Source organism: Platalea leucorodia (genome assembly GCF_965183815.1).
Source record: "Platalea leucorodia genome assembly, chromosome: 2".
NCBI lineage: Eukaryota > Metazoa > Chordata > Aves > Pelecaniformes > Threskiornithidae > Platalea > Platalea leucorodia.
This window is the reverse complement of record NC_138824.1, coordinates 70,351,964-70,495,831: the sequence shown is the minus strand read 5'-3', so window position 1 is coordinate 70,495,831 and position 143,868 is coordinate 70,351,964. Positions and strand designations below refer to the sequence as shown.

General features: G+C 43.1%; 4 protein-coding genes across 6 annotated transcripts; 1 reads left to right on the top strand and 3 right to left on the bottom strand.

Annotated features, from left to right (window-relative positions):
* Positions 1 to 23,958: 23,958 nt before the first annotated feature.
* CNOT11 (CCR4-NOT transcription complex subunit 11) lies at positions 23,959 to 37,602 on the top strand. 2 transcript variants are annotated; one of them, XM_082336876.1, is made up of 7 exons: positions 23,959 to 24,338; positions 25,095 to 25,259; positions 29,598 to 29,750; positions 30,327 to 30,529; positions 31,315 to 31,517; positions 34,488 to 34,584; positions 37,254 to 37,602. In XM_082336876.1, exons 1-7 carry the CDS (start codon positions 24,011 to 24,013, stop codon positions 37,449 to 37,451), a joined length of 1,347 nt encoding a protein of 448 aa, XP_082193002.1. In that variant the 5' UTR covers positions 23,959 to 24,010; the 3' UTR covers positions 37,452 to 37,602. The 2 variants fall into 2 exon arrangements, with proteins under 2 accessions (XP_082193002.1, XP_082193001.1); XM_082336875.1 differs by lacking the exon at positions 37,254 to 37,602 and adding an exon at positions 35,674 to 37,242 and having other exon boundaries at positions 23,982 to 24,338.
* A 2,498-nt stretch (positions 37,603 to 40,100) lies between these two features.
* RNF149 (ring finger protein 149) lies at positions 40,101 to 64,196 on the bottom strand. Of its 2 annotated transcripts, XM_082304088.1 has the most exons (9): positions 63,701 to 64,196; positions 55,852 to 56,102; positions 52,849 to 52,917; positions 49,873 to 49,955; positions 49,297 to 49,393; positions 48,741 to 48,770; positions 46,390 to 46,585; positions 43,917 to 46,024; positions 40,101 to 40,660 (listed from the first exon to the last, which is right to left on the bottom strand). In XM_082304088.1, exons 1-8 carry the CDS (start codon positions 64,158 to 64,160, stop codon positions 45,966 to 45,968), a joined length of 1,245 nt encoding a protein of 414 aa, XP_082160214.1. In that variant the 5' UTR covers positions 64,161 to 64,196; the 3' UTR covers positions 40,101 to 40,660; positions 43,917 to 45,965. The 2 variants fall into 2 exon arrangements, with proteins under 2 accessions (XP_082160214.1, XP_082160215.1); XM_082304089.1 differs by lacking the exon at positions 48,741 to 48,770 and having other exon boundaries at positions 63,701 to 64,175.
* A 6,112-nt stretch (positions 64,197 to 70,308) lies between these two features.
* On the bottom strand, positions 70,309 to 86,609 carry CREG2 (cellular repressor of E1A stimulated genes 2; the record flags this gene model as incomplete). Its single annotated transcript, XM_082337388.1, has 4 exons — positions 70,309 to 70,456; positions 72,288 to 72,401; positions 83,759 to 83,928; positions 86,184 to 86,609. The coding sequence occupies 4 exons, from the start codon at positions 86,607 to 86,609 to the stop codon at positions 70,309 to 70,311; spliced, it is 858 nt and encodes a 285-aa protein (XP_082193514.1).
* Positions 86,610 to 92,815: 6,206 nt separating this feature from the next.
* RFX8 (regulatory factor X8) lies at positions 92,816 to 121,692 on the bottom strand (the record flags this gene model as incomplete). Its single annotated transcript, XM_082336195.1, has 14 exons — positions 92,816 to 93,075; positions 96,756 to 96,870; positions 98,026 to 98,120; positions 99,669 to 99,825; positions 104,070 to 104,128; positions 105,254 to 105,404; positions 106,055 to 106,168; positions 106,679 to 106,756; positions 106,842 to 106,934; positions 109,619 to 109,681; positions 113,701 to 113,779; positions 115,294 to 115,355; positions 118,125 to 118,248; positions 121,643 to 121,692. The coding sequence occupies 14 exons, from the start codon at positions 121,690 to 121,692 to the stop codon at positions 92,816 to 92,818; spliced, it is 1,500 nt and encodes a 499-aa protein (XP_082192321.1).
* Between the last annotated feature and the right edge of the window lie 22,176 nt (positions 121,693 to 143,868).

Sequence of the window (143,868 nt, the reverse complement as noted above, 5' to 3'; positions counted from 1 at the left end):
TCATGTTCCGCTTCCGATTAACAGCAAATATTAAATAATTTCTTTATAACCACTGCAGTAGCAGGCAGCAAAACCTCACATGCTCTTCACTTGGATTAAAGACCCCAGTCGCTGTGGGTTAAATCACACCCACGTAATTTGGGCAAAGACCCCTCTCAGCAGAGAATTTTGATTATGGAAATGGACCTGAGCTTCACCTTACCAAGCTGAAGGTATTGCTATGTGCGTCGTGAACTTCCCAGCTCTTTGAACAGGACCGATGCTGCAGTGCGCTACTCAGCACAGCCAGCGGTAATTATTAACTGGGATTTGGAAGGTGACCATGTGGACTGGTTTCCAGCTGCCAGTAGGAACGTTTAGCAGGCAAAATTCTGTACTCGGCTGCAATCTAGTCAGCACCGTGTGATCCACGGTCTTTACAATTTTGGTGTAAAGCAATGATTTCACTTCCATACATAGAATGGAAGCATACTACTTATCTGATATAAAAATAAAAGCTGTTAAAAGGAGGAGATGATGGACAACCACATAACAATGTATTTAAAAATTAATGAGAGTGTAAGAAGGAGTTACTTAAAATGCTCTTTCAGGATAAGAATAGCTCAGAGGTTTCCCCTGCCCCCAAAACAATCCTGAAGACGTGTAAGTCCTGAAAGTTTAAATGCTTGGCGAAGTGAGATGATGGATTTCTTCCCTTTTCAGATATTTGAATATTAATTTCTGTTATTGTTTTTGGAGCATTTTTTACATTCAACTTTTGTTTTCAGGCATGCCGATTTGAGATGTAATTGAGAAAAGGACCAAGCAGATTGCTGACCTTTGAGGTGCTTTTGAGCTTGAGAGCTAGCAAACAAGTAAAGCAGTTGTTTTCAGGAGCCGGTGCCACGCACGCTCGCCTCTCTTAATTACATCTTGAGACACGCTTCTGGTTGAACCCCACCCACAGTGCTCCTTCAAAGTCGCGGGCTTTGTAACCGCATCCAAGTTGGCCCTACAATCATTCAATCAAAATGGTACCATTCATGCTTTTTAAATAAGCAGCTTTTCCAACACGTGGAACTGGTGGAAGGTAATTAGCAAAGAGCCTCTGAGAAATGGCTTCAGAGGGGGAAAAGGGGATGGATGAGAAGAGGGAAAACTGGTCCAGGATGACAGAGTAAAACAAAGCACTCTGTAATACATATTGTAATAAACACCTCACATCTACTGAAAGCAGGAGTGTAGTTCTTTCCCAATGTGGCGTTGCACACGGCATTCCCTGACATCCCAGGGGGGCTGCAGAGGGGCGCTTGCTGCCAAAATGCCTGTAAGTTTTAGGATACTGCCATCCTCATTCCTGCCTCCCCGGCATCTCCTTCCCTGTGGAAGTCAGCAGGACAGGCAAACCCACTGGAGCCACTTCAGTGTGAAGCGTTCGGCGTGCACCACGTCCCCTACGCCGCCAGGCCAGGTATTTTGAGCGGTCCCTGGCCGTGGCCGTGGCACAGCTGAGGATGGTTCACATGTGCCCTTCCCCTGGCTCTTCTGCGCTGCTCCTAACCTCGGACAGACAGGCAGCCACAGGCATGAGGCAGCAGTACCACAGCCGCTTCAGCACCAAAACAGGCGCCAATAACCTCACGGTCAAAAAAGCTTGCAGAAAGAAGTTGAACATGCTTATAATATTATTTAACCAAAAACCAGCAAGGAAAAAAGACCCCACACGTATACATCTCATCACCAAATGGCGCAGCCTCTACCTGCTAACTGTATAGTCTTTGGCAACAGCTAATGAAAGGTTTATGTTCATGGAGAAAGCCCTGCAGCGATGTGCTGGCTATTTCCACAGTCAGTATTAGAACAGGATTTGGATGATCTGAGGATCTTTTGAAATCTCCTGTGAGGCAATAGTTTTATAATGCTGGTGTCTAGGGAGGTAAATAAAACCAGGGAGGACAGGAATCTAGTAGATTATTAGACAAAAAACAGGGTGCTGTGAGAAGTTATACACCTTTTTATATGTTCTCCGATAGAGTCTAGAAAAGATAGGACTATCTTACTCAATTGCCTGAAGGTACTTAAGGTTAGTAGGCAGGAGAAAAATAGCTTTAGAAAAAATGAAGATGTATTTGAAAGGAAAGAACTGAAAGAAAATGAGGTTTCTGGCCTTATGCCACCCTTAACATGCACTCTGAAAAGACTGTGTTTGGGTTATTTATGTATCATTCCCAAATAGCACAAGGCAGAGAGTCTGCCATTCAGACTACACTACAGCATAGCATCTGTCATACCTGGAACAAACAGCAGGTTCGTGGAGAGTGCCATAAACTGCAGGGACCCTGAGCATCCGTGAGACGGAGTACGGGCTGCACGGGGCGCCGCGGGGAGGCACGGGGAAAGCCTCGCTTGCCCTTCTTGCTTCTGTCACTGACTGCCCTCCCAACCCCGGGCATGCCCTTTCACTTCACACGGCTTCATCTTTTTCATCCATCAAGCACATACATAATTTTTATTCTGGATGTCACCGACATGCTTGGGGAAGGTGGATTCCTCGTGTGCATGAAACAAACGATGCCTCCAGAGGCGGGCAACAGGCAGCCGCGGTGGTCTGGGCCTCCTGCCTGCCTGGCCCTCTGCAGAGGGTACCGAGCCCTCTGAGCCCACATCGGTGAGGGCTGGCAGTGCTTGAACATCCTTAGGGGAGCGTGCAATGCTCTAGGATAGGCTCCGAGGCTTGTAGTTGCATAGCTGAAGCGGGCACACATATGGGCTGCCACCAGAACAGGTTGTCCATGCTCCCCCCCACCCCAGCCAGACCTCCTGTAGCAAACTGCATTAACTAAACTAGTTGAAAATTAACTTTTATTTATTTAAGTGTTTTGGATAGGTTAGTTCTTTAGTCATGTTGTGACTGCAGGAAAACTAGGGTGAAAATGCTCATCCTGGGCTGGGGGAAAAAACAGGCTGATCTTTCAGACAGGAGATTGTAGGGAGATTCATTTGCATTTATCATTAAATGGGAGCCTAAAGATGGAGCTTAATTTATTTATACTTATAGCAACAAATTAGATGGAATTTGGCTAGCATTCTGCAGGTGCACAGTCCAATCATCTCCATGTTTCCAGTTTTGAGTATTTATCTTGTGTCTTTATTAGTGTTTGAAAAAGCCCTAATCAGTGTGCTAATTCAATTCCCAAGAGGCAGTTGATGAAAATCCCAGATGATCCCAAGTTTGGACATACTAGAGGCAGAAGTGAGTGCAGAGAAATAATGTGTAGGGTGCTAGGGAAATAAAACACACTAGCAAATATAACACTGGAAATTCAAACTGCTGGCTAATACATCTAGGGAAAAATAACTAAAATACACTTATTCCAGAGAAAAAAAAAAAAAAACAACTCACAAAGATTAATCAACAGCTGCTGTTTTCAACCCTTTATTTTCTGCAGCCCCTGAAGTTTTCCACTACGGCTTCAGCCTCCTGTAGACCAGTTGTCAGCAGGCATCAATACATTTGCTTTTCTTAGTGGCATGTCCCCTTGAAGCCACCCGCCAATGTGGAGGTCCGCAGTCCTCTGGCTGAGAACCATGGATCATTCTGACAGCAGGGAAGGGATTTTTCTGAAGAACTGAAGCCACAATTCTTCAGATTCTCCATATTGATACGTGGCTGGATTTTGAAAAGACCTTATCTCCCACCTACACAGAACTAAGGAGCAGATGTGGTGACACACATCTAAGGAGCAGATGTGGTGGCAGCAGCCCTAAGCTCTCATCACACTGCTCCAGGCACAGGGTCACCCTTGAAACGACCCTCAAAAATCCAAAATCCCCCGCTGCTAAGACCGCCAGGCTGTAACACAGGATTATATTTCTCGCATTGTGGAGACAAATCCCCATCACAGACAAGGTAGATAACAGTACTCCTCTACAAAAGTCCGAAGGGACTATTCGTGATATATTATATTAATTTCAGAGTACTTTGGTGCTTGAATGATGTAGATCTAGTGGAGACAGTTTAAGAAAAGAACGACAGAAATGATTAAGGGTTTAAAGCTGACTTGCGAGCTCAGATTGGATGGGTCTGATATATGTGTACCTCAGCTGAAAGTGACAGCTGAAGTGGAGCACAAAATAGCTGTACAAGTATCAGTGTGTTAAGCACAAAGAAGATGATGTATTTATTGCATTTAAAAAGCAATTCACTAAAAGCAGTAAGAGAGATATTTTTTTTTCCGAAAGGAAGGGTTAGATTAAATACTAAGCAAATCCTGCTGGCCCGGAAGTTTTTTACTGTGCTGAATAGTGTACCAAGGGACTAGGGGCATTTTAGAAATAGTATAAGATGGATCATTTTATATATGATGGAGTTACTTTCTAATGTAACTCTGGGATCAGAAAGATTAGGCAACCAAGTAAGATGCCCTCTGCCTCCAATGCCCAGCTAATAACTTTCCTCACTGCAAGAAATCCCCTACAATAGGGGATTTTTTATGATGCTTTGGAAGGCTCCTCTACAAGGTTTTTCACATCAGATGCCCTCCCAGACATTGTCCTGTTGGAAAGGGGCCACGTTTGCTTCTCACTTGCAGAAAGTCCACTTCAAATTTGGCAGAAACGAGAGGGCCCAAAGGGAAATCACAGTAATTCACACGCAGCTCCCAACTCCTGGCAGCATGCCTCCATTGAAACCGTGCCGCAAAGACCCCTCCTGCCAGACATATCAGATCCCGGGAATGTGCAAAAGCAATTCTTAAGCTTAGATCTTTTAAATAGATTCAAATACAAGGTGCATTTGGGTGTGAAACAATCCAGGAGATGGCAAAGGTAGTCGAAGTCTTCCACATCAAGACCTGCTGTGGAAAAGCCTGAGCATTCTCAGCTACATTTCCAAGTAGATTCAACTTCATCATCTTCATCCTGTAACGACTGGATTGCAAAAGCCAGTTAATGTTTATAGGTCCACATGTGTTTGTCTTCCCGCCTGCTCTAGTAGAGTAACAAAACTGTTACAACCTGTAATTAATTCCAGAGGTTTCATTTATTATCTCTGATTAAATTAATGCCTGTGTAATAAAGAAGATATAAGAAGACATAATACACTATCAGGAGCAAGTGCAATTAAGCTACAGGCAACACTGTAAAAACACATTAGAGGTTGATGCACAGTTTTATGCAATAATATTTCATGGCTTTTTCCCTGTCAACAACATTATAATGTGCATTTTTATATTTCAACTGGCTGAACTCATTCAAGTACTAGGTCTTTTGATGACCTATTTAGGACAGAAATGTCCAAAATGTTTTTGCTGCTGATTCCACTTCTTGTTTTACTTCCAGCATCGCTCCCTGGCTTCCAGTTGCAAAACCCACTTCTGCAATTTAGGACTGCCAAACCTCTTCTGGGAACCACACAGTTACTGCGACACTGGAGGGGCTATCACATTTCAATGTGTTTGACAAACATTTCCTAAGAAGACAGCCCCTCTCAGGACATGTAGTTAAAATAATACATGCACGTTGTTTAAGGCAATAATTCTCCAACTTTTTTCTTGTCTCCCTCAACTTCCAGTTCTCCAAAACACGGGAGAGAAAACCAGTCCCTTAGCCCTATACTCACATACAGCAAATCCCTGCAGAGCATGCAGGTGCTAAGAGGGGAAACCGAGGCAGGGGCTTCATGGCCACTGCTTGCAAAGGACAGCAGAGGAGTGTGACCACGACTTGCCCTGCCAATCACTTGACACCCCCCTCCAGTGCTTAATAATTCTTCTGCACTCCACCAGAGTTGGGTCACGCCTGCTTTCCTCTCCACCTTCGGTAGGTGCAGAAGACCTCTCTTCATCACAGCTTGCCCAGCCCCATAATGACCCCAGGAAGCTGAGAGGAGATGCTGTTGGTGACTGCTGGCATGACGGAAAGAAGAAGGTACTTCTCATATTACCGCCCAGGACACCCTCAGGGGCCTGACCCCTCGTCTCACAGGCATTTTCATTCTCAAAGACATAGACGTGGATAGACCCCATCCTCTCAGGACTTTTATATATTACCCAGTTTGACATTGAAATAAGACACTAAAATTATTCTGGTACAAAAGGAGAGGAATGCCCAGCCCTGTATAAGAAACCGCATTTCAAGAATACCATTTATTTTTGGCATGGCATAGTTGCCATAGCGTAGTGGGAATGGAAGAGCTGGCCTCCTAAAATGCATTGGCACTCTTTAAGGAGAATGAAGCAAGCAGCCAGTGATTTTGATACCTTTTGGAATGTAATGAATTAAACTCGATGATACAGGATCTTGAACAACAGAGCAAATTAGCAGTGCCAAGAACAAAAGTGGTAGAATCAGAGGTAAAGGTGCAAAGGCTCCACAACCTGTGACAAGGTGAAGAGCAGAGAGGACAAAACTTCCTAAACGGAGGTTCCAATCTGCCCATTTTCTAATTGCAATTTTCTGTAGAGCAGTGGTATTTCAGCAGAGAAAGCAAATGACCTTGATAGGAAAAAGGTATTGCTGCACTAACGCACTACTGAAAGCGTAGCTGCTGGCATTCGCTCGTGCTAGGCAGTCTCAAAGGAAGCCTGAAGTGGAGCGGCCAGTGTTAGCAGCGACTTCCTCCAGGGCTGTTTCCTGATCCAAAATCCCCATTCTAATTCATCTTCCAAGATCAAAAAGTCTTCAGGAGTTCAGCAACACTTAGGTGATTTTGGAGGTGGTGGGGGGGGAACCCAAACCACCTCCAAAATTAAGCCAGCATTGTTTATAGTGCCCCATCTTGTTTCTGTATGAAGATGGGCAGTGGTATTTCTACTGTAGCTGTCTTTTCCTGGCTCTGGGTACAATCTGCCTTTGCTAAAAGCATGGCCTAGAAAGCTGGCAGAATTTCCACTTTGCTTTGCTGCACTTGGAGCCAGAGGTTCTTTTTATTTTAAAGATTTCCTTTAGGTGCTTACCTTGTTTTTCCTTTGAACACCCATCCCCTGGAATATTGTCCGTCTAGAGAGTAAAACCTTTTTGAAATCGTGCAATAACTGTGCCTTTTTCTCAGTCAGAGATGACTCAAGGCACACAAGAGTTGCAGAACAGAAAGACATGAAAGTATGTTGTCTCATTAAAGTTATGATGGTCTCCATCCTGCCTATACGCAGCAGGGTCTGATGCCGTACTCCTGTTCCATGGGATTTCTCATAACCCTGCGCACGCAGGGACCCTACAACCAGCTTGAAGCCGCATAAAACTCTACTGCTTTCCATTTTTGCATATCCTGCCCACCTCTTTGGCAGCTGTGGAGGAGTCAGCATCTCCCACCATAGAGCTCGCCGCCGCATTACCACCCGAGCCGCGTCAGGGTGAGCGTGCTGGGGCTGCCGGGGCTGCCGGGGCTGCCGGTGGTGCCGGGGCTGCCGGTGGTGCCGGGGCTGGGCACAGCGGTGCGGCAGAAGGTGTAGGGAGGAACCACCGTTCCTGCTCACCTCCTGAGGATTTGAAACCACCCACGGGGAGCTGCAGCTGCAAGTGTGGCAAAACTGTGTCACAGCACAAACCTGATTGTCACAGAAGTGTCAGTGCTTTGAGAGAAGTTTTAAAATGTGTATGTGAGTGCCTTTGAGGTACCCTTTAAGATAATTTTTTCTGGCAATTTTTTATTCATTTTTATGCGCTGAGGATCCCCAAAGGAGGATTTCTGTTGTGATTCTTACATCTTCCCACTGATCTGCTATGACACTCAGGGTTATGCTGAGACTGTACTCAAGACATTGCTGATATTGCTGGGTAGGAACTGTGCTGCACATGCCTAGCACTGGGTTTGAAACTGCTCTCCTTGATTAGTACTGCATTTCTGCTTCTACCTGACTGCTACATTCTGTGTGAAAGCTCTGTGATTTCCTCCTGTTTTGGCTGCTGGCTAATTTAAACGTGACACCCTCCATTTCTACAGAATTTAGAGGCTTTTTCACCACCCATGTTTTTGCAGGTAGGCAAACAAGATGTTAGTCTTTGAAAAAAACATGGCCACAGAACAATTAAAATTGGGAATGCATCATTCCAAAGAAAATAACTATAACTCTCTCTTTCTTGTTTTATTATACTGCTATAAACAAAATATATTTTTTTTCTTCTCTAGACTACCAATTCATATGGTTTCTAATAAATTCCTGCATTGTTTCTCCCTCACTTCAGCGAAGCTAGTGACTACATACACGTCCATGATTTCTATTTGTTTCAGGAATAAAATATTCATCACACACTTACAGAAATGCACCCAAGCCATCCACCTAGTCTTTACAGGAGATGTAGAAAGATTTGGAAACATGCTCTGCTTTCCTTCCCATTTGCACAGATGAATGGGTTTACTTGAAGTCTTTTCTTTTAATCTTTGTTTTACTTTGCCCTTTTTGTAAGTGTCTTAAGCCCTCAAAGTCTTTGTTTCCATTCTTGTCGTGGTGCAATAGTAACAAATAAAAATATTTTTACATATCTATTTTTCTCATAAACCAGTCTTTCCTTATATACTTTGGGAAAACCCAACCAGCCAACAGAGCCTGAATTTTCAGAAGCTAGTGCTGCTTTTGAATGTGCAGTTTTAGACCTAGCTTTGCGTGAGTAATCAGCATACAGCTGACAATGATGGCAACTGTGAAATCAATCCCTTTGGAGTTCTGGTGCTGAGCATCAAGAGGAGCTCTTAAAAGTAGTTTCTGCTTTTGAAAACTTTGGACTTAAGCCAGAGCTTTCATCTCCTTATCTATGAAAATGGAATACGGCTTAAATACCTCTCCAACAGCTCATGAAGGTTCATTAATGTTTATAAAACACTTGGAACTGAAAAGCACCAAGTATTACTGGTTATTTATTAATTCCCGCTGTCTTGCACCTTCACATTCCTTTCACATGTCAAATAAGAGAATTCTGTGAGCAGCAGAACCAGCAAAACCTGTAACAGCCTTCCCTCACTGTAACAGTCTCCCTGTAGCCCCAACCCCAGCTCCCCACCTTGCCTTTACATCTTCACCCCCACCTCCCCGCAAGGCCTCCTGTCTCCCCTCCTTCCAGCGCGGCCCGGGACTCCCTCCCAAGGCCTCCGTGCTGGGGCCGGCTGGTCTGACACATCCGCAGGGTGGCCAAGAGGTGAGAGCATGAAAATTGGTTAGACTTGAGAGACCGAAGAGCAAAAATGAGGGCAGACTCCATGGTAGAGCCCTTCCCCCCCACCAAGCTTCACGCTAATGGAGCTTGTACAGCTCCATCTCTTCCAGGCCTCTGCCCCTCTCTCTCCTTTGGCTGAAATTAGCCACAGGTTTAAGAGTTACTGGGAATGGGGAGGCTGGTACAAGACTGTGTAAATACAGAGTTGGTTTCTTCCTTTGTTGATCAAGTAGACGTTTGAAATGCTCTGAATGTTCAGATCGTAAATAAACCGCACTGAGCAAACTCACTTTTTCCTGTTGAAACCATTTATCTAAGTACAGTATTGACATTTGTCCGGTGCTTTTTACAAGGTTGTACTCACAGTGGTGGTTGTATGTGAGTTGATCAATTCATGGTACAGATTAAGTCTTCTGAGGGACACAGTGACTTGTCTCAGAAGTGCTTATGTTCTCCAGGGACAAGACTCAGGACCTTAACAAAAAAGCATTTTCAGAAGCATTTTCGTGCTGTCAGACTCTAGTAGCTCTCAGCCTAACTGCCCTGTGCCAATGTGACATAAAGTTTACTCTGCCCCGGCACGGCCTGTGGAAGCTGCAGTAACTCCTTCTGGCCAGAGGAAGGATGTTGTAAACCGAGGAGCTTGCTGGGGCATGCCATCTTCTAAAGACAAAGAACATATCTGCAAAAATACAGGAACATGTACATCCGTATAGGCACTTTGTATACCTACGTGGAGAAAACGGTGAACTAACAGGGGAACCGAAATTAAGCTAGTCGGGTTAGTTCCTTGCCCTTTTTTTTTACTGAGAAGCAGCCCGAGGACTCGGAGGACCTGATGCTTTCAGTTCTGCCCCACACTCACAGCTCTGGCAAGTTAGACCTCTGCCCGCGTCTCGCTGTATGATTTACCCTGGCTTACATATGTGGGTGTGGATACCCAGACAAACCAAACTTGCCTGAAAGCACACATTTGATTCACAGTTCTATATGCAAGTCCATGTGAGGAGTTTTGGGAGGGTGGCTAGGACTTCAAAGCATCACCGGTATGAACTACCTAAGGAACTGCATGCTGCAAAAAGACGTGTTCGTCTCTCCTCAACTCCTGCTCACAGACGTTCCTAGTCCATTTTTAAACTACCAAAAATAAAATACTTCTGATTCAGCATTTTCTCCCTTGTGTCCTCTCCAGCTGCTGCCCAGGCATGGATCCTGCACCAGTGAATGAGCTGTTCCTGTTTTGGACAGTGATGTTATTTCAGAAGGATGCACACAGAAGGCTCTGGCCATGAAGGGCATTTCAGCAGGGTCTTTTTTAACCCTTACTTGACGGTGATAGTTCCTGGCAAAGAAATGGTGCTGCTGACGCACTAGAAGGGAGACAGCTGTTGTTTGCCTCAGCCCTCGCCAGCTGAGGTCTCTGGTGCCATAGGGTTGTGAAATTGCATCAAGATCTAGAGTAGGGGTGGTGAGCAGCCGCTACAGAGTTGTTGGGTAGGGAAAGCCCTGTGAAGAGCTTGCTCTAACCCACACGTGCTGTAATAAACCAGGGAGGGGGGGCAGTGGACGAATGGGTCATCACTAGTAACCGGGAGATGGCTGTGCCAGGCTTAGGGAACCTTTTTCATGTTGATTAGACAACTTCTAATGCTGTGATAGTAAGATGTTTGTGCTGTGGTTGCTGATGCCAAACCACAGGCTCCGGTGGCTGCTACACGTGAAATAGAAGCTGGCTGAAGGAGAGTGCACTTTTCCAACTACACTGACTGCATGCGTGTGTCCTTGGTGTGATCTCTGCAAGAAATGCAGGAATGATTGGCAGTCAGGGACACAGAGCTGCAGATGGTGGCTGGTCATAGGGAAACATTTATGGACACGAGCACGGGATGCATAGTGCATGAAGCAAGGATCCCAGGGAAAGCTAGGTTTCCCCTTTGGAGAAGGGACTCAGTTTATTTCCAGTAATATACTTACAAATAGAATGTTTCTGCCCATTATTACATTATTTGACCCACCTCACCATCTTCTGTCCTGGCATGCAAAGTTATATGCTGAGGTCACATCACCTGACGGGAAAAGAAAGTTTAATTATATATAAAATGCCCGCAGAATGGTTTCAGTTGCTGAAGGCAAAATGGCCCAGCCTTCAAACTTGTTTGGATGCCAGTGTGCTCCATGCCATTTGGGTTAACATAGCACTCTGCACCTTCACAGCTTCTATGAGGGTGTCAGTTAAGGATGCCAGTCTTCTGTGATAGGCAGGGACAGCAAGAGGAATCAGGGGTGCCACACGGTCTCGTACCTCTGTACTGCAAGTGGCGTGCTTGTGCGCATCGCAGTTTGTGTATGTGAGAGGAAGAGTTTCATGCTGTAGGTACTTCTTGACTCTTCTTCCGTCACCATGCACTCCAAGGCCAACCACATTCAAAATAATTTAGGTCTGTGTCCAAGATCACTAAGCATTTTCAAGAGAAGGGGAACCTTTATTCCCCTCCCAACAGATTACTGGCCTGTCATCTTATCTAAGGAGAGAACTGTATTCTACTCCCTCTACTAAGAAAGCTTCTTTTTTTTGTTAAGGGCGGAGGGGGGAATTTTCTTGTTTACATAGTTCATCACAACAGGGTCACTGCTTTTTTGGTATCTCTTTTCTCTCATCTCCACCAATTAGCCTGTTCTGAATCCCCTGCAGGACAGTAGTTTCTCAGATACAGATTTAGGCTTGAAAGAATTTGGGAAACAAGTAGCGCAGGTTTGATGAGGAAGGGTAGGGCAACTGAAGAAAAGGCATGTCACCAATACTGGTTTACATACATTTTTAGGGTACTGACTTGTTGGAATTCCCAGAGCTGTGACAAGAGACCTTATCTCTTTGCTAAAAAGGTGTTTAAACATTATCTGCTGACCAGCATATTAGTGAATTGGGAAGAACTAAAGAAAGCTTAGTCTCTTAAATAATCTTACCAATTTCTCCATTAAAAAAATCCTCAAACATCACAATAAGGATGTCAGGAAGGCATTAGCAGATGTCAGATTCAGTTGGAGAAGCTGTCTGAACACCAAAACTGCTTCTGCTTTTAGCTGTGTGCCCTCCTCCCATAATGTGGCATCATGCTACATCTCTCCAAGGTGTTTACGCACTTCCATTGCCACTGAGACTTAAAATACAGGTCACTGGGGACAATGTTGTGATGCTGAAATATAAGAGCATAAATATGTGTCACAGTGGAAACATGAACTCATGTTCACTAGGCTTATAATATTAGCTTTCTCTTAAGATTATTTTCCAGGCATCCGGACTATTTTCCAGACAACACTGCAAACACAGGTAGAGTAAATAAATAATTATGCTACATACTTCCCTCCAACACAGAAACACACACGCTGCTCAGGACTGTACCTTACAGTGGAAAAGGCAGGTGGTCAGGCAGCCAGGGGACAGGCTGGGCTTCTCCCTTGACCTGAACATACTTGGTACATACGGTAGGTAAAAGTCTCCCACCAGTGACACTGGAAAAACTTGGAGACTGCCCACACCTTTTAATACCTGGGCAAATCTGCACCCTCCATTTGAGGCAGCACATGCACTTGCAAAGCATTTATCAAATGACTCGTTAGATGTGAACTTGTCCCTATTTCTCTGGTGCATAATTATTCTCCATGACAGGAATTACCCGGGAAATATCTATCAGGTAACGGCAAGGACAGTGTTGACCACTACTCTAGCACTGGCTTTGCATTTCTTTTCCACCCTGTTCCCTGAGCCACCTGTTCTCTGAGCTCCCCAGAACATGACCTCAAAATTCAGTCCCTTTGGGATATAAAGAAAAACCCCAAGCGTGCTCTGACCCCTGCCTCCCACATGTCCAACAACCCCGCTCCTTCCCTTCCCCTGTGCCACCTCTCTCTCCCCCCCCCGAAATGCTGCCAAGTACCCAGGAGAGCCCCTCCAGAAGTACCTCTGAAATGCCACCCCAGTCCCTCTTGTTCTTCCACCTTCGGGAGACAACATCCATCATGGCGGTGTTACAGCCATGCACAAGGTGACTCACCAGCATGTCGCTGCCTACCCGCTGAATTCAACTACTACTTAATTCTCCAGTGAGGGAACTGGTCAGGTCTCTCCTCTGGCCCAGCCACTGATTTTCATAAAACTCCTGTGCATTTAACACTCTTGAAAGAATTTTGCCTCTCTGTCAGATCTGGCTGGAAAGATTAATGGTCAGAAGTTGATGGGGGAAGGGAAGGGGGGAAGGGGGCTGATTTGATAGACAGACAAATAGACAATGTGATTGCATCAGTCTCATTTCCTTAGGAAACTGGGCTAAAAATAAAAGGCTTTATTTGCCCCTGGGAATAAAGCAGAATGTCTCTCACATCTTTACAAAACATTTGTTTCTATGTATACTTATAAATAGTCAGGATGGGAGAGGAAGTTTGCACTGGACTTTGAGCAGAGAATTAAAAGGAAGAGCAGGAGGTGCGTGAATTTCAAAACCTGGGATCCTTTTAGACATAGGACAGCACAGCAATGAATGCAGGGTCTTGTACGCCAATGCCACGTTACCCACGTCTGTACATTGTTGGCCTGCAAAGCAACTGCCCGTTGGGCAGTTTTTCACACCGCCACAGAATGAAGGCACTTCTGCACCGATGATGGATGATGTGCTTTAGACCGAATCCTTTGTGCACTTTGAAGTCAGCAGACTCTCACAGGTATAAGTGAGCAACACGGAAATTGCTATATTTGATCGGATTTATGGTCTAGAGATTCCTGTCTGACGGTGGCCAAGACTAGCTACTTCAGAGGAAATACTCCCCAAAAAGGTCTCATCCATCATTAATAGATTGTGTAAGCTGAAGAAGCACTTATACTAGATATTTCTATTATCTTTGAAAAAGTCGTATGCCTCCTTACAACCTTGGCCTCGGTGATAGTCAGTGGCAGTAAGTTCTTTTTATGCACGCTGTGTATAAAATGCTTTTTGTTTACAAGATTTGAATTTACTACCTTTTGGTTTCATTGAACTGGCAGCATTGTGGACTTGGACTTTTATAGTCATACCTAACAGGAGAACGGTTCATACCGAGGAGCCGAGGGGGACCTCCCTCATAGCGGGCTGGCAGAACAGAAGCGGTTGTATCGTCCGTCTCCTTTGCTTTTGCACTACCGTTTAGTTTTTGCTTCAATGGGCTATGCAGAGAAGCCCCTTCTTCCTGAGACATGCTAGAATTTCCATTACAGGGATACTTTGCAGTCCCAGCAATCACTGTACTGAGGGCTATATAAACATGTCACTAGAAGCAGTCCTTGTCCTGAAGAATTTAAGTTTAAAATACAGACGACCAGCACAGTCTGGGAAAAAGGGATGCAATACACCGTTGGAAGACAAGAAAAGGAACATATATCTTGCCTGCAGGTATAACTGGGGCTCTCACCAGGACTTAGCCTCAACTCAGCTCCAGACTTGATCTCGCTTCCCCCGGCGATTCAGCATGACTTTAGGGATGGGATTGATCTGTCCTAACTTAGAGGTCAAAAATGAGACATCTGAGGTGATCATTCTACAATCCCTCCGTGGTCAGCCAAGAGAATTAGCTACTTTCAGGAGACTGTTCATGCATCCTATCTTAAATAAAATTATAACAGCCATTTCTTCTGTCTACAATTATATCCATCTGAGATTTCTTCTCAGACTGGTTTAAAACCCATGCTCCACTCTACTGCTTTCAGCAGAGTTACTCATTACTACCACCATCTATTCAAGACAGATAGACTATTTTTCCCATTTCCAAATTTGTCAACCAAATGAAGATGGTCTTCTTGATCATCTCTGTCACTAGTTAGACGTCAGTGTCTCTGGTGTGGGAAGAAATAGAACTCTACTTACATTTTAATCACAAAATATGTGCCTATTGCCTGTCTTAGGTACCTCAATTGTTAAATAGTTTTGAATTTCTTAGGTAACCTCTGAGAATGGTGTGTCTTAATTTTAGCCTAACTTGCACACTGGGAACTACTACTAATTCAAAAAGCATCTTAGACTTCAAAATCACTTACATATTTTCAGAAATATTCTCATGATCTTGAAAGCAAAGCACAGAGATTGGAAAAAATATGAACAAAATGGTAATAAAAGCAGCTGGGGTTTTTTTTAAGCTCAAAAACAGAAACCCTGTCTAATTATACTCAACTGCAATGAAGTGTGAGTCATGACTTGTCAGATGATCCTCTTGGTTGATGTGGTTACAAACCAACATCTGCACATTGGGAAAGCAAGCGAACTGAAGACCTTACAAAAGCATAAGTCTTCCTTGTTTCCCTGGTCCTTTGCTTTTCTCTCCCTCTGTATTACCTTACGTTCAATCTACCCACAGGGCAGAAACTGTATTTCCTAATATCTTGATAGCATCATGCACATTTATGTTGCTGTACAGATAACTGATGTGTAAAGGATATGAGTGATGCTGTGAAAAGCCAGAAGGGTAAGTAAGGTTAATACTTGATGTAAACTTGACTTGTATTCGTTTGTTATGAACACTCCCTGAAAAAAACATGCCACAGCACTGGAAAAAGAAGGTCTTTACTTTTAACACCAGGAAAATATATGGCTGGTGCAGCCTGGCAAGGCTGATGTTAGTTTTATGTCCAAGTAGCCACACATGTAGGCTAGACAGGGCACTGTATGGCTGCTTCACATCTTGCTCATTGCCTTCTCAGAAACCTCTCCTGAAAACAGTACTCTCCATAGGATGCAACTACTGAGTTAGTCATCAAAAGGGAACTGTTATCTCATTTTACGTTGATGTGTATGTTTGTGGGTTTCATTTTTCTTTTTTGTGTTTCTTAGTCCACCCACTTAGCCTGAGTTAGGGTGTCCCATACCTCAGCTGTCTCCTATCTAGAGGGCATCCTGGGGCAGTTTACTTCCCTATGGAGCTAACAGGTTGCATTCTCTGACAGCACTGACTGGATCTGGATCATTAATGTCTCCATCGTGACCAGAGCAGAAAAGCACAGCTGTGTCTGGATACAGCGATTTCATGGTTTTCCCTTTTATTTCCTTGTACCAAGGATTATGGCTTGCTTGTTTTAAGATACCGAAAATTATGCGCTTCTAATGTGGCTGATTGCAACAAACAGATTGCAGGCGAGGTGGGGAGATGTTCAGTAGATGGAGATTGTGGAGTTTTTTTAGTAGACAGATACTGTGTTGCATTTGCCTTGTCTTTGAATCACATTAAATATACACACTGTTAAAAGGCTATTGAAATGTTCAAATGTCAGTGTTTCAAATGAAAATCAATAGCATGCTATTAGGCTCATTATATCGCTGTTATGCATCATTAAAATGTATTTAAAAGCTTTCAGCATAAAACAGGAGATGGGATGAATAACAAGACTCTTTGAGCATGTGCAGTGTACTTAGAAGGCAATAAAGAGTCAGGCACAAGAGAAACTTCGTAGGCAGTCGGAAAGCAAAGAGCTCACTGGGTGTTTGAAACATATGGGAACAGGAGAAAACGAATGACGCAGAACTCTGAGGAGACAAATCAGCGGAGCTGCACCACTGCTGGAGGAAAACAAAATCGTCAAACATTTTTAAAGATACTTTTATAAATGGGTCTTTGCAGTTTGAGGTTCTCTCTTTGCCTGGTCTATATATTATCACTATACCGCAATGCTCAGTAATGCCCCTAAAAATACTACTGACATTTTGCCTTCTTGCACAAAAGGATTCTATCAGGTCCTAAAAGCACATTTAAAAATTAGCTTTTCCAAGCATCTTTCTGGTCAAATGTCATGTGAAAAAGTGTCACGGCAACAGATACTCTAACCTACTTCTTCCATATCTGAAATAGATTTCTAATGAGAAACTTTTGGTTTAATATTTAAATATAAGTGTGTATGTTTATACATGAATAAGTACGTACATATACGATTATATACATAGGAGAGAAAGAGAACTTGCTTACTAAATTTCTGAAATTTCCTTTCTAAAGGGAAAGAATGGGAAGAAGTGACTCTCCCAATGGCTGGGAGTTTAAATGGGCAAGAGGGACAACAGATTTCCAGTCCCTACACACATGTATTTTTATGCTTTTCTACCTGATTGTCATTGAGCACATGCTTGCCTTGTTCCCGGAGCAGGACTAGAACACGGGCCGCCGTCCTGCACCTCACCAAGCACACTCTCACTAAAACCATCAGACCCTGCTTTTGCTCCCTTTCCCTTGCAGTGAATCTTTAATCGCTGTAAACACAGCAAAGCAACTTCAGCCAGAGGAGATGAACGCTCCCCTCTGCTCCTAAGAGCCATAGCCTGGGCCGGAGTTTAAAATTCTGCGGGCAGAGGAAGAAAGAACCTGAATCTCCCATTTCCTGGACAAGAGCTCTCTAATCAGCTCTGAATTATTGAATACTCTTTCAGAAGGTGGATTTCAAATTTGTAGCTTAAGCATAAAGTCCTTCCTCCTGCAATTTTATCTGCATAGGTAAAGATTCAGCTGAAATTGATTTTGGATGAAAACAGAAACATAAAGCATAAATCAAGTCATGGAGCCAGGGAACGGAAATAGTGCCATTTGAGTCAGATGTGCAATTGCATAGCTCCAATTATGAATGCTGAGTGCTCAAATTAAAGTTCACAGTGAAGAGTTCCCGAGCAATGCAGACACTGAATGTTTTCACACAAAACACATGCTCAGCTATTTTAGAATTACAGATGGATTTAAAAAAAATTCCTATCTGATTAAACGGTAAGAAAAAAGGACAAATGAAGATATCATTTTGCTTCAAATCATTTTTTGAGGAAAAAATATTTCTGAGTTATCAGGGAAGGGTTTCCTAGTCAGAAGAAAGGTCTACGTAAAGATATATATGCAAATAGCCATACTGTATGCTGCTTTTACATGCCAACATGACCCTGCTGGAGCTTCACCATTGATTTTATTTGGGGCCAAAGCGCCATCTCTTCTGGAAGTGTCTAACACTCAAGAAACCAAGTGAGTGGATTTAACATTAATTTACATGTGTGAGCATCCACCATTTAAAAACTGGCTTAAAATGCAGAGGCATCACTAAAATTCACAGCAGTTAAAGAATTCAGCAACAAATGTTTATTTCTAAGCCAACCAGTGTTCAGCACTTAAGAAGCCATTCATGCTATGATATTTTTGGTGTTTCTTAAGTGCTCTTCAAGCTGTATCCAAGAATCCCTTGGCATCATTGAGGTCTGCCTAACAAGTGAAGATGTGTTCTCATACAGTTACTCAGGAAGGCTTTTAAGCATTGTTAGTGTGCCAATATTGTTGATTACTCCAGCAATAACAAAATCTGTTTCTGCATTGGTGGTCCTGTCTTGTGTTTTGAATTGAAGAGATGAACTAGGAAGAAAAACATGCAACGGTCGCTAGAAAGATACACGTGAAGAGATGCATACAAAACACACCTACTCCTTCCTCTTTCTGATATGTTGCTACTTAAAATAATACACTGTAGATGGGATGGGTCACTTAAGTTATTATGGAAAGGAATTTGTGTACAAGAGAGACACCTCATGAGAATAAACAGAACAATCTGGAAGTGCTTTAATTTCCCCTTTGACTTTAAGGTGTGATTTAATTCCTTCCCACTGTGTCCTTCCCAAATGAAATGTGGGATAAAAGATACGCTGGTGGGAGTTGTTTCCTAAGTATTGAGCCTCTTTGCTAGAAGAAACTCAAATACTTGCTGCAGAGCAAGTCAATTCAATACATCTTCTTTGCCACTTTTTCTTTCTGCTTCCAAATGCTGTCTTTTTCTATGCCTCCTTCATCAGTAGTTGTTTTCCTAGTGCCCACAATGCAGTTTGTGTTCCTTGGCTGTCATCTAAAATACCACAGCAAACAATAACATAATCAATTTTAATAAGGCAAAAAGGAAAAACAACTTCTACAGTTAAATTACACGGCCTTTCCCTTAGCTCAGGAAATCAAATCAAATCAAACTGAATGTGCTCCTTTGGTTGTGGATCTCATTTTCCAGTAACAATTACAATTTCTCAAAAGCTGGTGTTCATTTAAATACTAAACCAATTGCACACTAACAGTCAAATCATTTGTAAAGGTTTATTTCTATTTGCAAAGGGTTACCTGCCAAGCTAGGTTGTCTGTGTCACTTTTAGTTTGGAATCTATGCATCTGTATCAGCATATATGAGCCAACAGGACAGAGTTAGGCAAGGAGACTGAGAGTCGGTAATTTAAGTATAGCCCCAATCCCCTTATCCCTCTTTAGGAACTCAAAGGATGATTTTTACTGAGGTTCTTACTCAAACCCGAACATAAAGAATGACGGGTATATTTTATGCTTTTATTGACCATTTAATTGCTATTCTATAAGCTATCTGAAAGAAATGGGATATGCTCAGCCTGGTCCCAGAGGAGCTGTTCTGCAAAGGCAGAAAACTCAGCCCTTCCCTTTACGCCGCGAGACTGCGCTGCGGTGATCTATCTCCTGCGGAATCCGACCCCCCCAGACCCACTGAGGTAGCTGGGGCCCCAGCCTTCCTCCTCGGGTGTAATGTGATCCATTTCAGAAATCAAATCTGGCTGAGAACTCGTGCATTTGAGTCTGCACTAGTATCACATACTCTCGCTTCTTCATTACGCAAGTTTTGAGCCCAAGAATATCCAACACACTCGCATGCCCACAAAATACAACACCCTGTGCAGTTACAGAAACCCTCTTTTGCAGCACATTTCCTGCACTTTCTGCCCCAGGAGTATTTTACCCCCATCTTTTTCTTAGATTAAGTTTTTTGCTACCCTGAAACAGCGATCTGTTTTAAAATCATCGTGACTTCCGAAACCCCTCTGTCAACTGATGCTTGTGCCCTTCCCACTTCCTATAAAGTACTCCATCTTCTCAACTGTTAGCTCTCCTGCTCTGACCAGAAACATTTCAATTTGGATGGAATAATTTCAGAGGGCTGCAATAGCCATCTATGAGTCACACAATTTTTTTGCTATCTCAGTCATCGGGGAAAGTTTTTATTGCTCTGAAGTCCATTTCTGCAATTCGACATCCATTATTCCAGTAAGTACATCATTCGAGAGTGGTTTACATTTCTGAGTTATAGGAAAAGAAAAGGCAGCTTCTAACCATGTTTCTTCTTTTTGCTCTGCTATCTTCAGCAGACTTTGTTATTAGGAGCAGGCTGTATGAAAAAGACCACCTGGACAGAGGCACCACAGGTCTATTTGACTGCGGATTAGCACCCAGCAAACCATCCCTCAATTTAAGGCACAATTTTAGGCATGATCATTTCTAACCATAAACTTCATCCCAAAAATGAACAAATACAACTTTTGCCAGTACACCAGAAAGAGAAAATCTGCTGGTCAGTCTGAGGTCAACAGATGAGCACACCATACAAAAGCCTCAAGGAAGGAGGCTATAGGAGAAAGCTGAATGAATTCTTTGCATCTCTACATGGGATCTTGGAGACGTTCCCAGACAAGAACCTTTACTGGTGGGGTACAAGCGAAGAGCGCTGTCTCACAGTGAAGTGTTAGTAGGAGATGTGAAATGAAATGCATAAAATGAGTCACTATTCATCACCAGGATCAGATGGGATTCACCCAAGAGATTCTTATCAGCTGAAGGATGAAGATGCTAGACTGTGAACTGCGATGTGCAACCTGCTCATCAAAATGGTCTCAGTATCAAAGAAATAAGGATGGCAAGTCTGACACCAATCTTTAAAAAGGCCACGGAGGTAATCCAACAAACTATAAACCACCAAGTCCAATTTCTGTACTGAGAAAATTGCATGAAACTACAGCAATGACCAGAACTTGTGTGCACAAATGTGAGACTAAGGAGTAACCCCTCTGTGTGGGCGTAAAGGGACAGAGGATGCAGTCTTCCCGGGTACGTCCTAAGTTTCCTGGTGAGAAAAAGTCATCCAGGACTGTAAAAACAAAAACTGGCAGGAAGGCGCTGCAGGAGATGTTCATAATATTAAATGACTGAATTAAATGGCAGTGAAAGCAAATAGTTGATACATGCAAAGTAAAATACTGCAATGAGGGTGGCGTGGAAAGGGAAGGAATCCTTCCCTTTTGTAGTCATGGGTGCTACCTATCTATTCCTGCCAAGGAAGCTGCCGAGAACAGTTCTGTTATAGTGTCAGGTTCACGTCTCAAAAGAGCAAACAACATGAAAAAGGAAAAGAGAAATAAACAGGACTCATACGATACAGGTGTATAAATCTATGGGACACTCACAGCTTGAACACTGGATGCAAGTTTGGTCCCTCCTTCTCAAAAAGGATACAGCAGAAGTAGAAAAGAGAAGGGCAACAAGGATGGCAGAACGAGGATGCCACAGAAGGGGACATGACCTTAGAGACGAACACCCAAGGTAAGACATGATAAGAGATGCACAGAATGATGAGCAATGAGCAGAGTGGAGAAGTAAGTACTGGTTTGCACAGCACGGTTCTTAAACTGCAGAACTCATTGCACGCCAAACATATAAATGGGTTCATAGAGCACTAGAGTTGAGCTCAAGGAAGAAAATTTCATCGGGGCTGGGAATCACAACAATGAGCATTCAACCTTCGACTCAGGAAGCACCCAAATGGCAGATGGCCAGAAGCACACAGTCATGGACAAGGCGCTGAGCTAGATGGAGATCACCCTATGCTTTTGTGTACAGTTACGGACGTTTATAGCCACAGCTACTCACACGAGTTTCTTTCATTTAGACCAGTCACTCCTATCAGGAAAACTTAGTTTCACTTCAATACGCTATCGCTCTCTCAAGTCTTTTACACACTTGTATTAAACCGTATCTCCTAGTCTCTCTAGCAGGTTTAAAAGACACCCAGGAACAGCCACTTGGGCTTCTTCCACTCTGCAGGCCACTGACATGGTTTCACCTTCCCGGTCTATTGCAATGGTTCTTCAACCCCACAGAACCAAACTTCTTTCTCCGACAGGAACAGAGAACTACAATTTCGCTACAGGTCAGCAAGACAGAGGGGAAGACAAAGTTGGCCTGTTCTCTATATCCTCAGCTCCTCTGTAAACTGAAGTGTCTTCTCATAGACTGAGCGTTCAAGTCAGCTGATAAAAGTTCATCTTTCTACCTATTTACACAGAAATCCATATGAGTTATGAGGAACCTTCTCCCACAAAGTCTTCCTCTCTAAACTACTGAGCCGTCACATTATTTAACTGAAGATATTCAACTTCTCTCTATGTATCACAAGTAAGGGTGGAAAGCTCTTGTTCACGTCCATGCTTTCCCAAGTTCTCCAGCTAGCCCTACTGCACACCTACACAGATTATTTCATCCACCTCCAGATTTGATCTTCCTCCTAAATCCTACAGTTAAAGTCCTTGCTGCAGTTGTTAGTAAATTCTAAATTGGCCCAAACTTCCAAGGACTGCTTTGTTTCCTTGAATCCACTGGCCGCAGCAGGAAGCTCACTGGCATCCTCTTCCATCTGCTTTGCTATCCTAGCTGTGTATCTTGCAAGCAGACTCTCACTGTGATCCAGTCAGCTGGTGACTCACTGCTCCGTCAACGAGCCTTTCAGATCACACCTCACATGGCTGCAGACCGTGTTTTTTTCCCAGAGCCGTCATTTTTTAATATCAGTATATGGATGTGAAGCCTTTACGCCTCCCAGATCTTGGTTTCTTTCCCATCAATAATGTGAATTAAAGAACACATCTATTATTTGGTCTATATTCAGAACACTAGCTTTCAGTTTGTATTATTTTATTATATTATTTTTATATGAGTTATATAATTTATTCAGTTTCTAATTGAATCCCATCGCTTACACCACCATGGCTAACTAGAAAGCCAGGGTCTTCTGGGCCGGGTGACTCGGGAGGAGTACTGACACGAGAGGAATCGGCCAGCAGCAGCAGTGTCTGCTCTCAGGACTTTCCAAGCCCTTCTCCTCTCAGCAGGTACCACAGAAAGCTCTTGCTCCAGGCCATGCCCTCAGCACTTCGTCAGGCTGTGCCTGATGTGCCCGTGAGCCGCTGTCCCTCAGGACGCGCTTCCACAAGGCGGGCTGCTGAAACAGACGGTGGCACCGAACGGGGATGCTCTTCCACCCCCGACCTCCAGCCACACGCTCCTGCGGCTCGCTGTCCTTCAGCTCTGCCGAGAACCCCACCAGCGAAACGGACAGCTCTCGGCTGGGTCACGGCAGAAGCAGGCGAACGCTGCCCTCCAGGCCGCCCTTTGGGCAGGGCGGCGGCGGCGGCGAGAGGAGGCGGGCAGCCCCCTTCTTCCCTTCCCTTCCCTTCCCTTCCGTCACCAGAGGCGAGGCGAGGCGAGGCAGCCCCGGCTGCCGACTGAAGCGCGGCCTGGCCGCCTCCCCTCCTGCCCGTGGCTCCCAGGGAGGCGGCGCGACCCGGCCCCCGCCGCCCCGGGCGCCGCCGCTGCCTCCGCGCGCCGCCGGGCTCCCCCTGCCGGCCCCAACGGCCGCCGCGGAGCCGCCCGGCGGCGGCAGCCAATCGCCCGCGCCCGCCCCGCCCCCGCCGGCCGGCCGGGGCCAATCCCGTTCCGCCAGGCGGGGGCGCGGGCCGGACGGCGGCTCCCCGCCGCGCGGCCAATCGCGCGCGCGCGCCTCCGCGTCGCCCCGGCGCCGAGCCGGAACGCTCCCGTCGCCTTACGGCCGCGCCGTAAAGCGGGGCCGGCGCGACAGCGCGCGCGCGCGCGCGTCGTTACGGCAGCGGGGAGCGGCGGGGCCGGGCCGGGGCGGATGCCCGGGGGCGGGGGGAGCCCGGCGCCCGGCACTCAGGTGGGAGCGGAGGCGGGCGAGGCGGGCGGAGCGGCGGGCGGCGGCGGGGGGCCGGCGGGCGGCAGGATGAGCCTGTCGCCGAAGGAGCTGTCGAGCCTGCTGAGCATCGTGTCGGAGGAGGCGGGCGGCAGCACCTTCGAGGGCCTCTCCAGCGCCTTCCACCACTACTTCGGCAAGGCCGAGCACTTCCGCCTGGGCTCCGTCCTCGTCCTCCTGCTGCAGCAGCCCGACCTGCTGCCCAGCCCGGCCCAGCGCCTCACCGCCCTCTACCTCCTCTGGGAGATGTACCGCACCGAGCCGCTGGCCGCCAACCCCTTCGCCGCCGTCTTCGCCCACCTCCTCAACCCCGCGCCCGAGCGCGGCGGCGACGAGGCGGAGCGCACCCCGCTCTCAGGTGCGTCCCGCCGCCGGGCCGGGCCAGAGCCCGGCCACCGCGTCGGTGTCGCTGCCCCTGCCCGCTCCCGGCCTCCCGCCGGTGCCTTTGCGCTTCCCGCCCTTGGAAGAAGCGGTGGGAATTTTTCATGGCGAGCGGCTCGAGGCTTGAAGTCAGCCAGGCCGCTTGGCAGGAGCGGGACGGTTTTTGGGGGGAGAAGGCCGTTGCGAGAACCTGGAGGTGATCGGAGGCTTTTGACAGCTTTAGAGCTGTGAAACAAGCCTCTTAAAGAAGTACATGAGAGTGAAACACTTTTTCCCACTTCAGTAAATGCAAGCGTGACAGCGATGGGTAAAACCATTTTTTAAAAGGTTTCTAAAAAACCCGTTTTTTAAAAGTTTCCAAAAAAAACATTTTAAAAGTTTCTTTAAAAATTACTTTTATAACTTACAGTAGGAATTGCAATGTCTGGCCATATCTAATAGCTCACTAGTTGTCTAAATTAGAAAGCATGTAGATAAACCGCTGTGACTGACTGATGTTGCATGTCGAGATGCATGGTACCCAGCAGTATAATGCTGTATTTCACATCACTTTAGGAGCTGAGGAGGTGGCGGTTTTGTGTGCACTCACAAAGACTCTTCAGTTGCACTGCTCTTGCCATAAGTAACACATTAGTTTGCATTTTATTTTTGCTTGTTCTGTGTGAAGCATATGGAAACCATTAATGTTACTGCCTTAAAAAATCAGGGATTGTTTTCCGTTGTGTCTCCACAGGCTTCTTACCTCCCATAACTCCTCCAGAAAAATTCTTTCTGTCTCAACTGATGTTGGCCCCCCCTAGGGAACTGTTCAAGAAGACTCCTCGGCAGATTGCTTCAATGGATGTGGGGAACATGGCCCAGTCAGTGGATATAAGTGGGCTTCAGCTGGCATTAGCAGGTAAGGAAGATTTGTGGCTGTGGTTCAGTTATGAATGGAAACGCTAATTGTAGTGTGGCTGTGAGTTACCTGAGAAACACTCTTGTCTATCTTAATTATGAAAAAGGTTGAACTATGCTTTAGGGTCTTCAAGCCCATGTTCAAGCACAAGCCCATGTTCAAGCACATAAAGAAACTTCAAGCAGAGATTAGGCCTTAACTGTTTTATCCTACTTAACAAGCAGCTTTTTAAGCATATACGTCACTGCCTTCAACATGAGAACATTTTGCAAGTATAGGAAGATTTTCATCTAAAGCTTTGTGTTGTGTTTTTTTTCTTTTTTCGGGTGGGTTGTGGCTTTTGTGTATTTTTACCCCTTTTCACTCTTTGCAGTATTTCTGGTGTGACAGAACATAGCATAACTGTCATGCTGTCACATACCGGTACTTTGGCTGCACCTGGCAAATTGGCTATTACAATTATATCTTCAGTTTTATAAAATAAAGTCAGATCTTACAGCATTAGCTCAAGAGTGGGCAGGTGGCCTACTTTTACTGGATTGAAAAGAAAAGCAATGTGATGCTTATCCTTTGACAGGAGAAAAGGAGCAGGAACGTGATTGTTCTGATCACATTGACTGATGAGTCACATCTGGAGCTAATCTGAAATAGAAAATATTGTTGGCAACAAGGAGCCAGTTTGGACAGCAAAAAATAGTGTTTTTTTCCCTAGGTACGTGCAAATTGAGCTGCTCGCTTGAAAACGGACCATCCCACTTCTATATCTGTACAATGTGGTTTACTGCTCTGAGGTCAGGCACTAACTGGGCTTTCTCCGTCCTGCGGTTGTATCTTGGTATCGTTATTTTTTCTGTAGAACCTGTCACTGGCTTGTTTACAGTGTACAAACGTCCTCTGGTGTCCTCCTCAGCTACTATTTCCACGCTGTGGGATCTTTCGAAAATGCCATTTGAATACTCTAACACACTTTCAAGGGGGAAACAAACCCTTCCGGTTCATCCTGTCTGTGTTTTCTAGAATACTTCTTTGAATTCAGATTTTGTGAAACTTCAGGTAACTTGTGATTTTTAGCATGAGGCGTACGTGATGCCTTAAAGAAGCCTGGAGTTTTTTTCATTTGTTTTTATTTGTTTTCCCCTTGGTACTGTGTTTTTTTTCTGAACAGTTTGTTCTCATTAAAACTAAAACACGTAGAGAACCTCAAAACTGTAGTTGTATGGATGGGTACTCTAGGCCATGCATTTTAATTTGTCCTTTATTTAAAATAGAAGACACTGATGGCTTAAAGTACAGTATAAAGTCATTAATGGGGCTTTGCAAAATTAAGCCCTGTAAGATGTGCTTGTATCATTATTTACATAATACAGTAAACATGCATAATTGATTGCTTATGAGCAGTTGTCGGAATTATGTAACAAAACAAGCTGCATCTGAAAAAGCTTCATGCTGTCTTTCTCAGGCTTCTTGCTGTAGCTCCCTAGAATAGATGTCTGCTTTCTGTTCACTTTCTTAGAAGATAAATCTTTTGCTCATTTTAATATTGTGATGCTTCTTGACTGTCTATTTGTCATGTTTCAGAAAGTCTGTCAATTTTTCAGACGTTTTCAGTGTATTTCTCCTAATGATTCGGTATGCAGGATGAAGCTGTGCCGCTGACAGTGCATAAATACTTGCATTATGATGCTTAGATACAGTGTTTAAGGGGTGCATTTACACCCTTTCCCCCCCACATTTCATAGAACATAACAGTTGTGAGACTTGGTGGCCCTTCAAAATTGTGGTCCCTGAGATCAGTTTAGGGCTATTTAGAGCAGGATGATTTTGACTTGCTTTAGACTATATGTGCAAAATCAACTTAAATAATTTAGAAAGCGTTAATTTTTTTCAGTCAGTGTATCTATACCAATCTTTTTTTTTGTAAAGGGAGGAAAAAGTGTTTGGCTTGTCTTCTGAACTTGAGCTCATTGTGGCAATTCACTTGCAACTGTATGGTGGTTTCTCTGGGTGTGGTTTTCGTTGTTTCCCCCCCCCCCCCCCCCCCCCATTTGTTTGGTTTGTTGTTTGGTTTGTTTTTTCCCCCCCAAAAGTAGAGTGTTGGAATAGAGCATCTTGGGAATGAGTATTAAAACTTGCTTTGTTATCTTCTCCCTTTGGTCTACAGAATGTTCATTCAAGCCTCGGTCTCTCCCTATAACTTGGTTTTGTTCATCTGGTGTGTTAACGTATAAAAAAATGTCACTTTCTCCTAGTTGCAGGGATGGGTCTTCTGGGAAAGTGCTTGTAACTCTCTGCTAACCCTTATTAGATTTAGGAGTAACTGACCTTATTAAAGTTTGTAATACATTGCAGAACTTTCCTTTAAGAATCAAAGAAAGTTTCTTTTTCCCTGTAAAAAGAAAAAAAAATAGCTCTACAAGGGAATCTAAGTGATTGTCTTCAGATTAATTTTTCTGAATTTAAATGTCTTGGTTCAAGATGCTATGTTCTTTCCTGTTAAATCAGCATGTTCTAATTCTCACTTCTGCTTACCTGAAACTGTTGATCCAGCCCTAATTCTTGAAGCAGTGAGGGTGAGCTTTTGAGTGTCAATGCATGTAACTAAGGCCTCATGCAGGCTTCTAAAATCAGTGACTTGAAGGACTGTATCTTAAACATTTATACTTCTAATTAAGCATCCTTAATCATTTGAGATTGTGGGGATACAAACACATCAGTGATTTTACCAACTGAGAGATTTAAGTTCTAGACTATAAATAAAAAGACTGAAAAAAGATGCCCAATGTTTGGGTTTTTTTTTTTTTCTCTGTAGAACTTCATTTGTTAAATCAACCCTTCTGTTCAGTGGCTAAATGAAAGGACTCACAAACTGGAGTTTGAAACAGTTTATAAACTCGAAGACATGTTTTATAAACCAGCTCATTTGAACTTTGACTTTAAAATTGTTTGGCCTTTTTTTTTTTTGTTTTAAAACAACTGAAAGGTATGCTAGTTGTTGCCTTTAACAGAAAAACATACCCTGCTGTGCTGCTTCAGTAAGCATATATGCAAACGTTTGCATGATCTGAAATAATTGGATAAAGTAGGACAGAAAGCCAAAAAAGGAATTAGCAGTGGGTGTTGCTTTGTTTTGATGATCCTTTTGTCCCTCACAGTTTCAGCGTCCCTTGTGGATTTGGTTGGAGTCATATGAAATAGTTCATACCCATGGGAAGCCGGGAAGGGCCAGCGTAGTTGCACAAAAATGAGCAAGCACACTTTGCTTGGAAGTGATAGGGACAGTACACTAAACCTGACAGCACTACAGTTAATTAATGAGAAAAAGAAGCAGTGTTTAGTTTCATGTGGAACTTTTTCAAGGGATTCCTTGTGTGGTACCGACAATTTTGGACTTCAGATTAATTAAGGCTTAATCTGCTGCTTAATGGCCTCTGTGGAGGAGGGGAGGAGTGTAAGGTGGTGTTCTGTAGTGGGTTTTTCCTCTGTTTTTTGTCAGCTGGGGTTTGTTTCGGGTTTTTTTGCCAAAGGAATGGAAAACATGATCTCTCAAAATAATACAGAGAATATAGGAGATCAGCCCTTAAGTCATCAGATACAAAAGAGTGATAGATTGTGACAGAAGGACACCTAAAACTCTGACAATGCAAGTATTGAGCCCCATAGTCTTCAAGTCTTCAGCTGTATATACTAAATTTAATATTATTTTAATGTAACCTTTTTATGTTCTGTAATTTGGGCTTTAAAGGGACACTTTCAGCTCCTCTCAGGTTGGCTTTAATGACAACATATGTAGAATCACATAACAATTAAACTCCATCTTTTTCCACACAAGCTCTTGCTGTAGCTTGACAGCGAACGCAAAAGCAGCTTACGCAACGCCACTGAAACGTGTTGGATAAATTTGAATAGCTGACTTCAGGTCTAGCATGACCATTATTGTGGCGGAGCCTGTGAATGTATCTCTCTGGATTTTTCACTCCCCTGCTCTGAGAAGTGATTGCAAAACTAGATATAGCATGTGAACTCTTTCAGGAGTACCACGTGAACCTACTAATCTGCTTTTAGACGCAGATTACATCAGTTGCTTACCTTTTCTAAAGCCAAGACTGCGTTTCAGATTCATTTCTACTTCTCTATCCTCGCTGCATACCTCTGTCCCTTGCCTGTTAGCTGGCACTCTGAGTACTAGCTGCCTGACACAGTACTAAATTTCATGTTGATGTTATCTGTTTTTTTTAAGCTAGTTCTTCTCTAAAGCTGCTTGTTTCTCACTACTTTTAGTATTCCAGGCATCTCTGTTTCAATTTTATGCTTTAATATTATGGACTGTCCCTCTTTCAGAACGTCAGTCCGAGTTGCCAACACAGAGCAAGGCCAGCTTCCCCAGCATTCTCAGCGATCCTGACCCAGATTCTTCCAACTCTGGTTTTGACAGCTCCGTTGCCTCCCAGATCACAGAAGCCCTAGTGAGTGGACCAAAACCTCCTATAGAAAGTACGTGCATTTTCACATCTTTGTTTCTGTAATTCATGACATGCTATGTTCTTATACTTCTCCAGATGAAATGTAATGTAATTCAGAAGTATTTTCAAGGTATGAAATGGGAATGAAGATGAATGAAACAGTGCAAAACCGTGTCAGGCTGTCTCCGGATCAGACTCCATAGTGTTCACGTTTCCAGACTTTTAAAAGTCTGGAGCCTGTCTTCAAGCTGTTACCTGTGTCATCTGTTGGCTAAAACACTGGGTCTGATGCCCTTCAGATCTTAGTCCCCTACACCAAGATCTGGACTGACTGTTAACGCCTTCCAAGGAAGCAGTTACTGTGGAAGGAAAAGAGACCATAGAACCAGTAACCTAGTGATCTGAATCAAGAGGAAAAACGGGCTGATGTAACAGCATCACTAAAAATCAGAAATAAATGTTTTTCTGGGAGGCAAATAAGATCGTAATGCTGTTCTCAGTGTTACAATAGCTTGAAGAAATGGGGGCTTCGGGGGTCGTCTTTTTGTACTGATGTAAAAGTGAATACCTGAAGCTTAAAAAGCTGTTCCCATTGTTGCCGTGTTAGGTCACTTTCGACCAGAGTTTATTCGACCGCCGCCTCCACTCCATATATGTGAGGATGAATTGGCATGGTTAAATCCAATAGAGCCAGATCACACAATTCAGTGGGATAAGTCAATGTGCGTTAAGAACAGCACTGGAGTTGAGATAAAAAGAATCATGGCAAAAGCTTTTAAAAGTCCCTTGACTTCCCCACAGCAAACACAGGTAAGTATCACGCACTTTTCTGTCTAAAATGACTTTCTAACAAGCTGTCTATTAACTCATGTATTTTAGAAAACTTGGGTCACTTTAATTGATCTGTGTTTGGATCCAGGAAACTCCAAGGACTTTAAACTGTAAAAACCCAAGAGTTTTGACTTGGGTTTGTATGAATAAGGAAGAAGTCATTAAATTTCATAGCATTGACTGGATATATTTACAGTAGATCGATAAGTGGCACCAATATTTTTCCACGTGGAAAAATCTTCTTTATAACAAAGTTGTTCGTGCTTCTGTGGAAGCTTTTGACCAGTAATTATTTCAGAAATGCAAACACCGTTGGTTTTTTTTTCCTCCTCAATTTGATAGTATTACCCCTGATTTCAGGGTGCTTTTTTGATAATCATTATGCTAGCACTATAAAATATCCTTTTTTTGCAGAACTTTTTTGACAACAATGAATGTGAAATTGAGGTTTCTTTCTGCTGGACAGGAAACTAAAGAAGGCTGAAACTTTTCATGGTTTTTTTTTTGTTGGTTTTTTTTTTTCCCTCCCTTCCGTGCCAGCCACTGATGAAAGACTACTAAATGCCTTATTAAAGGTTTTATGGGCACAGTTGCCTTTACATGGAAATTTTAAAGTATACCTCCCGTGTCTTTCAATAGAGATGCCTAAATCTAAAGGGTTATCATTCTCCTGTAGCTTAGATGTATTATAGCAGTTTCTTCAAGCAGTAATGTGGATAGTTAAGGAAAAAAAAACAACTGAATTTTTTTTTTTTTCTTTACAGCTCCTTGGAGAACTTGAAAAGGACCCCAAGCTTGTTTACCATATTGGTCTCACTCCTGCCAAATTGCCAGACCTGGTTGAAAACAATCCCTTAGTAGCTATAGAAATGTTGCTGAAACTGATGCAGTCTAGTCAGATAACAGAGTATTTTTCTGTCTTGGTTAACATGGACATGTCCTTGCATTCAATGGAAGTTGTAAATCGGTGAGTACTATTTCAAATCGAAGAAGGTTCCCTGAAGTATGTAAAGTAAATAACTGAAGAGTTATTAAGTGATTGTGAGGCTGGCCGCAGGGCTGTATTTGGATACATTCCAAAGACTACCAAAAGTAAATGTAACTGAAGAAATGACTAGTCAGATTACAGTGACGGAAGAGTATCAAACTGTCATTCCCTTTTCAATTTCTCTATGCTGTTTGTGGTGGTGTGTTTTTTTTTAATACTCTTCTAATCAATAAGACTTAGTGTGCTCTGATTGATCCTGCAGAGGAAGAGAGTGCTGTGGATTTGTTGCTTTCTACAACTCCTGGACTGTCTGTTTCTTTCATAAAGGCTTTACTTGCTTTTTAGGTAGTTCCTTATTGGTGGTGCCTGTAGGTAAAGAAAAAAACTGTTATTTTAGTCCAGACTAAGTTTGTAAAGTTAGCTGTGGGTTGGTAATAAAGAATGGAAGCTCTCGAACATCTTCAGTGCTAAGTTCAGAGAACGCTGCCAATTTATAAGTTCCTTTTTACAGCAGTGCTATTTTAAAATATTACTGTAATGTTAACAGCTTCGTATTAGCAGTAGCAAAACTGCAACTTAACAGGAAAAAAACCCACAATTTCCCAGCAGAAAGATGTGATGGTGGAGGCATAGATATTACATTTTATATTAATTGTTTATAATTTATATAATAATTAAATATTTTGGTTTAATTAAAACTAACATAACTTTATATTAATTATTTATAACATGCCATATTTTACCATATTAGGTATGGTAAAAAGCACATTTCTTGTGCAGGTGCTATGCTAGTTAATCTTTCAGTCCCTGCTCCAAGAATGGAGAGGCTTATTCAAAGAAAACACTGTGTTACTCTTTAATATTAGCAAAGTGTTTCTACTTTGAAAAGAATGGGGAAATACATATTGTGTTGTGGATAACTTCAACTGGAGTTGATAATTACTAGAAAATCATTTTATCAAACTGTTTGATATGTTCAGCTCAAAACTATTTAAAATGGTTATCACTTAAGGGAGTCTGTCACTGCAATCTATAGTATGTCTAAAGTTTTATTCAAACATCAGTTTCCTGGCTAATACGTACATTTCATTAGCAAGTACGTGTCCTATGTCCCAGAAAGCTGCAAGTTTAGTAACTGACTTGCCAAAGGACCAGTTACTGGATGTGTATGGTTTTGTCACTGCGGTGACTGTCACCCCCTCTAACGGGTCACAATCCAGTCATTCCTGATGAAGAATTCACATTCTGTTATCGTATCTTAAAAATTAGCCTCATCTCTAGTGTCTGTCTTCTCTTTCAACTGAGGTAGCAGTTGTGTTTTAATAGGACATCTGGAAATGTTAATTTTGATCCTTCTTGAGGTATGCTTGTGTGGAAGATAGAAGACTACAGTGGGACAAAGGGCAGTTATTGTGAGAATCCTCCACAAAACGTTAATGCCACGCAGCTAATCTGCTTAAACGCAACTTGTATTCTTGATGTGGCTTAAGCAAACAAAAGGTAGCATTGTTAAATAGCCATCCTGCTTTACGTTCATGCCCCGTCTTCATTGGGAACAACTTCTGCATATAGGTACAACCCATTTTCTTAACAGAATGCTAGCCCCTTCAATGGGAAAACTTCTCAGACAGCTAATCTCCACAAGCTACAAGAGTACATCTCTCCCCTTACTTTCTTCCATTTCTTGGCAATTACTGAATGAGAACTACCAAATCAGCCTTGTTCAGCAGCCTCTTTGCAGCAGAGTTGAGTTGATCACTTGAGGAAAGAAACGTTGCTGGAATAAATCCCTCCCTACTGGTGCAGACTCACAGCAGTTACTGCCCTGAAGTTGGGCTGATGGCCACAACATGGAGAAATAGTGGTAAGAAAAGAGCTCTTACTCCTGTCCAGGACAGCTACACCACCACTCAGGCATGCTGGTTGTCCCACAACGTAACTACCATAGGAACAACTTTTCTCAAACTGCAAAATGACTGTTAGTGCAAACAGGGAGACACTGATTTTTAAGTGAAATAAGAAAGACAAAAACTTGAAACTGAAATGTCCCAAACATGCACTGTTTGCCCTATTTCCCCTGCCCCCCCGCCTTCACTACTTGAGATAGGACTGTGATTAAGAATTACTTTGGTCAAATTCTGTTGTAACTTCATGGCAGTTTGGCATTTAGTGTACGCTGTTATCTTGAGAGCTGTATTGCTTTTTCAATTAAGAAACAGTGGCAGCTCCAATACTTTAGTAGTCAGTACTGTTAAACCACAAATAGGTCTGCTTTGCTGTTAACCCTTAAAAATAAATACACTAATGCCATTGTTCGATGCAATAGTTCTCCAGTTCTTCTGTAGTAAGAAGCTTCTGAGATTATCGTGCGTCATTAATCTCTAGTTAACATTTTCATCTAGTCAGGGTCTCTTATTTGAGCTGTAGATAGTCACGTTGTTTTGGTTCCTAGGACTAAAATTTGGATCTGAAGGAACTAAGGAAACTGATCTCTTGGCCTAACAAAGGAGTTCTTCCGGTTGTGTACTTAAGGAAGGAGCTCAGCATCTAGATTCAGTACCTGAAATTCAAATATGAATAAGCAAAATTGTATTGCAGTGCTTATTGCAGAAGAATCTTGGTGCTCGGACAGCTTGGGGACTTCATCGTAAACTGGAAACTAGTATCATTGACTCATTTGTGTAATACATAGCAAATATTTGTAGGTGTGTCAAATATACTAGAAAGCAATCTAACTCAGCTTCTATACTGTGTCAGAGTTAAAAAAGTGTTTGACTCTTAATGAAGAAATTTAAATGATTAAAAATATATCTGCGGAAGCTGTCAGAAATTGGCTTTGTATGACATGACTGGGGATAAACTAATATCACAGGTTTAACTCATTCGTTTTGCAATGGAATCACTAGATTTATGGCTTCATAAACCACTGGATATTTTTAATTCGAACAGGCTTACTACTGCAGTTGATCTTCCACCTGAATTTATTCATCTTTATATCTCCAATTGTATCTCCACCTGTGAACAGATTAAAGACAAATATATGCAGGTGAGTACTTTAGTAAATTGGTTAGGAAAAAGGGTCCCATATATTGCTCTGTGTAATATGCGCTGAGATTTTATAAGGCTGATGATAGCATTACGTTATTCTGTCTTACTGCTTCTTTATTTCAAAGGCACATTTTTTTTTTCCTAACGCACTATGCAGTTCTTTATAGTGTTTAACAGATGTTTCTTCACCTTTTTACAAGACTCACAGGTAATTACTGTTTCCTGTTTTTTCTGTAGACATAATACTCTCCTCCCTGGCAAAACTGCAGTTTTATGTGACTCAGGTCCTTACACGCAAAAGGTTCATCTGTCACGCAGTGTGCCTTTTCTTCACCCTCAGTATTAGCTGTTTGCCTTCTGCTTAGTTTTAAGCTTCAAGTTTCTTTTCTGTACAAGTGCGCCCACCACTTCCAGACCTTTGAGGTAATGTTACAAAACTCACGTGGAAGTCTTGCCCTTCAATCATGACTATTGCCAACCCACAACAGCTTGCAGGTCTCCTCAGAGACCTAAAAACCTGCTTTCTGTTTTTCTAACACCACACGCTCTGCTTCCCAAGCCTGTCATACTTCTCCAGTACCAGCATGCACGTTGTAGCCACTTCAAGGATCTTTACCCCCTGGGGAGGTGTCCACACCTTTGGCACACAAGGTTGTCTACATGCTGCGTGAGGTACTTCCTTCTATCCTAAACCGATCTGCTGCTTTCACCAAGTGCCCAGTAGAACTTGTATTCCTGTTGCTACGTCACTGGTGAAAAACAGTTCCATGTTCAGTTTACCCAAGGCTTTGTGAATCTTGACCAAGTCCTGCCTCAGCATTTTCCTCTCAATACTGAAGACTGCAACCTCTTCAGTCTCTCGCAACAAGGCAGCTGTTCCTTTCCCTTAAGCTTCTTCTGGTGTCCTTCTCTAGCTCTACTACATCCTTAAGCTGCAGAGATGAGAATTGTGTGCAGTACACAGGGTATGGGTGCAGTGTGGTTTTAGATAGCAGCAAAAACTCCTGTGTCTTCTACTCGGTACCCTTCCAGATGATGACTAACCATTTGCTGTCTTTTGGTGGCTGCTGATGTTTCCCTGCCTTAGGACTCGGCCAGATACACGTGGGTGGCTTGATCTGTGACCTGCTGAATAGCCGTGCCTATTGCATTTGGCAGCAGAATAGGAAAACGGCAGCAGACCTGGGCTGCAGCTGAGAATATGCCCACAGAGGGGGGCACTGTGCTCAGAGGGGCTGCTGAGAGCATATAGCAGCTGTGCTTCAGGCGCACGGGGGACAAAAAAGAACAGCGTCAGGACACTTACTGATCGCCAAGTAGCGTGCGAAGCTTGTGGGATCTAACATTTGTTAATACTGCGTACGAGGCCTCACAGCAACTGAGACACAAGACGTTGTGTTTGAAAAGCACGGTGCAAAACCACTCCTATTGGAAGTGAAAGAGGCACGGTCCTCAGAGACTGGGAGTCAGCCAGCATCTTGCATTTGTACTTTTGTTCTGTTTCGTGTTCCTCAGTTATTACTCTTGTAACTTAGTTTGTGTTGCAGAGAAAACATATGTGGTACCTTTTGATTGCGGTGAAGGAAATAACTTGTTCAGTTTCTGAATTTTCTTGGTATAGGTAGCAAATTTTGCAGCAGTAAGCTCAGTTCCTGTAAAAATAGTTGGTAGCTTATTGTCAGTGTCAATCTAAACCACTTTGGACACTTAATCTATCAAGTCCCCTCAGTTCTGTCTGATAAACATCGTTCGTGTACATAGTTGCTTTTAGATAAAGGTTTTGGTTCAACTCTTTCTCACAATGTGAACTATGAGACCACTTCAATGATAAAGATCTGCTTTTGTCCTTGAGAAAAAATGTATAAAGCAGACAGTTAGTGACTGGATCCGTGTATGACAAATTGCAGGCCCAGTTGCTAGGTCTCCATTTCCCAACTCCCAGCTGCTCTACAAGGTGTTACCTAAGCAGCCCTTAGGAAGGAGAAACCCTTCCATGATCCCATCTTTTCACTGTAGCAGGCGGAAAATCACAGCTCACAGCCATGAGCTCTGAAGTGTCGTCTCGGATTAGGTGTCCCTGCTACTGTCTGTCCTTCTAAGATAGAGCAAGAGGGTCGTCTGCTCGCTTGGCGAGAGAGCACTTCCCACAAAGCAAGTTTGGGATCAGTTCTGTGCTGCTGTCACTTCCCAGCTGGAGTGCCTTTATCGGTGACTGGGGAATTTTGAGATGTGAAGCTTGTTCGTTTTGCTTCATGGTGGTGGTGTAGAAAATAAGACTAAGCAAGAGGGGTGACCCTAGTGATGACATCATTTTGGGCTATGATCTCCTCTCTGACTTTAATCAGAGATTACATAATAAAGAAATTAAGTAAGTACAGTGCATATGTAGATCTGGTGCTTCATTTGTGCATGGGATTAATCTTGCGAAAGCTCCTGTATCCAGAAGTAAAGTACTATGAAGCAGAGGAGTCCATTTTTTTAAATACAGTAGCAGTGTGGGAGGTATAACAGTAGGGGCAGCAGGTACAAAGCTTGGGAACAAAATTACTGCTGAAGCTAAATTGATTTTGAAATGCCTCAGTTGTACTGCTGAGGGCCAACAGTCCTTTAACTGACTCGGTTGCAAGCATTTATTTGGATTATGAAACCATCTCTCTTCTGTTTCAGAACCGCCTGGTACGTCTTGTTTGTGTCTTTCTTCAGTCTTTAATCAGAAACAAAATTATTAATGTACAGGACTTGTTTATAGAAGTGCAAGCATTCTGTATTGAGTTCAGTCGGATACGAGAAGCAGCTGGCCTTTTCAGATTGCTGAAGACGCTGGACACTGGGGAAAATCCATCAGAGACAAAAACATCAAAATAAAACCACTCTGTCACTGGCAAAAAGAAGAAAAACCCTGCCAGTGTTCTATACCAATCACTTGTATATTTTAAACTTAAATCACTGGATTAATGATGTAATACACTATAAATAGCGTTTTATGCATTTAAACAATAAATAATGCTTTTTCTGATACACATGCTTGAGTTTGTGAAATGTGTTAGGCCTTACACTTCCGCTATTTTTGACTATGGGTTAAGCTCTGTATGTCCTACGCATATCCTGAACTGCAGGCTCTAATTCCAGAAGGGATGTAAATGATACTTGCCACTTCACAGCAAATTTAAATATTAATCTGGCACTCACTGTCTTTGTGTCCAAAAGTCAGCTTGCATCAAAGTAAGTAACTTTGGTTCCTGCTTGCCCTTTCTTTCTTGTTTAAGACCTTCTAGAAGCTGGATACGACTTCTAATGATGCGTGCTGGTTTTGGTGAGTGAGGGCAAGTCTGTCTTGATGTCTAGAAAAAGCTAAAGGCTTATCTTGACATGGCAGAAATGAAGCGTTGGGTGCTGTAGGCTCAGAGCGGTACTCTCTCTTCTCAAGATCACTGAATTTTTCCAGAATACTGGCCTCGTACCATCAGTAGTTGAAGTACTGCACCTATGTTGTGCTTGTAAGTGTTTCACTGAGGAAAGATGGTCCCATTCCATAAAAAGCTGTCATGAGCCTCTTCTCACTTCAGAACCTGCATGGGCAGTTGCTCTGTGGCTACCAAAATTAAAGCAGCCTCTTCCTTCGGAGTACCGCTCTGGTGTTAGATGCCAGGTGTTGGGGAAACTGAGGAAGGAGTCTGCTAAAGTATTATTTTAAGCTGATGGTAGAACAGCTGCTGTTATTTAAGCCCTGAGACTAAAAAGGAAAAGAACTTGAAATGCTAGCTAGTTCTCATTTAATGCTGCTTGATAAATGAAAGCTGTTTTAAATCTGCACCTGCTTCTCCAATTTTTATGAAGTGCAAGATCAATAATCCAAGGTCAAGACTGTCTTTTACCACCTTCTTTCCAAGTAATTTAAGTTGCTAAATCGCTTGGATTGAAAGTCCCATTGATCTCTCATCTCATGCAGCATCATCTGTTGGTAAGAAGTCCTGTGAGAAGTGTCCTGCAGTCACCAGGGGTTAGACTTGCATAGCTTCCCAGAGTTAAGATGTATTAGGCCAACTAAAGGAGCATTTATGTAAGGTCTGTTCCAATTCTAGACATTCCGTCTAAAACCGAAGACACTTCCTCTAAGTCACTGTTAGCAGCAACAGTTAACCTAGCTTGTGCACTAAATTTGTACCTTAATGCTTTACATCTACTAAAGTTGAAGTACAATTTGACTATCATCTTCTATGTCCTAGTACCCCTCTTCAAAAACATGGTTTAAAAAAATACTTTATATAGGTTTTAGGCTTTTGTTTGGAACTTACTTAGTACTACAGCTTATAACAAAGTAACAGGCTCCAGCAGAAACCTGAGTACTGCTGCTTCAAGGCATTGCAATCTACCTTATGATTTACAGAATTACTTTAAAAGAATTTAAGCCTTGGCCAAAAAAAAAGAAGTAGGCTGCTACTATAATGCCATAAGCAAAAGCCTAGCTGTTCTGCCTCTTCATAGTACTTGCTTGAGTTGTACTGACATACGTAAATCCCCACTCCCTGGCTTTGTCCTGTAACTAAAAAAATTATCAATTATCAGGAAGCAGTCTTATGATTTTTATCACAGGCACTTCTGTAATGTATTCCTATACTTGGGAAACAGGCACAGCCCGTTAATTTTGGAGCCCTATGCATTGATGAAAACATTCAAACTTGTTACTGCACTCGCTGTATGCTGCTGCAGTGCTTGCTTGTTCGGAGGCAGCTTCCCGCATTCCCTGCTGCGCTGGGCCGACACAGCAAGGCTGGGGTAGTGGCGGGGCTGTAGGGTGGCCTCTGTGAGGAGAGGCCAGGGCTGCCCTGCGCCAGACCCAGCTGGGATGGGTGAGCCCCTCAGCTGGGCTGGGGGCACCTCTGGTAACTCCGTGCACCCCATGGAGAGGATCCACGTTGGTGGAGCAGTTCTTTAACAACTGCAGCCCAAGGGAAGGGACCCCACACTGGAGCAGGGGAACAGCCGAGACCAAGTGCTATGTGCTGACCACAACCCTCCTTCCCCTGCCACTCCTAACGGGGGAAGAGTCAGGAGTGGAGGAGTAAAGGTGAGCCTAGGAAAACCAGGGGGAAAGGAAGGTGGGTTTAGTTTTGTCCTTGTTTCTCCCTATCCTACTCCATTTTTAAATGGCAATACATTAATCTTCATCAAGTCAAGTCTGTTTTGCCTGTGATGGTAACTGTGTATCTTGACCCATGAGTTCTTTCTTCCTCTGTCCTACTGAGGAGCTGGGTGGGCATCCAGCAGCCAGCCAAGGTTAACCCACCAGACCCAGGTATCGGTTACATGGGGAAAACCTCTACAACACGCAGAAAGGATCGCCCCCGTAGCTACCCAGCATGAAGTTAAGCTTGGTTTGTTGCTGTGCTACTTGAGTCGCTCAGATCTATTTACATACATGTAGCAAAGAAAACAAAACCCTCAAGCTTCTCAGACAGTGCTTTTTAAAAGGTCTGTATAATTTATTATAGAATTTGAGCTTTTAGCCATTAAGTTACAACAACAATGCATAACTTGACATTCTTACAGTTGTACATACACAATGGAAACGACATAGCCCAGTGCTTAATCCAAACAATGCAACCAAGTCAGTACAAGGTTACCATAAAAGACAGTCGACTGTGAATAGTTGTTGACAGACTAGCAAGTTCAAATGGTTCTCTGCAGTTATGTCTATAGTAGAAGTAACTGGCTTCAAAGTTCTGGACTTCAGCTTCAGACTAACAAAACAAAGTCAAATTATTTTGCTCTTCTGAATTAAGTAGGATATGCTCATTTAAAAATGCAGTATCATTACCATGTATCAGATGGCAAAAAGTAGCTTCAGGTCCAATGGAAGTATAGTGGACATTTTCCAGGCAATGCATTCTTCACACAAACACATGCAATTATAGAGACATTCTACTTTTAAAACTTTCTCAAATCAAGTTTTGCAATACAGCAGGATATCTGAGGAGAGAGATCAGGACCCATACTGAACAAAAGCAAAAGCCTTCAGCTTGATTTGTGCATGTTTAATCTACAATTCCAATTCCCAAATCTTCACATATCACCTATGAGAGAAAAGAACACATCTAGTAAAGATCAGTCTCAAGGACAGAACGCATTATAATTTTTACAGCCATCCTGGTTAAAAAAAAAAAAAAAAAAAAAAGAAAAATGCTGCTGCCATCTTCCATTTCAGGAATTGTGATTCACTGAGGCCCTATTATAAAACTGAATCCCCAACTTACCCAAGGGGAGAATCTTGCTCTTGCCTCCTCCGCCCCAACTCCTCATCCCCTTAGCCCAGCTCTAAAACCCAGTCAATTGCACAGTAAGGACATTCAGTTTCCTGGCTTGTCAGAATACAGCTTTGATGATAGATTTAATTTAAGCTGAATTAGTTTATCACATACTCTTTATCTGAATGTGAGACAGAGCAAACTAAATGGAGCAGAAAAGGAAACCAGAAAGGACCGCTCCATCTCTCCTTCTAACAGCAAGCTTTTACGTTGGTCCAAGCCATTGTGCAAAGCCTCACCCAGCCTGGTGGCTGAAGGGAGACCTACAGAAGAGAACGGTCTCTCAATATGCTGCCAGCACAATTTCATTCACCCCACAGCCAACACCCAGAACTCCACTCCCTCCAGGTTAACCCAACGAGATATTGCCAGCTGACTCCTCTACCAGATTTCAGTACGTTCTTATTGATCTCAGTATCTTTGTCCAGCACAGAAACACTGCATTCAATGCCAAGTGCTGAAAATCAAAACCATGCAACCTCTCCACTCAAAAAAAAAAAAACACCCAAACCCAAACAAATCCAACAACAAAAAACCCCAACAACAAAACCAAAGCAAACAAACCCACATACACAAAAACCAAAACAAAACCCCAAAAGCAAACAAAAGCCCCAAACACCCAGTTAACCATCCCCACAATATCATCGTTACTGGTTTGATTCAGGGTGCTAAAGGCTCTGTTGAGCATGAATTCCCAGTTTTACTGAACATTTGGGATGTTGATGTGTAACAAAAAGATATCTTTATTACACATTGTGGCAACAACTGAAAAAATATTCCACAAGTTCAGAATGTCATTGTCAACCCACTGGTGTATACTTCAAAGTACAGTTGGCATTGCTGACAGCAGTTGCATGTCTAGGCTTGTCTAGACAGGAGAAATCTGCTTTTATGGGGCAGCTAAATAATTGGCCCAACCTGTTGTGTCGTATCTGTTGCCATCATAATGTAAAACCAACACCTTTCACTTCTGATCGAGCTCATCAAAACCTGGAGGTGTAGATACTGCCTCAGGCATCCTCTGAACTATAGGGCCTAAGAAGTGGGGTAACCATCGCTACACACTCGCTGGGCTCATCTCTGCACAACTGCTACTGTCTAGTCTTAGAGAAAGCCTAGCAGGCCAGGCAGAAAACCAGGACAACCACTCCTGAATCAAGAAATGGTTAAAAAAAAAAAAAGTCTTTGCATGTTTCACAAAGTTGCTGCAATGGTGTTTCTCTGTGCCAGTTACACCCTGGCAGAAGACTGGAATTCCCAAAGTATAACAGCCCAGCTTTGGCAGGAATACCAGTGCCCAATTTATTAAGTCGGCATGGATTAAAAGTATTCTCACTGTAGTTAACTTATCCTACCAGTCCTCTGGCATACCTCCAGAATCTAGCACTGATTACTGGCAACAGGTTACTGGACTACATTGACATACTTGGAGGGGTGAGGGGCAGGGGAAGGAGTTCCTGCTATCTAATCCAACTTCCCTAGTACATGCAAAGGATCTCCTCCAAGCATCGCTTAGAGCCAAAGAAGAATCCAGTCTAGGGGTAGTTAGTGAAAGAAAATCCAAACTTTCTAGTTAAATTGGTACTTCAGGTCATTAAACTGTTAACATGCATTTAGATCTGAAATGTCTACGGTTCATTTTTGCTTGCTGTCAAGTCTGAAAGCTGAAGCTAGTTTAAACAGTTATTTACTGTCAAACATATTCTTCAATTTGGCATTTGTAGACTATTATTAATAAACTAAGATTTCTGAGCAAAGACGGCCTCTGGTCTCACTTTAAACACCAGTCCACTTTGACATGTTCATAGCTCCTTTTTAAGATCACTTGAACTTCACAAATTTTCTCCGTAAGTAACACCAGAACTAACAAAGCCATACCCATGAACATGATACCAACAAAACTCACCCTATAACAACATCACCTAGTCCTGGCTAGGGATTTTCCCCAACTGATGTATTCAACATCACCACTGGAGGGCTGTCCACTTCATGTGGGCACCGTGCTTTAGCTTTGTATAATCATACCTCGTGAATGCCTCTAGTAAGAAACCCTCTGCCCGATTTCAGCAAAATCTGACAAAGAGACAGAGGTCTCAGACAATTCCTGCATGTTTTATGAAAACATGCTAGGAACAGGGAGAGACTGGGCCAGAGGGGCTCAGAAGGAACCCACAACACATACAGCATCAGCTCCCACATTAGGCAGGACATAGCCTAAGAAGGGGCAGGTTAAAGATTCTCCAAACGGTAGGGAAGGGAGTCACAAGGCACCCATCCTGCAAAAACATTCATAGCAGGGAGAGACTCATTAGTTCTGACCTCCATATAAACTTTCGGTAGTTAGGTGCTAGAAACTAGCCATACCAGTTTCATCCAATACAGTTGGTCTAAAAGTCTGGGAACCCGTATTTATCTATAGCTGCTTACACTTGTTTACTCTTAAAAGTAATTTATTTGAGTTATAACAGTAGGTGATAAGCTTAATGTTTCTAATCCTCTCCTGCTACTGTTTTAAGCTCCATAGATCATCTCTTTCCTGTCCTGTACTTTTTAACCTACCGCTGCTTGCTAATGCATGTCAGCTTTTTGACTGAGGTCAGACTAATGATTCGCTTCGGAAGATTTTTGTCATTGTGCTTCCCAGGAGAGCAAACTGCTTGCTGGAGGCACTGCAATTCGGCCTTTTATTGTCATCATTCCTCAGCAGCACAGCTGGCCCTACAAGACCTAACTATATCAAAGATGAAGAACGCACAAACCAATTCGACTGAAACAACTGTAACCACGCCTGTGAAAGGCTGAAACGAAACCGGTATAGTGCCAGCATCAGAAACATATTCCAGGAGTCTTCATACTCAGATATTTTTCTAAGCCAGTAGTATTAGTTACACTTCAGATTTTATAAGCACACTTTTCTATTCACAGGTTCTTTAGCTTTTCTTCCAGCTTTCTGCCAGATCTCAGCTTTGATTCTTAAGAAAGGCTTTTAGTTTCATAGGTATTACATAAAAGCTGAAGTACTTACCACATTTCTCCCCTCCAGCATGAATATTGCGCTGCAGGTATCAGCAAGACACAATCCACAGACTGACAAGACTTCTCTTGGTAACGCCTTTTGGTTCCTCCTTGAGCTAGAGTTTAAACCCTCTCAACATTTACTACATCAATGTTCAGTTTTGTGTTAAGGAAGAGGGAGAAGACTTAGATTTTAATATTGAAGAGACAGTTAAAAAGGCAGTTCTGGAAATGTTGATAAGCTTCTTTTGGAGACATAAATGTCCCTATACATTGTTTGGTTTAGTTGTGGGTTGTTTTTTTCATTTGTTCAGTTTTGGAGATGGTTGGTCAGTCATACTCCATTCTCGTGTGCTTCTTGTAAGATAAAGGCATCACAAAAACTTGCACCTGCTGGTGACATCAGAACTACAACCTGACAATTTTCCAGTAAACCTATAAGTTACACTCCTACAGGGAAGAGGCAGACTTATGTTGTTGTTGTCGTTTGTTTTTTTTTTTTTAAATAGGCATTAATAGGAATATTTTGAAGGAAATTTAGGGTGAAACATCTGCTCTGCAAAGTAGAAGTTCCGATTATATTTCCCCAGCTGAAACCTCTGTCATTTCTGGAACATTCATTCTAAAATTAAAAAAAGTTATTGCTTCTATTGAAGCTCAATATAAGTTAGAAAAAGAATTGCATATTTTCTTAAAAACATTCCAAATATACATTTTAAAAACAAAATGCACTCTAAAACAAATGTCTAGTAAAAGACACTGTTTTAAGCAACCTGTAGTAACAGCTTTACAAAAGAAAACTGAGGAATGTAGCATATTATTTATAACATGACAATGCTAAAATCCTAAACAATTCACTTAACACTCTTAATAAGTAGTGTTTTAAATATACATATTTCTTTACAAAACAGTTTAGCAATTCCTTATACCACTTACAGTATATAAATATTTGAATAAGAGGTCATAATGGGAGATGCCAGGGTTTATATTTACTCTCAGATGCTTCAGGTTTCTTAAGTGTTTTACTATAAGGCACAATACTGCTAATCTAAAAGAAAGGAATAAAAGCTAATGACAAACCCAGTCAAAACTCCTAATGTGGAATATCCAAGAGAAGAATTCCAGCATCTCTATGCTAAGGAAAAGAAAAAAAACAAAACAAACCCAAACTTTGTAGATCCTAAGAAACAGTTTCAATTTGTACATAACGAAGTGGGACAGGATAGGAGCAAGAGTAAGAAGGAATTAAGTAAATTCTTATAAATAGACTAATAAATATATTTTAGCCATAATTAGCCCTTTACCTCTGTTCTACTGAGTTTAAGATTGGAAGAGGTAACCAGTGTGCATATACCTAAATAAGTCTACATGCTCAGCACGTGAAGACCACCTAGCACAACCTATTACTGCCAAATTCAGTATAAAAGCTAGCAAGATGGGAGAAAGTCTCCTTTTCTCTCAGCATCCACTCCGAGCAGAACACATTACAAGATCAAATTAGTATTTGTTACATGTAAGGAAAGTTGCAACTAGCAATTTTTTTCATCACAGAAAAGGATATGCAACATATCCATGAAGTTATTTGATTCCTTCAAGGTTAGATTGTCTTTTCTAAGAATATCCACCTCCAATTACAACAGATCAGAACTTTCAGAACGTTTTAATAGTTGTAGTCTTGTAAGTGTTCTTCATGTGTACATACTGAATGTAAATAGTGCATCCAAAACATTTATCTGTTACACATTCTACATTGTTTTCACTGCCTAGTCTTCGTCTTTGTTACAGCCCTCTGGAACACAATGACATTGTTACAATGCTTACAGAAAAAGGGTTATTGCATCTTTTTTTTAGGATGAGACATCCAGAGGAGATTTTATAAAATCCTCCTGTGTACAAAATTCTTAGTTATTAGCCCTTTTGGAACACCAGCTAGAAAAGTTTGAAAGGTAAAATAATTTACACTGTTATTTTTTCCATTAACTAGACAAAAGTCCATACTAATTAAATAAAAAATAATAGTTCTTCAACAGTCTATTCAAGATATCTTCCATGAAGCAGTTCAGTGGGCATTTCCATTAGACAGATGTTCTCCATGCCGGTTATTACTGACATCCACATCTAGAAGCCAGGAATTAGAAGAAAAATTGTTTGTTGATTTACCATTTTAATACATTTTATCTGTTACATTAATCCAAACTCTGGCAACAAATTTCATATTCATATATACCTAAGGTTCTCAAGATTCTCTGTGAAAGTAATCCTCCTAAGACACCGTTTACATCTCAAGACCAATTTTCTCCAGCTCGATAGAATTCTCTCAAAATGTATCTGCTTGTATTTTCTGAACATCAATAGTAAGTGACACCACTCAGTCTGGTCCACAGTGCAATACTACCGCTACTAACATCACTTGGAGAATGGCTTCTTCTAATGCAATGAATGGCATTAAGGATTGTCAAGTGATAAACTAAATTATTACTTACCAAGTAATGCTGTGGTTTCACCTGCATCCTCTTTTAAACTGGTACATTGCAATACAGATTCATTAGTGGAGGAAGCCGACAATTCGCTTACTTCATTTCTGTCATCATCTTGTAAAGCAATACTCAGACTTCCAACTGAAACACTGCCACTTATTGATTCAGGTATTGGAACTTCAAGTACATCTTCAGGGTCCCCCTTTAAAAATTAAATATATTTAACTGACACTTTTGTCTACCATTAGGCATCAACATTCCTCCACGTTACTGCTTTGTAACCTCACCTTATTGGAAAAAAGACCATTTTTTGGCCTATTACCTATGTGCTCATGGGTACAGTGTTGAGCAGTGTCTACTTTCAACGTTACCGTCTGCAAAGAAACAAAGCTAAGCAAAAGAAAAGCCACTTTTTGAAAGACACTCCAAAGCCAAGAGCAGCAATGGGAGGAGTCAACCCAGCCAGCCTTTTGGATGGAATATTTCAACACTGTAGCAACAGTATTGCTGCAGTCTGGTTAGGAGCAGACTCAGCACATACAGAGTCTGTGCTGAGCAAAACTATTGATCCTTTACGAGTTTGTGGAAGCCGCTGTTTTTCATGATAGAGTTGGGCAAGCTTGGAGGTTTTTTTTTTTACTGGGATGAGCAAACATTTGACATCAGAACAAACTTCCCTCCTCCTCTACCTCCAGCCTAACTTTATTCTGTTCCAAAAATGCAAATATGCTGGCTTGTCACTTTGCAGGAACAAAACATCTGCAGCACGGGCAAAGGAATTTATTTCACCTATTGTATAGCATGAGCTATTTCTGATCCATTCTGAAAGTTAATTACAAGTCCTACATGCACGATTCTGTTCCTAAAATTAAACAGACTACCTTCATTACGCTATTGCTATTGATATACTGGCATTATTTATACATAAGCAAGTACACTGCAGTACAAGTAGTTATTCTGTGGGCTTCATCGTGAGTATTTTTCCCCTCAAACAATTAGCAAAGGCCCATCTTAAGATTTAAGAAATTCTAGGCTGATCCTTTCTTTAGCACCAGAGCAGCATATTTTAAAATGTACTGAATTTTAATAAGCTATAGAACTGCTACCATTGAACACAAGACACATGTGATACTAATCTCTAGGTGGGGGGCATTAATGATTTTGGTTTCCAAAACTTAGGCAGTTAAATAAGCACTAAAACTACAAGATTCAACAATGCTCTAAATCAGTCAGACATGTTGAACTCCAGTTTTCTTGTAAGAAACAGCATAATGCAGAATTAGACTGCTGAAGTCTCCTCTTTAGAAAACAGAAGCCAGGTAATAGGACTTAGTGCCTTCTTTCTACTTTGAGCCTTTAAAAAATTTATGGAAAACAAATACTTCAGATGCTTCAAAATTGAATTGAGCCTTCAGCCTCTTTGCAGAAGGTTTAGTAGATTTCTATAATAAGGCTGCACATTCTTGTCTGCAGTTATGTCACTCAGCAAGCACACTGCTGAACGAAGCTGCCTTGCTCTTCGCACTTTTTTTTTTTTCCTCACATCAGTAAAAAATTCACACAATCACTCTACAAACTAGATTGGGCAACCTGGATCAGGCTGAAAACTAAGCTAGAAAAAATACTGAAGGATTTCCCACATTACTAGCTTCAGTTGGACTCGAATGATCGATACATAAGCAAGACACATTTCCCCTATTCTATTAGAAAAAAAGAACTGGGCTTCTATATTTAATATAATCCCATTCAACCTGATTTCCAACATTCATTTTGCCTAACAAGTAGAGGAGGTATTACTCCTCCTGATTAGGCTTGGTATCAGTATCCTCTGCAACAGCATGAATTCAGGGAATAAAAGTGTTCTGAAGGTTCTAGTATTTCAGTTTTCAGACTGTATACAAAAGGATATATCCTTCTGCAAGTTATATCAACTCCAAGAATTGAAAGGGAGCAAAAAATAAGCTGCTAACATAACAATATTACAGTAATAATAGCTATTTCACATAACAAAGATTGCAACCCTTTGGTAAAGTCTGACTTAATACACAGAGGTGCCACAATCTGGCGTGTGTATATTTATATATATATATATATAACATAGCAAGAGTATTGTCACCTTTGACAAAACAAGAAAGTAATTTATGAAAGTATTCCACAGATCTGCTAAGTCTCTGCAACAAAATAAGAGGAAAGCTAGTCAAAACGCAGACCTAGTCTATGAAAGGAAGGTCCCTGAAACCAAGGAACACCCCTATTTTCTAAAGGTCTCTACAGATCAGTAGAAGAGAAGTACATTCACGCCTATGGCATTTTAGTGGAACTCAAAACTATTTATCAACAGTGACCGAGTAACCTACCGCATGTGTCTTCATCTCTCTTTTCTGGTGCTGTCAGAAAGAAATGAGAGCACATCATTTTCTCCACTTAACCAATTTCTGGTGAATGTCTTTAGGAAGGTTCTAAGTACTGGCTCATTTACAGGGATAAAACACTGGGCATATGTGGAAGTACACAAACACTTGATACAGAAAAACTATAACATCTTCCTTTGAATTGCAGTTCTCAACAAGATCAAATATATGCTCTAAATCTACTGAATTAAGTTATATTTTTGCAGGTTGGGCAAATTGCTTCACCTCTGCTTCAACTGCCTTATTATCAACAGTTGAAGACAGGAAAAATTGGTTGTCACAGAAGAGTACACAGACGATTCATGAGCTGCTCGATACACTGTTTAAGCTCTTACTCATAGAATTCCTTTATTTTTCTGGTTCTCACTCAATTACTCTTGCGTCTTTGCCCAGCTTCTTCAGTCTTGTCAAGTAACAACTGTTCTCATTCTGAACAGTACATGAAGTCTTGCCTCCTGCACTGTACTTCTACCTTGAAGATTAAAGTAAGTGTGCAACATACCCAGTATCCCAAAGCTTTGATAACGTCTAGTTTACACATTGGACAAGTTCGGTGGTCCAAAAGCCAAGGGTCAATGCATGTTCTATGGAAGATGTGCCTAAAGAAAACAAATGCCCTTTAGAACATATCATGAAAGCCACATGCTACTCCTTCAAACAAGGTGCAAGTTACTACATTAAAAAATAAACCCATTCCTTTGTAACCTTGACAATTAGGTACTGCTTAATTTACTAGGACAGACATAGTTCTGGAAGCATCTTCTTTCATGCTAGCTTTCTGAAATAAGAGATTTTACTAACCACGAGGTGATCACAGAGCTACTAGGTCCACAGCATACAGTTCTAACTTAATACTAAGAAAGCTCTACTTTACTCCTACACTTCTCCCAATTGCTCCGTCTTCCTGCATAGATACGAAGTGCTACAAGGTCTTCCAGCGCCCTTCATCATGTAACAGGCCATACAAATGGCACAGCTTCAGCTCTGCCACCAGAGTTTCAGAAGAGATTCCAGAAAGCTCACCGCTTATTTCTTAGGGAAGGCACGCTAAAGACGAACAATAATTATGGCAACTTACTTGCATGGCAGAATTCGGACAGTGTCTTTCAGTTTATAGTTCTCAATGCACACAGCACAGTTTTCCACATCAACATCTAAACCCTAAAGATGACAACACATTTAAATGCATTACATCCATATTTCATTACAGAACAAGCTTTGTGTAATAGCTAGCTTCACGGAATGTAACACATATAAAAAGGTTTAGCAAATAACATCTCCCTCATTTAATTCAAGATTCCATCAAGAGGTGATTTGATCAAGTGATACCAAATATTGAAAGCAGCCAAACTCTGATTTTCTACATTAAATAGCTATACATGGTACCTTAAGTAATTTAAGTCTCAAACATTGGCTTTGCTCACAGGAACACAGTAAAATTTCAGTTTAAAGTAACTATAGAATAAAGAAATTTTAAAAGACCTCAGCTTAGATGAAAGTGCACAATCTAATTCTTAACTGATGGTCCCAAACACTTGCAAGCGCTTAAGTAGGATGAGACTCTTGGGGTTGAATACTGCAAATCTCTTCTTCCCCAATTTTTTTCTTTTTTCTACCACATCCTAGCAGATATCCCTTGGTAGCTAGAAGAGAACTGAAGCATGCAATTTGAGATGGTTTTTAGAACTTCTCTCCAAGCTCACACCAGAGAGACAGTCAAAACACAGTATTTCCCCACTTGAATTTGTTTCTTTCTAAGGCTTAAATATCTTTCCTAACAGGTCTTACTGCCTTCTTGAAGCCATGCTTATAGTTGCAGTACAATTATGATGCATATCTCCAGATACAAGAGAAATAATTCAATGTTAATTGGGTTGTGTAAAACATAAGTATCAGAAGAACAGACAGTGGGCCAACTTCTTCCCTTTCATCCCCCACAAAGTATTTTGTGTTTACTGCTTACTGAAGCACTTAAATTTCATTACCACAAACACTGAAATGAATTAGTACTGCAAGCAAACTTCCAAGTTCAAGGCAAGTTTTTCCCTCCTTTGCATGCTATCAATTTAGATAATTAATACCTTAAATTTCCAAGTAAATCAAATTAAGACTTTTTTTACATAAGCAAAGTTAAGACAAGTATTTGTTCTATAAGAAATATTTTTTATTCTATACAAGAGGCAAAGTCCAAGCATACCATATGTAGCACATACTCAAATGAGTGTCCATTTTACAATAATCCCATAAGCTTCTCAGGAAAGATCTACTTGATAGCAAATACACTTTTAAAATATTGACCTATATTTAGTTAAATACCTCAACCCCAAGTGAAGTGACAATGAAAGACTGTACTGTGTCACAATAAAAGAAATATACTCTTTTAATCATAATGGTTGAATGGAAATATTTAAAGAAAAAAATGTACCTTTACAGAGTAGATGGGACTGTCTTTCCAGCTAAATTTACATTAGTTTGTGGAAGTACCTCTGCATCATTAAGTTACATAAATTTGCTGATAAGAGGCCGATTCAAATCAAATTAGAAGACATGTTTTACCAAGCAGAAAACCTCTATTTTAATAGAGATATTTTAATCTAATCTCATTCTACTTTGCTTAACATGGCATTCGTAGTTACAACCAGCATGCTACATAACAGCTTAACTAAATTCGCCCATTTTATTTATTTTAGTCAAGGGTATATTGATGGGAAGGAACTAACTGCTACACCGCAAAAATCTGAACATACAAATCCCTTCTAGAGGTTTACTGAACATCAACTTAAAAGCAGTTAACAGCTTCCTTGTGGTGCTCACCGTAGGTTTCATCGTGACCCCTTTTACATCCATTTCTTCCTATGCTGATGTTATGTTTTGATACTGCTTTACACAAGTTTTTGTTCAATTTCATCTTTCTTCATCTCTGATCTCACCATCGTATGAACAGAGGTATGAACATCCCTCGGTTCACAGCTTGAAATAGATTACTTTTTGGTAGAATTCAGAATATAATTAAAAGTAACAAACACTCGTAAAATGCTACTTAAACATGCTGAATGCATAAGAGGAGAAGAGGCAAGTTCAAAGACAGCTGGGTTTTTTTCATTTCATAACTGATTTACTAAATGAAGGACATATTCTTGGTAGCATATGACCTGAGCCGAACAGCTTCTGTTGAACCACAGCTTTTAAAGTTCTTACACATAAATGTCCTTTCTCACCTTAATTTTATTCATGGATGAAAAAACTAATCCTTGTTTTTCATCTCTGAGCAAATCAGTCCTTAAGTAAAAACTAATCAAATAAGACAAATAAGGGTGGGGAAAAAATGTCTAGTAGTAGCAGTCCAGTCAAAGTAATTTAGCATCTAGGATCAGAGCTGCCTGAAACTGACTAAAATAATATTTTCTTCCAAAACCTTGGCTTTTTCTACTTCAGTTATTCTAATACAGCTATGAGTTTAGGCCACATGCTGTCAAAGCTAACTTTTTGAAAGCTGTTTTAAAATAAAGTTATTCTAAAAATTAATACATAGAAATGTACTTCTAAAAAATTTATGCTTCAAGTAAGTCTATACAGCTCCATAATGTATTTATGTCAAAAGATGAAACAAGCGTTTCATTTTTCAAAGCTTTAGATTTCTAAGGCCTTCTGATCAATAAGAAGATGGATGTTCTTTTAAGAAAACAAAACATTACATCATCTATAAGAACTGTGCAATCAATAGGTCCTAGGTAGTATTTTGCAATCCACCTGATGTTTTCAAGTGCTGATGAGATATTAGTGTTTCCTCATCTTTACAGTATCAGCCCTGTAGTCTCCTGCAACATCCTGTATAACCAGATATTATTTGCAGCAAAACAGCCTTACATTTCAGAAGTAGTTCAATTCAAGACTCTTCAATTTTAAGCTTGGCCTTCTAAGCAAAGGTGCTAAAATGAGCCTAAAATTGTAAGAGTCACACTGCAATTACATTGCGAGAATTTTAGTTTAAATTCTATACAGGCATTACAACAGTTTTTAAATTATACAGCAATAACCAAAGCCACTGAATTACCTTTTCTCCACGTTTCACAGTATGCAGCTGAAGCTGGCTGATTGCTTTCTTGGTTTCTTTCCTATGTCCCTTGAATAAAGATTTTAAATATTAATACAGAAGTTAGTTTTAAGAGTTACATTTCAAAGTTTTTAAATACTTCCCATGTGGATTACCAAGTCTCCTGAATGCATTTAAAGATTCATCTCTGGCTAGCCAATTTGTTTACAAAATACCTCCAACCAGCAGATGTTGAAGAACTGCAAGTTTTGCATTCTCAGGGCACAGCAGCAAACATTACCTATAAGCATAGTGCTCTTAAAATGAACTCAACCAGTGCAGAACTACGTGGACCAGGTTAACATACATACATAGCATCATATCGCGACTGCCTGCATCAAGGGCCTAACCCCGCACAGGAAAATTGACACTAATTTAGGCCTTAGAGGCATCAGAGCTGAAACAACAGGCCTATAACCAGACCTTCTCGTTAGGCAAGCCCATGAGCAAGCATACCATACGTTTTGCACAAGCTTGAGAGAAGGCGGAATCCTGCCGGGCAGCCTACAGCTGCCACCAGGTCAAAAGGCTGCTTGTAGCTATTAATGCTTCCCCTCAGTTAAACACTGTCTCACACATTATACAAAGCTTTGCACTGAAAGGACACATTATGCAAAGGAGATGACAAGAAAGGCTTAACAGACATGAGACACCATACTGGACTTCTATACAGTAACAGTCCTAATTATGCTTAGAGGGGAAGCAAGAAAGCAGTACTGTATTCCAAGACAAAGTGCTAGCTACTGCTAGAAATTGAGAAACTGAATGCTCCCAATTAACAGATGTTGAGCTGTCTAGCAGCAGCCCTCACTGATGAAATACCATAAAGGAATCAATAAGACATAGTGGCAGCTTTTCTCTGTAATGATAATTACAATGATTTATATACTTTTACAAACTTATGGTATTGAAAATTGGGATTTTTTAATTTTTTTATGGTGTTAAAAAGAATTAGTCTGAAAGTTCTCTCAGAAATGGACAGACAACCAGCAGCAGCAGTCTATTCCACTTTCTGTATCAGCTCAGGCTTTTCTGTGCAGTCCTGTTTCATCTTCAATAGCAAGGAGGTCTTCCAAAGATTTACTGCTACTGATGTTAGAATAAGTCTTAAGACACCTGTCTTCACCTTCACTTAGCAGCTACACAGTAACTTGCTTTAAACCCTGGCATACTTAACTCTCAAGTTTTAATTATACTGGAGTCAATAAGCCAAGCAAAATAGCATCTGGGTTAGAAAAGTGGCTTTTTGTTTCCAAAATTCTTTTAAGACTTCTAATGATCTATGTTGACCAAGATATTCACAACATTTTCAAACTTTGCACAGTTTTATAAATTTTTGTTTTCAATGGCCATTTTAAAAGGAGGAGAATTGAGGAAAGGGGCATAACCTTCTAATGCTACACAATTTCATTTAAGCAGCATTTACATGACAAGCCCAACGGCAAAATCTAATAAGAGCTTGTGGTACATATTTCTGGGAAACATCACGTTCAACCTAAAAAACACTCTTAAAACTACTTATGAAGCATCTGAACTTCCCTTTGTGTGAACTATCCTAAAGCCAACATAACAGGAAGAAGCAACTTTCTTCAGCAGACAACTGTTACAACACAAAAACACACCCCCTTTTCTATAAATACTTCTCAAAACTTTTGTTTTCTTGGAAGTATTCTCAGAATGTAAGTTCTAAGACTTAAAGCTTAGTAAAAAAGGCTCTAGGGAACCAACATTTCAAGTAGACCGCAATTTTAACCAACACAGAAGTCCCATGTGTTATCCTCAGTTACTGAAAAGAAATATTTTCCTAGAAAAGTCCTGTAGGTCCTAATCAGAGCTCAGACTCCTGAAGGCAAACAAAAATTCCCTTCCCTCCTCCCCCAAAGCTAGAATCTGCGTGTTGAAACAGAAGGCAGGGAAAGTCCACATGATAAGCCGTCATTTGAAACAATTTTTTTTTTTTATTCTGAACTGATGATAGAAAAAACCCCACCAAAACAGAGAACTGCTTGCAGAGAAAAACAAGTGCAACTTTCTTTTTCACTGTTAGTAGAGAACTGTGGTAGAGCTCCTGATGACCATGGAAGGAACCTAACCTATTTGCAAGAGTTGAAGAGCACAGGGAAGTGCCATCCTAAGATATTTTAAAAACTGAGCTGGACTAGATCCTCAACAACTCCATGTAAGTTGCTCTCTTGAGTGCGGGGGTTTGAACCAGAGGTCCATTCCAACCTAAATTATTCTATGATTAAGTACTTCCCTCATGGGGAAAAAAGTAAAGCTGACTTTTTTTTTAAACCTATCAAAGAAGAACAGGGATTTGGTAGGGGCAAATTAAGGAGCTAAGCTATCCCTTCCTGATCTTCCTAGTACTCCCACCACTCTCAGCACTTCAGATAGTCCAGAAGAGCTGCATCTCACCATACATGCTCCTTCTAGTCTGCTGCCATTCAGTACTCTACAGTGGAGTAGCAGGATTACAAGTATCAAAAGCAGTTTTCATAAAGCTTGAGAACCAAAATTTTAGCCCTAATTACTGGTGCGTCTTAAGAAAAAGACATTAACCTGGTCCCTCTCCATTGAAAAAAAAAATCTAGTTAGGGAAATTAGTACTTTCAGAATGAAAATTACTGAGGAATGAAAATAATTTTTAATGTCAAAAGGAAGGAAGTTAAGTTAGGTGACAAATCACAGAAGAAGCTGCCTTTACTCAGTTGTTGACAAGTGGCTAAATATATTTCCCACGACTTCATACAGGTATCTAATAATTACAACTAGCCAAACTTGTGATGTCAATTAGCACACTGCTTATTAGCCTCACTAACCATTACTGAGTAGCGTTCACAGCTAGTAAAGTAGCAAGAAGGCACAGATCTTCAAGAATGCTTCAATAAACAGGCAAAGTTAGGCACCTGATTTGACATGAGAAGATGGCAAATACTCTAAAGCATCAGCATCTGCAATTACCTGGTTTCCAAACTGTGATCCTGTATACAGGAAACGTTGTATATAGTAAAATATGAGCCAAGCGAGCGATATAATCATCATGGTGATGAAGGCAATGGCTACAAACACAACTGACTGACCACTAATATATTCCTGCACGTGTCGTGTGCCAACAACAATAGTCATTTTTACTGGAATCCCTCTTCGTACTGGCTCCAATATCTCTATTCCTTTTGGATAGCCAACCATTATCACCACTGTATTTCCTGTTCCTGTTGGAGGGGGAAAAAGAAAACAAAAAAGTCAGTCATCACAGTAAAAATTTAGGCATAGCAGACTTGATTGTAATTTGGGCCTTTTCAGTTAAGATCAGTGAGCAAAGTTATAGGAAAACCGCAGGTTTTTTTCAGGCATAGCAGACTTGCAAGTTTACTAGTAAAGAACCCTTTATTTACTTGATGAAACTCTCAAACACAAGATAAACTTCAACAGATGCTTCTTTACTGTTTGAGGTTCTACACTCCTCATTCCATACAGTGAGGCAGGATGTGGATGCCATGCAAAAAAAACAGGCAAGTTATACAGATCTCATCTTGAAGTTGCTGAAGTTCTAACATGCAACTCAGGAACAGCTGGTCTTTTATTTGTCAGTGTGGGAATTTTAGCTGCAGCTGGAGACAGTATGTGAATACCATGGAGAGACACATTCAATTAAGTTTGAATCTGAATCCATAGCATAATTACACTTGATATGTGAACAAAAAGAGAAAAAAATATTCAGATATTTAATATTAAATTACATTAACATTGAAATACTTAAAAGATTCTTCAATACTAAATATTCAAAGTGTAATGAGACTTCACGACAAGGACTTGTGAAGAAATACTTCGGGACTCTCTTGGGAGCATAGAACCAAAGGATTTTTCTATTATATTAGAACTAAAAAGCACTCAATCCATGACAAAAAGCACCTAATTAAAAAAACCAAACCTTTAAGCACCATACTGCCACCAAAACCAATAAGATACTGTCAAGACCGACTAGCAGAAACCAAAAGATCCTCTGTGACTAGAGTTTTACTCCATTTTGTCTGGAAGCATCTCCAGTATTGTCTCAGAAACACCTAACCTAAGTATTACAAAATAAATTACAAACAAATGTACTTGTAAAAAATGTCACCTTTTCACTGGTCTATGCTATTTTTATTTGAATAGTTCTTACTTTGTGCGTACCAATGCTGCTATACACCCTTGATAAGTCATGGCTTTATAGCTTACTTTGCACTCCTACCTCTGACAAAAAGTGAAACTAAGCTTGATTCAGAGAGAAAGTAGAACAAGAGAGGGGTTTTCTGAGCCAGCAAGCTAAAGCTGTAATGTCATAGCTATCTTTTTAGATTCACAAGATTACCTACCTGCAACAAGACCTCCCACTAAAGACTTAAAGCCTTTTTCCCTCCCGGCTGTGTCAGATTCACTACTGAGAAGCTATGTCAAAAGAAATGGTTGCCTAATACATGACATTACATCAAGTGGGGATTTTCAAAACTCAAAGCAGCATTCCGGACTCACTCACCTCTCTGCCTACTAAAAGAAAGAGTTGTTTGCCTGAAATATTTAAAACAAACTCCTTCAGCTGAGACAGTTCTGGCTGTGACACCTCATCAACCTGGCCACCCCGCTACCATGCCAAGGGGAATTTGCAGATGTTTCACTTCTGTACATTGCAGCTCCTCCCCCCGTGAGGTGCAGACGGTCTGCTGTGGATGAAACACTAAAGGTTTCAATTATTAGCTGAATCTCCTATCTCAATGCCAGTTACCCTTTTTCAGCTTCCCCTTATGCAATCATCCCACTTCTGGTCACCTACTGTAAGAACCATTATACCTGTCTGCCAGATCCAGGCCCGGCAAGAGAGGCGATTTTCCAAACAGGGCTACATTTCTGGAAGTTTTGAGGATGGTGCGGAGAGACAAAGACGCTACTGGGGAAAGGCCCTACTTGTGCCTCCCCCCCAGGCAGGCAGCAGCACCCACCCGGCTCCCGGCACGCGTTGCCTTGCCTGGTGGGTGCATTAGGAGACACAACGCAACGAAGCTGAAGACCAACAGGACAAATCCACAAGCAACTAGGCTCCGCTAATTAGTTCTACTCACCAACAACGTGCCGATCCGCATGATACCACAAGTCCAAGCATACTAAGACTTGGTTAATTAATATTATTCTCCTCTCTGAACCAGCATGAAAGCTTTACCAGAGGGACTCATGAATCTTGTAGAGAAGAGTGTGTGAAACACTCCTTGCTTTCCGACCCTGCGCAACCCCACAGGGTGTTAACAAGAAAAGAACGTACGAGGGAAGAAATTTAACTCACATTGCTGAGAACTGTTATCCACATACCTAAATCAGGAGATTAGGTCCTACGTCCTTAATCAACCGTAAGAGTTACAAATAACAGAAGGGGTGACTAAGAATGGCTAGTGAACAGTACAGGAGTGCTGGAAAGATTTATGTGGTTTCATTCAGGCTTGGGCAACAAAAGAAAGTTTCAACATTAGAGGCAGCCTGGATTTTTCAATCAATAAAGGTCTCCTCCTCAATCCCAAAATCTTGTTTCAGTTTAATCCTGCTATCTAGTTCTCTGCATGATTTCTAACAAAGAAGTACTTAAAAACCCCACAACAATCGTAATGCCTTTCTCTGTTTTGCCACTAGCACATCCAACTATCAGCAGTTATTTCCTTGAAATGGAAGTCAGGATACTTTTGTGCAATGGCTGCTAGACACCATGACACCTTCTAGTTTTAGAACTAACATAAGTGTGCCACACATTTCTAAATAAACGCCCATTAAAAGCATTTTAACAGTTTTAAAGACTTGGTGATGAACCTGCTATTAAAAATACATGCAAGTAAACACGATGGCCTTGAAGGTCATGAGACAGAAGGAGAGGAAGAAAAAAAATAATTGCAATTCACTATTACAAAAGGAACAAGAGTAGTCTCAGAGAAGCAGTTGCCCCGAGCAGCCTGTAAGACTAAGGGCTTTAACTCATTCCTCACTAATTTTAGACTTCTGTTCTGAAACACGTTATTCAAAGACTGAAATGCTGTTGAGTCATTCCATCAGCTTCTTCAACTGCAACACAACTCAGAGACCTCAAATCACATTTATAAAAGAACTCCAAGTGTCACATATGCACGTATCTACCGAGAGCGTATTTTCTTGGCTTTACCTTTCTATAACTGTCTAATTTTGCAATAAATAACCACGTTTTCACTCTGCTAGAGTAAGTTTGCTTTCTTTTCTAGGTTTGATTGATGTTTCAGTGGAATCAGGTAGATTTGAAACCTAGTACATGCTTTTTTTAACGTTATCATCCAAATAAAGCAGTAAGAGCTGGCAGATCCTTAGGATACATGGAAAGGAGGGCAAGTTCGGAACTCTGAAGATGAAGGTATGTTTCCTGCCAGTGTGCCAAGGTCAGTTTTACTGCAAGTATTGCTAGTCTTCTCTCACAAAAGGAAAACAGCACTCTCCTGATGAGGAAAAAGTAGTACAGATACAGATCTTGATTCCAGGCATCCCAAATTATCACATTTATTTCCATTCATGCCTACAGATAACAGAGATAATCTTCTATCATCTGGAAACCACCTGCAGATACAGTCTAGCTTTTGTCCTCATGAGAAACACCAGAAAGCTCCCAGAGTTTGAGCACCTTGGTAAAAATGTTTGAGGTCAGTCCTTAGATCTATTTACGCATAGGCACCCTACTAATATTGCCACAATTAACACTGAATGTTCTCTTTAGCTCCTGGTCCAAACGACTGTCTCTGATCTTTACCAAGCGGATAACAGTACACCAACAATCTGACAACAAGCTTTGTCTCGACCATCTACTCCAGCCTCATCTCACCAAATCCCTGGTGCGTGTTTTGTTTTCACCTGCCTCAAGAAGGGGGATGCGTAACCAGAAGAGTCAAGTAGTCAAGCAATCAACAATGGCACACATTCCTCTTTCCACATGGGTTTCCGACACATATGCACTCTTACATATAAAATAGGTATAAGCATTTCAAAGTTACTCCTGGTTCTTCAGAACAACAGAGCAGCTCGACATCATACAGTCACTGCCTGAGTTAAGCAAGTCACTGATTTCAGTTCTGTCCCTTCAGCAGTACAGTACCAGAAGCTTTAGGTAGAAAGCATCAGTAATACAGAAGTTATGCACCACTTGAGAATCCTGAGTAGTGCTGAAAGCAACGCAGCAAAGAGCTGAAGTACATGCCAAAATAACCCTAACTCTGCTGCTTTGGAGCTAGCACAAGCTTTTAAAAATCACGAGTACAGAGTCGTTCGCATCTGTTTTGTTCAATATGCCTGCATAAAAACCCATGACAATGAAGCAAAAGAACTAGTTGGGTGTATTTTGGCAAATCAAACACCATATTTACACCAAATCAAAGACCATTTTCTTTACATAGCCGAAGTCATATACTCAAGCTAAGTCCCAAGCTTCCCTTGAACCCACAAGCCATGCACCAAAGCTCCACTCCAGATCTATCTTCAAATTACTATGGCCAGTTGCCCTTCCCCCACAACACTGCATGGCTGTCAAGCACAATCATATGTTATTCCATAGTCTTCAAGGTATCAAACTATGGTCTGATCATGATCACCAAATCCTAGCATGAGAGAGGATTCCAAGATGGCTGGATGCCCAGCATGAAGTATAACAGAAAAATAAAGAATCGGAAGACCCTTTTTTTCTTTCCACTGCACCAGCTCTAAGCCTCTAACTCTCCTTAGTCTGCTCTCCACAATACTCCACACCTTGCTTCTCCAGACTCCTCTCCAGCCCACTCCCAGCTAATATTTACATACAATATTTATTTTGGTTTTGGAAAGGAATTTGAAGCCTCTGTATTATATTAAGTTCACTACCACCACCAAAAATGAACAGAATTAAGACTGCCTGCAAAGTCTATATTCATGTAAAACTGAAGTTTGAGTTTATACTATTCAGATTCAATAACTGAAGTACAACTCCTTGAGCCATTTGGGTAAAATTAATATCTTCCACCGGAAAAAACCTCTTCAGCCACACGTGAAGTTGTTTCACTATCACTTCCCTCGAGGAGGGAAGTTATCCACCATTTGGAAGAACGTAATTCAGGCAGAGCGCAAAGGCCTGAAAAACACAAGACACATCAGTAAAGTCATATCTGAAGAACCTTCTTTTGGAAGAAGGGACAGGATTGCAAGGCTACATATTCAAACTCTGGGCTCTGCTGTTCCAAAACTTTAATTAAAATCCTACTTGCTGTACCCATGAAGCACACAAGGTACCCATGAAACGAAAAACTGAACTGCAGAATATTTGGAATATTCGTCCATTATCAAATGCTTTGACACCAGCTAGAGCAAATCACTTCTTTGCCTAATCAACAATCTTTTTACTCAAGTTGGAATAAGCCTAAAAGCAACAACAAAAGGACACACACATCACACACACCAGAAAGTTCAAAGGCCAGTTTTTTTAGTAGGATGAAAAGATGAAACTTGGAGATCAGAAAAGTTACCCATTTATCACCCTCATATAATTCAGTCTGCGCTTGTCAGCCGTGACCATTGTTCCGTCTCACATCATTTTCAGTGCCACTAACTGCAGATCCATTAAGTGGATGTTCCTTATGCATATAACTCCACTCCTTAGTTACAGCACCACAGATTTCCCAGAGTATTTGTTCTCAGCACTCCTCCCAAAAGCAGGGTTTGTTTCCTCATCTGTCAATTCACAAATCCCTTCACAGGAATGGCAAACTTGGATCCTGTAAAATACAGCTCTACATTCCATGTTTTCCCTCGCCTGTCTTCCACAGACTTCCCCCCCCCCTTCAAAAAATCCAAGATTTAAAACACTAATTCTTCCCTATATTCCCGAAGTGCACTGAAAAATTTAAACATTTACATGTTTGAAAGTTCCAACCATGAAACAAAGATTTGTTACTCCAGCAGAACTGGTGATTATATTGTGATATAGAATTATATTTCTGCCCCATCCAAACTATCATGAGGTCCAAACTGCATCTGTGAAGTCAGTATGAATAACTACAAATGTATTATTGTATATACACTATACTAAATCATGCTCTTTACATAGGCAGAGCTTTTATCAGCAACATTCTGCCAGTTTAAGAAGGAAAAAACAACCAGCAGTCAGGGAGCACTTCTCTTTCTACGACTAATTCATGTAACTGTACCAGCAAGTCCAAACACAGGCATAAGCCCAAGAAGGTCTTCCGCAGCATAGAGATGACAGCAGAAAAGAGAAAAATAATAAAAAATTGATAAAATAAGCAAGATGAGAAAAGGAGGAAGAGACTCCACAAAAGAGCAAGTAATATTTATGAGAGGCTATGACATGGCATGGAGAGGAATGTGGGGTAATTCCCACAGGGAGGAAAAAAAATTTTGTACTGATTGGCCAATACAGAGTGACAGCCACAAAAAGCAACTGAGAGCTGGTAAGGAGGAAAGAGTTATTACCCAACAAAGTCCCTTAATTGCCATATGGGATCAAAATCAAAGGTACATCTTACCTAGCATCCCACCTCCACTTTCACAGTGGATTAAGAACACAAGAGATGGGCCAGGCTGATCTACCCAAGCAAGCAGCAGGCTAACAGGAACAGTAATCACACCTCCAACCCCCAAGTCAGTGCCACTTGGTATTCCAAGAAGAGAGACTTGTTTTCTGCCTGATATATCATACGTACTATGAAGCAACAGCTCCCTGAGATTTCTGGCTCACCATATTCAAGAAAGTAAGATTGTTTTCTTTAGAAATGCATTATGGTTCTACTTCAACCAACTCCTTGGTTTTCTGCCTCCTCACCACCAGGAAGGATGGCCTGGGCATTAACAAACTGACTGCACCAGTACTATGTGAAACACACATTTGTGGTATTTTTCACTCAGTTTCATTTGTCTTCATATCCTCCTCTGAAGACCTTCCAATTCCTCAGAAGTCTACAAATGCAAACAGATTTTACAACACAGCTTTGAGGGTTTTTTTTCCCTTTGATTTACGCATTCGATGTTTGTCATGTTCATAAAAATCCAGCAAGACTTGAGTGTCAGAGCCTGAGCAGAGACTGCAGCGACAGAACATCTGGGTTCTTATCTCAGCAAAAATCACAGATCCCTTCTGTAGGCTACAGACCACCAGCACACTCAGACAAGCCAAGTCAACATCCTTCTCTGAGCTTTGGTTTTCCTACCGCATTCGCAAGCGTTTAAGAATTACCTGATGCTTGTATACCTCTCTCCTGTCCCCTGCAGACCTGCGCAGGAGAGGACGATGAAGCTATTACAATAAAGCCGGTACCAACATCTAGCTTCAAATCGCTACGGCTCTGCCTTCAAAGGCACCAGAAGGCATCTTCAGGACACCTGGCGTGTTTCCTTCTGCACGGCCTGCGGAAAGCAGCCTACCTGGCACCCCTGCAGCCGTTCTGCCAGGGGGTGCAAAGCAAAAAGGCAGCTCGAAGCGAAGCCGTGCCCCCCAGCCGGCCACGGGGCTGCCCGCGGCCATGGCCTCGCCGCAGCTTCTCCCCGACACCCGGGCTGCAACTCGGCGGACAGAAGCTGCTCCCGGCGTTTCCCCCGCGCCGTTTCAAGGAAGGGGGAAGAGGAAACAAAACCCCGGCTCTCTGTACCGCCTTTAGGGGGATTCCGCCCCCCAGCCCCAGCCCCGGCCGCGCTCCCGCGCCGCCCAGGCGGGCCGGCCCGAGACAAAGCCGCCACCCCGCGCCCCCCCGGCCCCTCCGCAGGCGCGGGGAGCGCCCGGCCCGGCCCCGCTCACCCAGGTGGGACATGGAGACGGTGCTGTTGCCGAAGCGGGCCTCGTTGTAGATGACCACGGCGGCCGCCCGCTTCCGCGCCGCGTTGGTGACCTTGTCCTTGAAGGTGCAGCCGCCGCGGGCCACCAGGGCGATCCAGGGCGGCGGGTCGCCCTCGGGGGGCCCGCGGCCGCCGGGCGGCAGCGGCACGTCGTAGTCGGTGTCGGTGGCGCAGCCCTCCATGTGCCGGGGCGAGGCGCCGCGGGGGATGCCCACCAGGCCCTGGGCGCTCTCCTTGGGCGAGCTGTCCCCGTAGCGGCCGCTCTCCGTGTTGCCCCGCACCGTGCGGTTGCTGAGGGGCTCCACGTAGGCCGTGCTCACCCACGCCGTGTACCACTCCAGGGCCCGGGCGCCCTGGCCCACCGGCGCCCCCAGCGCCACCAGCGCCGCCGCCACCAGCGCCAGCCGGGCGCGCCGCACCATGGCCCGGCCGCCGCCGCGACGCGGCCCGCCGCGACCAGGAGGAGCGGGAGGAGGCCGCTCCGCCGCCGCCTCCGCGCCTCAGCTCTGCCCGGCGGCCGCGCCGCGCAGGTAACCCCGCACCGCCCGCTGCCCGCCCCGGGCGGAGCCCGCCGCCGCCGCGGCTAATGGCGAAGCGGAGGCCGGGCCGCCCCGCCCCCCCAGCGGCCGCGCACGCGCGGCTCCGCCCCCGCCCCCTCGCTCAGCCTCCGCCCCGGCGGGGGGGGCGGCGGCGGCGGGCCGCGGCGACCGGCTGGGCCGGGCCGGGGGGCGCAGGCTGGGGGGAGGGGACCGGTGCCCGCGGGGGATCGACCTAAAGCGCCTCCTGCGCGGAGGGTGGCCCTGGCGGCTTTCCCCGCAGCCGCCTCCCCCCGCAGGCGAGGCCTTGGACGTGGCTTGGCCTGTAACCCCCGCGGCGGGTGGCGGTTTGGGGTGCAGGCCGCCGGCCCGGCCGGTGCCACGGGCCCGCGTTTGAACCCGTCGCTGCTCCGCCCTGCCGGGCACGCCGCGCCCGCGCTCGAGGCTGAGGGGCGGCCGGCCGCGGCGCGGCAAGCCGGAGGGGGCGGCGAGGGGCGGTGGCCAGCAGGCAGCCGGGGGCGGCGAGGGGGGGTGGCCAGCAGCCAGCCAGGGGCGGCGAGGAGGGGTGGCCAGCAGGCAGCCGGGGAGGGAGCCGTGTGGGCAGCGCAGGGGAGAGGGGGCAAAGCCGCTCAAAGCTCAGATGCGGAAGGCGGCTGTGGTGTTGCGCTGGGGGGGGCTCCTCTCCGAAGGGTGAAGAATGGTAAGAGGGTCAGAACCATGTAAAAACAAATGGAGAGAAATGTATTGACATACTGAATAAACGTGATCCTTTTATGGATTCATTTTCCATTAAATAGAAATATTTACCTCTTCTCAAATAAACACGTTTAAAGTCTCACCTGTTTTTTCATACAAGACACCTGCACCTTTTTCCAGCCTCTGAAACAGATCGCTTGTTTTCACCAGCCACCGCTCTTTCTTGAATGGTCTCATACACCCCTGTTTCCTTCCGAAGTCAACAGTTGTGTCATCATACATTGTTAACCCAAACAACGTTGTCAAACTTAGGTAACCTCCTTTTCTTCCTCACTGTGATTATATGTTGCGGCTGCTGACGCAGACAGGGTCTAGTAGAGCCTGGAATAGGCTGTGCAGAAGGTGAACTGCCCTACTCTCTGTCGGCACCAAGGCCAGTATGTTCCCGTTCCTGTTCCAGAGTCGGTGTTTAAATAAATACATACATACATACATACATAAACTTACTTCAAACTGAAAGTATTCTTTAAAGTAACTCTCTAGCGTTCCCCCAAAATACTTGGCAGTGTTAGGACTCGAGCATTGTGAGGACAAGATTAAAGTAGCAAAATCAAGAAGATGGCTAAGACCGAGCAGACGAAGTAATGTGGAAGGCACTGTGGAGAAGGAATTAGAAGTTGAGGGAAGAACACAGAAAAACTAGAGTTAATGAAGAAAAAAGATTAGGAAAAAGAGGATAAGGCAACAGAGGAGCAGGAGACTGAATGTTAGATGGGAGAGGGTGCATGGAGGTGGTGGCAGAGCAGAGGCAGCGAAAGGGTGGGTGAGCCGTGTTGAAGGACAGCAAGTGACAGGCAATTCGGAAGGAGCACAAATTCAGTGCTCGGCAAAAAGCAGATCAAAAAAACTGACAGTACTTTAGCGAGTCCAAAAGAGAATTCTTTGGTAAAAAAGTGAAAGACACTTAGGGCAATCAGAATAGACATCACTCCGGAAACGGGAGAAAAGTAAAAAGAGTCAGTACGAAGGAAAAGAACAGCTGCAGGAAATGTTCTTTTAAGAATATGGAGTTACTGGAAATAGGAAACTGATGTTGACTGTGGTTTGTACAGGTTAGGAAACTGTTGTTACGGTCCTCGCAGCGAAGGCAGTCCAACCGGTGGCAAGACAAAGACTGTAAGGCGTAAATAGGAAACACAGGCTGTTTCCTATAACCTTTATCAGATAGGAAGTGGGAATTTTAGTGGGAGAATTTGAATTTTGTTGAAAGGAGATGGTGCGGGGAAGCAAGATGAAAAGGTAAATCGTCAGCCTTGCCTTAAGGAAACGTGCCAGAGGGAAGCAGGCAGCGGAGAACAAGCTGTAGCAAGCACTTGTAAGAGCAAGGCTAGCAAGGGAAGAAATAGCACAGAGGAAATGTCCAAAACACCATTAATGCACACCTGAGAGGTGAGTGCTCAGTCCCCACGTGCAGAAAAGAAGAGAAAACGTTGTTGAGAGTGACATTTAACTGCCATGGTGAAAGCAAAGCTGACAGTAATGAGAAGACGAAGAAAAGATGAAAGGTGCTTGGCTAGACTTTTCTCCCCAGAGAAAAGTGAGGCTGTACCAACGCAGATCTGAGTCTCAATTCCCAGAAGTATTTTGAGAGAAATTAGATTGGCTCACGAAAACTGGGGGGAAAAAAAAAGCAGATGTTCAGATCAGATAGAAATTCTAACGGCTGTCAGCGAAAGGTCAGTTACTCTGGCTAACGCTGTACTGCAGACTCAAGAATATTCTAACTGCACTTTCCACTTTGAAATTTGTTTTATTTGCATTTCTTCTCGATAGGCATTTTGTTAACAACATTCAGTATCTTTAGAAATCAAAATACATTGCAAATTGCAACACACATCCAGAAACGAGACAGGTTGCATTCCATCCACCAAAGTGATGAAAATTTCATCAGAAACGGAGCATTCTTTGGTTAAATAAGAACAGACGTTCAAACTAGCTGTGCTTAAATCCTGTACATGCATTACGGTTGCACAAATTACCAAACAGTGAGAACCCAAGTTTAGAACTTTGTCTTCCTTTTTTTCAGCAAGTATACAGACATGACTAAATGTGTCTCTTAAATATTGCAAAACCACAGTTAAAGTTTTAAATAATACACATTGCACAACAAGATTTTGGGGGAAGCTACAGAAATAACTAAAATACAGAACACGCGGAAATAAATTACACATCAGCTAGTTGAAATGCTTAATAAATTCACAAGGGCTTATCAAGACCTTTTGTAAAATCCTTATTTGACCTAGTAATTAAAGCACAACAAATAAATAGGATTTTTGCTATTGACTTGAACTGAAGCAAGATCAGACCCTTTACAGTCTCAAGGAACTATGATTTTATTATGGTATCTCAATAACACTCTTCGGGTTAAAAGCTTTAACAAACGTCACTTACCACGTGATGCCCAATATCACTTGAGACATTTATCAGTTTAAACAAAAATTGGAACTAGTGTATAATTAATAATGTAAAGCCCAATTCAGCAAACTACCATCTGCTCCCCTTTTTCTGCTCCAGAAAATTCCATTCAAAACCTGCAGGTCGTATTTTTTAGTAATTTCTACAGACTTTCAAGGACTTTTATGGTAGCTATTCCTTGGGAGAAGGAAGCATGACATGAGAACAGGTGATTTAAGACGGTATTTCTTCATGAAGCCCTTTTTGTCACTTTACATGCCATCGCCGTTTCATGTTTTGAGGTTCTGTCAAGAGCCTCACTGCAGGTCCATATAGAAAAGCTTCTTGATGAATGTGTCAATTTACAATACAGAAGCTACTCCGATTAATCTAGGTGTGCAGGGAGACCGCCTATAGCAAGTAGGGTATTGTAAATTCAAACCCTTTCTTAGCACACGCTAACTTCTTAAACAGTTGCAGCTCTACTGAACATCGTTGATACAATCCCTTACTGCTTTAAGGCAAGAGTGTTAATCAGTTAAGGGATAGGACATAGGACCGTGTCACCGTAGGACTGTCACTGTCTAAGGATGTAAGTGAAATTAAGAGTACAGTAACAGCAGCATTTCTAAAATTCTTCTTCTCTTCTTCAGCTTGTTTAAACATTAAGCTTGCACACTGGATTTGCTTAATCTGTGTGCGTGTGTGTGTTTAGGGCCGGGGAGAGAATAGGGAGTTCAGGTTTCTCTGGGCATAGTAGTAAACTGGGATAATGAAACATGTAATTAAAGTTGCACAGAAATGTTAGACCTGTGGAGATTCCCTTACAGGGTCTAGTGCTCTGCCTGTTGAACTGAGTTTTGAAAGTCCCATTAATCCTAACAGGCAAAGTATCAAATCCATAGTGGACAAAGCTCTCCGTGGCAAAATGATACGAATCAAGGAGGATTTTACTTGGTGGTATTCTATAAATCTGCACAGGATGGGCCGTTTTGCTTCAGTACTACACAGTGCAAGATTTGGGGGCAAACTCAAATGGGAAAATGCTGCTTGTCTGCCAAGAAAAAAAAAGGAAATGGCTTCAGGCAGGACACTTCCTCCTTTTGCATAACTACCTCTGCAAAAGATCTGCGCTGCTAACAGAGTCTCTGGCAACGAGACAAGAAAAAAAAAATGCTTCTAAGTGTCTAAACAAAGTTTTTCCCCTGCGTCTGTCTTTGATTTTTACGGAATATCAGGAACGGTAGTCATGCCTGGAGCCTTGAACTTGCCCAAGGGCTAAGAGGCCCCTGGTAGTTAAACCAGCATGGTGCCCAGCTTCGCTCCAGGAATGACTCCCTTTCTCCATGCCTGAACCAAAATAAGCTCAGCTACACTTAATTGGCTTCCAGCTGGTCATAGCTCTCGCAGCTGCCTCTGAGCTCTGCCTGGGGATTAACCGGTACAAGCTCAGGTCGCTCGCCCAGGGACCCAGGCTCCTCCTCAGCCCAGCCATGGTGCGGGCTGCTGTCCAGAGCTCGGGTGCCCCCCCAGGGGTGCTGGAAGACCTGCCCCGCAGGCACAGAAACCCCATCTCAATCTGTCTCTTTCTTAATGTACGAGGGAGAACAGCCGTATAATTTGCAAACCGTGTAATGACTTGGCTGGTTAGCCATAGGACGTTTCTTTCTGTGATAGCCCTAGGAACTGCCGAATAAGTTTACCAGGACATCTAGAGGAAGGGCTCAAGGTGAATAAAATACCTTTGAGCTCTTTTAGTATTATCACGAGATGCCTATTCATAATGTGTTTGCAACAAAGTTTGCACTTTCCACACTAGGAAAATGAGTTTTTCATCGCCTGAAATATCTACCTATCTTTAGGCTTCTTTCTTTGAAAAATAAATTCATGAACAAGCCCTTTAAAACGTGGTGAGGAAACAGAGTTAAGGGATTGGCTCCACCCCTCGGTGAGTTAGTGATGGTTTACAAAAATCAGTTCCACAAATGAGTTAAAGCAGGGGCTGGAGAAGGGATGCAAAAAAATTGGGACTACAGGCTATTAAAAATACTTCTCCTGTCTCATAACAGGGACAGGCTAGCTCAGCTAGTAACATTTACTTAAATTCTTCTTATGAGAATGTTTATACTTGTATTGGGATAATCCTTGTGGGGCTGATTTGGTTTGGGCCCTTAATGTGTTTAACCAGCTTTGTGTCAGTGAGAGACAAGTTATACCAGAGCCACGTTGTTTAAGGTGCTTGCATTTTTCCTACTAAAAGAGACAATTTCTTGCTTGCATTTTTTCTACTGAAAGAGAGAATTTCTACTCAATTTCCAAGTGAAATATCAAATTAGATAACTAGGGAAAAGCACATGTAGAAAATGTAAGTTAGCAAATGAGGACAGCTTTAGCAAAATATTTTTTCTAAAACTTAAATTTATCTACATTTGCAGCTTTTATCTTAGAGTACTTACAAATCAAGGGAGACCAAGCAGCAGTAATACCTCCACAATGCACAGAGGGTTCTGAGTAGGCAATTTGCTTTTTCTGTAAATCAGAACATTATATTTAGCACACACTGTAGTCTCCCTGTGGGTGCACAGCAATAAAAGTCAAAACAAACAGATACAAAGCATTTTTAAACAGCAGTCAAGATGATGCATTGCCTGTTTGAAATGACACATTTGTACATTGCAGGGCAGGGCTAGTATCCACCTCTCCTTTATAATTTGAAAGTCTGTGTTAGTTTATTTTCACTCTGCTCCATGTAAGACAGGGCTATTTTGAAGCCTTTTGGGGAAAAAAAAAAAACAACCACCACTGTAAAGTAACCATCCAGCATAAAATTTTAAAAGTATTTGGAAAGGAAACTCAGAAGATCTCTATCTCGAAGCCCATTCAATCATCCTTTACTTGGAACTGCTTTTAAATACTCTTCTACTGCAATGGCAGAAACTTCTCCATACCAGCTTTGAAGCCAGATGTGCTCAATGTTCATTTTCATGAAGAACCACTCATAGCTGCGAGGCCACTTTCTTACCACCGGGTGCCTGGAAGGACAAATAAAAGAAAAAGAAATTTAAAAGATGTGCCAAAGCATATGCATACTCTGCTTTTTAATTCAGCCTAGTGTGCTGAGCCAGAGTGAAACCTGAGATCTGAAAACCACCACCATTCACCTTTTCTGCCCTCCCTTGCAGTGAGGTTTATGACCATCCACACCCCGGTCTGGTGAGAACTGCAATGAAGGCAGCCAGCAAACACCACCCTCCCCCACTGCAGAGCCCCATCTCTAAAGGCAGATGTTGTTTGGTCTCTAAGTAAGTGAAAAATAGTTAGATGAGATTCTCTGAATGTGTGTCGGGGTTGTGCTTGTATCTGTTCAAAGGAAACAGTGTTCTGAAAATACTATGTCTTTGGTAGCACTTGTTGTGGTATGGCAGGAGAGCTAATAAAACTGGCTAGCAGGCAGAGCACAGCCTCTTTGAGCTGTTGCCTGCTAGAGCCTTCTCGTCCTCTATTTCTGTCTCATTTCTTGGGCCTGCCCTTACAGCTAGCTCGAACAGACCCTCCCCGCCAGCAATCCTGGGTGCAGACATCTGGTCCCCAAGCCCCCGCGAGAGCATCTGCAGAGGATGCTGTGGGACGCTCGGCAGCAGTGCAGAGAGCGGCTACAACAGCTCGAGCCGCAGCGTTCACGGGAGCACGGGGGGAAGCGGTGCAAGTCGGGGCAGGGTTGGCCCCAGTGCCCCCCTCCCCCCGCAGAGGACCCTGCAGAGGAGATGGTTGGTTTGGCAACCTCTGGGTTGAGCTGGGGTTTCCACCATTTTCTGAGTTGTCCCTTTGAGCACCCACAACTGTGGCATTGGGAAGTGGCTCCAGCTGCTGCCGGCATTGGATGGGGTGAGCCCTGGCAGCCCTCACCGTGTCGGTCTGGCTTTTGCTGCCTGACAGCGGAGCATCCGCTGCCACGGTGCTCGTGGACTCTGGCTCGCGTAGGAATCTGATTTCTGCAAAGTTTGTAAAAAACGCTTGTGTGCCAATGTAGCCCCCGTCTACCCCTGGTCCCATTTTTGCTATTGATGGCACACCCGCTGACAGGGTCCTGCCCTAACCCCTTCCAGCGGGCCAGAGAGAATATCACCTCTGGGCTGTTCTGGATCCCAGCTCATCCCAGTTTCCCAGCAGTACTTGATTGACCAGGCAGGGCACGCCTGGAGGACCATCCCTGGCAGCCTGTGTGGGAGGTGCGCGCCCCAGCTAAGGTTCGGGCTCGTCACGCCTGTTATTCTGAAGACCCAGTGGAGGGCACAGGGGCACACCCTGGTATGTGTGTATGTGTCAGGGTTGTGCTTACATCTGGTCAAAGGACGCTGTTCTCTCAGTATTACAGCTTTGGCAGCAGTTGTCATGGTATGTCAGGAGATGTAATAAAACCCATAAGCTCCACCCTGCAAACAGGCTCGAGCCCAAAGGCAGCAGAGCTCTGCTCCATCTCTGAGTAGGGGGCTGCAGCTGAAAAGCACTACCTGTCCTAAGGTGGGGAGGGATCATTAAAGGTAACAAATACACCCTGGATTGATGGAATCTCTCTTTGGAGCCAAGTGAGATATTTTCATAATCCCCAGATTATAAACCACGTGCCCTACCAAAGTCCAACACTGACTAATTGCATTTCCATATTTCATTACCTCAAGAGTTAAAAGGAGGTCACACAGCTCTGCCTGTCGTTCCAAGCCACACAGGACCCAACGTGCTTCGTGGCCCCGAAGCAGAGATCAGGCTTGTTACTTCTCAGATTTTCCATACCAAATGGCCACATCAGTGTATTTGTCTCAAACCTGTGGGTTGCACTCTACTATGTGCCTGTTACGTACAGACCTGGAAAACATTGCTTGCTTGGCAAATTCCACTTCCTCCGGAGGCACCGCGACCATCTGTCCCGTGAGAGTCAGCCTGGCGCACCTTGGATCCTCCGGATCAATTACATTTTTTCTGTGCACAGATAAAAATGCTTACGTGTAACAGCTTGGTTTCTTTGTTAAGGGTTTTGGAGAAATATGAATTCCTGCTCGCATATAAAAAGCTGTGATATTTTGTCAAGCCTTGCAGGTCTTTTCTATACCCAGCTGTAACATTTGGGGGGGGCTCTTGAAGGAATACTCACCTGAAAGAGATCTCTGCTGTAGAAATTTACTTAACCTTAATTTATGCTCTTAAAAACTGGATTAATATGTTAGATTGTACAAAATGTGAAAATGGCAGTTTTAAAGAGACCTAGTGAGATGGTTAGTCTGTGCTTGTGCCTATAAAATAAGCATGCAGATGTGTATTTGTGTGTAAAACCTAAGGTCTTTTCCCTGGGCCTATTCTAGAAACTCAATCCTTGTTCATTTTTACCCATTTTTCAACACTTTACACCAAAGAGACAAGTAAGATCTATCAAAAAAATTCTCCAACTGCCTTCATCCTTCAGGCCAAGACAGGAAAGGTACTTACTTGTTGCTTTTTGGCTCTTTCTATACAGTAATAATAAATAACTCCCATTAGTAGCTGCAGGACAATTGCTGACTCTGACATATACAATACAAGGATATAAATCATAAGTAAATTGACCAATCGCAAAAAAAAAAAAGTTGCATGAAATGACAGCAAAGGCCTGATTCTGGCAAGCGCTGAGCAGCCCCAAGTCCCACTGCCAGCATCTCACGGGAGTGTCTCCCCACATAAGAACATAAGCCTGAAAAACTACATTAGGAAACAAAGACTGCATTTCTTCTTCGCTGTGTTTTAATCGGAAGCAGCAGCTCACAGTAAATTACATCTCATCTGTGTGCAATTTTACTTAAAGATCTTGGCTTGAGCCCTTTAGCCTTAACTGCGTGCAATCTGCAGTGTTGGGTTTTTTTGGTTATAATTCTCAATATGTGCCTATTGCATGCAGGAAACATATGGGCATCATCCTGCAGCTAATTTAACACCTGCAGATTCCCCGCAGATGGTTATGAAAGACCGTGTAGCTCACTGGATAAGATATCTGCTGTTATAGATAGGGCCATGAACAGAGACAGCAAAGGCAGTATAGCGGGCTGATTGATACGCAGCTATGCCCAGTAAGCACTTGGCACCGTCTGTAGCCTGAGCTCCAAAGAGCCATTTGCAGTCACATCATCTGTGGGATGTTTTTTCAGCATCCTCTTCAGTCTGGAGCAGCAGTTGTCTGAAGGGGGTGTTCAGCTTAATGACCTCTGGACAAACTCTACGCGTACTCTTTTTCCTCTGCTGTGCTTTCTGCACGGGAGGAAGGGCAGCTGCCAAAGATCAAGCTCAAACTTTCTGTTCACATCAATAAATAATGGTCTAATTTTCTCTAGTACTTTTTTTTTTTTTTAATTATGAAGTAATAAATGAATGGTGATCCGAGTACCTGAAAATCTGCATTCCCTACCCTGGCACTGGGTTTATTTCTGTCAGAGTACAAACGTGTCTCCATGGTCACCTTGGCACGCCGTAGATCCTCAGCGCTAACTCCTCCGGCATGCTGAAGGTGCATTTCCCAGCTGGCTTACAGCGGCCTGAGAGCACCCTCAGCAGCACAGCTCCATGCCCCGGGGGCACCCATAGCTCCTGGCATTTCTTTCACATAGCCTTCGGGTGTTGTGTGGCCGCTCAGCGTCCAGGGTCCAACGAGAAGCTCTCCCACCAAAACAGGAATAAATGTAGGCGAATACAGTGTATCCAGCTGTAGGGAGAGGAGCTGAATCCCACCGACAGAAGGTGTCAGCCGAGGGCCTGCGTGTCCCGCAGCCAGGGCAGTGCAGGTCCACGCTCTTCCAACTGTTGGCCCTGGATACCAGAGTCTTGAAGTCCATTTGAAGTGATCTCCTGATCCGTTGTTATTTTTTGCGCTTAAACTTAGTCCTGTATCAACACCCTCTACATACCTGTATATATTTAACTAGATGATCCTTAAAGACATGGAAGGGAAGGCACTTCTCACTAGCAAAATTTCAGTTCAGAAGATTGCTTTAAACTAGTAACTGCACCTGTGTGTATGAAACCATTTCCTCCACAGCCGAACGGTATCGTAAAACAACTGAAGAGCTGGGAAAGGCAGGTGTATTTGCAAGTGCCTTTCTTGGGTATAGCTCCTAGGTAAGACGCTGTTAATTACTTTCAGAGAGGAATGGGAAGGGGAGATTGTTATTAAAGGATGTCTGCATTTCACAGAGTGGATCAAGGTGATAGATTTGGGCAGGAGCAGGAGCAGTGAGAGGTTTTGGTCTGACACCTTCTCAGATTATAATTTCTTATTATTTCTTATATATTATTTCTTATAATTATATATACTATAATATATATAATTTCTTCTTTTTATGCAAGTACATGTTTATTCTAAAAGTGTACTTGCTGATTATGAGTAGGCAACAGACCTGACGTTGCTGTGGTTAAGCAGTGAATCCTGCCTGCCTTTGCTGAGATGGTTTTGCCCGGTAGGACTAGCGTCAGATGTGACTCTTCCCCGACTGACAGGAAAAAAACCTGCTCTCCACATATTTGGCTGACAACAAAACCCACACACTGTACATCCATATCTGGAATGGTTTTAGTTCTGTTTTTTTTCCCTGGCTCCTTCTTCTGTTTGCAGTTTTCTCTATGTTCTTGTGAGCCAGGGTGTTACACTGATCGACACACACAATACTATCTTCCCAGTAAAAGTTACTCAAACTGAATTTTGCACATTGGAATAATATGCTGGAGGGTCAGTTTGTTCTTCTGGGAAATGACGCAAACAAATTATTTGTTGAGATTATGTTAGATGAAGTTTTGGAAGAGCCGAACAGGACAATGATACATTTGAGTTCAGTACACTGTGTTATTACTTTGTTGGCTTTGCTTTTAGCACTGCCTCTTATCATAGGTTTTCTGTTTCAGAATAGGAACCTTGTATTCTAATCTTACCTTAGCATTAGTATTTTCTTTATCAAAGGAGCCCTTCATATTCTGAAGTAAATCTGTTTCTGCATCATTTTTGGCATAGTATTTCCCTAATAATGTGTGATTACTTTTATACTTTTTAAACCATCAAAAATCCCTAAACTTACAGCTACCGCTCCTAACTAACTCCATTGTGAACAGGTCTTGCATTTTCAGTGGTGTTACCAGTGCAACTAATGTAAATGCAGGCTTTGCTTCCTAGGAGTCAAGGGATATATCCAGGGATATATCTCATCTTTTTCCTGAAGATAATAAAGGGATATGAGGGATAAATAGGTATATTTACTAAAATATTCCTCCCTCACATCTGTAGAGGTCTAATCATGCATTCACTAGTCACTTCTTGCCTTCTGTATAAATAAACACATATTCAGGCCTCAGTCCTTGGGTTCCTTTTATCTTTGCTGGCACAAGAACAAGTAGGTGCGGAGGAGCGGCTCTATGTAACGTTTGTGCGCTGCTGACTGGGGGCGAGGGGGAGGCAGAGCCAGGGCGACAGGCGGCATGCTGGTGACACTGTCTTGCTGTCGAGGAAACCCGAGGTGGCTTTGCAGGCTCTGTCTTTACCAGAATCAGGTCCTCTGTCTCCCTGGACAGGATTTCATGAAGGCTATGATAAAATATGAACTGAAGAGAAGAGAAAGCAGGGAACTGTGGAAGGAGACCAAGCAATAGGGAAGATATTTATTTTTTTATGCTTATGTAAAATACATACACCTTGTTGCAGAAATTGAGGGAAGCCAGATTAAAATGGACGAAGATTCAGTTTATGCATTTTATAAGAACACAGTGCATTAAGAGAGATTATCTTAATTATTCATCTGATTTGTGGAGAGAAAAGAATTTATTGTCTCTGTTCCCCTGCATACAGTGAGCAAGCTAGGTATGCAGAGTTTGAGCCGGTCCAGGCAGTTGTCTCTTCCAAGCATGTGAGATGACCCATGAGCTGCATCCACTTACAAAGGTGCCGGCTTTACTGAGCTTAAGGAGAAGTCTGTGTCCAAGTGAAATCTGTTTCCCAACAACGATGCAACGCCGCGAAGCGCACTGCTGATGAACACGTCCCACTTATTTTACTGCGTACCACTTCCGCACTTTCTGGGTCGCAGTTCAAGAGTGGTTCAGAGTAAAGAGTGCCACCTACTCATTAAACTGTTTACTACACTAGCCATCTCTTGGATTTTAATTAGAAGGTTCCTATACAACAGCTAGCTAAGTCCAGATCTGATCAACCCATAGTTCTGGCTGATGCGGTTATATGGGCACACAAGGGGATGAGGTCGGGACTTTGTTAGGATTCCCTTTTGCAGTTGAGATCTCTGCTTCGACTGACGATGCTCTGTCTCCTGGTTCCTGACCAAAAGTATCCCTGAGTATTATCTTCATTCTCGCCCCTGCAGTCCGTTAGTGAGGTGAAACAGATCTGGCACAGATCAGCAGTAAAGGCAAAACAGGAGTTTGGGAGGCACTTGGGCAGGAGAGCCGGGTGTCCCCGAGAAGGAATCGGTAGGAGGAAGGTGGGAGGGTTCAGTAATGCTCCAGGGACTGGTGGAGGAAGCAGGGCTCTATGGAGGGGAATCTCTCTTTTTCTTCTTCCCTAGCCTCCTTTTCCCACAAAGGAGCTGCCCTCCTTCTCCTCCACCCCCCTGAGGAGACAGGACCTTCCATCCTCCCCGTCAGGATCCATAAATCCTCCCCATCTCCCCTGCACGCAGTTCTCCCTGCCCTGTGAGAAAGCACTGCTTTTACCCCTCTATTTCTTGAGTGGAATGGAAGAGAAAAGAAGTTGGGAAAAAGCTTTCTCCTGTTGCAGAAAAGGAGAGCCAGAGAGCCAAGAAGAAAGCCCCAGAGAACAGTTTTCCTACATTTTTTTCCACTTTAGAGCATGCAGCTCATGTGTGGCACAAGGGCAATGACTGTCTCCACACATCCTAACCTCCCTATAGCCGCAGCAGCAGCAGCCATACAAACCCATGCAATTAGGAGGTGGGGGCCGGCTGCTGGCACAGCGCATCCCTGTCCCCTCCCAGGGACACGAGGTAGGCACCCTGTCACCCCGCGCAGGGCTCCTGCTTGCCTAGCCCCAAACTGGGCACAAGGAGTTATTTTCTAGTGTATACAATACATCATAGGAACTGTTGTCCCCTAAAATCTACAGAAAGGAAGGGAGAAAATGCTATGTCCTCAGAGAATTACTCTAAAGTGCTTATAATTTTTATTCATAAATGTGATTAATTTTGAAAAGCAAGTTATCCTCCTCATACATTTCATTTGCTTACCACTAACTACCAGAGTCTCTGAAGCAGAAACAATGTTTTGGTGCTGTTAATCTGCGTGGCATGAACGTCAAACAAAATCTCTGAAATTGCTGAAAGCAATTTCATAATCTGAAAAGCTGTTGCTGGCCTTCAGCTGGATATGGCTGGCCAGTTTTGCCCTTCCCTGCTCTGATTTTGACAAGATTTTCTTTATCAGCCATGTCTGAGAGCCAGCAAAGACATCTTTTTTGCTTTTGGAAGAGCAGTCTTCTGTTCTGAATCTGAAGTGAGGCTTGGGAGCTGAAGAGTATTGGTACAATGGCTATTTTGCATCTAAGTGAGTCTGTATTCATAGTATCCCTGTTCTCGTATTTTAAATAATTTCACTCTTCCTAGAAGATAATCCTTCCCAAAATGTTTTAATTAGAATTTTTTAAGTGAAGTCAGTCTGTTTGTCTGTCTTTATTGACAATAACAACTCATTTCTTTCGCTGAACTCTTATGTTTCAGACAGGAAACTTTTATATAGCTTAACCATAGACAATTCACAGGGGAAAAAAAAAGAATCACAGCATCAACTATTTCTATAAACAGAGTCAGAGAAACACACATTACTTCACTAGAAAGGGATTTTGGGAAGTTGGTTATTTAAGAATACAGGAAAAAAAATAGTAATTTAGCGCTATATTGTGTGCATTGGGTCATGATGATAGTAGGTTTCGTATTTGGCTTTCTAATTTGGTATCTTCCTGATTTTTAAATACAGATTTTTCAGGAACTGACATAATTATTTGCATATGACTAAAAAGGGCCAACATAAATACCAGAACCAGAAATGTGTCTGTGCCACAGAACCAGGAGGTGGATCTCAAAAATTGAGGGATGTCTGGATTCAGCCTTTGTCTTCTGCGTGTGTCATTTCTCTTTGTGTGAAGGTGCGGTGCCAAATTTCTTTGTTACATTCATCCTCATATTAACAGACAGTGACTCTACAAACCCAGAGGCAGCTATATGTTGGATGGCCAACTGACACCTCAAGAGTTGTGCCTGCCACCCCTGGCAGGCCTATCGTCTCTCGGGATCGCCCAGGAATGAAGTCAGCAGTTTATGCACGGTGCTGATCCACCATGCAGCAGGGCCCCTAACCCACCGAATCACTCTCCTCTTCCCGTGGCCTGGTGGTATCCAGAAGCGCTGGAGATGCTCAGCGCTTCCCGTCAGCCTTTTCAATGCGGACTTTAGGAAACCTACGGAGCCAGCTTATATCCACTGAAGATGTCTGCCCGGTCTTGCCAATCTGCTACCTCAAGCAGTAGATGAGCACGGTGGGTAAAATGGCTCTGATGGAGCCACCCCTGATGCAGGTTGTAAACCAGGAGAGGAATCCGAGTCCCTCAAAATCACTCGCAGTCTGCAGTGTGGATTTGAAACACCATCCTCCAAACTAATAGCAAAGGAAAACCAACTGATGGGCTGACCCCAAAGCTCGTTGATTTTCTTTCTTTTTCCCTTGTGTGAAAACTAGTTCATGGCAGCCACGTAACTGCTCCTTCTCTAAGAAAGCTGCCGTTGGTCCCTACAAATGTGCTGAACCTGATGTCAAGGAGGCGACACGCGTTTAAAATTAATTGCCTGTTTTCCAGACTGCAGCTGTAACGAGGCAGGCCCAGGAGCTTACTTGGAAAAGGAGATCCTCTGAGCAGCCTGTGTGCTGGGAGATGCGTTCAGAACAATAGCTGCTCTATTCTCTGATGTCGGGCTCGGTCTTGCTCCCTCTGAAAGCTATAAGAACGGGACTCAATCTTTTCAGCTTGTCTGTGGCATAGACATGCCAGCTTAGTCTATTTATAGCCCTGAACCATTTAATTTTTCTTGCCTCTATTATCCATTTATCAGCCTTCAGATAGGATGCAGTGTAGCTACTAACGAATGCTTTCTGTAGCCTGGCCATCAGAGAGCCTTCTCAGGGAAGCGCAGCCCGTCTCCCTCTGGGAAATGGCAATCTCTGGGTCAGAGATGAGGAATCCAGACTGTAGCTGCAGCATTGTAATGTCTTGCAATTAGTGCCTATTCAGATGCATCGCAGCTCTCTTTCTTTCATTATTAAATGTTATTTCTCTTATTAGTTTAGGCTTTTCAAATTTTCTCTCCAGCTGATTAAATATTAAGGCTGGAGCACCAAAAAGGCCACTCTGTATTCCTCACATCCCTGAAAGTGAAAATATTTATTGTCAAGGTTTGAAACTTGAGTCTGTTCAGAAACAAATTAAATTTGCTGCTAAATAAATTTAATATCAAACTGATGTACACACACACAAGTCACTTGAAACTCATTAGATACAAGAAGACTATTGAAATGTCAGCTATGTTTTCTTTCTAAAGGCCAGAGATTTCTTTTGCGTGCAATAGGTCAGAAGCATTTTTCAGAAGACTGCCAAATAGTCCCAGGAGCATTGACTGCAGGCATCGACCATCTTTCACATTTATTTTAATTCTTACACCTCAGAGTAGTTTAATAATGAAATTCTAATAAAATTCCACAGGAAAACAAGCTACAGATCACTGCTGGCGTACAAGGGCATGAACTTTCTCGTGTAGAGCATTATTCATTAAGCTATTTTGTATAATTATTTTGAAGCCAAAACAATTAATGATGCCCTTGACCGAGAGAACTTCTGGTGTTAAAACCATCTATAAATGACACTTTCCTTTGCAAAGAAAACCTCACAGATACCATTTTAATACTCGCAGGACCTGAGGTTTCTCAGAGTAAAAGGTCTTGCCTCTCATACAGTGTGAGTAAAGAAGTGGAAGAAACCTGCCATGCAAAGCCTGAGCTGCCCCATAAAGCTCTGCACGAAGGATGCGATGCACCGTTTGCATGGCACGGCTTGGCTATCTCAGCAGGTAGAGCGCACCCTGAAAGGGTCGCTTGGGCTGCCCGCGGCAGAGCTCGCACGCTGGCTGTGTTACCGGCAGCGCTGGGGACAGGCAGCCCCGGGGACAGGCAGCCCCCAGCGCTGGCAGGGGGGCCCGGACACGCTTCTTGTTTTCTTCACTGTTGCACTGCCCACAGAAGCCCTTTCTCCGGGGTAATGGTAGGATGCTGTACAGGGCTGCAGTTTAAGATGTTCCTAATTTAAAATGTAAAAATCACTGATGGGTTGCTAGTTTAAAACGTGAATTCATTTCTGACCCTTGTTACAGAGGGAAGGGAAAGAAGAAAGTTAAAGTTTCAGTGCCCACATGCGTCCTAGCTGTGAGACAGCCCCAAAGCTTGCTCACATTTTCCTAGCTATCATCAAAAACACAAACTGCAGCTCAAGAAATGCCCCAGCTTTTCATTCTCCATATCGCTTGTTCTTTGCACTAATGCCAGCCAACATCTGTTCCAGATGAGAACTCCAGAAATAATGAAAAATAAAGTGAATGTAAGAACAAAATAAATAATGTAAGGAGCAGTGATCAGACTCTGAATCTGTGTACTCAATTCAGTAGTAAGCTCAATATTTAGAGTATGGTTACGTGCTAACGTGAGGATATCCTATTTTCCTCCACCTTCTCCTTTCCCATCCTCTGGCTCTTGGGGAGCTGATTCAAGTTACTAACCCAGTAGAAATCTAATCCAGCAAAAAAAAGGGAAGCGGTATCTGCTCGGTTACTGAGCTAAAATAGGTCCACCATATGGTCAGCTGAAGGGAGGGGGTGGGATTGCATGGCCAGGAGCGGCAGCGGCCACTGGAAGAAAAGAAGGACTGGCAGAAAACCTTGTTCTCATCGTCAGGTTAATTTTCTTCAGATTTATGTTTCAACTCGGGGTCAGGCAAAGCCGAAAGCTGACGTGAGAGAGAGAGACAGGGGGACACTATGCGACTGGTGGTACGGAGGGAGAGTACCAGTGTGGCCACTGGTAATTAGTTCGCCCTAAGCTGTCTTGGAAATCCAGGTTTAGCTCCTTGGTGGTGCCCAGAGTGCTCTTCTCGCCAGAGAGCGCGGCCTCAGGCTGCGGAGGGAACTAGAGAGTCAAGTGGCAGAATCCAGGTTGCCCTGGCTGCAAGACAAAGAGCAGCACATTCTGGCACACGGAACAAAAGGGTTTGGGTTGGAAATTAACAGCTACTTAATAGAAAGAGAGTAAATAAATATTCTTGAAGGGTTGTGATGTATACGAATTCCATATTTCTATAAATCATGCAGCATTTCTCTTTTGTTGGTGGATTGGCACTTTCCAAACAGGTAAATTGGGTGGTGACGTTGCTAAAACATAAAAGGCAAAGACTTTCAAGAGTGGATGTTTAAAGTCAGGGATGAAAGGCCACACTTAAGTGCCTAAATGGGTGTGTAGTTTTCAGAAGTGCTCAACACCAGCATTTATCATCAATGGAAGCTGCTCTGAGTCTCGAGCCTCTGAAAATAGGGCATTGGGTAGGTGCTAGGACATCAGGCTTAACATACATTTTTAAGCACTTGGTCTAGATATTCAGCTCACTATTTGATTGAATGAAAACACTTAGAAAGCTGCAGTAAGTTCCATTAGCCTGTTACAAAGTAACTGGTACATTTACTTAAATTTGAAATTATTAATTTAAAATATTTAATGAAATAATTTTAAGGAATAAGCAGAACCATTCTGGTCTTAACTTCACCACTCTGTTGACCTTCTCAAGCATTCAAAGCTGAATTACCTTAACAAACGTTGCGATAGAAGGTTCCTATTAGGTGTTTGACGTTGCAAGCGGAAGCCATGATTTCCATTCCTTGGGAATGGGATGTCAGCCTGAAATCACTTACACTGCTTAGGACTAAGAAACATTTCATTTTGCCACCATATAACTCTTAAGAAAACAGGCAGTATGTTCTGGAGGCAAATACAGACGAGCGCAACAGTAACGTGCTTCGTATTTGCCATTCACTGCTTTTTCCAGTGTTGGTTCTCAGCTGGTGGGCTTGAGAGGCAGGATGATACCCAAGGCAATCCCCAGCTGGGGAAATCTGGGATCCGGTTCTTAAGATAAACCTCTCCTCCCCCAAAAAGGACCTTAAGTTGGGGTAAAAACTTTCAATCCTGTTTCTTTCTGAAGCAGCCTGTAATTTCCAGTTCTTCTCTCTCTCTCCTTGGAATATCAGCTAAGATCTGCTGTGGTAACGGAGTCCTGCCTGACACAATTTTGGTGTCATGTACCTCGTCACGTAAAGAGGCCTTTGGAAATAACACTTCACACACGGGTGACCCAGCCGAGTTTGCCACATGTTTGACTGTAAACAAACATATGGCAGAGATACATCTTTTTCAAGGAGACAAGCATGGAGAGGAAAATGGAATCATCTTTGAGTTCACGGACATATATTTTACACATCTAAAGCTTCAGTGATCTGGAGTTATTCATTGTACGCATGATTAGGAAGGAAGAAGTCAACTCACTGCTATCTCTGGAAAGATGAACCTGGGGCCAGCTGTCAATCAGTAAATCTCAGACCCGGCTTCCTTTATGTGGAGGATCATTTGCCAAATGTTCATGATACACAAAGCACGAAAAATTGGCGATGATATCATATTCAATCATACCCTCTGAAGAGGTGGAAATTAGACTGAGTGGCATGGTCCTGAGTGTGTAACTTGTGAACTAAGAGCTTGAGATCCCCTTACAGACCCTGGAGAGCTAGAGCCCCGTCAACACAATCAATCAGCAAGGCCTCCAGAGCTGTTCAGAAGAACAGGGGTGTCTGCTTTACCGTGACTTGGATAGCCCTCGAAACTCTATGGACTTTATTGACTAGATCACCATGGCCTATAATGGGATCTTGAACACCTAGATTTTATCTGGCACCTCCAAGAAGAGATTAAAATTTAGGAATGTTAATGTGCGAGCTGAAAGCCACTGCAGCTGTTGATGCTACACTATAGTTCAATGGCACTTCTGCTTTTCTTTACCATGCTTTACTGGGGCAACTTACTGCAAAACAAAGCTAAGGAGGAGCTTGTAGCGGATGGTGAGAGCCAAAAATAAATGCAGGACATTGAAGGTGGGAACCTAGCATTTTGTTCTGATGACTCTTCCCACTGAAGGTAGTAGTAGGCGGATAAACCTCTGTTACCTGCAGAAATTTCCGTCTGCCTCTGGCAGGGTCAGAGAAGCCACGGGACTCTTCAGGAGATCTGCCACAGTGTTATCCTTCGGCGTCACGTAAAAGAAAGGGATTCCAGTGCTGTTATTGACGGGACCGTCACTGAGAAGTAAGCAGTTCCCATAGGGCATACCTTGGATCTGCAAAATCCAAATAAGCATCTGGTTACATCTTTGCACATAGACGGCTTACGATGGCAGGGATTCCCTCAAGGGCTCTAGCAGAGAGGAGAGCAACCCCCAATTGCTCAGTCTCCCACTTTCGGTTGTCATCATAGAGACAGACCTTCTTCTAAACTAGATCTGTCATGCTTCTATGAAAACAGATCTCTCCTCCATTTCTTCTTTCCAGTCCTGTCCATGACACTATAGAGAACATTTTCTCTTCCACTGAGCTTAAAGGAACTACCAAATTAAAAAGGTTTAAGTGCATTAAAATCAATGCCATCAGCGTCAAGAAATGCTTACTCTAAAACAGTGCTGATACCTTTTCTCAAACCCAAAAGGATATAGAGCCTAATTTAGCCTTGATTCAGCCTCCTTTTTATGCTAATTTTGCCTCCCCTTTCAGCCTTGATTTGCAATGTGATTGCATCCTTTTGCCAAGAGAGAGGGAAAGGCGTTTTAGCTGGAGTTGTCTTTAGAGTCAAGCTGGACGTCAGCGCAGCTGCCTGGGCCGCAACCTCAGCTATGGGGGGGCCCCCACCCCCCAGCCAGCCAGAGCAAGCCCTCCGCCCGTGGCAGAGGAGGGACACCAGGGAGCCAAGTTTTCAAAAAGTTTTCTCCCACATGCTGACCTGCGCACACACAGTGGATACAACGCATGCAAAAATATCCTTGCCCAGTAGTGACACACATTAATATTCTCCATAATGATTTATACTCCTACTATGCTTTTCATCCCATTATAAATTGCAATGACAGACACTTAATGAATTACTATTTTTTCATGTCTTCAGATATTTCTTTCCTCATGGTCAATTAGATGTTAAACGGTAAAATTATCAGTCAATACATTAATTCAATGTAACTGGTAAATCCTTTACAGCAAAATCAAATTAAGTATGAACAGTTAATAAGAAAACCCTGGATGATGTTATTACCTGGACTGCATGCTTTCTGATTTTTAATGTTTATATGCCTTTAAAATTTTAATGCTTATAGTGCTTATAAATGGTCCTTGTTAGCATTCCTTAGAAGGAATGCTTTAATGAAGCTACATAACTTAGAACCTAAAAATACTTGTTTATTATTAAGAGTTACAATGTAAAAAAAATAGTAGCTGTCAGTAATATTGCAGGACGTGTTTCTACTGCATAAAATGCTCTTTCTGTCATGCATGGTTAACGTTACAGTGGATTCTCAAAAAGAATTGGGATCACAGGCAGCGTAACTCAGCATTCAGAGCAGCAACACCCCCCTCATCAATTCCAAATTTTATGATGAATCCAATTTTTCTGTGTTACTTCTGTGTTGTAACTAGAGACAGCTAACTGCAGCCTATATTACGGCTGTAATTCCACCGACGGTTTCTAGCGAGACCATAAACCAGAAGAGTTAAGATCATATGATTTAATAGGATTTCTGACAAACTGATGTAGAATTACAGGCCTCTCGTGTGTATGTGTATATTTATGTAATGGTACCTTTTTTTAACCTGTTGCTTTGTATTTCACAGTAACATAAACTGCTGCTAACTCAGCCAAGCTGTCTGAAGATTAACGTGCTTTAACTTTGTTGTTTAAACTGTATGTTAATCAATCTGTGGATACTTACAAGAAAAAGTTAAAGCTCTCTTTTCCTTTTTTTTTTTTTTTTTCGTTTGTCTGAGCGGTATTGGATGCTGTGTCTAACTCCAACCTTTCCTTTTAAAAAAGGGAAATAATTTAAAGCTGGAAAAAATAATGACCCCGATCCTCCGCTGCAGCCCAGCTATTTTGCTTAACGCTCCCGACAGAGAAATCGCCCTTGAAGCTGGTGTAGCTGGACCCCTGCCGGACGGACAGATTTTGTGGTAGCCCAGCAGGCTCCCCCCTTCCTCCTCCTCCTCCTCCTCACCCTCCTCCTCCCCCCTCCCTCCCCCCCCCCCCCTCCCTCCTGCTCGCCGGGCGACAGCCGGAGCCCCGGGGCGGCGGAGGGGCCGGGGCCGGGGCCGGGGCCGGGCTGAGGGTGCTGCAGGGAAGGACAAAGCCTCTCTCCACACCCAGCGCTGCAGCTCTGCTTCTGGCTTAAAGACTCTGTTTTTCCCGTGCCGCTCCGGTTCGGTTTTTCGGCCTGCCGCCCTGGCTGCACTCCAGACGTGACTCCCCTTCCCGGGAAGAGCTGCTACTGTTTTCTCCGCGCCTGCGGCGGCTGCTGGCAGCGGGGGGCACCGTACCTTGCGGGGGGCACCGTACCTTGCCTTGGGCGGCCCGCGTAGCCACGAAGCCCCAGGTGTTGTAGCGGGCGAGGAAGCGGGCGGTCCCGGCGCGGCCCGGCGCCCCGCCGCCCTCCCGTCGGTAGGAGAACATCCTGGAGGGGGCGGCCCCCTGCCCCGGCCGCCGCGCCGCCGGCCCGGGGCCCAGGCCCGCGTCCTCCCGGTAAGCCGAGGCCGGGTAGCTCTGCTTCCAGAGGCCGCCCGCCTCCTCCAGCAGCGCGGGGAGGGCCTCCTCGGTGGAGGAGCTGTGCAGCTCGTCCGCCGCCGCCCCCGCCTCGGGCAGCGGCCAGGAGACCGAGCTGACCACCACGTACCCCCCCGCGCCGCCCCACAGCAGCGCCGGCAGCCACCACCACCACCACCGCCACCAGCGCCGCCGGGCCGGCAGCCACCGCCCCGCCGACATCTTCTGCGGCAGCGCCCGCTCCCGCAGCACCCTCCCGCGGCCGCCGCCCGCCCCGCAGCGGCCCCCGCCCCCCCTCCTCCCAAATCTTTCCAGCAGCCGCCGCCGCCGCCGTTCGGCCGGGCGCCAGGCGTCCCGGTCCCCGCTCCCCGGCCCCCTGCCGCGAGGGTCACGGTAGCGGTGGCTCTGCCCACGCCTGCCGCTGACACCCGTGGGACAGCCGCCCCGCGGCGTGGGCTCGCCGGCCAGGCAGGGCAGAGCCCGGGGCGTGGGGCTTTTCCCTGCGTGCTCGTGTCGCTCGCCGGGGACTCGCGGGGCTGCTGGACCGCGGGGGCGGGCGCGCAGCTGGGCCGGTGTCCGGGAGGGAATTCCCTCTCCGCGCTTCGTGCGCTCAGCCCGGCGCCGGGGCGCCCGGGCAGCGATCCCGGTGCCGTCCCACCCCTCCCTCCGTTAGGAAAGGGAGAAGCCGCGGCGCCGTGAACGCTGCCGCCGCAGGGCCCGCGGGGTCGGGCCACAGCAGGGCCCCGCGTCCTAGGAAGGCAGGCGTCATTAGTTGCGGCGCTCGTGCAGTTCGTTCTGACGTGGGAGTACCCGGAGCTGCTATTCAATTGTATGTTTCCCGGGCAAGGTTTTAATTAGACAAAGATTTGAATGTATATTTGAGTTTGTATCAATGGCCTTATTTAGTAAAGGCGCTTTTGCGTCCTGCTCCTTTTCTGTTCTTGGCAGTAGACCCTTTCAACACGGCAATGCAAACTTACAAGTCATTTAAATTTATGCTTGTAAACTTTCATTGCATTCATGCAAATTATTTAAGGAGTACAGGTTCAATAGGAGACAGGGAGAAATGGATCTCACAGGAGCCTTTGCCTTTCAGAAGGTTCTCAGGTACGTCTGATAGAGCTTTCCTTTCCATAGCTGTGAAGAACAGATCACAAGGTCGGCCTGCCGTTACAGCTTCTGCTTAATTGCTCCATGAGAATGTGCTGCGTATCTAATCTAGAACATAAACTTTTATAAATAAAAATGGACTCAAATATTGAGTACTTTTAGCTTATATTTTTCCTAGACCCTCTGTTCTGTTTTTTATCTTCACGGTAAAAAACCTGAAAGAATGGTGAAAATGGGTGTAATGGGACTTAGGGCCCAAATAAATTCTTCAGACTGTGAAGATGCTTCCCCAGAGTATGTAATTTCGCCACTAAACTCCTAATCTTATCAGCAAAATCAAATACACAACTACCTTTTCCTTTAGCACATGGCCCTGTCTACATCTGCTGCAATACCGCCCTTTTGAATATTAATTCCCACTTCACTACTTGAGCTGACAGAAGAATGTAGATGCAAGTGGAAAATAAATGTAGATTTCCAAAACCAAAATGAGTGAAAGGTTGCTAAGCTCCTGACAAGTGCTCTTCTCTAGTTCAGGAAACGTCCCTTCTTAAAATAACGAAGCAGTTGCCCCTTCTTGAAATAATGACCAGGCCCAGCCAACTCCCTGCAGACAAGCTCTTCACAAATATTTAAAAACCCAATTCCCTGGTCTTTCAGGGAATTTCCTCATGCAATCTGATGCATGCGAGATTCAAATTTCATACTCTATATTTACTATTTAATACAAAATTTATTCCAGGGTGGCTCTTTATAGAGTCTTTGCTTATAGAACAAGTTCAAACAACCTAGTTTCTGACATAAACAAACAAAAAACATTATATATGACCTATTATATTTCAGTTAATAGAATTATATGTGAGATATTTGACTTTTGTATCCTGCAGAAATGGGAAACAAAGCAGAAATTTTTCAAGATATAGGAATTAGTGCTAAGTTCTATATGCAATAAATACCAATTTTAAATTACACGCCGTAGACACAAAGCAGCATTGACACAGAGTCATTCATCCATTCTGCAGCTTCCGGATGAATTTACCACAATGGCTTCAGGTAGGTCTTCAGCTTTACTGATGACAAAAAAGACAAGATATAGATAAAAACAAGCCACACAGATTTCACCTTTTTCTTCTGAAGATTTATTCAAATAAAGTCAAACAACCAAATCACATGAGAACTTAAAATAACTGTGTTGCTAGCACGGTTTTGCATTTAGTATTTCCAGAAAAAGATCTTAAAATTTAAGAGAATGAAACCAGTATTTCTTAAAGTTGTATCAAAAAGTAAGAATAGTCTAGCGTAATGAATTTTCAAGTCAGGCTGGTTTGCTCTGAAGATTTGCTGTTCATCGGAGGCAAAAATAAAGGGTGTCTGTCCATCTTTTTGAGTAAGAAGTGCTTCCCTTCCAAAGATCCAACTTAGTAAAAGTCTTGGTAATTCTCTCTTCCAAAATGACCTGGATGAGCTGAAAATTAGAAAAGAAACATGGCAATGTTTTGACTGCAGGGACTGCAAATCATTGTTTCTCCCTTCATCGAATAAAAAAAGTATTCTCTGTTATTTCCTGCTGAACCCGAGGTATTTTGCAGATACCCAACCTTATTTTACATCAATTAAGCCAACAAGAGGAGCGACACATTGGGTTTCTTCGTAGGGTGGCAAAGGTCTGATAGGAGGCCACATCCGCTTTTTAATACATCATTCACACTTCATGTGTCTGCTGTAAACCCTTCTGTTCTTTTTCAAAACAAATAGTCTGAGTCCTCTCTCTCCCCTTGATGGGGACTGCTTTTTCATGCTGAAATCCTGACTTTCTTAAAATCAGCGGAAGTTTTGCCACTGAATTTAAGCTGGGTCAAGATTTTACTCTCATTTTTTGATCATTTTAGTTAATGATTTCACTTGATCTCTGTATCCTGGATTATATAGACCACTCAGATGAACACTCATCGTTCCTTCAAGTGAAGTAGTTAACTATGTCCTTATTTTTTCTCCCTTTTTAACAAATCAAAGTGTTTGATTTGCTCTCTGCCAACAGAGCTACGAACAGCGTAACCTCCGTCTCTCCGCGCCCTGATTTGCAGTATATTGTGTGTTACGGAGGTGTGGAATTGGATTAAAAGCTACAGCACGGTGCTCTGCAGATAAACGCACTGCAGGTGTGCAGTTTAATAGGATTTTAATTTGGTAACGAGTGAAAAAAGAGAGGAAGCCTAGAATGGGATTTTCTAGATGAAAAAATGCTATTCGTGCTGAAAGAAAGCAACTGCAAGCTCTGTGATAAGGAATAAAGATCGGGCCAACGCTCTCTGAGCTGCACTTTTATAGATTACGGCTCACTCAGAGCATCTTCGTTCCTGCCACCGATTTCAACAATTCTTAGTTCATACTACGTGCGTTTGGCTATATAGCATTTCATCTGCCACACTCCCCGTTAAGCCAGTGTGTTCAAATCTTGTATTGTCTCACTCCCCGCCCTCTACATTTTTTCACATAAAAATAATGTTTTCCTCGGGAGATGTCACCAACTTGGAATGTATTCTGTTTTCAAGATTATTATTAACAATTATTTTCATGCTTCAAATTATATATATAAAAAAAAAGATTCAGAAATGTGCTGCGCTGTTCAAAATAAATGGGAAAACATGGTCTCCCTGCCGAGGAGTGTAATTTATATTCAGCATGAACTAGGAATGGAGAACCAAAAACAGATGGGGAAGGAAGAAGAAGAATGAAGGTGACAACTAAAAGATCATGAAGGGATCTGCTAAGCCACAGATTGATGCTGCTGATATCAGGGCAAGGTTCGGAGATTCTTTTCTGATTTTTGTTACCAGTCCTCCCTCTCGTTTTTCCAGGGTTTCATAGCAAAACTGAGTTTTTAGCACTGATTTCAATGAGATGAGGGTGGAGGTGCGATGAACAGATTTTTTTCCCGAGCATAACAGGCTGTAGAGAAGGCATAGAAATGCCTTGTGGGACAAGATGAAAAAGATACGGAGGTTGGTGTTGTTGGCAGAGGACGGAGTGGAGGATGGGAACTGACGAAAGACACTGGGTCGCAGAGAGCTGCCGAGGCTGCACGAGGTAAAGGCGTTAAAAGGAAAAATTATGAAATATACCCGTGATGCACAGAGCGATATGTCAGGCAGCAGAAATATGGTGAAGGAAACAGCAGCATGGCTGGTGGATGCTGCTAAGGCTGCTGAGGGTTTAGATACCCTGCAGAACGGGTTGTGGCCGAAGGGGGATTAGTCAGGAGCAGGGACAGATGGTTGCTTGGGAACATGATGATGATTTCTGGTGATCAAAAGTCACTGAACACAAACCCTTATGCAATGGGAATCTATTCAGAGGATCTGCAGAGATGGCGATACAAAGTGATGGGTGATGGAGATGCTTTTGGCAGCTGTGTTTTTCAGCAACCTGTGGAAGTAGCATTGACACCCATAAAGAAGGAGCCTGCGATGGCTGAGGTGGGAGCTACCACCCGTTTGAAGGACACAAGTAGGCAGAAGTGCTTACTCACTCTGTCACAGCTCCTGAAACTTTTGAGCTGCAGGTTCAAGCGTTTCAGCTCCTTCACAAACTGCAAACACTTGAACCACAGCATCAGCAGGCTCTTACTAGAATCTCTTTTTCATCCCACCATTATCAGCATCTTGCACGTGGACTGGTAGAATCCATCAGCTGTTGGGATCTTTAAGCTCTTTCTACACTCTCCCAATCCTTCATTCAATTCCCTCCTCCATACCTTCTCTCAAGTCATCATACTCCCCATTTCACGTTTTATACCCTTCCTCTCTGACACCCCTCGTCCCTCACTCTAATCAGCCTTGCTCTGTTCTTGAGATCATCGACAAAATAGGCAAAACTGATAGACATATTTGTAGGCATATCACTTATACAGACAAAACCTGGGTCAAAGCCTTGCCTGCTGACACCCGCATAAGAGCATTGCAATGGGCATAGTGGGCCATCCAAAAGCCCATATGGGCAGCACAGTGAAAGAGCATAGGAAGCAGGGCAGATATTGAAGAAGATTTCTACTGGCTTATCTCCTAATTTCTGGCCATCAGTGGCTTAGAGATTCCTTGCTTGTAGCCTGCACCCAGCTCAGTTTGGTTTTTGACATTAAGGTGGTATGGCAGGATGGGTCATTATATTACATTTGAAAAATAACAAAAGCTGTCGAACGTGTCCATCACGTGTATAAATCATTCTAGGTTTGTCACCTTTGTGCCTTCTTTCCCCCCTTCAATTTTCACTGATGAGCTAGTTTTAGCATATTTTATATTTAAAAAACAAGGGTCCACCAAGAGTCTTTGTAACTAGTAAAGATGTTTTTAAAATAGTCCATTTCCAGTCCTGGTCCTAGTTTATGGAAGCTGAATACATCTTGGGAGTAAAATAACTATAGCAGGATCACCCCAAAAATGTAATTTTCTTCGTGAATCTCGGTGCCATTAACATTTGTTCAGCACTGTTTTCTGGAAAACACAATGTTCTCTGAGATTTAAGACAAGTGCTGTTACTGCATGGAAGAGAAATCTGAAAACAGCTGAATGTCTAGTTCATCACTTGCATTACGCACAGAGGCTTGATCCATGTTCCCGTATGTCCTTATATATTTAGCCTTGTTTCCTAGGAAGACTTAGAGTCTATCTCATTTTCTACCTGTATATCATCCCTTATGCTAGTAATTTTGAAGCAGTGGACTGACTGCAAGAAAGTCTGGTGGAGCAGAAAGGTCTCAAGGATTTCATACTTCTGCATCTTTTGGTAAAACTAACAGGTAGGTGGAGTAAAGAGAGCCTCTCAGTGCTTCCAGCAGCGAGAAAAGACCACACCTTGTGCTCTCTCTTCTGATCAGTAAATACCCGCAGCCTGTTTGTCAGCTAGCCCACAGGCTGCTCCCAACCCACCAGAACAACGCTGCTCTTGCTTAGACAACACTCAAGGGATCTGAAGGAGTGCCAAAGGTCTGCTGGAAACCTAAGGAAAGAATCAGGGAGCTGCAGTGATGGGGAGGCGGGTGGTGTGGAGACTGCAATCCCTTGACAGGATCGTGGGGTGGGGGTGGGACGTGGAGGATGCTTTGTGGCTTGAGGTTTCAGTGACACTGGACACAGCTCCATGCAAACCTAGATTTCATTAGTTCTACTTTACACACATAAAAACCCCCAACCAACCACACCCCTCCCGATCCCTCCCAATTTACACAAATTATAACTTGGGGGGGGGGGGGGGTAGGGGCATTTTCTTTAAAGTTAATGTTTATTTCACCTTGCTGCCTGTGGCTGTGTCCACCGAACAACTCAGAACTCTGGAAAAACATTGCTTAATCCGAAGTTACTCTGGCTCTGCATCAAAGTTATGAGAGCTGTCTGTGGAGCATTGGCTTGAGGTTGCTCCTCTGCAAAATAGCCCCAGAGGTGGCTGGGCTCGTAAACCCACAGAACAGGGGACTCATTTTGCTTTGCGACCCAGAAACTTTCATCTCCCTCCTCCTCTATATAGGACAGGAAAACGTGAGCCACAAAATCCATGAGTAGCAAATTAAACAAATGCCAGGATCCTAGGTTTAAAGAAAAACAAAAATAATTTTAACATCATCTTCATTTCTTATCTTCATGATGTGTTCTTTTTTGAAGTGCTTCGTTATAGTAATCATAGAACCATCAACTCACAGAATGGTTTGGGTTGGAAGGGACCTTAAAGATCATCTGATTCCAAACCCCCTGCCATGGACAGGGACACTTTCCACTAGACCAGGTTGCTCAAAGCCCCATCCAGCCTGGCCTTGAATGCTTCCAGGGATGGGGCATCCGCAGCTTCTCTGGGCAACCCGTTCCCGTGCCTCACCACCCTCATGGGCTAGACAAAGTAACAGACTAGCACTCATCAAATAGTACTTACAAAATTATGTACTTCCAAATACACAGCAAAATAGTCGCCAACTGCAGATTTTAAACATAAGCAAAAGCCTTTTCCCCTTATTTTAGCTGGAGAGGAAAGTATGCTTGTCTTTATTTGCTTTCCTGTTCAAGTTCTTCCCCCACATTCACTGCTACTACAAGGCTTATCAACAACGACATATCATCCCCATTCTCCCCTTGGACAGATAAATCATTCCACCTCTTCCCAAGCAAACCCTCTTACAGACGTCTGTATGTCTTGTGTCTATGATATTCAATGGCCTACCTTGCAGCTTGGGGCATAACTGCTAAAAGCCAAGTGAGACTCACTGAGGCCAATGACTTTTGAATCATACCTTGGTTGAAAGCCCTTACAGTAAAGGGCAGGTCTTATTCCATGCCATAAATCTGCATAGGAATTCATCAAGCAATTCATAACCTCTGCATCCCACAAACATGTTCATACAGACATCAACAAGGAGATACCACGATTTATGTGAACTACCAAGGTTTACAGAGCTTTAAAAATGAAAAATACTGCCTCTTTTGATGTTACGTGTGTCTGAGAAGCCGCTGCTTCTGTTGTTTGTCCTTTGCGCATCTTTACATTATAGCAAAGTGGAAGTACTTGTTTATCTACAGGACGAGGAATGGGACTTCTATACTTGGAGTTCAAACTGTACAGACCTGACACTAGTAGTCCATGAGTGTTTCAAACAGTCTTACAGGTGTTTTCAATGTATTCAGTAAGAGTAAGCGTGCAACAAAAGCTACCACTCCAGTTGCCCTTTGGGATAATACAGAGGGACACAGTTTTGAAGGGGAGTAGGTTGAAGCAGCTTGTTTGCAAAAGAGGAATGCACAGGTCACTGTCCAGCCAGCATGGCTCAGCAATGCATCCCTGAATGCCTCGGAAGGGAGACCGGTAAGGAAATGGAGGTGTACCAGCTGACGTGAAGCTCGGTGATGGAGATATGTAGAGGCACATTTGCTGGAGAGGAGGTGGAGCTGAAAGAGCTGTAGAGGTCCCATTAGCCCTGACTGCTGTAGCACGCTTGCTCCTTGCTGCCTTACAGCAGGGGTAACTGCACAGTTCCTCCGATCACACCTGGGCATCACCCATGTGGAGGCTGGGCTGGAAAAGGGTAGAAGTCAATCCTAAATTCAGAGGTGTGAGTGTGCCAGTATATTATTTGTGCCAGATGTGCCAAGCTCCGAGGCAAGAGCCCCAGACAGAAGTAAGTTTGGTTTTGGTTACTGGTATGTGGTTTATTTTGGGGGGAGGCACACTGCATTAACATGACACTCACACATTTCCCTAAGTAATTGTGTTTCCTCAGTGCGGATGCTACATATTTCGACTTGCAGGATGCCCTCCATTCCTGCAAGAAATGCTGAGATTTAAGAAATTTCTGAAAAGCAATGACCCTGAGTACAGAACTTTTACACCAGATGGCTTGTTAACATAACGGCTTCAGCCTTGTCCACTAAAACTTGAAATCCTACCGGAACAGAAATGTGGGAAAGAAGGGACATTGATAGGTCATATAGCCCAACATCTTAAAGAACCAAGGGTATTAAGAAAGAAAATAATAATGATGAAATTAATTGGAGCATCACAGAGAAAGATTAAAAGACATTTTTAAACTCTCTCATATATGAGAATAAATTCAATCTTAGCGTTACTGAAGTATAGTAGGAAGACTGTCATAAGGGGGATGAAAATATCGTTTGTGACTAGTTTAGGGAAGGCTCAGCAGAGGAAGGGATGCTCTCCATCAGTTGCGCCCCCAGCCACTGGCAACTGCAGAACAGGGAGGCAATTCATTGAACTCTTCTTGTGGTGGAGCGAGGGAAGAGGATTTCATCATTGTGGGGTATTTCAATAAACATTATGCTTCCAGTGCTGTTCTTGGAATTCATTCCTAATTTCCTCATTGCCCAAAATATTGCATGTAACATTGGAGAGTTTTGTGCAGAACTCCTCTGGAGAGAGAGAAAGGAATGATTAGTTTATTATTACTGTAATGCAGCAGCTGATGGACAAGGGACCCTACTGTGCTATGTTCCCCGCAGACACAGAACAAAACTGTGATCCTGCTCCAGAGAGTTTGCAATCTAAATATAAGGCAAAAGGTAGCAGCTAGATGTGGCAAAGGGGTGCACACATAGATGCACAAACACAGACATTAGGGGGGGAGAATACTAAAGAATACAAAAGGCAACAACCTTAACATACCCCGTTGTTATGTCTTCATAGGAAACACATGAAAGTACTGTTTTGAAGGGGAATTTCAAAGAAGATAATGCGGATTTCTTTGGCTATTTGTGTGAAGCCCCATCCAACAGAAGAGGAAAAAATACAAAGGTGATCCTTTGAAAATCTAAAAAGCGGTTCATACAGTTTGGGATCAGATGCTGCTCACAGGAGATGGTGCATTTCTGCAGAATGAATAACAGAGAGAGTGCCTCTGAAATGAAAGGCAGGTGGGGTTGATGCAATATAGGAATGGAAGAGACTGAACTGATTCAAGACATGGTTGTACCACTTCAAACCACTTGGAGTGAATGTGACTGCACAGTCCCTTTGCTCCTCTTGCCTTGCACTGGTGTGGGATGGATTGGATGCTTGACAGCTCAGAGCCCTAAAACAGATAGAAAACTAACCCAGCTAAAGGAGTTTCTAGTTTTCAGTCAGTTGAACACCTTAAACAGGCTTGCTGCTGGCTAGGCAAGCACTTATGTCAGTGTAAGGCATAAGGAAAAGGAGCATATAGCTGTTGTCAGAGAAACTAACTGCCTTTTTGGCAAGTAGTTATCGCAGTGGCTCTGCCCTGGCTGTGTTATACAGAAAGAACCTGAAGGACTGGGAGCTGTCACTTGAGAGATCTGGAGTTTTTATGGTTTGGGATATTAGTGGCCCCAGCTCTCCATCACACCCTTCTGCTGGAGTGTGCAGCTCTTGTAGGGAGGGAGAGCAGAGGCTCACTCCTCAGGCTGCTGTTCCCCATCCTTCCACAGACAAATGATGGCTTCTGCAGAAAGAGAGTCCTGCCCTTCCCACCATCACCAGCTGCATGCTCCTACTTTCTTCCTTCTGCTCATCCTAGAGTTTAGATCAGAAAACAAATCTGGTTGAAAATTAGCCGTTTCATTTCCCTGACCTGGCTAGCTACACCACAAGGTGAATGGTGCTGCTTGATGCAAGGAAAGGAGTAGGAAGAAGTGATGCCCCTATTGACTGCAGTGTGAATTTATGTCAGTTAAAATGATCTGGTGCCTCTGCCATCTCAGGGCAGAAAGGGGCATATCAGATGAGAGTCACAAAGGTCCTGCTTACCAAAACTGTCTGCATAGTTGAGGGTCATAGCCTTGCTTACTGCACTCAGTAGGAAGTTCCATCTCAACTGGAAATCCGATGCCAGTTTTCTAAACTCCTCTTTACTCCTGCTTGGCTGCAGATAGAGAAAAAAATTGCTTTATGATGAAGTTAGTTGAAATAATTCCTTATTGTGTTGTAGAGTCTTTCCCTGTACAAACTGCACACAAAGGTGGAACAAGCAGTTTTTTTGTTAGAATCCTAAAATAACTTAGGTTGAAAGGGATCTTTAGACATCATCTAATCCAGTCTCTTGCTCAAAGCATGGCCAGTTTAGTTCAGGCCTTGTCCAGCCAAGTTCTGAATATCTTCAGGATGGAGATTCCACAGCATTTGTAACTCTTCCCATACTTAACTACTCTCATGGTAATTTTTTTTTCTTTTTATCTATTGGAAATTTTCTTTGCTGCAACTTGTGTCTATTGCCTTATGCCCTATAACTGTCAATCCCCAGGAGAAGTTCTGCTCCATCTTCTCTATACCACCCCATGAGGTAGCTGAGGGTTCTATGAGATGAATGCACCAAAGAACTGCAAAGTACTATTCTTAATGAAAAAAAAAAAAAAAAAGAAATAATCAAGCTAAAGAAGTACAGTTTACCCTGCTTCTTCAGAAAGGGGGGAAAAAAAAAAAAGACTTTAACCACTGCCCAGAGTGAAATTAATTGATCCGGCAACCAACCAAATGCAGTGGTGCTGTCAAGCTACTGCTAATTCTGAATCAGTGATGGAACAGGGGCGGTAGAGTTGGTAACCTCTGGGAAGGTGCATATGCGAGGATGATCATACTTGAATCTTTCACAAGAGCTAGAGACATTGTATTAGAAATTATCACTCTCCTACCACCTGCTAAAAGTCAACAGTTTCATGAATCAATGATTTCAGGAATCATTAAGTGTTCTCTTCATTTTTACTAACATTTTTCTTTTGAATTTTGGTTTATTAGGGACTGTTACAATATGTGTCTACAAAATGAGAGCAGATACTGAAACCGCCCAAGTGGATATATGCGCAGAAATATGCTTGTAGTTGTTTGCACAGATGGAATTTTTGTATGACAATTAATTCTCCCCTTTTCTGCATCATGCATAAATTGTATTTATGCAAATCTGCAGTCTGGTCAGGTTGCTAGTGTACAATGTAGCTCCTGCAGACTAGTGACAGTCAGCATGTAGCAGGATAAATGATGTGATCACTCTTTCTTTTCTGAAATTATTAAATTAATTTTATACCTGAATGACAAAAGCCTCAAGATTTGAAGACATACAGTTCAGGAGAACCCGAATATCTGTGGAAGGTGCCAGCAAAGACATTAAGTCGTTCAAGCCTATGAAATATAGAAGGAAGATCATTACTTGACGTGATCGGCTTGCTTTCTGGTTTGCTTCTTCAGTTTTTAGCTTTTTTCCTTTTCTCTTTAGCTTAAAATATATTAAGACATCTGTTTATAGCATTATGATTAATAATTCCTCCTTTAGTGGGGAATAGTACCCTACTTTGAAATCAGCCAGAGTTCATATTTATGTCCATTTCCACCAGATCTACACTGGCCTAGTCATCATGGTGAGAATAAACACTTCAAATGCGAATGCTGGAACTTGGTTATATGCAATACCAACTTACTTATCTGAGATTTTATGTGGTTGAGATAAAAAAATCGTTTTATCTGTTGAGGGGGAGAAAACAATTTTAAAACAATAACAGAAAATACAGAATATTCTGTAGACCATCAGAAATGTAAATTATATTGCCAAATACCAATGCAGCTGTTCACCCAAAAGCTTGGAACCTACCACCCAGTGCCAGACGGTACAACACTATTGCACCTCTCTGAATTTATACCCTTCCAACCGAGACGTCTTCCTTCAAGAATGCATATGGACAGGATCTGTGAAACCTTGCTTATTATAAATAACAATTTGGAAAAGCAACAAAAACAGAGAATGCAATAAATCCCCCTTGGAAAGAATACGACCATCATTAATATAATGAGCAAATGTAATAAAAGCATTCTGCGCAGTATTTTTGATTTTAAGCCGTATATAAATATTATTTAAATGGTTCTCCTGATGGTTCTGTGAAGAAGGCAAATTATTATTCCTACTGAAAGCAGTCACGGAAAGGCTGTGGCGCATCCCTTGTCAGCGAGCGAGTCGGTGGCGGGCCAGGAACAAAGAGCTGAGGTTTCCCCCCGTCAGTTCTATGCACAGCCTTGTCCAACTTGCCCGTCTCTTGCTAATAATTTAAATCGCAGCCCATTAATCTAAAAATTAGCTTGCCATTATGTTCCCATCCTTTTTCATTAAGCTGGCAAATGCATTATGTCATGGCTGCATACAAACTGTGTATTTTATTGGTTGCAGCAGCACATCGATCCCACAGGCCACAATACAGCGAAAGGGCACGAAAGCTGAAAGGCCAATAGTCCTCATCCACTTCAGCATACAATATTTTAAAATCTGACCACAAGAAATGATTTTGTGTACTTCTATTCATAACAGAGGAAAATGAGAAATGCAACTCTTGGAAACTTCTTCTTGTCCAAGAAAACAATAAAAAATTAATATCCCTGTTTGTCAACCTTCTTCTAGAAGATACATCATTTACTAACACAAACCCCACTCCTGCTGCCACAGAAAGCTTTAAGAGAGAGTCAGAATGGAAAGCCTTTCATTCTTAACCTTTAAAGTTAAAAGGATAATATTACATGCTGCATTCTCATTTTTATTGGCGCTTTTCCAGTACTTTGGGTTACGGCAAGACTGTAATTCCCATTAGTGCAGATGCCATGAATAAACAAGAGGAAATGCTGGAGCTTTAACAATGGCAAGCAAGAGCTTCAGTGGATAGACAAAATATAGCAAAAAAATATTACATTTGAGCTCTATGTCATTCTGCAGCTCCTCCGGATTCCTAAACTTCTTTTGAAAGAGGTTTCCAGGCACATCCAGAAATCCCTGATCGATGACAGCATGCAAGTCTGATCGCAGAACAGTGACTTTGCTGTTGCTGTTCAAGACTGTTCTCATTGTCTATAGAGAATAAGAAAACAGTTAATGCCTTCATTTTCTCAAGCCCTTAACTCAGTCAAAAAGCTTCCCTTATTCAATACTAGACTTTATATAACCAGTCTCCAAATGGGGGGGTGTGTGAAATCAAAGGAGATGAATCTTAAGTTGTCTTCAAGAGTTTTTTGTTCTGGGGGATATTCTTTTCAATGACACTCTGTGTTGTTGTCTGTGATGGAGCAGTCAAGGCTAACATGCTTGAAGTATCGGGGCAATTGCCTGGGCAATTGGTTTTTCCTAGAGTTATTATAGTTATGCCAAATAATGGTATTTTTTCTCAAACATGGAATGGTGTATCAGGGCCGACTTTCCCTCGATGTTACCTGTCCTTAGTACCTGTTTCAATTAAATTCAAAGGCAAGTTTTCTCAAGTTGCCCAAACCTTTGAGAAGGTAAAAATAACATTAGAAATATGGCATTAGTTAAAATAATATTATTTGGGATTTTATCCCATTTATCTGCTTATGAGTCATTTGTGAATGAATCTGGCTTCATATCTGTCCCAAAAAGTATTACTCACATAGATATTGCAAACAATTTTCAGTGTAACATTTGATCTTTATCTCTTCACTTTTTTTTTTTTTTAATTAATTGCTAATATCACAAAGTATTGCTTCAGATTCTTGATGAAATGATGAAAACAGTGAAGGAAATTAAACCTGAATCTGTTAAAATTTGTTAATCCATACATTTAGTCTCTCACTTCTGTACTGAAATCAGTAAGATCCTAAAGCCTTTGTTGAATTTTGGGCTTTTATATGAATAATCCATGTCCAGTTGGGCCTTCCAGAGGAAAAATTTTTTTCAGAAAAACTTTAGGATTCCTAAACGTTTTAACAAATCCCATTCACCAGGTGCTTACCATGACCCCGCAAGCAGCAGTGAATGCAGCTGACCATTTGTTTGCAAACATCATTCCCAATCTAGCAATTTTTCTTTCTCATCATTCTGCTAGCTTTACTGAAATACCAAAAGCAGTCCACTTCTCACTCGATAATCCCCTTCATCTAAGTTAAAGACAAAGTCTTTTTTCTTATTTTACTTGGAGTTTCCAGTGTCAGAAGAAGAGCTGCTGCTTGCAACAAGAACACACAGGCTGGGAACTACCAGGGGCAGTATCTTCAGTACGCTGCTACTCCATGCCCCAGTGTTTTCGACTGGTCCGTTTAGCCATTGCACTTCACTATACTAAATATAATTCTCTAAATGACTGAGAGCCAGCTCTGACAACACTTAAACACAGCTTACCAGAGGCAGGAATCAGCCCCAGGAAATGACAAGCATCATATTCACATTCCTTTCTCGAGGGAATTTGCACCTTTTTATGCTCTAATTACTTCTGCATGTCCAGGTAGTAGCAGCTGTCAGCCTGCTTTATCTACACATGATGGGAAAGTTACTTTTTTTTTCTTTTGAATGCTGACCCTGCCAAAATTGTTCCTGTTTTCTCACCAGGTGGTTAAATTATTGCGAAGTAGTCTACAAGGGATGGTGTGGTTACACCGTTCAGAGGCTGCAGCTGCACAGCTCCTCCGTAGTACTTCTCATTAGGACTGCTATCACCTGCTTTGACCATCAGTCTCTAGTTGAAATTCCAGGTGCATTTTAGACAGAGAAAACTGAGAAGGATGATTAGAAATATCAAATAACTCCTATGTGAGAAGAGGAGATAAACTTCAGCTTCGGATAGAAATAACTGAGGAAGGATGTGATGGAGGTTTGTAGGGAGAACTGCATGAAGAAGCGTAGAAATTTTAAAATAATAAAAGAAAACATTTTTTCACAGAACAAATAATCAAACCCTGGAACTCACTGCCCCAAGATGTTGTGGACGCCAAAATCAAGCTGTTAAACACCAAGATGCAGATGTAACCTTCATCTCAGATTGCTGGAAGCCAGGAGAGTACAATGGAGGAGGAGCGAGGTATCACTTGCTCTACTCATACCCATTCTGCATGAGCATCTGATGAGGGCCACCAGGGAAAACGGGATACGAGTCCACACAAGCCTAGGATCGGGTCTGAGTGACTAAACCACTCAGTGGTCCTTTCTGAGGGACGTCCACCTCCCCATGAAGCATCTGCATGTTTCTCACAAGCTGAAAATTGTAAACACCTGTGGTGTTCCGCTAACTATTTTCTGGTGTGCGTTGGACAGGAGGACGCACTTGCAGGAGAATGTAGTGGTGTTTGTTTCCTACGCTGTTTTGCTGGAGCCCAGTAGCCATGGCTTTGGCAAGATCTCTAACGGAAGTTGTAATAGAGGCTATGTGACTGCTGAAAGACTATGGGGATGCTCTTTTACAAGACTTACATAATTTCACTTCTTGAAACTATTGTTTTTAAATTGTGACGGGACTAACCATCAGGTACACTGGAAGTCCTTTGCCCTTCCCTTGTATTTTAAAGAGGTTCTAGAGAAGGTGCAAACATCATTCACTTGTGAGAACAGTGCCAAGAACTCGTTAGCATGAACAAGAACCAGGCTCAGAATGTGCTCGGCTGTAAGTGTAGATCTGACCCAGCTCCTCAGGTCTGCGAGGTTCACTTTGTGCTGGTTAAACAGCGTAAAGGGGACGTAGAGCAGCCAGAGGCTGCCACTAGAGAATTCCCCCCAACTAGGCTGAAATTCTCTTGCCCTCAATCTTGAAGGTGTAAATTCAATGTTGACTCTGCAGCTTTTCTGCACATTAGGAATAGGCAGGGAAGAAGCAAAAAGCTACAACCAGCCCCTTGACATCATGGCTCAAGCACAAGAAGAATGATGTAAAGTCTGAGCGCGCAAATCAAATGCAAATGACTGCGAATAGCTGGCACTTGCAGTCTTGCTGGATCACATTCTTCGATGCATAAGAAGCACTGTTTAGAAGCACATGAAGCTGAGCTTTTCAAGTGTTTAGTATCTCCAAGGGCTGCTGCAGTAAATGGGAACTGCGAGTGCTCAGCACCTCACAGAAGTCAACCTTTTGCTTGTGTTAGTGCACCTATGCATGTTTGTGCATTATTATTATGTTTAAAAACTTTTTAAAGTGAGGTGTGTCTTTTGTATGTTGCTGGTGATGAAGTTTTCCAATAAAGAAAAGCTACATTTACTAAGGAAGAACATGACACTGCTGTGCAGTCCAAGAAGCCACAGTTCCCTTCCTTCCTCCCCTTTACTCTGGGGACACAGCGTAGTGATTTAAGCCAGGCGGCATGTTGGGAAAACCTTGTACTTGCTGGTTGAAGAAGAGGAGACCATATATCACCTGTTCTCTTCTGCTTTCTTCTCCATTCGTGACCTATCTGTTCTGTCGTGGCCTAGACCACCTCAAAACCCAAGGTTTTGGAAACATCCAAGGAGACCAATGGAAGGAAGGCTGCAGGGAAGGTACAGCCCTTCATAATAATGCAGCACTGAATAAGTACAGGCTAATGAAACAATTTACTTTGTGGTGTTCAAAGGGTTAAAAATGCAGCTCCTGGATGCATCTCCTTTGTCACTGTAGCTGAGAAGAATGATACTGTAGAGCAAAAAGCAGGCAGAGATATTAATTGTTAGAGAGATTTTTGTCTCTTTCTTCCTGAGGAAAAAAGCCAGTCTGAGTGAGGACCCTGAGGAGGAAAGTTCAGAGGAAAGTTCCCTACAGCACTCCTTCCAACACTGTCTGGTCAGAGGATGGAGAAGATTTTGCCAGCTGATCCCTGGGATCCATGAAAAAGGTGAGGGTCTTGTGCCCTTACAGACCTCACACCCTGCTCCCTGACCATGCAGCTTCTCTGCTGCCGGCAGAGTGATCGCCCTTGTGCAGGCTGCTGCAGTGCTCATCAGAGAGGGTGGTCAGGACGCTGCGTGAAACCAATTTTAGAATAACTCCAGCATGTGCTATCTGACTGGCTTTGGCATGGCTGAGCAAAGATACTGGAAACTGTCGTCTGATCCTTCTAGCTACTATGATGTTCTCCTCTCCATGGGGGATCATTGATCATATGTCAGAGGCTTTCACGAATCCATAGGGAGAACAAGGCCCCCTCAGCATACTTACAGTGTGGGAAGAGATGGGTAGGAGGGTGAGCATGATTTGGACCATGGTCAGTATACAGCTAAGAACACCTGTGCTGCTGCTGTTGTCCTACAGTGGAGCATCTCATAAATAGTCCAAACGGCAGATGGGCTTCTTGAGTGAATGAGATGCCCAGGTTTTTTGTTTCACGGATTCTGGAACATACCTTGGCCATGTTAGAAAGGTCTGTCTTTCTCCTGAGTCTTTTTATAAACACTGTAACTTCTGTTAAAGAAAAAGAGGCGGGTGTTTCGTATCATCAATATTTTACAGTCTAAAAGATGTTAATGAAGACAGATCTTTTAAGTTAGACAGTAGATCCCTAGGGGAGCAACAGGTGAATGGAGGGCACAGCGGGGGCACGGAGCCAGCATTATGGGCTGGACTGGGGACCCTCTCAGTTTAAAGCTTGAAAGCAGAAGCTCATTCGTAGTTACAGGAAAATCGAGTATAAAGCAACTTACAAACTTCTGTAGACAGGCAATGGTTTTCAAGTGAAAATTTCCGTTTCTCTGAAGTTTGTACAAACCAGAAAGACCAGGATGCATATACAAAGGGTCACAGCTGAATAATTACTTATACTTCCATGCACACACATGTTAAAAACACATTACTAAGTTTGCTCTGTCAAGCATTCAAATGTAAGAAATGCCAGAATTAAGACTGTCTGCAAGCCTTCCTTGAGCATATGAATGCTAATACAATCTTTTGTCTACGCAGGAGCCCTGCTTTGCCACTGAGGAGTTGTTCTTCACTCAATGAGCAACTGAGCAACATTATGTTTTAGCCAGAATCTTCAGCATCATATATAAATATACGTATGTATGTATGTACATGTTTACAAACACACACATACATACACACCTTTGTGTAGTACAGATTTTTTCAAATCCTCCTCTAATGACAGAGTCATAGTTTCCCTATGGGACTATGGCTTTTTTTCCTTTTATATTGAACTGTGCTATAGCCATTTGTTAATTTATCTGCATAAAACCACTTGCAAGGTGAAGAGACAGAGCAATACCTAAATTTCAGAGGGCAGACTGCATATTATTCAGTCATCTGCACAGCCAAAGCAATCATGGCAAGAGACAGATCTTTAAAAAGATTCAGGTACACTTTAATTTACCATGAATTAGCAATGATTTTGGCTTAAATTTGTTCTTACACATTATCTGAGACTATTTATTTTTAACTGTATCCCAACTAACTCTATTCCCCACTACTATCGAAGTTACATCAGCTAAAAAAGTTTTTAAAATAATTTCTTTAAAAGTCAACGTAACACAATCTTCTCTGCAGTTTAAGCAAAGATTGTTTTATGAAAATCTCTCTATTACTCAAACATACCTTTAGATTTGGATGTTTGGAGCAGTAAGGGAAACTCTTGCAAAGCATTAAGCAGCCAAAGTTCAACATTTTTACTGAACAATCTGATTGACTTCATGTGTTGCACAGGCACCTCCTCCAGGAAATCGTGAAGTAGGATGTTCTCCATTTCCTAGAATACAAATTCATGGAGCTGCACATGATTGGTGTACTACGGGTATTTACAGCAGCATGAAACAAAATTGTATTGACAGTTTAAGTGTAAATGTAAAGAAGCCCCTTTTTTTCTTCCAATTAAGCAATAGCTAAGCTACATTTATTAGCAGAAGGAAAAAGATCCTAACAATAAATGTAGTTTCCTGAATTAAATACTAGACACTACTTAATGACCTGCTGTAAATAAGAAGCAAATTATTTTGATTAGAAAACTCCATATTTCTATGTGGAATGTCACCGAGAAATGCAGTAGTGTTCTCAAAGGAAAAATAATTCTCGTAATTTGGAAAACAGTTATGAGTCGAAATTTCAGTCACATAACCTCATGCCAGAACCACAGACCACATTTATAACAGCATACGCTATTGATATTAGGGACTTTCAAAGGAATATATAGCGGCAAAATGGAAGTTATCTCAAATTCCACTGGCTCCTTTCAAAATCCATACTGTGCTGTCTCAGAAGAAACCAAAGAACAGACTTGAGGTACGAACAAAAATCCCATTGTACAGCACAGAAGAAACAGCTGCCCCTTCTCCTCAGGTAGAACTACCAAAAAGGCACAAACACATAATAACATAATTACAACAAGTGTGTCTACAGTACCTTGAATAGCTGCCTATCATAGCTTTTGAACAGCTGGCATACATCTGGCAAGGACATAAGTGCTATTCTTTCAGGCTGCAGAGACCTCCAGAATGACATGATACAGTCTTCCACCTGTCACACAAAGTCCTTTGTGAATTTTCACTGATTTTACACTTGTGAAATGTGAAGCGTAATTCCGTAAAATAACATACGTAAGCGCAGAAGCAAAAGAATGACTGTGGAGCTGGGCTCCTTGCCTGGCCCCATCCTGGCCGGGCTCCAACGTAAGTGGAAGCATCCTGGGGCAAGAAGCTGAACCTCACAAGGCAGCGTAAGAAAGAGGAAAGAATTGTGCCATGGATATACGGATATAATGAAAGATATGTGTCCACGGCCTTGTGTTTTGTGCTGGGCTCAGACCTGTTGATATGCTTAGTGCTTAGGATATGCCTACAAACTCAGATTGTCGGAGCATAGCGTCTTAATTAAGAACTCCCGAATAATTTGACTGAATGCTCCTTTTGTCTATAAGTGATATCTACCTTAGATCAAACCATCAAGTAAATAAGCTACACAGAAACAATTTTATCCTTAGAGTTGTTTGCTGTTGTCAGAATGAGTGGTATTAAAGCAAAGGCATACCTTGTCAAGCTCGCTCTCTCTCACCATGTGTAAAATATCTTGACAATGGCTGTAGTACTCATTGGCAAGCAGTACAATCTGGAGAAGGTGACCAGAAAGAGGGTACAGAAAGATCACACAGGCAAAGAGCTAACTCGTTTGATGACCAAATACTTGAACATACCATTTCGTAGGGGTATTTCTTCCCTAGCTCTTGCTCCCAAAGATAGAATCTGCTGAATTCAGGCCAAGGGTACTGAAATCTCTCTTGCTCAGTCTTCAGATAAATGACAGATGGAGAACAGTGCAAATTCTTGCTCTCAATGCATCAGAATTTATTTTGAACAATAAAAAAAAAAAGATCACAATTATCTTGTCAGTTCTGTTAAAGGTATTAAGCACTTTCTTGAAATTGTATAACATGATTTTTTAATACAATGTATTTTTTCAGAGGAATGCTTGTACTTTTTTTAGAAAGTAGGGGTGGATGAAAGAAACAAGCATGACTGACTAAATATTTAAATCCTAAACAGTACATGAATTTCTTTTCAAAACCAGTGAATATGTAATGCTATACATATCTTCCACATATATTTTCTATAGCACTCATGTCACAGTTGTAACCTTCTAAATAAGGGTGCAGATAGTTGGCTCTGCTGTCGGGGTGACAGCACATTTCTCATCAGCTGTCATTACATCCACTTCAGAGCACTCATTACCGCACCCGAGTGCTGTGTAAAAATAAGGCAGACATCCAGTCTCTCCTTTTTTTCCTCGCTTTGGTCCATATAAGTTTGCTGCTCATCCTCTGCTGGCTGGCTTCCAACAACGCCAGTGTCAAGCTGTCCCATGACAGCACGTTCATGGGAGAACTGCCACAGGTTAGCCTCGCATCTGCCCTTTTCAGCGAGCAGGGGTTGCGCTCTTTTTCTTAATCATTTCCTAGTATTTAAACACTTATCATGCCAATAAACTCTGAGCACACTGAAAAGACACCGGCTCAGCAGCATGAGGGTCTGTTACTGTGGGCCTCAGGCAAGGAAGGTTGTGCCCCGCTAACTCCCTTAATATTCAAAACCTGGGCTGTCAGCCACAATTTCCACTCTCAGCACAGATAAAATTATTTGAGCTGACATTAAGACAACAAAAATATTTAGCTACCAGGTGAAATAGATACCAGCCACCAGGCGTGGGGGAAGTAAGCATTTAGTGAGATTACACAAAGATTATTTTGAAGAAGATGATGGGTTAACTGTATTTAATCAGAACTTATTATATAGCAGTTCTAATTAAACACACAGATAGACATTTTCTTATAAGTCTAATGCATCCGAAACTCACTGTTCTTTTTTTTTGGCTATTGCTCTTGTAACCAGCTGCATTTCCATAACTGCAGGCATTTCCACTGTGGTAAAATATACAACAGAAAAAAACCCTTTAAAAAGCTCACCAATTATTTCTGTATTTAGTAAGAAAATGAGCTCAAACTGGATAGAGTGCACTAGGTTGGAGCATTGTGTCTGGGAAACAAACCCTGCTCTCTTTCCTGTCATCCAGCAGCCCCATGATTTTCTAATGAGTCTGAAGACCAATTTCTTAGTTTTAAGATAAAACCGAACTGCTCATTACAAAGACGGCAAGGTGTTAGCCATTTAACAGTGCAATGTCTTCCAACTGCTTGCACCAAAATTGTGGGTTTGTATTTGTAGTTGGAGTTCATTTGGAATGATAACAGTAATTATAAACATGCAAATAATGAAAGCACAATCATCCTTGTGCTTTGATTTCACAGTAATTACATTTTCTGCACCCTATATCCGTTTAGATGGCATTTTGTTTCTGGCTTTCCCCCATTTACTTTGCAAGCCTGCTGTGATGGTCCACACGGTCAGGATTCACCTGGACCTGCGAAGGCTTGACCACCGGCTTTTGGCCGCAAAGCCAGCGATGCAGGCACAACAGGCTGCATGCTTTCTTTACCATCTCCTACCTCTCTCCTTGCCTGTTTTGCTGAGGCTAATCCTACAGGAGGGAGAGGCAATGCTGCTAGTAAAAGGGACGTGCTGTGAGAGTTGGATTCCTCCAGTCAAGCCCCCATCTGCTGCTGACACCTGCTCACTGTCTGTGAAGGCATTTCAAACTCCAGGGTCCTTTTGGCCTCGGCTATTTTGAAGGGTGACAGGCAGGGGCTTTGTAGAAAATGTGCTTCCACTGGTGACTGCCAACACTCAGGCTATCTAATCAGATCCTGGCTGCTGGCTTTCACTGCTGTGATGTATTATAAACCAGGGTACCACCGTATGTCCTGAAGGGACAGAGGACAAAATGTAAGAGCTTATCTGCTTGGAAACTCACGCCACTGAAAATGCCTCCTCTCACTTCACTGCTGACCACAGGACTGACCCTTGCCACCTGAAAAATTACGTTTCCCTCTGCCACTGCTCTCTGCCATGAAGGTGGTGCTCCAGTGAAACAACCAAACCGGCTGCCCAAGACAGGGCACAACATTCATGTTGGGTATGTTTGGTAACGTTATTGACTCTTTCTCCTAGACATTTTAGAGTTGGTGGCTGGACAAAGGGAAGAATGTGCAAGTAAAGATGTTTCATAACGCTTTTCTCAAACGGGTCCTTCCTGCAGATTTCTAAAGACTGTGAAACAAAATTAATGAATATTTTCCAGCTCCTGCTCTCACTGAGAAGGCGGCCAGCTGTATCTTCTGCTGCTGCTGCTATGGCAACGCATATCAGCATCGCTCTCCTCCGGTGGGCTGCCTCCCTGGCAGGCTGGCTCCCCGCTCCCCCCACGCGGGGAGGGCGAGGTGCGACAAGGGGGGCTGCATGGGTCCTCCTGCGCCCCAGCAGCCAGCCGGGAGGGACCTCCGTGACCATTAAGTGCAACTACCTACAGAAAGCTAACATCTATGTGCTCCCGCTGTTAGCAAAGGGGGTTCGGACTCACCCGGTGCCCGCAGAGGTGCTCGGCTGCCAGGCAGAGCTGCTCGCTTCCCCTGGAGAGCGGTGCCTGGGTAAAGACAGGACAGACAAAAAGAGGAGGTGGGTGGGAGAAGGGGAAAATGGGTGACAGCAAAATCACAAGGAGTTTCGCCATGTCTCTTGCAGAGTTTGCATGATGCTGTGGGGTGGGAACTAGAGCTAAAATGGGAAATACAATGGTGGGGATGACAAAAAGACTAGCAGAGGAGGCGAACGGGAAGGACAAAGGAGAAATGAAAGGCGGGAGGGTGGTGAATGTGTGTGCTGTTGACTGTCAGATTACACTGAGATTAGAAAAGCTAATTTGCTAGAATCATATCAGATTTTTTTTTTATTAAAAAATCATGGGTTTGCTTCACTAGAAAGTCAGAAGCCCAAACCTTCCCTATTACTAGAGCCATAAAGTAACTCTTATGAAGCCAGAACTCACCGGCATTTTTTTAACACTGCTGTACTCTAAGCCTCCTTGATCTGCCAGAGCAAATACCATTTTTGGAAGAGCTTGTCCTCAAAGCTCCCATTCCTAGAGGTTACCTTATTGTAACACAAATCAGTAAAATACCAGATTCACTTAAATCTCCATAACGCATTTGGAGACCTCACTGGGTGCAATTGTGTTTATTTATGCTACTGCCACAACACCATCATCAGAGTTGCAGTACACATATCTTCAAAAAATCCAAGATTTCTAAACGAACCAACTCACAGGTGCTGTATAAAAGCATCCTCATCACTCCAACTCAGCCAACAGACACATCCGAGGCCCTGCTAACTATCAAAATGCAAATGCCTTCTTTGTAGTCAAAGACAAACTGTTAAAATCTTACTGCCATTTCTATTGCACCAGCAAGCAAAGCTCCCAACCTGCCAGAGCCTTCACGGGCCCAGTTCCTCACTACCAGCGCCATGTCAACTGCCGACTATCTTAATATGGTGAAGAGATAGTTTTTTCGGTAATTAGAGAGAGGGGGATCGTAGTTTTGAAACCGTCCCTTTCTTCACCAGCCCGCAGGTTGGGTGGATGTGTTGGTTTCTCAGCTGGGCTCCCAGCTCCATCTTCCCCTCAAGTAGATGCACCAGAAAAAGCATCTGCCTGTTGGACTCTGTTCAGGCATGGGAGGGAGCAATAGTTATTTAGGACACATTCCCTACTCAAACACACATCCCCTGTCTCTGCCAGAGGGAAGTGGCAACAAGCCAGAGAGAAGTATATCTCATTAGCTGGGTCTGGTCCACAAACCAGCATTTGGACTGCATTGAAATGGTATATTAAAAATCTTCTTCGCTATAATTTGGAAATTTCCACACCAACACACTCTCAAAAATTGAGATGTTATGGGTCAAATACCCCTGCTGCAATTATACGATTACCTCTGCGAGACCAAAATTTGTTCTTGCAGGTAGAAAAGTCTTCAAGTTTTCATTACTCCTTCTAAATTTCAATTTTCTAATTAACAAATAAATCTAGAATTTGCCATTGCTGGTTTTATCAACTTCAATGGATGATGAAAAATTAATTCTGATTTCAAAAAGTGCTGAAGCCTACTGAGAGGACAGTAGAGATGAGGTATTTCCTTGATGTGTTCCTATTTATTTGCAAAGAATGTACAAAACTCTGAAAACAGATGGAAACAAACTAACTCGCTTATTTGGTCAAAGCTGCTGCTTATTTTGTATATGTGGCCTAATTATTTTTTTTAGAGTTGTGCTACTTATGCTTCTCTGGCTTTGTTTTGTGCTTTTTTACTGCTTTCTCTCCATTTTTTGCTGCTGTCCTTTATCAGACACTAAGAAGCAACTGCGATACCTGGCCGCCCAGGCTTTGCGGGTGTGCACGTTGGCTCCAGACAGGGACGTGTGGCTGCATTTAGAGTGGAAGCTGTTCTAATTTCAGCTGTCGGTCTTCACACAACAGCTTAGTGACTTCTTATAACTGTCTTGAAGGAAGGAAGCATCAGACGAGATAATTTTGTAGTTAAGAGACTTTTCTGTTGCAACTAGAAAGATGATCTTTGTCTTAATATGATCTTTATATTTTGATTTTTTTTTTTAAATCTGAAAAGTTATCCCAAGAAACTATATCAAGATCACTAGATGGTTGGTTGATGTCAGGCCTTTCCCTGGAATACACCTCCTTTTCCTTGGTTTGACCAAATTAAATACAGTTTTTTAAAAGTAGGTGTCTGGGCAGGCACCTCTGGCAGCTGGTGGAGAAGGAGAGGGAGGCCTGCAGCCAATGCAGTGGTTCCCCTACAGTTAAGCATGGGCTATAGTGTGTTCCCGAACCGGTCAGGGAACATGGCTTGTTTCCATGAAGTGGGCCGAGGCCACAAGCTATGCTGGCCTACGTGGTGCTCCTGGCTCCCAGCAGTGGCTAAAGGCTTTGTTTCTGCACCTGGCCTGGACTTAGCCAACATCGCTTCTTTGGTTCCTCCTACTTCTTGTAATTCTTCAGCATGTTTCTACACTGGGAGGAAAAAGAACAAGCATTCAAATCGTTCTGTTCTCTCTCTCATCCCTTCCATGACCAGGACTAGCAGCTCTCCTACTATGCCCAGTGAGGCTGCTCTTTTCAAGTGATGCTGCAGGGAAACACCTTTCTTTCCCTGAAGAAGAAATACCAGCAGAGAGGCAGCCACAGACCTGCAATGTGCCTTGAACAGTGGCCAAGACCTTTCCTCGTTACAGATGTCAAATCTCAGGCCTCTTCTGGTTATACTGGGTGCACAGGTAGTGAGGGATATCACTTCAGTAAGGGTCTCATGGGAAACGAGCCTTGAGTTGCCTATGAATAATTTGTTTGGTCTCACAGCAACTGATTGCCACTTGATCATCTGCAGAACCTGATTCTCTGCCCTGTCCCATTCTTTACTGGTGTCACTCTATGGCCTTCTGCAGCATTACTCTGCTGTAAAACCTGTGGAGAAGGGCAATAAACCTATGGGTATAATCTTCCCGTTCTCTCACAGAGCATGCATTCAATTAAGTAACTATCATCATGTGAAATATCACAGGCCCTGAAACAGCTTTCATCATCACCAGAATACCTGGAGGCTTTACAGGCTGACTTGTATCCCTCTAACATTCATGCTATAGAAAAATTCTGTATCATCTCCATTTTAAAGAATGAAAACCAAAGTACAGAATTTATCCATATACACCTTAAAGTCATGTACAAGTCTGTAAGAGAGTGAGGATGTGAGCTTGGTCTCCAAAGTCAAAGGCATACGCTGGCCCTATTTTTCTTCTGTGCGTTTAAAAGGAGTGTAAAACTGTTAAGGGGTGGCAGCATTTCCCTTCCTTTTTTCTGGGGAGAAAGGCAAGCCTGTGGTTTGTTTATCTCAACCATGAGCTTAACCAGGAGAACTCTTCCTTGCCTGCCTCCAGCTGGAATGTGCTCATGTCTACAGTTCAGTCTGCCAAAGTATCTTATATTCATCAATTATTTTCAGACTTTTAATTTTTGCAATCAACTTATACTCGTCTTACACATTTTCTTGTTGTTTCCTTACAAGAGGTGATTTTAAAAACTGAAATTTTAAAACAAAGTGAAAGCAGTATTTTCAAAGTAACACGCCTCATTGTTTCAAGTAGTAAAAAAACCCAGATAACGTGATTGTGTGTAGGACTCTTCAAAACAGTGCATTTATACTTTAATACATGTCTCTTCAGCCTACTGTTTAACACGGAAGGTGCTACGATGGCATGAAGCAATTGTCAATATGTTTATTTGAGCTCCCATTTAGGGTCTCAGTATATTAAGCTCCTCTTCTAGCTTTGGCACGAGTTCCGGCTCTTAAGATCTACGTGGCTAAAACATCCAATTCAAGGAAGTCTGATTAGGCAGGGCATGTTTTCAAAATGGAGCTTCTCTATTAGGGCACAGCACTTAAGGGCACAGCACTTTTACAGTGTGTATAATAAGAAGAAAAATATAATACTGTTGTCAATGTTCAACAGATGATTTACAGACTTTTAGATACAGAAAATATATAGACTGTCGTCACATTTTATGATTAAAACATTTAAAAAAACAAACCTGTGATAATTTTTTTCAGACAGAAGAGTGCAATAACGTGCATAAAAGGAAGAGTTCTTCTTGATAGCTATTCCATCATAATGATACCTAGAAAATAAAAAAAATAATGAACGAACAAACATGATTTTCAACAAGTCAGCAAATAATTCATATTCCTCCTTTGAAAGCAGATGATCATCCTATATAAACAAGAAAAGACCAAGTAAAATAGCTACATTGGTTTTTTTTAAATTATGTTGAAAATGTATTTTTCCCAACAGAAAACAATTGCACAAACTGTTTATGAACTCTTTTTACCAGTTTTTGCCATGGAATGATACCTTCTTCTAAACAAACACACATAAGCTAGTGCATGGAGTGCAACAGATCTGTACAGGACCCTTAGTGAAGTCAGGGACCAGAGTCCCAGCTGACAGAGGACCCCGTATCCCCATGGAAGTTGAAGGATTTAGTGCAGTTGTTCCACAGCCATTCACGGTAGTTTAGGGACTGGGTGGTCCATCGGTGGTCATGGCAAGCTAAAACCCAAGAAACCCACCAGACCTCCTCTAAGGTTTATCCCAACCTCGGTGAGCAGCGGAGTCGCCATCCCTGCTACCCAGGTGCTACCAGCTGGCTCTTCCCCAGGTCACTGGGAAGCCAGGGGAGCAGCGCAGTGGTTTCAGGCCACCAGCTGCCAGCAGAGAGAGCCATCATCTCTTTTGCTGATGGGAAGAGAGAGCATGGAGGCTGGGGGCTATCATGCACCCATCCCAAATCCTGCCAGCTATGAGAAGAAGCCTGGGAGTGTCTGCGGTAAGGCACTCCCAAAATAAAGAATCTCACTGGATCAAGCTGATAGCAAGTCCAGACTAGTGGAGAAAAGTCATAGATCAAGTAAGGGCATGTCAGCCTCAAAGCCAGTACTTGACAGCTATTCAAAATGTTTGTAAAATTGCTGTGTCTCAATGCCCTTAAAACATCTCTTTTTCCAGTCTGGATGTTCAGAGTGTGATTATAAGTTTGGACATTGAATCGATGAAAGAGTATCAGACTATCCGTGCTCTAGAAGAGGGGGAAGGGAAAAGAAAGGACATGCAGGAGGAGGATCTGAAGTGGTCCGATTTAAGTGGTTTCAAACTGTTTACAACATTTCCATTGACCACCAGTACATGCTGGGTCACTCCACAGATATGTACAGGGATGAAAAGCACAACACAGACATTAATCACGGCTGCCACCCCCGTGCATCCTGGAGCCAGGCTTTCCTGACCCGGTGTCTCAAGAGCTCTGAGTAAGATTGTGATGTCTAGCAGATGCCTCATGCAAGCCATGCTGTAAAAGCTATTACAACTCAAAGCACTGATTTTTTAAAAACCAGTCTGATCTGGAATTCATGCCCTACCAAAGCAGCTCTGATGTGGTGATTTTCATGGAATTAACTCTATTTTAATGTACTTGGTGACATCACGAATCACTCTGGATCTTGCGATGTATTACAGACTTGTAACCAACAATTCAGCTGCTGTATTACAGTGCTGGAGCTGAACATTCAGCCATTTTAAAATTTTATTAGAACAGTTACAAATAACATTTTTAAACAAAGGTAGCAAAACCAATACCTGGTACTCCCTCTTGTGCCCAGCCTTCTTGTCCCCAGACCCGGGAAAACTAACCGAATAAGCTAAAAAAAACAAACAGAAAAATAGAGATACTTGGTAAATTAATTCTAAAACGCAAAAACATATCTGCCACATTTTTTTCTCCTTAATCACTTCTTTTGCTTTCCATCATTTGCAAGCTAATACCTGTTCTTACATACCTCTCAAAGGGTAACTGTTGAAATGAACTCAATCAGGCTTTTGCGGATTGAAATCTAAGTAATTTAAGGGATTACTTCCCTCAGGTAGGAAATTTTAGACTAGTCTGGTTTACCTTGCACTGACACACAGTCAGTGCACACAGCAGGAGACCACCCGCAGTCAGGTGGGGGATATCAGCTCGGGGAACTCGAAGGTGCCGTGATTCTCCAGTACTCTGCCAGACCTGCAAGCCTTACTCGTTCGCGTAGGACTTCCACAAGGGACTTTGCCTACCCACTCACTCTTGCAAGGAGTTCTTGCAGGATAGGGCCTGACTTACCATTTTTAAAGGGACCTGAATTATCAAGCTGCAAAGCAACCTTTTGACCACCATGGTGGTAAATGTGAACTGAGGTCACGCAGCATCTGTCAGGGTTAGGCCCTACAGAGTAATAAGATACTGTCAGGGTAATAATCCACTTCACTCTTATTATTCTGCATGAGCTGTCCTGTGAAGACAGAGACTAACCCAGGACAGCTGGAGCTGACATTCCCTCTATAGCAGGAACAGAGGATCGAGTACTCAACATTAGTGAGGAGTGAGGGGAGCCTCCACTCAGCAGTGCGAAGTTTGGAGTCTGCAAAGTGTGTGTTGCTGGTCTGAAGGCCTGCTCAAGGACGAATTTCCCCAACTCACACTAACATGCACCTCCAGTTTTAACAGTGTTAGAGTGGTCCTGTTCTTTGCACGTTTCTGCATGCACCCACCCCAGCTGCTCCCTTTCTCAAGCTGGTATTTTACCATAATCCCATTTTCCTAAAAGAACAGCCTATGAAACTGGGGCTTCTGTGGCATGAGACACATCATTACTTCTTCCCACTGCCTCTTCTACAGGGACAGAAGTGTATTTGGGCAGAGGGATAGGGCAGATGAGATTAGTAGTGTCTTAAATCATCACGGTTTGATTCACACGGGGCTTAACTCCGAAAGTCCTTACAGTCCACACACATGTAATGCATCCAGGCTACTACAGCTTGATGAATTATTAATAGCTCAGCCCGTTAGCTAGGCTGTGGTAACCAATTACATGTGCACCTTTGGTTTAAACCAGGTTGCTGCAGTTCCTGCCCTCCTCAGCCTCTTGCTGCACGGTCCCGCCTCCTGCTGCAGAAGGACAGACCATTTCAAGCCATTGGGGAGCTGCACCCCAGCTCGCTCACTTGGGATGTGTTAACTTGCACCGTAATGCACTGGGTCGGTTAAGGCTGTGAGCAAACTGTCGCAAGCACCAACCTATAGCAGCTATGGCTCATCAGCTAAGCTCTTCTGCGTGACCAGACTCATGCTTCATCCATGCCTGTCCCAACTTAAAAGTAAAATGCATTAACGTAAACCTCAAGAAGGCTTAGCTTACAGGTGGTAACTCGGTCATGCTGGAGCACCTGAAAGTGTGCAGACAGGATGGGATTAATCTTACCTACATGGTTACAAGGTAGAGATGTCTAAGCCAGTCACTGCAGACTCTGTAGTCAATGGAGAAAAACAGGCAGTTCCGAGGCACATTTCATCTGAGGTGCCTGAGATGACTCATTTAGGGTGAGAGGAATCATATGTAACTACTTATTTCTTTCCATTGACTACCAAGAGATTTTAAGGTGACTAGCTTCATGGCAGACATCTAACCTGAGCCAGGCAAATTCTACCCATGGGCTTGGCTGATGGGTGGTGATCCATTAAGCTATGGTAATAAATCACACTGGATCACTCACTCAAATCTTAATTGTAAGTAAAAGTGATTTAACTTACCCAGTAAAAAAAAATTAGATTCAACTGAATTGAGAGAAATGATTCGTAAAACGAGGTTATCCGCACAAATGAAATTGATTTCAGACATAACTTTTGCTTAAATTATTTTGGGTTTGTGTTAAAAAAATGCTTAGTAGCTCCTACCATGGGCATTAATAGAATAACATTAGCAATAAAAATAGGAAATACTGAACAAAAAGTCTTCAGCAACAAATAATCACAAGGCGTTCTATCTTCCTTAATTTGTTAAATGAAGTTGAATAGCTATGAGTGTCTGTTGCAATTGGGATTTCTAAGTGGTAATTGCTCTGTAGGTTCTATCAACCTCCATATATTAGAAGAGTGGAACTGTTTAAAGGAGATTGGGTTTCGCATCTGCATTTGTTTTGCTTGGACGGTTCTATGACAACTTTTTTAGTGTGTGTTTGGAGCAAAATCTTCCCAAGTATACCTAAAAAGGAAAGCATAAAACTATGTAACAACCAAAGGGATCTTTTAAGAACAGAAGAATCAGGTCCTCAGCATGAGGTCATTAACCTTGCGCCATTTACCCTGATAAAGCTTTCTAAAATATATGGGCAAAAGAAATCTTTGCTAGTGTAACAAACACCAGTTCCCTGAAGAAAATAAACTGCATCACAGACAACACTCTTTTCTCTAGCATAACTGCATCTACATGAGGGCTTACCAGAAATATATTAGAAAAGACACAAGCATAATACATTACATATTCATTCTTCTCTGTTATTTAATCTCTTTTGATATGCAGCGTGTATATTTGATCATCAGATTTTCTGTTTACGTATCTCTGCTTCTAATCTTATATATCCTATCTACTCTGTACCTTTCCAAAGGTGGCTGAATTTACTTGATACTTGGAATTTGGACTGCAGCTTTCCATATACAATTCATATACGAGCCAACGGGGTACAGTGCATCCTTCACACAAAGAGAAATTATCAGCTATCCTTTAAAACAAGAACATCAATTGGTTTCTGTCAGAATTAGAAGAAAGAATTGTTAGCTTGTGATTTTAATAGCTCATCAGGTTTACCGTGAACTCCGTAATAGTTACTCCAACTTCATAGAAGTGTAGAATCAAAAAGAGAGCTACTACTATTACGTTAATCTGTATTCTGGGAAAAAAATGATGCATCTTCACATATATACATATATATATATTCTGTGTTTGTTTTTTACTTTTTTAGTTCTACTTTCCTTGTTTCCAAAGTATATGAGAGGTCTTGTGAAACTCTGCTAAGAAATTAACTAGATCTCATTGTTTTTAATAAAAAAATGCAACTTAGTAATATCGTTATAGCATTACAAATACAGAAAGTATTAGCATCTCTCATACGGTAACTGTTGTTACATCAAAGGATGTAACTTCAATCTTCTAATTATAAAGGTCTCCACTACACCAAAGATAATAATATGAGCATTTTTCCATCTAAAATGTGCAATACGGTGTTTTGGGATGGAGAGTGCACAGACTATGAAGGACTAAATTCTGTTCTCGTACAACCTCACTGAATTTAGCACAAGTTTAGTAAGAGAACAGAATTTTAATTTACAGTTACTGTGTGACAGAACTGCCAGGACTGAAACTGGTTAATGTGTTTAAATACTCATTCTTTGGCCAACTCCCTTACTCATCCTACTTATCAGAGTGGTCATAGCCAAGTAAATGCAACTACTTGTGTGAATAAGGTGAGGAAGACGTAGACTTAGTTACTTATTAGCCTAAAGTATTACCTTCACCAGAAAAAAAAAGACCTTTAATTATGAGATAATGCCAATGGTTTCGATGTCGAAGATAATAGCCTCCTGCAGTACAAACACAGGAGCAAAGCTGGAGCAAAGAAGCAGAGAGATTAATTTTCAAAGCATGACACACTGATCATATGACAGTGTTTTCTCACTGTGACTCTGCTTCCGTTATACCAAATGATTTATGCATATTTAATGAAGTTATCAGCTGAACGCTAGTGCAGCACAGTGCCAGTTACTCACTGTGCCTTTACCGATAATCGAGTTGGTTGGGAAAGCAGACTTTTCATAATCACCAGGTGAGATAAGCCAGCTGGATTTTAAATCAGCTTCCTCTCTTTTATTAGTAGCCTGGTTTCAGGTGACCCAGTGTTTATCTTTCTGTATTAGCTGCATTGGCAGTAGGTAGTGAATAAGGTCTTCAGCAAACAGGCTTGCTGGAACAGACAGAGCAAGATGATCGCTGTGCAGTCTGACGATGTCTACCTCACCTTTCATTCACGCCTCCTCCCCTTTCTCCCGGGGAAGAAGGCTGCCTGCCTCCCCCAGCTTTCCCTCTCCCTAGCAAAAGGCCCCGAAATGCCTGGCTTTTACCTCCTCGGAGCCCATCTTCTCACCCACCAACCCAAGAGGCTGGGGCTGCCAGGCGCCGGGGCTGAGCTGTGCTGGGCTCCCTGCCAGCTCCTCACCACCTCCAGCCCCACCACCCGACAGCAAACGCTTCACAGCTAGAAGTGAGCAGGAACTTGCACCGAAGATAGGGTATCTATCTGCTACGTTAATGGGGTATTTCCCGTCATGGAGCTGAAAGGTAAATGAAATTTATTCTAGGTAAGAGTCCTGACTGAGCTCTGCCTCCCAGCAGGCAGAAATGCTTGTTTCTTCCAGAGCAACCGTCTCAAAACCCTTCATAATTGAGCAGTCCCAGAGGAGATTAAACCCAAGTCCAAATTCATCCTTAATATAATGCCACAAGAGTCATTGGAAGTGCAGCAGAAATTAATTCATGCTTCAGTAGCTGGTTTCTGCCAATAGTTCTGCCTCAGCATTTAACTATTTAGTGACAAAATATTTGGGAACTTCATTTTGTGAATTTATCATCTATTAAAATGCCAGCCTTTTTCAAATAACAAGTCAAACACATTCTTAGTGCTGACACATAATACAAAAATACTGTCTATCAGGCAAAAAAAAAATCCACAAAGAGCACTGCGCTCCTCTTCTTGCCTGTTAGCCCCGAGGTTCTCAAAACCCGAGCATTTATGGCATGCATCAAAACAAAACCATTAATGAGGACAACAAAATCAAAAGGAAAGAGTGGTAAGGGAGGAAGATGGAGGATAAAGAAAAAGCACAGGGGGAAAGACCTCCTCCACTTATCTACTGCTTTCTATCCACACTTTCCGTTGGGTTCGTTATCTGAATGGTTCTAAGGACCTCAAATTGCCTCCAGGTTTTGGGGTTTGCCACCTGTTGTACGTGAACCCTTGGCAGCCAGGCCATTATACAGGTGTGCAAGTCTGCTGTTAAACCATCTCTGGACCAAAATCTCGTTTACTATTGTCAATGCACCAATCATAAAATGAAGCTAAATATTTTAAAAATTTCAAAACATGAAAAGGTGGTTCAGAAGGTTGTTGTGATGAAAAAAATCCTTCCAAGGATTGTTTATGACTCCGTTTTTTGCAGGGCCTCAAACTTGTTGGATGACCTTGGATGAATCTCTTCCTTCAGTCCTTGTAAAATGGGACTAGTCATATCTATACCACAGCAAAAGCACAGACGAACTCCTGCTGCTCAGGTGTTACTGAGAGGGGGAATAAAAAGATTGAAGATTAGTTGCTGTCAAGTTAGAAGCTCACTTGTATGTGCTGTTACTGTTCCACATAAATTTTCAACACTGTTTACTAGCTGGACACAGCTGTGCTTGGGGAAAGAAGGAAAGTAACCCGTGTTTCTCTCTCGCTGTCACACGGCAGATGATGCTCTTCTCAAAGCACAAGAAAATGACGGTGACAACCTTACTCCACCACAGAAAGCATCTCACTGAGGTGTTCAACCGTTACCTTCACCTCAAGGAAACATAACCTCGGAGAATGTCAGCCACTCAGCATCACCCCGAATGCCAGCGTGCCACCGGCCGTGCAGCCTCGCAGCCGCCCACGGTAAAAGCGGGCCAGCCACGAGTGGTCCAGCCAGGGACGGTCCTCGCCATCTGCACTGCAGCATCACGTCAAGTGGATGGCAGCCCGGCAGCCAGATCCCCGTGAGTGGGTAAGCTGAGACGCAATCCCACTTCCCCCATGTCAAACCGCCTCCGCGTCAGTAAGACTTGCGGGAGATGGAAATTTCCCTGCTTTCATGGCGTCGTTTATGCGCCGCCATGATGATGGGGCCTCTGCAGCAAACCAGACTTCTGTCCTATGAACTGCGGTAGGTGTTAAGAGTCGGATTCCTGCCCTCCCCGCACCAAGCCCACCGGCCGGGTCCTGCGAGACCCCCGGCGAGGCGGGGGGAGACCAGCCCCGCCGCCGCCCCCCGCCGGCCCTCCCCCCGGCCGCCCCGCCGCTGGGTGCCCGGGGCAGCACGCACCAGCGGATGATGGAGAGGTGCAGGAGGGAGGTGGGGCTGCCCTCGGCCATCCCGGCCGCCGCCGGCCGCTGCCGGGCCGTTGGGTACCGGCCGGCGGGGCGGCGGGTGCCCGGCCGCGCGCCGCCTCCGCCCTCGGAGCCGGTTCCCGGTGCGAGGCTCCCGGGCGCGGCCTCACCGGCTCCTCACCGGTTCCCGGGCGCGGCCTCACCGCCTCCCGCTGCCGGGCTGCAGAGGGGCCGGCGGGGCCCGGGTCCGGAGCCCGCCCGCCCACGCGTGGGCGCACGGCTGAGCGCCGGGGGCGGCCCGCGGCCGGCTGCGGCTCGGGGGCCGGCGGCAGGCGCGACGCAGCCCTGCCTGGCACCGGGTCCTCGGCGGCCCGGCGGGAATTTTATAGGCACTGCAGGTGAGCAAAGGAACTGTATGTAAATCGGGAGGGACGCAGAGGCGTAAATGAACGCTTGCGTAGCCTAAGCGCTGCCTTAGTAGGTTTTGCACCTATCATAGAATCATTTCGGTTGGAGAAGACCCGTAAGATCTCTAAAACATTATTTTCAGAGTTTTCGACAAGAATGCTGTGAACTCTCCTAATTAATTGTTTAATTTCTCTTTGATATAGGTAGATGAAAGGGCTGTCTGCTCCACTGAAACCCTGTAAGCGCTTTTCCATTGCAAGTGGCCATTATGCAAAATGAGCTTTACTGCCATGTGACTGGCAAAAATAAATTATGCATGGCTGGAGCTTCGGAAAGCTTCCTAGTGGATGGCATTGGGTTGCATCAGAGCCCAGCTTCTCAGAAACTCCCATGGCTGCCTCATGTTAATTAGCTGCTGGAAGCCCACGTATGACACAGGCGGGCTTGCTTGCTTTGTTATGGCAAGACGACCAAAGCCAAGGTGTCGGTAGACGGCAATATTAAAGGCGGGGGGAGACAGGGGACCAGGAAAGAGGGATTTATGGCGGAAGGCTGCTGGTTTTCTAGTCCCTCAATGTAGCTTGCTTTTGAGGAGCAGTGCGCGCAGATGTCATGTATAATACATGTAAGCTGTAAAGCCTCGTGCTGTGTTGAGAACCCCAGGGGAAGATGCTATTCACTCACAGGGCCCCAAACCAAAGCCTTGAAAATGATGTCTGCCCAAAACGCAGGTTAGTATACACATTGTAACCAGTACAATCTGCCGTCAATAATTGTGCTTAATAACCTATTGCAGAAGCTTCCCTCAGTTACAGTTCTTGGTTCGTGTCTGATTTGTGTCTCCATAGCCTACTGACCTCCAGCTTACACAGCAAATACTCCTGCAAATACTGCGGAGTGGAAGCTTATTCGAGTTGCTTTAAAACAGCTGTCATAAGAACCAGCAGCAATCGTACTGCAGCAACCATAAGACCTGTGTGGTTTTGCCGTGTAAGACCTTGCAGAGCTTCTGAGGTGGGTTTTCCAGCAGATGCTGAAGTCTGCGCTGTCCCTGCCAGACTGCAGCTGTGCCCATGCTGGGCACAGTCACGGCTGGCTCAGGTGTGCCTGTCCACACCGCAGCCATGGCTGTGCCTTCCACTTAATGTACCTGGGGAAGAGGAAACCTCATCTCCAGTTTCCAACAACTGGCTTGCTTACATGTTTGCATGTGCCTCTCAGTCTTGGTCGTAGTTCTCAAGGTTCATGGCCAACAACTGGCTTTCTGGGCCTGTCTGAAACTGCACAAAGTTCGTGAAGCTCCCTAGGCCCAAAGATGCCTTAGCAGGAAAAAAACATTTACAACTTATCTAAAACTGAAAAATGATAAATGGACTATTTCTGTGGTGACAGACTGAAAGCAAAGGGAGTCACAGAGATCAGAAAGTCCCTGGACAACACCTACTACTCAGAAAAGTTTTGATGAGGGGAAGCAAATGCTGCACAAAGAAACTGTCCAGGTACTGTCCATAGCTTGAGAAATATGAAGTAGGTCACAGAATTTCTCTTGCCTAATTTCCAGATCACGATAACGAGATAGACGGATCTGTGTGCTGTTCAGATCTTGACACTACTACTATTCGATTAGGGTTTTTCCAGTTTTTCAGAAAATGTCTATTCAAATGTCTATTTAACCTTTCTAATAATAATAATAAATCTGATACTTTTAGGGGGGTGGGAGAGAAGGGGGATTCTGATTTTAAATACCAGGCTGCTAGTAGAATTTGACTGAAAACCTGAAATCTGCTTCCTCAATTTAATCCAGTCAGAGAGGACTGGGTGGATATACACTAGGTCAAGCTGTAGTAAGTCTTTATTCTTGCATAACCTGAAAGTTGCAAAGCTGTTTATTGCTGTCATGGACATCCTCCTTACATAAAATGAAAGAGTATTTAATGAACATGCACTTTGACTGAACAAAATTTTGACCAAAAATTAGGAGGGGCCTCTATGGTATTTATTTCATGTGTTCTCCTGTAGAAAGAGATGGGTAAAAGAGGTTGAAAAGTAAAAACAAAACCCCAAATCCCTCCCTGCCACCCACCAAACCAAGGCCCTGGAGCAACATACTATCAAATTTTCAATATGAAAAGTTAAAAGAATTTGGTCAGTGTTGGAGTAAGAGTCCTGGTGGACAACGGTAAATATCCTGCTTTGAGAAATCAATCGGTACATTTTGTTGGTTTTTTTACCTCTACTAGTTGACCTACCAGGGATGAAATGACATCTGTGCAAAAATTTACTGAATCTTCCTTTGATATCTGAATAATGCCAATGATCAGGCATTACCTCAATCTGATCAGTTTACTGTGAAGGGAGATCTTCAGACTTGTAGCTACCTTTCAAACTTAGTTTAAAATAAATCAACTTGACAGAATTCAGAAAATACAAAAGATTATATCTGGTTGTGTCATGAGATTTGGAACAGCAGCAAAACCAAAACAGGATTGCTACCACCTTCTCCTTGAATATAATGCTTTGACGTTATAGAAAACTCTGTGACCTTCACAAGGCACACACTTCAACATGAATGCAAATGAGGAAGAGGAAGGCTCCTCTCCTAAGTGCCTATGGCAAGCGAACTCTTGTTCATGAAAACCCAGTTCAGCAAAGCATGTCAGCATGTCTGTAAGACCGCTTAATTTCAGCAAAGCATTTAAGAATGTGCTTAACTTTAAATACGTACTTAGCTGAATCGTTTTGCTGAGTGGGGATTGATGGCTGAATTAAGGCATTAAACATTAATGACAGAGCTGGGAACACAAAATAGTATGTAAATCGGGATGTGTTGGGACTAGAATGAACTGATTCAAACAATGCAATCATGGCATGATTACGATCTCTTGAAAGATGTGAAGACATTAGAAAGCCTCAGGGTCTGGTGACCTGAGTTGGGGGACAATCGCTGGCAATCGCTCCAGTCCTTACACCATTTCAGATCACCCAGTTTTGGAGTGTCTGGTGGGGAGACTGGGTGGAAATCTCTTCCACACAGTAACTGAAGCACTTAAGTCTCTGTTGGTGCAATGTTAATCCTAGGTGTTGCCCAGGGCAGTGTTGGCTACTGATCTACTTTTGACTAGGATGAAGAACGAGGGTACCATGACAGCATTTTCAGGTGTCTCCATGTTCTTTGACTGCTTTTGGTCCTGCCACGAGTGGTAGCAGGGTCTATCTGAGCAGCTCCGTCCCTCTCGTCCTGAGGGACTCTGGTGTGAACGCTTCCCATAGGGCTCTGCCCTTTGTGCTCCCTGTATACGCAGTGCCTCTGGAGGGGTGACTATGGAGCTGAGGACTGTGGTTTCCACCATGTGCTGGTGACACCTGCTCTTTATATTTCTCCCTCTTTAGACCCGCTCAGGGCAGCCAAACAATTTATACAGTGACTCATGAAGATGGAGATACGGATAAAAGCCTATCTGTCCAGAAGTGGCTGAGGTAATGCTTGCAGGAGAAAGCAACTGCTTCATTTCTGCTTGGCAGAAGATGCTGTGTTCGCTCCTCCAAGTCTAAGTAGTATTTTATTGTGCTTCCCACATTCATTCTTTTTGTGCTTTTTGTTCTGGTTTCTACATCCTGGATGTATACTGGAGTTAACTTTCTGTTTAATAGGACAATCTATTATTAATGGCTGTGCTGTAAACTCTGAAATAGTGATGCTGGGTTTGCATGTTACAGTAATTTGAACAGAAACAAAATATTTTTTTCTTTGTGATAAAAGCAGTGGTGAGTCATACAGAAAAGCTTAATCCATCTCAGAGGCTGGTGGATCAAACAGCAGCTCTGACATTAGCTCCTGTGCCTGATTTGCAGACCACAGGCAAACGACCCTTGACTGTCTTTGTGCATCAGGAATGTTTATACAGTGAATCAATTAGTTTTGAAGGAAGGAATGGCATTAAGGGCAGCTTTGAAATATGCTCAAGGTAAAGCCCAGCTACAAAAGTTTTGAAAAGAGAGAAAATATCTCCCTCCTCCACCAGAATAAATACAGACTTTACTGTGAAGAGAGATGCTTTTTTTTTTTTTTTTAATTAAAAGTGACAGGTAAAAGTGTTTCACTTAAATAGCTAGATTAAGTAATAATTTTCTTGAAAGTGTTTGTTAAAAGCTTCAACATAATAAGTTTGACATAATTAAATGACGATGCAGTTAACAGTTAATCTCCTCTAAGCATGACTTTTATTATAACAAATAAAGCCCCTGCCTCAATAGTTCTTTGAAGGTAAAGCATGTATTACATGAGTGATGTAGTTTTATCTTCCCACCTTTTGAATGTCTTAGACCAAAGTGGCACATCAAAGAAATATTATGTGCATGTAGCGTCAGTGGTGATATGATTAAAACTGTATACAGTTGTATAACTGTTCTCCAAATTTCACATTTGCAAGCCCTATATTCCTATTATTCTTTTACAAATCTTGTTTTATCCTTCAGACTAGAAAATGTAGCAGGAGATCTAGCATGATTTATGCCTTGCTTATAGTTACATAAATGATATTTTCATTTAATACTTGTATCTACCAATAAATTCGAGAGAGAGAGAAAACACTCTAACAGACTTAATAAGCATTACCACATAGCCACTGTAGGAATAACGAAACCTGAAAGTCCCAGGACCCGAGTTGTTCAGATCCACCAGGACCCTGCTTTGGGCAGGGAGGTGAACTAGAAAACCTCCAGACCTCTCTGGCAACCTAAATTATTCCATGATTGCTGCATGGTCTCTTTCTTAATTGCATCTGAAGCATTTGTGACTTGCCTATGTTTGGCTTTTGTTCAAATAAGCAGAACACTCATTTACGTTGCTAGTAGCAGCATTGCTGTAGCTGCAGCAGTGTAAAGATATAGCCAAGATAAACTTTATAAAGAGAAATAGCATCTTTTCCTTAGGCCGGTTGATGCAGCTAGAATAGATATAGATAGTGTGGGCCCACGCACATCGTGTTGGATCTGAAGCAAGCAGCAAACATGAAGCTGAATAAAGGTTGGGAACCATTGTTCTGGTAGAGTAAGAGTATGCCTCTTTTTCCCAATTTAGCAAATTAGAGTAGACTGATATGGATTAGGATGAGAAGATGCCTTCTATATTAATTTATACTTTCTGTTTCCATTGGAATAAATTACAAAATCAACCTTCGTGAAACATTTGATACGAAATCCCCCTTTGAGCAGCTTGTATGTTTATGCTCTGACTCCATAGCTTTTTCTACAGTTGTGCACTGACATGAAGGAGCTCTGGGAGGGGCTGGAGTATGAGCAGCCGTGGTGGGTCTCTGGACCGGTTGACACCCTTGATTTATGGGCCTGATTTGTGGTCCTGATCTTGAGCTACACTCCATCATTCCTGACACTTACAAATACATTCCTTAGTGTTAAGCATTTCTCAGATGGCTTACATAAAACATTTCCACCACTGCAAACTTCTTGTTTCAACTATGTGCCATTTCTGACATGGAACTGGCCCTCTGGTTAGTACTGATGGAGTTTTGCATGAGCAAGGACTAGACTGTATTCACTTGAGTGAATACGTACCCTAAATATTCATTTGCATTCAAAAGGGAACTTATATTTAACTGTGGTTGTAATCCTTTCATATTTATTTTCTATGAATATGTGACCATGCGAGATTTACTAGCATAATACTGGTCTGTGAGAATTCCCATGTGACTTAGTCATGGGAAGCAAGCATTTAATTCAACTGTTGGGTCACCAAAAGGCAGTTCAGAATTTTCTATTGACTCTGTTTTCATTACTTATTCAAATTAATATTACGATCCTTGCGGATAAAGCAAAGCAAAACTTGGCAATATTACAATCAGTGGGGCAATTAACATTCACACTCTACTTGTTAATTTTAAAAACTGCATCAATGTAGATCAAAAGATGTATGGGACATAAATTAACATTACCTGATTTACTGCAGAAGATACATTCCCATTTGAAAATTTCAATCATCTGGATTACGAAATTCAGACCTACAATTATTCACTGAAGTAATTCATTCACAATTTTATAACAAGCACATTTCAGACATGAACTGCAGATCTACAAGTGATTCAAGGTAAAATTTGCCGAAGAAAATCCTCTGGTGAGATCAGTGCAATGTGAGTTAGAGATGCAGGATGGGGTTGCTTAGTTACTAAGCAGGAGTCCATCTGGAGAGCACAGTGCCTCTGCACTTCAAAGTGTGGAGATGGGTTTTGCCCTTTACTTTTGAATGACAATACTGCTGAATGTTAAAATCTAAAATATGGAACCAGACAACTTTAACGAACAGTCACTCTGCTCCAGCAGCCTCATTGCAATGGCAGCCAGTGGTAGTGTGACCATCCTTCCAGCATGGAAGATAGAATCAGAGTAGTAGTAATAGACAAAACTTCATTTTAAGAGGCATTTTAGAAAATGTACCTCATTTTTTTTCTCTCAAATGCACTCCTACTGCCCTCAGATAGACAATTCACAGTGCTTTATTATCTGTGTAGTATTTAACAAGTTTCTGCAATTTGCCATGATTTGTTTGTAAAAAAAATGTACTTTCTACTGCTGCTTTTGAGTTCAGACCAGGCTTAGTAACTGTGAAATTGGGAAAAAGCTAGGATGTGAGGATGGGACTTCAGACTATTCTTAATAAAATACTTTCTGGGAATGTGGGATGGCTCTTCAGAATTTTTTAGTCTACAGTATTCCTCATGCAAGTGATAGAGGTTCAGCCTTTCAACGTGTTTCAGACCCACAGTAATGTTTACTGTTTCCCCAAAAGGCAACCTTTTTCTATTGAGAAAATAACTGAATCATGTTTGGTGAAATAAAATTGTGGAGGTTGTTGAAACCTGCCTGGAAATTTCCAGGGACCTCCAGTAAGGGTTCTCCTGAGCAACTTCTGTAAACGGTGGGCTACCCTGCTCAGTCGGGACACTGAAGAATCATAGAATCATAGAATCATAGAATCGTCAAGGTTGGAAAAGACCCTTAAGATCATCGAATCCAACCGTTAACCTATCATCACTGCCAAGTCCATCTATACCATGTCCTCGAGCACCACATCTATCCGTTCTTTAAATACCTCCAGGGATGGAGACTCAACCACTTCCCTGGGCAGCCTGTTCCAATGCTTGACCACCCTTTTGGTGAAGAAGTTTTTCCTAATGTCTAACCTAAACCTCCCCCTAAACCTCACAACAAAACACACCAGAAGACATTGGCAAAGCTTTGTAGGGTTCTTCCTTGTACATCATCTCTTTAGTTGGGTTAAAAGTGTACAAGCGATGGCCGGAATAAGGTCATATTTTAACAGGCAAAAACCAAAGCTACATCTACAGCTTTGATTCAAGGTGAGCAATTTAGTGCAGTCTTAGAACTACATAAAAAGACAGGTTGTTTTTCTAATGCTGTGATTAATTATTATTGAAATGCTAACTTTCTTTGGGCCGAATTCTACTTTGAAAACGAGATTTAATCAAGAGTTACTGTGGGTAGTGTTGCTCTGCACAGGTTTGATTGATTGATTCAGTTTTGTTCTTGCTCATGCAAAAATGAATGCAATAAGACATGACTCTTAAATTAAAGAGTGGATTATCACCTTCAGGGAGAAATCAAAGGAATTAGGAAGAACCTCAAATAAGGGATGGATGAACACATTAATGACAGAGGGGTTAGTATTCACTGTCTGCTAGTTTGAAAGAAAGGAAGATCATTTGAGCGTGTGTATGACAAAGCTTTTTCAGTCTCCCGAAGCCCAATTTGTTAACTATTAGTGCATGCTAAAAACCCTTAGCCCTTTGATAAAAGGTTGGGAAATAAGCTGTGCATGGTTAAAGCTAAAGTAATTTTTCATTATTAGTAATGTTATTAAATGCGGCATTTTGCACTGTCTGTTTTTGTTGGGTAGGTAGCTGCTCATGTTCTGCAAGTTAATCCTGTTCTTCTGTGTGTTTTAATTATAAAACACCTAATAATGTGGATGACTGCTTCTAAGAAATTAAAAATATCTGGATAAATAGGGAGGTGGTGTTGTCTATTAGGTGCAATATCCAGGTTTGGTTAAAAACAGGAAAGTCTGCTTGAGCTCTTAAAGCAGAAAGACTTTTCTGCAGCTTAACACAGATGTAAAAGACTTGGTCTCAACTCTAGCAGAGATGTCTGAAGCATAAGGACCTGGGAAGTTTTGTTCAAGGACAGAAATAATCAGTGCACACAACATCAGGTTTTGTCTGTTCGGCCCTCCTCATAAATACTGTTGCTAATTCTACATGTGACAGTGAAAAACATTTTGCAGGCTTGTGAGATTTTTACATTTTCAGCTCAGTGTGGTTTAACCACAAGCTTTGTAGCTTGGAGAAAAACAACGTATTTGTGCATTTCCCCGAAAGCAATGGTTCATATGCCTCTGAAGCAGAGAGGATAAAATGCCTGTGCTGTGGCCAGTTTCAATGCTTGCCTCATCAGTGGTGCTGCTAGTCATCCTGCAAAGCCAATGTAGCTTTTAATCACAGCCGCTTACACTAACTTCTGATAGTCTGAAACAACTGGGACTTGCCATGTTTTTTTAATCAGGCCCTTATAGTTGCCTGTTGGTTAGTACACAGAACTCTGCAACTCTTAGAGACTGGGTTTAGCCAGCATTTCTGGGTGAGGTCTCAGCAAAGTTGGGATTGTTTCATGTATGAGCCCATATGGAACCTGAGCTCTTTGGGAAGCCTCATCATCATTATCTAAGTGCGACTTTATTGTTCTACATCAGCGTAGGTACCTTTCTGGGGACCTCACCATGGGTGAAAGTACCGAGCTGAGGAGAAAAAAGGATCAGGAGAAAATGTACTTCAGTAACCCCTTTTTAATGAATGAATGCATACTCATGCATACTTCAGCTATCTGCTTTGATATCCAACTACAATAGAGCTATAGACTAGGCCCAGAATTTGACCTTCAGTATCTTACCACCAGGGCATTTATTCGTCATCTGGTTTCTTTAGTCTTAGGTTGTTTTCCTAATCTGTGCTTAGTGAAGAAGCCTGGTAACCCCTGCTGTGCCGGAGGAGATTCTCCCCGTCCAGTGATGGTAGGATAAGACTGGCAAACTTGAGCCATGTAACGACATTTCCTGCCAATCCTTCTTCATCAACAGAATGCAAGCTTTACTAAACAGCTTTAGTGATGGGATAATGTTTACTTCTGTCTGTCAAGGCCTCCTTTTCTGTGGAGGTACAGGAGGGATCTGAATAAAATCTAGCCCCTCTTGGTCATGAAATATTACATTATGTTGTGAAGCACAGGCTGCACAGCTGAGAGCAGAACAATTTGTGGACAGAACTACCCCTGGAAGAGCGATTTCTGCTGCTCTTCTGCATGTCTCTATCAGCCTTTTATATCACTGTTTACCTTTTATATTATGAAATATATCTTTCTGCGTGGTGGTCATAGTTCAAAGATTATTTGAAGAGAATGACACTTGACTGCCATTTTGCTTGCTCAAGCCTTTGGAGTTCTTGAAATGCAAAGATTTATGGTTTTGGCTCTGTTTGTCCTTCACATATATACATATATATATATATATCTCAAATTGGCTGATTAAAGTAACTAGTACGGAGGAATCCCCATCCTAAGAACAGTATCTTCAGCTACGCTCCTGGCTTCAGTCAACATTTGTCTTTTGACACCGTGGAGCAAAATTACACAATACAAACACAGAATCAAGGAGCAGGAAGCATTTTTTTTCTTTGATCAAAAATTATGCTGACCTTCATTCCTTTGCTACATATTGAAGGCCCACCCACCTACAGGATGTGATACTACAGCTTTGAGTAGGGGAAATTAATTCATCAAACACGGGGCCCTGATGACTCTATGATCACATCTCAGAACTGACCCTTCGCCTTTAATAGTAGGGATAATATGAGGATGTATTTTGGGAGTCTCCATAGGACTGGGCCAGATATCCAGGATTTTAGAAAGAGAAAAGAGCACTTCTCTTTTAGGTAACAATCTAAAACTGTTTTAACATGCGTTCTCCTTCCTGCTCAAACAATTTTCAGATTGTAAGTAAGTGGTTACCTTTGCTTGTGCCTTTTGGTCACAGCTGCATTGACATATGCAGGAGCACATGTGAAAAAAGGTTTGTCACCACACTTCAACATTACAAGTATTTGAATCTGGATCAGAATATCCGGGATCTAAATCAGAAAGGTTGCTACCACTTGTGAAGAAAGGCAGTTAACACCACGCTTTTACCTGCTTTTAATCCACTGAGAGGCGGCTGGATACTGGAGGTCTGCTGACTTCTGACTGCCTGAGCCCTGCTTGGAACAACACCGGCCGCTGCTAAGGTTCGCTTTCCACGTGGATAGGACTGCTGTGCATTTACCTACAGCAGATGAGGGATGAGAGGACCCACCAAAATAACTGTTCAACCTTCAAGTATTCTCATATCAAGCTCACGAGAGACAATGTGATAACCACGAATGCTTATAAACAACAAAATCTAGGCTCTTATCAACAGCAAGGCATAGGCTGCATGGGCACCCCCTGTGCTCTGTAGTGAGTTTTACTGAGCGAGCAGTTTGGTAGTTATGGGCTTTCCAGCCACAAGCTGAACATCATGACAACCGTACCACGAGTGATGTGCTTTATCTCCTGTCCCTTCCCCAAGGCGCAAGTTACACCTGCAGTGCACTACTTTGTTTTGGCAGGAGTTTTGTTTTAAACGCACGTGCATTTGTGTACAGTAGAAAAAGTGAGGCTTAAAGCAGAGGTCTTGCACTTGGCACAAAAGATGCAGGCTTGTATGGTTCATAGTTTCTGGGGGAGCTCATTCACCGTAAGATGAGGCTTGTCATTGTGGGAAGTTCTCTTTCAAGTGAGAAGCAAAGCTGGTCGTCAACAGTCTTCACACAGGAACTTTAGGTGAATTTGGGACCCAGGCCACTGAGTGCTTTGGAGACAAGAGGCTTGGACTGGTCTCACGATTGTGTGAAAACACTAAAAGAGGGTACTTGTCCTACTCTGTGCTGGTGAGAAGGAGTGTCGCAGCCTTCTGTACTTGCTGGAATTTCCTAAGGGCTCATGACTTCATGCTCATATACATGGCATTGCTTTAGTCTAGACCAGAGTTGACAAAAACTTGTATAATGGGGAACAGGTCATCATCTGTCAGAATAGGGAGGAAGTGTCCTGGAACTGGCAGCGGTGGGGTGTGGTAGGAAGCGAGAGCTTGGCATCTGTCAGGAGCCCCTGGAGCTCTTGCAAGCGGCTGACCCAGTGTGCCAGCTGTGGTTTCATAACTTCAACCAAAGTCTACAGCGAACTCCCTGCAGTTCTTCCCTTCACACAACAGCATAACGTCTTTCTGTTGTAGGACTCACTTGTAACTATCTCCATCTGCTCCTCTGAAGACTCAGGAATAAGCTGATGCCAATGACACTGTTGTAGAGAGTTAGAATTATTTTATATAAATATGCTGCTGGCATACAAGTCCAGTTTGGTAGTATCCACATACGGAGCTGGATAAAGCTGTAAAGTGCACTGGCTTTTGGGGAAACGCAAAAAAATGGAGGGCCAAATGACAGAAGTGTGGTTTCACACCGATATGCAGTTGATGCATCTCACAGGGAACAGCTTACACTGTTTTGGTGCAACCAGGACTCTTGCTGCTTCCCTAAGTTAGAGTAACAGCATCTCATTGCTGACAGTATCAGCATGGACTCCCAGAGGAGGGGGATGGATGTCTGCCTGAAAGGCACTGTTGAAAACCGATTTATCTAAGCTGGAGTGGCCAGCCTGTGACTCTTGTGAACGGCCTGACACTGTTCCCATGCTGGGCTATATCGTATGACAGACTTGAACTCTGTGCCAATGTAAGGCTGCTGAGTAATCGACTCCTCAGCTGCAGGAGGAACGGTGCTAGCTGAGGCTTCTTAGGTTATGCTGATTTAAAATCTAAGCTGTTTCTATCCTATGTCTTGTCCTGAATCCAGATTGGGACACAGTTAGGATCCAGCTTCTATTAGAAGAGCCTCTATATGGCTTCTGACTAACTTCTTTAATTTGTTCAGCTGTGAAAATCTTGACGCTCTGCATTAGCTGGATAGAAAGGATGTACCCAGAGCTGACTACGCTACTATGTGCCTGAAGGGCAAAGGCAAGATTTCTGCTCCAATACTGCATTGCCAGTCCTGGTTGTCAGTAATGCCAGTTCTTCTTCACCCATGGGAAGAAGAGACAGGGAGAAGGACCAAAGCTTTGCAAAACTACCAGGCTGCACTACTCCTTCCAGTGGGGCTGGTGGTGTGCAAGGCTGGCTGGAATCGGTTCCCATAGCTCCAGTACCTCAGGGAGCAGGGGAAGAGAAAAGCTGGCCCTAAAAAGTGGTCACACAAAGAGAGCAAATCAGTAGGAACCACACAGTGCCTGCTACTGTGAAGTGAAAGCAAACTTCAGCAGGCTTGTTGTCCCTGGGAGCTATCCTTGAGGAAAAAAATGCATTCACACATCATGTTGGACATTTTCAAGCTGGATTTGTCACTGCATGCATGAAGTGGCACTACTTGTCGAACATGTCCCTCCCCCTCCCCACACATAAGAAATATAATGCATAAGCAATCAAAACTCATGCAGCATACAGAAAAATGCATTAGTTAAGCCGTGCTTTCTGAAGGAATCAAATGATCATGTGGTTCACAACACGAGGGTGTAATCAAAGGGGTACAATGGTGGTACTGCTTACACAGCCATCTTCAAAGAGAGTTTTTTTGGCTGGGATTTCAACCTCAGTCTCCACTTGTTATTTCTTCCCAAAAGGGATGACAACTAGTAGCAGCACTGCAGGATGCTGAGTGATCTCCTGTGACCATTAGATGACATTATTTTTTTTGATAGTTATCATAAATAACATTTACTATTAAAACACATGACAAAAACTCTATTACATTTTTTGCTTTGTTTTGAAATAAATGCATTTCTATAATTCATGATCAAATCTGACTAAAAGATTCTGGAATGGAGCTTTTGTGATCAGACTGTTTTGCTGTAAATTGGAAAAGAAAAAGAAGTATATCTTCTTTGTCAAGGAGGTTTAAATTTGCCACAATCAGAAGTCAAAACTTCCACATAATCTGAAATGGCCAAGAATATTTTTACAATGTAATGTCTGGTGACAAAAACACTTCAGAAAAGTCATGTCACCAGACAAAATTAATTCAAAAGTGATCACATCATAATTTTTCTTTTATTCTAGATGTCAGCATCTCTCATAAATAAACAACTATGTAACTTGCTGGATGAACAGACCAAGTCCTGCAGTTCTAAAAATAGGCAGTAATTCAATAAAGATTTTTTTAAAAGAAATACAATATTTGGCTGACACTGTGAAATTTGCCCCTCTGCTTCAGCCCTCACCTGCACCACCACACTTCAGCTCACCGCCCTCTCGGGTGTGCCATCACACATGCTTATTAAGATTGGTGCTGGTCACTGAAATGATCCAATTTAGCCCCCAAATCATGTAAGCAATTGCACTGGTGCAGAGGAGAGGGCGCTAGCCTGCAAGGAAGGGATAAGAACGAGCCCTGTGCATGTATATAACGCTGTAGAACGTCCCAGCCCAGTGCACAGATGAGGCTGGTGTTTTGTGGAATTACCCCCTCCTCCTGTATTAATTAATTAGATGGTGACAAGGACACTTGCAGCTGCTGGCCCCTGGTTGTCAACACTGCTCATATGTTAAACAGTGCCTGGCCTGGGGGTTTGGCCTGGGGTGACTAACGCTCTTCCAGTGGATTTGGGAGCTAGCACAGTCAAGGTCAGCTTCCCAGTGGATGCCTTGTTTTAGAAGTAAAGGGAGTTGAATATAATGGGTGTGGGCTGCTCCATCCCAGCTGGCCTTACCAACAGAGAATGGTCCTGGGTGGTGCTCATTTGCGAGGATGCCTGCATACATACTTGTTCATCCATCTATTACCCATACCACATGATTTATAAAGGCAAAATTATTATCCACTGGCCCTCTGCAAACTCTCACTGGAGCTTAATCACCTCTGGAGGGGACATGGAGGCCCACAGAAGCCCTGCTAGGCTTAAGTTTGGTCAGTCTTCAGCATCAGGCTGAATTTGACCCTCAGTCATTGAATGCAATTGAAATGGAAGCTGCAAAATAATCGGTTCTGGGGCTGGGAAAAGATTTTCTGAGTAATGTTACTGAATCGTTTGGATGTAGTACTGCCATCTTTCTTACTTAATACTGCTTTTTGCAATGAAACTGCTTTGCTTTGGGTAGAACTCAGAACTTCTCTGCTTTCTTAGAAAAAAAAAATGTGCTGATTTGTGTTTTTTCCTTATGCAGGCTGCATTTGTTTGCACACAAGATGTGAGTAATGAAGGAGTCTACAAAATTCAGTTGGCGAAATTCTATCAGAGTTTGCAAGAAACAAAACAAACACAAAAACAGCCCATCAAGTAAAAATGGCTGATTGATGCAAAAGGCAACACAGATGGAGGTAATGGGGTTTCAAAAGAGGAATTAGAGAAGATCTGAACAGAGGCTCAGAAATCTGCAGCAATTCAGCTTTGCCAAGAATTGCGGTGGGAAATCCTCATTACAGGAGATATTTCTGCACTGTACTCACCCGTGAGAGCTTTGCTAGGGCAACCACGGGGAAAGCATGATCTAGTGGTGACTGCAAGACCCGGCAATCAGCATTCCTGAGCCCTGCCAGGCTGCGCTGCTGACTCACGAGGCGGCCTTGAGTTAGTCACTCATTGCCAGATGCTTTGACCTGACCTTGTCAAGGCGCCGCAAACAAGGAAGCAAAACAGACCTACCTTTGGCAACTCTGCCAAACAGGTTTTATCGTGCCGTACTTCAGCTTCCCCCATGCCCCCAGAAGAGCAGCGTGGCCAAGGAGGAAGCTTTGGGCCAAGCCAGGCCATTTTTGGGGCTGGGGGCTGTTGCCCTGGTGTGGCAGAGCCACAGAGGAGTTGTTTGTAGCAGAGGAGGATGAGGAAGGCTCTACGGTCGCAAAGGAAGCATGAGGGGTGGCGGAAGGCTCTTTGTACGTAGGAAGTGGAGAACCTGGTTGGTGGCAAGCTCTTTGTATGTAGGCAGCAGAGAAGCTGGTGGCTCAGCAGATCCCATGGGAAAGACCGGTGAGAGAGGAGGATGCAGAGCTCCAGGGATGGCGAGACGTGGATGTATGAAATAGCCTTGAAATAGCTCAGCCGAAGGACTTGTCTCCCTCTGGCTAGAGGCTGGCCTTAAGTCTTTCACAAAATGGGAAAAAGATCACCGGTCCTAACAGTGAGCTGATGAATCTGAGAGGGCTGCAAAATTTGGGGATTTTTCTGTCTTATTCCACCGGTTTCTCACCAGAGGGCACATCACATTTCTAGTCTGGGAAGGGCCGTCCTTGGTGTGACAGCCTCTCTGTCTCGAGGCAGTTGCTGTGACATCTTCTTTCCCTGCTATGGGATCAGATGTGAGGCGCCTGATTATGTTAGAAAAAGATCATCAGGAGTTTCTGAAACACTTCACTCAGGGTTGGGTTTTTCCTGAGGGTTTCTCTCTGTAGTGCCTCTCTGTAGCACCTCTTGTACCACCACCTCTGACTACTAACGCTGGGCTGGACTAACAGAGATTTGCCTTAAACCTGACTGGCAAAGCCTAAAAAAAGAGCTGAGACCTGAGTGGTGCTTGGTCAGACCTGCAAGCTCAGGGGAGAAGGAGCTGTAATGGCCCTTCTCCCTGCCCGAGCTTCAGCTCCCCTCACCTCCCAGCGCTGGCTCTGGACCAAACTTTCCTGTTTCATCACAGAAGATAACTTTGTCATTAACCACATTGCTGCATCCAGTATTTATACAGAGAAAATTCAACCTGTATTCCAGATTATTGAAAATCCCTCCTAAGTGCCAGCAGAGGGTTAGTTTTTGGCTGCAGCTGCCCGGATCCCATTACCAGGATTATTATCCCATTAACAATCCTTACCTGTTGGCTGCGGGGGAAGATTTTCAAGAAGAGGCAAATGAGAGGCTACGCTGCAGAGCTGTAGTCCGGGGTTTGGAGTCAGCCCACATCTTGTACAGAGCCATACATGAGTACCATTAAAGTCAGTCCAGGAGCTCCTGCTGCAGTAGGCAGCTTAGACACAAGCACGGGTGACAAACTCCCTGTCCTGAGCCCCCCTCCAGCTCCCCAGGGGCTCTGTGAGGGCTGTGAAATGCTGGAGGCTTTGGGGTTGGTCTCAGCTCTGCTCTTCTGGGCTGAGGAGGGTAAGCCATTGTGAGTAAGCCGTATGGTCCCTATTTTCTGTTACTGTGACCCTTCAGTGACATCCGAAAAGCTTCAGGGAGTGATTCATAAAAACCGCATTTACAACATGTTAGCTGTGCTAATGGGGCTGTAGGAAGAGGTGGTTAGAAATCTTCGTAGGTGCGGGCTAAGCCTGGCTACATACCCCAGGCAACGCAGAAAGCTGTCCTTGTACTAACCGACAAGTCGGGTTTTACTTTAGGAGGTAGGTCTCTACCAGACTGTAGAGCTGCCTCGGCGCTCCGGCACTCACCCAGCAAGGTGGCGGACATCCCACTGCGTGAGGTCTCACCCTGGCACCACGAAGCGCTCTGTAAGGAGCAAGCCACCATTCAGGGAGGAAGACGCTTCTGCAGTAAATGCCTCTTATTTCTGCTCTGTGACTCTGTTGGAAAGCCAGGCTAGTGAAACACGTTTGCCAATTTTAATCCCCGGATAGCACAGACAAGTCTTATGTCCTTTGTGCTGCTTCCAGCTACAGCACTGCTTTGCTAAACATATTAAGTGTTAGAATTTTTGTACTCTCTTGGTAGAAACAGATAAAAATAATACTTACGCTGGAGTTGGCCCATTGGAGTTAGTGAAATGTTGAAAACTCCCAGTTGTCTTTGAATAGATACATTTCAAAGTATTGCCCAAATACTTTGGAACAATATTAAAACCACGGTTTGTTTGTGAAATGTTTTATTTGACGTTTGCAAAATATTTGATATCTGCAAGCTATTGGATTTGACTCTCAGCTCATGTTGAGTGCTAGGCAACATGTTTCACGACTATAGGACTAAAGCTTCCCTACTGACAAATGGTGACTTGCGCACCACTGTGCTGCTTTTTTGACTTTTCTGCAGGTAATTCATGCTAAATTCAGGAAGCATTTGCAGAATGGCTCCTAATCACCAATAGATAAGCCATTATGTTATCCTAGAAGTTGCGGTAAATGAAATTACATGGTTTTATTCGCTGTGCACCTAAATGTTTTATTTGCTCTTTGAAAAGAGTTATAAACTAAATTCCTCTTTCTGAAACTATTAATGGGCATATTTTCTGTCACAGAGTTGCATATGTACTACATGAGAAGCTGTCATGTTAAATTCCTTTGAGCAAATCTTCATTCAGTGCTGTACATGCAAATTCTTCCAGAGCCAGTGGGAGCGGTGAGTGCCTATCGAAGAGCTGCGTTTCGGCTGTTGAACCAAACTGCCCAGACCGTCAGATGGCCAAAGGGGATGAGGGGAAAGATGCGAGCAATAAATTGCCGTATGCTGGAAGGATATAGAGGGACATGCCTTTCTGGACACATAACCACCTTCCAGCGATGGGGAAAGCTGGGGAAAGCGAGGACATTTGAGAAGCCGGGAAAGAGATGTAGCAACTGAAGCTAGTGGGAGAGCATGACTGTACCCACTGTCAGAGTTTCAGCGCACCAAAGCCAGGGTGCCTCACCCCGTAATGACACAGCTAAATGGAAAGATTTTGTTTCTTTTGTGTCTCCACCCAGTTAGATAAAGTTATAGCTAACGAAAGCCAGGTCACACCTGTCTACTGGCACCTTTTCCTCTCTCATTATGTGTGTTACCTTCACGGATAGATTTATCTCAGAATAGAGATAAAGGGGGTTCTTTTTGTTTGTTTTCTGTTTTCTTTTGAGTTTTAGAGGAAGCGTTTCATACCTGAAAGGTACAAATTACAGCTGCTTTTACTTTCTCTAAGCTTAAGTCAGGCAGGATGGGAGCTGCGGAATCTGTTATGCTTGATCTGCTAGAGAATAAATATGTAAATAAAAAGTTGGGGCAGCACAGATTATAGCCCTCTGACAATAGTCCATTAAAAGCCAGGAAGTAAAACCAGGGATATCTTAAGAAATCTCATGGAATGAAAAAGATTTATGGCTTTGTTCTTAATATTTTCACATATCTTTTGATCTTTTTGCATATTATGATTTGAAGGAATTTTGATTCACCTCAAAATACCTGTTAGTGCAATGGAAACGCTTCAACGTCTAGTGCAGTTGGTTCTAGACCTGCATCTTTCATCAATAGCTTCTCTGGGGAAATCCTCCTTATTTCTAATAGATGACCCAAATCAGGATAACAGAATTTGACCTACAATGAATTAGGGATGGAGACATGGCTCAGCTGAGAAAGCACAGGTTTCAGTTAATCACGGAATTATCTGTCCTGAAGCAAAAATCCTTCTTGAATGTACTGTGTGTTCAGGTGATAGAATATTTTTTTCAACTTCAAGCCTCTAGCAGAATGATAAAAGTCCTCATGTTGAAACTTTTACAGGTGCTTCACGCAACGTTGAGTAAATTACTCCGGAGTGAGTTTGGCTGGGGAGAAGTGACAGTACTTTTATTCATTGCACAAGCACCTCAGGCAGGCTGTCTGCCCAGGTTTCTGGAAACCTCTGTGGTCTGATTCACTATTTCCTTACTGTTTGTTCTGGGACTGGGAGTAACTATGTAAACATGCTGTTGATGTAATATTGTAGGGAGTATCTAGGCTAATCCCTGCATTCAACTTCTGAACATGTTTGTTGAGAGCAAGGGGTTGGATTCCTTACTGACTTCTATCCTGTGCTGTCTGGAAGCCTATGGAGCTATAGCTGCACAAAGAGTTTTACACTTATTTTCTAACTGTAAATCACCATGCACAAGCCAGTGAAAGAGATAATTTCTCATATACAGTGAACGTGTTCTGACAGTTGGCATAGGACATAGCTAGCACAAGAAACGTATTATCACACTCAAAACCTTTTCACAAATTGTCAGTTTCTGAGAAATCTTTGTCTTCAAAATCATCTAAGGTAGTCAAGCTAACACCTTGGTTTTGGTATTAATGGCTAGGCACTTTCAGGGAAGAATTAGAATTTGCTTCCCTCCAGATTTGTTCTAATATGGCCAAAGATTCAGTTGTTCTACCAGGACTCTTGTGGTGACTCAGAGTTTAGCTGGAGGGCCAGTATAGGAGCCAGGAACAAGTTTTTGGAGAACTGTGCCACTTTTTAATATGCATTTCGGGCAGCATCTATATCTCAACTAACACTGGGCACCTTCAGTGTAGACATCTACATCTGAGCTGGTCCACTATGTACCATTCCAGTAACTGTGAGAGGAAAGGTAGGAAAGCTTGCTTCCCTCCATCAACTGTGAAGGGATCCATGCAACGCACTCAGATGTAGAAGTCTGCAGCTAGTTTGGCCATGGGACATCCCACTCTTTGTGGCTGAGCAAGAAGCAGGATTTGGTAGAAGAAGTAGCTTATTTACAGTAGAAGAATGTGTGAAGGGAGAAAAACCAGTAGACCTTCCAGACCTGCTTTCCAGTTCCTGATTCTCCAGGGAGTGTTGTGTTGTTTTTGGAGATGTTTATGAGGGAGGAGGGTTTAATTTTTCCTTTAAGGACTGCAGAGTTTCTAAGAGCAGGGAGGATGGTGGTTGCAAGCCTTTTTAGGAAAGAAATGGTTGACTTCTGTCTCTCTGCAGACACACTGCCACTTTTAGTTGCAAAGCAGTGGTATGGAGATCAGACAGGTTTTCTGTTTAATCTCCCAGGCCAGAACTACAAAGATATGAAAGATTCTCTACAAAAACACAGCTAGAAGATTGCATTTCCTGGCACTGGCTGTTCAACATCCAATTGTAGGTGGATGTGGTGTTTTGGTATTGTAAAATGTATGTGGTCTGAAGACAGGCAGGACAGAAGTCCACGGGACTTGTTGGGATGCATCCGAGGGTGCTGAGGGAGACAGCCATGGCTTTCTGTCATCTTTGAAAGGTTGTGGTCATCGAGGAAGATCTCCGACGACTGGAAAAAGGCAAATGTCACACCTGAAGGGTGAGAAAGCATCCAGGGAACTGCAGGCTGGTTGGCCTAACCTCAGTCCCTGCAAAGATTATGAGTGTATCTTCTGGAAGCTGTGACTGGACACATGAAGAACAAGCAGGTAACTGGGAACAGACAGCACAGGCTTGGCAAGGACAAATCATGCCTGGCCACCTTGCCTGCCTTCTGTGCTGAGATGACTGGCGCTGTGAACAAGGGGAGAGCAGTGCTCATTAACAAAGATGTTAAATGGCACTGGCCCCAGTACTGACCCCTGAGAGAGGCCACTAGCAACAAGCTGCCAGCTGGACTTTGTACCCTGACCACAAACCTCTGAGCCCAGCGATCCAGCCAGCTTTCCACCCACTGTACAGTCCACTCATCCGTTTCAGCAGTTTGGCTCTGAAGACACTATGAGACACTACAGTGAAGGCCAAGTTCAAGTCAAGAGGCAACTGGCACAAGTTGCAACAAAGGCAATCCTGCTCAGATAAAAGGGAAACCAAACCTCACGGGGGGGGGGGGGTGGGGTGGGGTGGGGGGAGGGTTGGTTGCCTGCTGAGACTCTGGAACCCACATCCTTGGAGGTACTCACAACACAGCGACCCAAGGCCCTCAGCAACCTGATCTGAAAGAGCCCTGTTCTAGTGAATGGATGGACCAGAGGGATGAAAGGCACCTGGATAGGTCCCTTCCAAACTGAATTATTCTGTGATCTATTCTGTGGTCTATGTGTGTATACGTAGGTGTGCAAGAGACTTTCAGCACCATCTCTGGCCTTGTGTGGGAGGCTGTTTTGAACCTTAATTCAAAACAGTCATGTCTAGCTTTCTCCAAGAGGAGAGACAACTTTCTGAGAGCTGATATTTTCATTTCCACTTCTGTTACGGAGGTGTCAGGATCACCAAAGCTACCACTGTATGCAGGACTAATTACCACCTATTTGAGAAAAGGAATATGGGGCTGTATTGCCCTCTTGCAAGGTCAGGTGTGGAAGCTGTCTGGGCAACGGGAGGGGGCCGGTGCTCTCCGACAGAGGAAGGGCTCCAGGACAGAGCTGTCAGTCTGCTGCTTATCACCCCCAATACCCATCTCCGTTTTGTGTGTTTGTTGTTTGTTCCCCCCTGCTCTAAAATTAAAGGTATTAGAACTCTGTAACAATATTTCAACATGGCCTGGCCACACAGAGGCAGCTAAAGAGGAAGAGCAGCAAGGCTGGACCCATGGGGAACAGCAGTGAGGGGCAGTGCATACCTTCTCTGTCCTCCAGATAGGGAATGGAATAACCTTTAAGGACTCAGCCAACAGTAAACATTTTCATGACATCATCAGTGTTTAATCTAAGAAATTTATGGTAATATTGCCTCCGATATCATGATAGAGATAATGCATGTGAATGGATAGGAAGGCTCCATATTATGGGGTTACATCCGTGTATACTTATTGCCATCTGTGCCCATTCTGGATCTTCTTAAAGGTACATCAGGCAGGGCTCATCTCACTCCTTTTACAGCAAACCCATCTACACCAAAATTCCCTTTGTGGTCAAAGGAGAGATATAGGTATTTCCAGGGTGTAATTTCTCTCTTTTGATAGCATACCATCAGAGCAAATGATACAGCTTCCTGGCAGCACCTGCTTCTTTCCAGCT

Excerpts from the sequence above, each read along its gene's own strand:
- CNOT11 (XM_082336876.1), top strand. The coding sequence starts at position 24,011 with ATGAGCCTGTCGCCGAAGGAGCTGTCGAGCCTGCTGAGCATCGTGTCG. Across the intron at positions 24,339-25,094 it reads GGAGCGCACCCCGCTCTCAG|GCTTCTTACCTCCCATAACT; the intron begins GTGCGTCCCGCC and ends GTGTCTCCACAG. Across the intron at positions 29,751-30,326 it reads ACCAAAACCTCCTATAGAAA|GTCACTTTCGACCAGAGTTT; the intron begins GTACGTGCATTT and ends TTGCCGTGTTAG.
- RNF149 (XM_082304088.1), bottom strand. The coding sequence starts at position 64,160 with ATGGTGCGGCGCGCCCGGCTGGCGCTGGTGGCGGCGGCGCTGGTGGCG. Across the intron at positions 49,394-49,872 it reads GTCCGAATTCTGCCATGCAA|GCACATCTTCCATAGAACAT; the intron begins GTAAGTTGCCAT and ends TGTTTTCTTTAG. Across the intron at positions 48,771-49,296 it reads TCAAAGCTTTGGGATACTGG|CACCAGAAAAGAGAGATGAA; the intron begins GTATGTTGCACA and ends TCTTTCTGACAG.